Source organism: Zootoca vivipara, chromosome 8 (genome assembly GCF_963506605.1).
Source record: "Zootoca vivipara chromosome 8, rZooViv1.1, whole genome shotgun sequence".
Taxonomy (NCBI): domain Eukaryota; kingdom Metazoa; phylum Chordata; class Lepidosauria; order Squamata; family Lacertidae; genus Zootoca; species Zootoca vivipara.
The window spans coordinates 9,413,536-9,557,714 of NC_083283.1; the positions used below are offsets into that span (position 1 = coordinate 9,413,536).

General features: G+C 46.6%; 2 protein-coding genes across 7 annotated transcripts; both read left to right on the plus strand.

Annotated features, from left to right (window-relative positions):
* The first annotated feature begins 13,930 nt into the window (after positions 1 to 13,930).
* On the plus strand, positions 13,931 to 120,167 carry ST3GAL1 (ST3 beta-galactoside alpha-2,3-sialyltransferase 1). Of its 6 annotated transcripts, none has more exons than XM_060277600.1 (9): positions 13,931 to 14,571; positions 51,245 to 51,319; positions 73,274 to 73,459; positions 100,592 to 101,497; positions 104,045 to 104,241; positions 107,654 to 107,833; positions 113,305 to 113,350; positions 115,511 to 115,630; positions 117,083 to 120,167. In XM_060277600.1, exons 4-9 carry the CDS (start codon positions 101,183 to 101,185, stop codon positions 117,254 to 117,256), a joined length of 1,032 nt encoding a protein of 343 aa, XP_060133583.1. In that variant the 5' UTR covers positions 13,931 to 14,571; positions 51,245 to 51,319; positions 73,274 to 73,459; positions 100,592 to 101,182; the 3' UTR covers positions 117,257 to 120,167. The 6 variants fall into 6 exon arrangements, with proteins under 6 accessions (XP_060133583.1, XP_060133585.1, XP_060133584.1 ...); XM_060277602.1 differs by having other exon boundaries at positions 13,931 to 14,536; XM_060277601.1 differs by having other exon boundaries at positions 13,931 to 14,468.
* Positions 78,608 to 82,305, plus strand: LOC132592579 (protein NYNRIN-like). The gene has a single exon (XM_060278187.1). It carries the CDS (start codon positions 78,733 to 78,735, stop codon positions 82,303 to 82,305), a length of 3,573 nt encoding a protein of 1,190 aa, XP_060134170.1. The 5' UTR covers positions 78,608 to 78,732.
* Positions 120,168 to 144,179: the final 24,012 nt, after the last annotated feature.

A 144,179-nucleotide genomic window follows, 5' to 3' on the forward strand; every position in this document is an offset into this window, starting at 1 on the left:
GTCCTTAAAATAGCCCTGTGCCGTGGCCTAGCTAGGTCCAGCTCAGCACACTTTGGTACCTGAGGCCAAAAATAAAATAAAAATTCCAATTGATTGTCACATTAAAAAGCTGACAACTGCCACTTTTAAACAATGCCCCATTTCTTTTCGCCAGAGGCCACTGTCTCATGATAGGGACATCCCTGAGGTCAGTTTTATTACTGATCAGCTACTGCAGATAGAGTGGTAGCTGGGGGCTGAGGGAAAGCAGCTTTAGTGGGTTGGCTTTGGAGAGGTTTTAAACATTGCCCGCAGCACAGCACAATCTCTTAGCTACCAAGCATAGCTGCCAAGTCTCCCGTTTTTCCCGGGAAATCCCCATTTTTCCAGCTGTTCCTAGCTGAAAAATGGATTTTTTTGTTTTTCCCGGTTTATTCTGGCACGGCGGCCATTTTGGAACTGGGCGGAGCATGCTCAGAAGCGACTTTTGATGCTGCTCTGCCCAGTTCCAAAATGGCTGCAGTGCAACTTCTGGCGCGGCGGCCATTTTGGAACTGGGCAAAGCAGCATCAAAAGTCACTTCTGAGCATGCTCCGCCCAGTTCAAAATGGCGGCAGTGCTACTTCCGGTCTGCTATTTCCAGACCGGTCCCTTATTTCTCTGACAGCAACTTGGCAGGTATGCTACCAAGACATCCTAATGTCAACACAATTCCATTGACACTTCCATTTTCCAGAGAAACTGAGCCATTTGCGTGCCCCAACCAATGACAGGTTTTGAGGGTTTGCAACGCGGGTGTGTCATGCAGCCAGGCTGATCACCGGGGCAGGATAGTTTGAGCATATTACACTGGTCCTGGTCCAACTGCACTGGCTGCCAAATTAGTTTCCGGGCCCAATTCGAAGTGCGGGTTTTGACCTATAAAGCCTTAAATGGCTCAGGACCGCAATACCTCAAGGACCACCTCTCTCCTTATGAACCTTCCCAGACCCTGAGATCATCTTCTGAGGCCCTTCTTCATGTGCTTCCTCCTCGAGAGGTCCAGAGGGTGGCAACATGAGAAGGGGCCTTCTCTGCAGTGGCTCCCTGTCTGTGGGATGCTCTCCCCGGGGAAGTTTGCCTTGCGCCCTTATTATACACCTTTAGGCGCCAGGCAAAAACATTCCTCTTTAACCAGGCCTTTGGTTAATTGACATCCAATGACCTTATAAAATGGGGGTTGGGGTTGGCTTGTTTGCATTTTTATTTTGCATTTTTATATTCTGATTTTATCCTATGAACTGCCCTGAGACCTGCTGGTATAGGGCAATTTAAATAATAATAATAATAATAATAATAATAATAATAATAATAATAATAGGTAAAGTAATGCCGCCCTAATCTGTCGTCCTGCCAGATGATGGTTTTCCTCAGGCATAGGCAAACTCGGCCCGCCAGATGTTTTGGGACTACAACTCCCATCATCCCTGACCACTCGTCCAGTTAGCTAGGGGTGATGGGAGTTGTAGTCGCAAAACATCTGGGGTGCGGAGTTTGCCTATGCCTGGTTTTCCTTTTCACACCAGATGTCCATGTGACTTTTCTTCTTTCTGCGCCGACCGTTATTCTACAATGGGGTGGAGGACCACTTTCAGGTCAAGGGGAGGACTGAGTAACCTTGCAGAGGTCATATGCCAGTGGTGGGAGAGGTCAGTGCTCTATTTTCTTAGGGGGGAAAAGATGCCGGCATGCACCATAAAGTTGTTACAAGAAGCGCCACACTTTTAACATCGTTCTGCCCGGACACTGAGGTCCAGTACCGAGGGCCTTCTGGCGGTTCCCTCGTTGCGAGAAGCCAAGTTGCAGGGAACCAGGCAGAGGGCCTTCTCGGTGGTGGCGCCCACCCTGTGGAACGCCCTCCCAACAGATGTCAAAGAGGAAAACAGCTACCAGATTTTTAGAAGACATCTGAAGGCAGCCCTGTTTAGGGAGGCTTTTCATGTTTAATAGATTATTTTATTTCATTTTTCTGTTGGAAGCCGCCCAGAGTAGCTGGGGAAACCCAGCCAGATGGGCGGGGTATAAATAATAAATTATTATTATTATTATTATTAGGGAACTTGCTGGTATTGTGTACTCTTGAGTACCTCCAGGAAAAAAGCTCTGGGTGGGTGGGGCCAAGGCAACATGTGCACAATAGAGCACTGAGGAGTAGCCATGTTTCTATGCATGCTTGCATATTCCTCCCAATTCTCCATCCAGAGCAGGGGTAGGCAACCTGAGCCCATGGGCCACAAGCGGTCCACGGGGGTCGTTTAACCGGCCCATGAGCCGCCCCTGAACCAAGCCACCCACTCGGTGAGTCCTCGCGCGCTGTGCTAAACTGGCACAGCGCGGTACAGGGACTCACTTCCGCGGCGCCGGAAATCGCATCTGCGCAGACGCAGATGCCGGAAATCGCAGGGACGCATGCTCACACATGTGCAATCCGGCCCACGGAGGAATCTCCACTGGAGTGAACCGGCCCAAGCGAGGTAAACCTTGCCGACCCTGATCCAGAGCATGGTCAGAGTTCAAGGAGACGTTCCAGCCAATTAAACCACACTCAAGAAGATTGCGAAGCTGGACTGGTGATGGGCCTTCATAAAGGGGTGGAGCCCGGAAACTAGGGGCGCGCCGGGGAGGGGGGGGCAAGACTCAGAGAGACCTGGAGGTCTACATTGGACCCTCATGCCTGAGGTTTCCCACACTGTGCTGCAGCATTTGAGGGACTCACGAATCACTTGCTAATGATGAAGAAAATAATAATTTCATAAATGGTATCATTTTGATGTTTCTGCTTTCTTTTAAACCTATGGCCTAACTAAACCAAAGCGTCCTGTGCCTACCTTTTACGGTACAGAACCGGCTGCTTTTAGGTTCTGTATGTAACAAGTGTTCGTTCCGGAACACTGGAAAGAATAACCTGCTAGAATCTACAGTGGCCATTGTATGCCTGAAAAGAGAATCGGCTAAGCACGGCAATTGCGATTAATCTTGAATTGTTTCGTAGACAGACAAAAGAGGATATTGGGAGACATTTAATAAATAGGGAAATTAGTCAAAGTCCTAATAAAGACACTGAAAAATGATTATATGTAATCACAGGATATTATGAGGGCAGATCTGAAGAGCTAGATCAGGCATCCCCAAACTTCGGCCCTCCAGATGTTTTGGACTATAATTCCCATCTTCCCTGACCACTGGTCCTGTTAGCTAGGGATCATGGGAGTTGTAGGCCAAAACATCTGGAGGGCCGCAGTTTGGGGATGCCTGAGCTAGATGTTTTTGATTGCTTCAGGATTATGGCATTGGGTTGCAATTGTTAAGACTACTGTGACCCTTTGATTGGTGAACAGAAATCCCATATGCAGTCTGGAAGTGTATCAGAAACGTTGCTTTGGACGTGGCTCTCAGCCTCCTCCTTATTTTTGACGCTGTCCCTATGTGAATAAACGCCTATCTTTTCGCTTGGATCCTGCATCCTCTCCTTTTGGGTTTCTGGAAGGAAGACCTCCAGTCTAGGAACCCCTTTTAAATTTCTCCAACATTAGGTCTCTTTACAGGTGAGGGCTCCAAGGTACACCAATGGAGACCAAAGCCTTGCCCTGCCCACTTTCCCTCTGAAGTGTACACCGTCCATCTTTTTTCCCTCTTCCCCTCCACACATGTGCTATTTAATCCCAGCTTGCAACCCACTCCCCATCCTCCAATACCAACCCAGAAATTTTGGCTAACCTCCACACCACACCGGTGCCAGAGTTTTGTGTTCATTTTGTAGCACGAACCCCACATTTTGTTGCTGTTGTTTACTCTTCTTAGTCGTGTTTGGCTCTCCATGACCCTATGAACCAGAGCATGCCTTGGAAACTCTCACTTTCTTCTCAAAGCTTCTCCTTTTTGACGTCCATGGAGTTTTCTTGGCATTGCATTTTGGAGGGTCCCCCAAACTGAGTAATCAATACATCAAACTGGGATTTGTCGTTGACACCCAGTCCCAGTAATCCAACATTATCTGATTCACTCCCAAATGGTGCCAATGTTTTGTAGACCTTTTGTGGCGCGAACCCCACGTTTTGTAGTTCCTACCTAAACTGAGTAATCGATAAACTGGGGTTCGTAGTTAATGAAGCTCTCCAATGCAGTCTGTTGTCTCTCTGCTCTGTCTCTAGTCCTTTCAGTCTTCTGCCTTTATCCTTGGGGACTTCAATTTTCACCTTGATGTTTCCTTCTGATCCCTCTGTCTCTTGCTCAATGGTCGCCTCCTTTGATCTTCACCTCATTCTTCTTTGCTCAGCTCCATCTGCATGGGCGTACCCAGCACGGGGCGGGGGGGCACCTGCCCCCCTAGAAGCAAAGGGGGGGGATGGTATAAAACAGCTCGCGGTGCGCGCTGTTGTCAAGACAGTTCACCTTCTCGGTCGGGTACACGATCTTGCTGCAGCGGGCAGGCCCGTCTTAACTATACCAGCCTGCTCGGCTGAAGCGAAATGGCAGCAGCGGCATGTATGCAAATGAGGTGTCGCGGAGCATTGTGGGGCAGCACTTTCTGTGCTGTGCTCGCTGTGACTTTAAGGAGTGTGGGCTGAAGTTAGCCCAGGTCCAGGTCCAGGTTTCCCTTGACGGAGGCAGCTTCGCTGCTGCTGCCTCGTTTTAAGTCACCGCTGCCGGTAAAGGAGCGGGCGAGGCAGAAGCGCAAGCGCGGGTGGCTCCATGTGCCGCCTTGGCAACGGCTGGAAACGGCCCCCTCCCCCCCTGGGGGGCGTGGGCGTTGACTATGCCTCCTGGGGGGTTCCCGGCCATGTCATCGCCAGCCAGCCAATCGGGTGGCTGGGGGGCGTGCCTGACGTGCCCCCCCTAGTTTTGATCCTGGGTATGCCCATGTCCATCTGTGTCCTTGATTCCCTCCTCTTGAGGAAGTGCTGTCTTCTTGTTAATGACCTGTCCCCTGAACATTGCCACTCCTCCAACCATCACCGGGCCTCTTCTTTAATATTTGAGAGCAATCATGGCTGCCATCTCAAGGACACAGGCAGACATTGCTGGGCTACTCAAAGTGGTGCCCTCCACATATTTCTTGGGCTACAACTCCCATCATCCCTGACGCGGTTGGCCATGCTGGCTGGGGCTGATGGGAATTATAGTCAATGATGTCTTTAAGGCACCAGGCTGGCTACTCCCCACAGCCTACAGGAGGGGGTCTTAGGTCACATCCATGTGATACATTTAAGCATGTCTTCTAGCCCATAACCATGGTAACCATTTGTGCTGGGAATTGTAGTAGCTCTGTGAGGAGTAAACGACTGTTTCCGGGATTCTTTGAGGAAACCCATGTGCTTTAAATGCTCCTTATATGTACTTTAGATGTATGTGTCCTCTACAATCCTAACCCCACTTATCTGGGAGCAAGCCCCATTGAATTCAGTCGAATTTACTCCTTTTCTGAGCAAACATGGCAAGGGTTATGCTTTTAGTCATGGGACTAGCACACAGCTGGCTTAAAGATGAATCGATTCTTAAACTACTCTGGGAATTGCAGCTCTGTAGGGGAACAGGGACCACCTGACGGCTCTCAGTGCCCTGGATAAACTACAGCTCCCAGAATTCCTTGGGGGAAGCCATGACTGTTTATTGTGGCATCACAGAGCTTTAAATGGACGTTGAGTATGTGGCCATAGGTCCATCTGTCCATGAAACAGGATGAGGCGGCTGGAGGTTGTGGGGGGTTGGACTAGACCAGACATCCCCAAACTGCGGCCCTCCAGATGTTTTGGCCTACAACTCCCATGATCCCTAGCTAACAGGACCAGTGGTCAGGGATGATGGGAATTGTAGTCCAAAACATCTGGAGGGCCGAAGTTTGGGGATGCCTGGACTAGACGTTCCTGGTGGATCCTTCCAACTCTACAGTTCCATGAGATCTCCCAATATCTCTTTGCATGCAACCTGGGCAAGGGAGGTCGTGGGGCATCACCTTCCCCTTTTGCCTCAGGCGGTGAAACAGGATGCGCTGCCCTTGCATAGGCAAAACTGTCAAGTACCGTTCCCTGGTCCTGCCTCTCTAGCCAGAGAAGCCAAGAACTGAACATGGAACAACAGACCTTTAAAGCTTTGTCTCCAAAGCCACACAATTCCCTGAGCTGGCTGCTCGCACATGAGAATTGGAGAGGGGGGCTCGTGTCTCATAAACCCCCCTCAGAGCTCCAGAGACCCCGCAGGCTCCAGAAACAGAAATATGTTTCCAATGCTCAGCCTTTCTCACAGGTATCATATGACAAGACCCCAGTCGGTTGGAGGCGGGGGCAATATGGAGGTTGTCGTATGAGTGGCAAAACATGTTTTAAGAAATTCTACATGAGCGAACAGATGTAAATTATTCATTTTTAATTCCAGTCTTGTGGAGCTTTATGAAACCGTTGGATTCTTAGCAAGGGAGGATCCTGTTCTGGGAATGGGTATAAAATGAGATTATTAAGCAAAATAAAAAATAAAAAATGAGGAAATGATGCCTGCGACGCACCTTCACATTTTAAATATTAAACAAAATGCAAAATGGCTCACTGTTGCAGAGCAGCCTGGGTCCACTAATGTAATTTAAAACAAAACAACAACAACAACAAAAACCCCAAATGAAGCACTACGGCTAAGCTCAGAGGTTCATGGGGGCAGATAGCTTGTTTTCGTAATGATATCTGTTACGTTTGGTTTTTAACCCATTCTGAGCTGCTGGCTGCATGGATGGATTCGCACCGCCCATCCTCCTTATCTCTCCTTTGCATTGTGTTATTAAAAGGCGCAGAAAAGAATAAACCCATGAAGCCCAAAAGGGGTCATTGAACTAACATATGACAGAAAAACAAAATTTAGTTTGGAAGGCCCCAACTGCTCAATTGGTAGAAGTGGGCTTTAAATGGATGGTGTGGGTGTGACCCTATACGGTTCTCTGTAAACCTCATTTAACACATATCATTTTTATTCATTAATTTCCATACATTGATAGGCCACCCTCTGCTTTCTTCCACCAGACACCCCATGGTGCCCAGGTGGTCATCTATCCAGGAGATCCAGACCTGCTTAGTTTCAACAAGACAGTGGCCACAGGTACATTCAGACCATATTTTGGCCCATTAGGAACGGGACTTACTTCTGGGTAGACTTGCTGTACATTAACTGACCTTAAGATCTAAAGATCAACCTTGAGATCAACATTACTGGCCCCAACAACATCCAACATACCATCTCAGGACTATTTAATTGCTCATCTTCTAACATTGTATATGCCATCAAATGTCGACAGTGCCCTTCAGCTCTCTATATTGGACAAACAGGCCAAACCCTACGCCAAAGGATAAATGGACATAAATCTGACATCAGGAACCACAAGACAGAGAAACCAGTAGGAGAACACTTCAATCTCCCAGGACATTCTATACAAGATCTCAAAGCAGCTGTTTTATTACAGAAAATTTTCAGGAACAGACTGGAAAGAGAAGTTTCTGAATTGGAACTCATTACCAAGCTTAAAACCATGGAACCACCTGGGATGAACAAAGACATTGGATTCTTATCTCATTATGCATGATCAAGCTTTCTTTAGTGCCTCAGCCCTTGCTTTTTCCCCGCAGGACCAATTGCAGTCATCAGCAGTTGTTAACAGCCATCTACAGGTTTACCACTCCCATCAGCCCATCACCCATTCCCACCCCACCCCACTCCCCACCCTCTGTATATACATAAGGGTCTGACTTCTGTTTCAAGTGTATCTGAAGAAGTGTGCATGCACATGAAAGCTCATACCAAAATAAAAACTTAGTTGGTCTTTAAGGTGCTACTGAAGGAATTTTTTTATTTTGCTTCGACTCAGACCAACACGGCTACCTACCTGTAACTTAAGATCTAAGGCAGTGATGCTAAAGCTGATGCCCAATACACATGAAATCAACTGGGAGTTTGTCCTGGGGAGCAAAATGGGGCTTACTTCTGTGCAAGCAGCTATGGAATTGTACCTCATAGCACATGCAGAGGGAACAACTAGGCATGTTTGCCAAGAATTCTATAGTTCCCTGTGCTATAGTCCATGTGATCTAGTCTATTTCATCCTGTTATATTTTAATTGGGTGCCTACTTTGCATTATGCTGCAACGGATATAGATTTGCATTTTAACTGTAAAATAAAATTATGGTGAATGTGTGTATGTGTTGTTTTTTTAATTGCCTGGTGCTTTTTCCTGAGAGGCACCCGAGTCTTAATTCAATTTGGACGTTCGCTGATCCCATTCACAGAGGGGTCGGACCTTTCCCAGGGTGATCAGCTTGCCTCCTGCCAATCCAGGTTCCTCGGAAGACTTGTCACAGGAGCGGAAAAATCCAGGTCATCATCTACACAGAGTGTCTTATCTTGGAACGACTCACCAAAGAGAACAGGGGAGGGCGGCTTGATGCTTGCTCCTGTAGAGAAAGAAGGCAGCCAACGTGTATGTATCACACAAAAAGTGAACACAACATGTTCTTTTCTCTCTTCCCTGCGTCACTCATCTGAGTGAAATCATGTGCTCCCCCTTTTTTTGCTGAATGCACCCCAAATCTCTGAGCAAATCCAGGGGTGCTAGTGCTTACCTAGGGTTTGGTTTATTTGGAAAAAAGGCTTTTAGGATATGTGTTTTTTTAATTTATAAACATATATACAATTTGACCATAGGATAGAGGGGTTAGAATCATAGAATCATAGAGTTGGAAGAGACCACAAGGGCCATCCAGTCCAACCCCCTGCCAAGCAGGAAACACCATCAAAGCATTCTAGACATATGCCAGTGAAGCCTCTGCTTAAAGACCTCCAAAGAAGGAGACTCCACCACACTCCTTGGTAGCAAATTCCACTGCCAAACAGCTCTTACTGTCAGGAAGTTCTTCCTAATGTTTAGGTGGCATCTTCTTTCTTGTAGTTTGAATCCAATGCTCCATGTCCGCTTCTCTGGAGCAGCAGAAAACAACCTTTCACCCTCCTCTATATGACATCCTTTTATATATTTGAACATGGCTATCATATCTCCTCTTAACCTTCTCTTCACCAGGCTAAACATACCCAGCTCCCTAAGTCGTTCCTCATAAGGCATCATTTCCAGGCCTTTGACCATTTTGGTTGCCCTCTTCTGGACACGTTTCAGCTTGTCAGTATCCTTCTTGAACTGCGGTGCCCAGAACTGGACACAGTACTCCAGGTGAGGTCTGACCAGGTGAGGTTCACAGCATTAACACCCCAGAAGAGCTTGCTTCCCAATTAGGTTTCCAGAGTCACAGTTTTGGTTCCAGTAGAGAGCAAGACCATACGCTGTGTCTCCAGCTTCCAGCATCAGCCAAAACTCGCCCATACGCTCACATGCAAAGCATAGCTGTCAACCCTCCCTTTTTTGCGGGAAACTCCCTTATTCCAAGCCACAGCTGTCAGCCTTCCTTTTGCTGGAAATTCCCTTATACCAGGGCCGTTTCCTGCTGCTGTCCTGGATTGTTAGATATACCGTAGACCAGGCATGTCAAACCTGCGGCCCTCCAGATGTTTTGGACTACAATTCCCATCTTCCCCAACCACTGGTCCTGCTAGCTAGGGATCATGGGAGTTGTAGGCCAAAACATCTGGAGGGCCGCAGGTTTGACACGCCTGCCGTAGACTGTCCCCGGGACAGGTGAGGCTGCTGCTGATCCCTTATTTTCAAATCCGAAAGCTGACAGCTATGCAAAGCCATCCTTGGGCTACTGTTGTTGAGGACTGGCTGGATGAGGAAGAGCGGGGGTGCTGCCCGCTCTAGAGCCCCCTGGGGATGACACAGAAGACGAGTTAGACCCCAGATTGTGCAAGTGGGGGCATTATTATTATTATTGAATTTGTTATTTGCTTTATCTTGTCCGGGACAACTCAAAGCTACTTACAACCAGATAAAGTTGAATTCCACACAGGTAGGGTGGAACGCACATACAAATAATAATAGGGAGGAGGAGGAGGAGGAGGAGGAGGGATCAGAGAGCTAGGAAGGATGGAGAGGGATGGACAGGGGGTGGGGGGGTGGGCAAAGGAATATCCCTCTGGCTTTTTCAATCAGAGCTTGTGAATCAAATAAGACAGAGCAGAAAGGCCATCTCCATTAAAACACGACAAGAGATTTTTACACCTGCCGACACTGTGAAAAGCCTTTGGGTAATCAATAAATAATAGACGAGCTGGTTTATTCATGGCAATATACTCTTTTATGATCTATGTAATAGGGAGGAGAGAGGGGGAATTGCTTCTCTTCACCAGTCAGACAAATCCCCTATCTTGTTTTGATGTCTATGGACGGAGACAGACAGAGAGACATAGATACTTACATTCTTCCTCTCCCCTTTAAGCCTCCAGTTTTTGTGAGTTTAACGTCCATGGCAGCCGCCTGTCTCCTGCCGGCAGGGCCCCTGTGCCTTTAAGAGCTGCATGACTGGCAGGAATGTTGGCAGCAAAGGACAGTGAGAGGCAATCTTCAGCTTCTTTGAGAAAAAGTTGCACATGTAGGTGAATGCCTTTTATTTCCAAACAGGTATCCCCATTTGGCCACATAGGTAGCAGCATTGAATCTTGACTATCGGCTTGCTCTTCATCAGTTCTCTATCTCTGCTCTGCCTTTGCCAGCCACTCTCAAACTACCTTTTCCTTCTCCTCTCTTTCTCTCTCACATTCACTTTCAATCTTTCTCACACTTCCTTTTGCTCTTTCTGACCCCATCCCTCTTTCATTGTCACATTCCACCTGCTTTGGATTTGAACTGCTTTTATATGACAGTTTTATATATTAGCTATATACATATGCACAAACGCTACTGTCAATTGCCTGGAGATGCTCCATAGCAAGTGCTCCATGAATGGAATAAAACAAAATAAATGCAAACATTCCTATGTAAATCCATCTTGTTATATTCCACCTACCCAAACTTTGTGTCCTCAGGTGAGCCACCTCTCTGCCATTTCCAAGCCCCAGCCTGTACGTGCATTGGATTTGGAATGGTTTTTATAGGTGACATAGGCGACAGTTTCATATTTATTTGTTTTCAGACCTATTTAGATGCAGCTTAAGAGAGGCCCAGTCTCTTAAGCCATTTACAAAGAGATAGCAAATACTACCACACACACACACACACACACACACACATATTGGAACCAGAAAATCTCAAGCAACTAAAAACACAGCAGCATACTTTTGATAAACCAGGGAAGTGATTCAGCAGCCTGTCCATCAAATACAGGTAAGGAGGATTAGAGAAACAGGTATGGTTTCTCTATTGTTATACAGCAGTACCTCGGGTTACAGACGCTTCAGGTTACAGACACTTCAGGTTGTTGTTGTTGTTGTTGTTTAGTCGTTTAGTCGTGTCCGACTCTTCGTGACCCCATGGACCATAGCACGCCAGGCACTCCTGTCTTCCACTGCCTCCCGTAGTTTGGTCAAACTCATGTTCGTAGCTTCGAGAACACTGTCCAACCATCTTGTCCTCTGTCGTCCCCTTCTCCTAGTGCCCTCAATCTTTCCCAACATCAGGGTCTTTTCCAAGGATTCTTCTCTTCTCATGAGGTGGCCAAAGTATTGGAGCCTCAGCTTCACGATCTGTCCTTCCAGGGAGCACTCAGGGCTGATTTCCTGAAGAATGGATAGGTTTGATCTTCTAGCAGTCCATGGGACTCTCAAGAGTCTCCTCCAGCACCATAATTCAAAAGCATCAATTCTTCGGCGATCAGCCTTCTTTATGGTCCAGCTCTCACTTCCATACATCACTACTGGGAAAACCATAGCTTTAACTATACGGACCTTTGTCGGCAAGGTGATGTCTCTGCTTTTTAAGATGCTGTCTAGGTTTGTCATTGCTTTTCTCCCAAGAAGCAGGCGTCTTTTAATTTCGTGACTGCTGTCACCATCTGCAGTGATCAAGGAGCCCAAAAAGGTGAAATCTCTCACTGCCTCCATTTCTTCCCCTTCTATTTGCCAGGAGGTGATGGGACCAGTGGCCATGATCTTGGTTTTTTTGATGTTGAGCTTCAGACCATATTTTGCGCTCTCCTCTTTCACCCTCATTAAAAGGTTCTTTAATTCCTCCTCACTTTCTGCCATCAAGGTTGTGTCATCTGCATATCTGAGGTTGTTGATATTTCTTCCGGCAATCTTAATTCCTGCTTGGGATTCATCTAGTCCAGCCTTTCGCATGATGAATTCTGCATATAAGTTAAATAAGCAGGGAGACAATATACAACCTTGTCGTACTCCTTTCCCAATTTTGAACCAATCAGTTGTTCCATATCCAGTTCTAACTGTAGCTTCTTGTCCCACATAGAGATTTCTCAGGAGACAGATGAGGTGATCAGGCACTCCCATTTCTTTAAGAACTTGCCATAGTTTGCTGTGGTCGACACAGTCAAAGGCTTTTGCATAGTCAATGAAGCAGAAGTAGACGTTTTTCTGGAACTCTCTAGCTTTCTCCATAATCCAGCGCATGTTTGCTATTTGGTCTCTGGTTCCTCTGCCCTTTCGAAATCCAGCTTGCACTTCTGGGAGTTCTCGGTCCACATACTGCCTAAGCCTGCCTTGTAGAATTTTAAGCATAACCTTGCTAGCGTGTGAAATGAGCGCAATTGTGCGGTAGTTGGAGCATTCTTTGGCACTGCCCTTCTTTGGAATTGGGATGTAGACTGATCTTCTCCAATCCTCTGGCCATTGCTGAGTTTTCCAAACTTGCTGGCATATTGGGTGTAGCACCTTAACAGCATCGTCTTTTAAAATTTTAAATAGTTCAGCTGGAATATCATCACTTCCACTGGCCTTGTTATTAGCAGTGCTTCAGGTTACAAACTCCGCTAACCCAGAAAAAGTACCTCAGGTGAAGAACTTTGCTTCAGGATGAGAATAGAAGTCCTGCAGTGGTGGTGTGGTGGCAGCGGGAGGCCCCATTAGCTAAAGTGGTACCTCAGGTTAAGAACAGTTTCAGGTTAAGAACGGACCTCCAGAATGAATTAAGTTCTTAACCCGAGGTACCACTGTATATATAAATATATTGCTAATGTTAATCGCTTGGAGATGTTTCATAGCAAGTGATTGAGTGGAATTAAATAAAACGAATACAAATATTTATATGAAAATCCATCTTGCTATATTCCACCTACCACACCCTGTGTGTGTCATGGGCATAGCCAGGATTTTTGTTAGGGAGGTCAGAACCTCAGATTTTTATTGAGCCGTCGCTTGCGCACGGTCTCCATTACCTCTCAAGCCCATTTCATTGCCAAGCTCTCGCCTTCCCCAGCCTCCTGCCTACGATATTCCAACTCCACCTTCTTTCTCTCTGCATCTTTCTTCAGTTCTCAAACTCTTCTCTCCCACACAGCACCCACCACGCAACGCCGGCACATCGGCATTGCAACGCGCAGCGGCGGTGCTCTTATCAGTTTAATTGGCCACTGCCACGACTTTCCCGGGGAATCTTCTTTCCCGGGGAATCTTCTTTCCCCCAACTCCGCGCTCCTTGCCGCATTGAGACTCCACCAAGGAGGGGGATCTGGCACCCGACTAAATCGCCCGAGGCGAAGGAGGAGGGAGAAGCCTCTTGCCCTCGCAGCAGGGCACAACCCACTGTTTTCAGCCTTTGCGAAAACCGACCAGGGGCTTCTCCGGGACTGCTTTGGAAACAAGACCGCTGTAGCGCCGGCGCTGCCAGACGGGAACTTTGGCAAGCGGGACTCTCCCTCTCGAGGATTGGATTATCCTCCAGCTGCTAGTTTTAGAAGGCCGGGGGGGGGGGAGAGGGAGAGAGCAACTTGTAACTCCACCCTTCGCTCTCCACACATGGCCGAGGAATAAATTAAACCGGGCACGGGAACCCTCCCCTCTCACACGCGCCAGAAACCTGCTGAGTCCCACATGGGCCGTATTTATTTCTGCCTGGCGCAGAGCCCCCTTTAACTCCTTCCACATTCTCTCTCTCTCCTGTGAGATCAGCCGAGGGCTCTGATCGGTCGATGTTTTAAAAGCACCGACACACACACACGCGCCCTCCCGCTGTCCCTCCCTCTCGGTCGCTGAGAGCGAGGAGGAGCTTGCGCTGCGCCCCTCGCCTGTGCGTTTTTGCGCGCTCGCTCTCTCGACGTCTGTCTGCCTCCCTCTCCCATCCACGTGGCTTTCTCGGGGAGGGAGCGCTATATTAGGAAGGGAAGGAGGAAGAAGCCGAGGCAGCGCTTGGAGAGGGCATTGTTGCTGCTGCCGCCGCTCCGGGAACGAGAGCGAGGGGAGCAGAGCAGAACAAGCAAGAGGATCCCCCTCCTTGCCTAGGATTGGGGTGGTGCCTCCGTCGTGCCTCGGCGGCGGCGGGTACTTTGGAAGGACAAAGGAGGAGAAGGCGGCGTGCAGAGGCAATGAGAGCTGCCGGGAAGCAGCAGCAGCGGCGGCGCCAGCAGCCTCTCCGGACGCGGTGAGTGCCCGGCGGCATTGCGCGCCAGGGATCTCTTCCTTCCCGGATCCGCTGAGAAAGGAGCAGAGGTGGGCAAAGGGACTCTCACATCGGCGGGACGAAGGTAGAGGAGTAGAATTGGCGACGGGGTGGGGGGGCACCTTCGGGCTTAAACGGAGCTGCGTCCACCGGTTGAGGAGGGATCTGTTTCTGCAGAGGGGAGAACTCCAAGCCAGAATGGGTCCCGCGTCTCGGGTCAAGCCGCTTGGCGGCCGGGGTGTAGCAGGGACATGATGTAGCGGAGTGGGGACCGACCCCGCTTCCTAGGAACCAGGATTTTTAAAAGAGACGGGAAGTGGGGGCCCAGCTCGCCGAGAGAGGGGTGTGCCTGCCTGTGTGTGTATATTTCAAAAAGGGCTAACGGGAAGGGGAGAAGCGACCTTTTCGTCCTCCGGATTCGGCCCAACGAGAAAGGGCGCTCCATAGAGTCCGCGACCCCCCAAGAAAGCATCTCTGCGCCCGGCGCGCAGATGCAGGGCACGGTGTCGGAGGAAGACGCCGACTCTTCCCGGCGGAGTTGTGGCCTGAGCCGGGCAGGCTAGTCCCCCTGGAGCTGCCCGCTCGCCTCTTTCTCTCCCTCTCATTTAAAACAGCAGCCGCGCGAGGCGTGGGTGGGTTGGCGAGCAAGTCGCTTTCCAGTCTTCGCCGGGGTCCGGCCTCTCCGTCTACCGCCTCTCTCGGCTTAGCCCTTATGGGAGTTTGGGGAAGGGGTTGGCCATTTGCCGGCTCCGCCTGGTGGCCGGCGAGCCCGGAGTCCGAGCGGCGCCTCGGCGTCTTCTCTCCCCCCCCCCCTTTCCTTATCTCTTCTCCCCTTCTGTTTTATTTACTTCTAGAGAAAGTAGCGGTGTGCGCAAGGCGTGTGTGCGTGTGTTTGGAGAGGGAGATCCTACCCTTGGATAGGGAGCGAGGGGCCGGGAATCTATCTCTCCAAAGGGGTTGGTTTGGACAAGGGGTGAGGGGCGCAGAGTTACAAACTTCGCCCGTCCGGTTTCCGAAAAGGGTGCGGTGGGGAAAGGAAGTTAACTTTGCGCTGGCTGCGGAAACGCGGCGAGGCGATCCGTTTTGTGGAAGCGACCCTGTTGACGCAGGAAGCGAGCTCCGCCACGTGTTTCTACTTTGAAGACTTTTTGCAACTCCAGCGCTAAGTTCCCCGCCCCGGCTGCAGAAATAAGTCCGGAGCGGGGAGCTGAGCCCTGGGAGCTCTGGGTTCGAATCCCCCCAGCCATGAAACTCACTGCGTGGCCTTGGGCTAGTCACCATCTCTTAGCTTAACCTACCTCACAGGGTGGTTGTGAGGATGAGATGGGGGGGGGGGGGAGAGAACCGTGTACACCACCTTGAAATTTTAAAAAAGAGGAAGTTGCGTCTCAGCCTGCCTCGAAACCAGCCACTCACCTCCTCAGATGACTCTTTGGTCCCTGGGCTTTACCTTCTGTTCCTGGTGTGTGGTAAAACCATTCGGTAGTGCATAGTTCGTTGCTGGCAGAATTATACATGTACTTGCAGTTGCCACCCTTAGTGGCTCGAAGCTAGTTGTGCCTGTTCATTCCAATGCGTCTACTCAGGAGTATGACTAAAGTGGAATTGCAGCCCTAAGAGATCCATCCTACAGCAAGATCTGAAGGGATGAGCTGGTTAAGAGTCCAGCAGATCTCCCGCTGAGCTGAGCTGGGAGATTCCTGGCTCAGGTGGGCTGCAAGCCTGCTTAACACTCTCATTCATGGCAGAGCTTGGTCCTGGCAAAACGTGGGATAAACGAGGGGTGATGAGACTCGAACATTGGTACTTTAAGGCCTTGTTTCTCCTTTCCTACAGGCTTAGCCTGCTATAGCCTCCCCTGCCAAATGGAGCTTGGATCTGGTGCAAATTTGTAGCGGCTCGACACCAGTTTGCATTCCACCAGTTTCTCCTGTGAAGGCATGGAGCGCTTGTGTGTGTTCACTTTGACCAGTTTGTCCGGATAAACTTGCATTCGGTGTTGTAAAAATTGTGGTTTCCCTTCAGTTCTTCAGTATGACTTCTTTTGTCATGCTATGTTGCAGTTATGTATTTTTTTCACGTCGCTCACTCCCTTGAGCATGGTTTGAACTGTGGTAATGCGGAATACAAATAAAATTCTGTATGCATATGTATGGGATGGTGAGATTTCTCTCTCTTGATGACCGTGTACTGGTGATTGCAAATAATGTACGTGACATTTAGAGAATTCCTTTAAGCTCTTGCTGGCTGTTTATTTTTTTATCTGGTGTTCAAAGTAATTCACACTTTACAGCAACTTAATAGGGTAGTCAGAACAACAACAAAAAAATCCTTCCAGTAGCACCTTAGAGACCAACTAAGTTTGTCATTGGTATCTGAGGAAGTGTGCAAGCACACTTCTTCAGATACATGCACATGAAAGCTCATACCAATGACAAACTTAGTTGGTCTCTAAGGTGCTGCTGGAAGGAATTTTTTTTTATTTTGCTTCCACTACGGCAGACCAACACAGCTACCTACCTGTAACCATAGGGTAAAGGTAAAGGGACCCCTGACCATTAGGTCCAGTCGTGACCGACTCTGGGGTTGCGGCGCTCATCTCGCATTATTGGCCGAGGGAGCCAACGTACAGCTTCCAGGTCATGTGGCCAGCATGACAAAGCAGCTTCTGGCAAACCAGAGCAGCACATGGAAACGCCGTTTACCTTCCCGCTGTAGCGGTACCTATTTATCTACTTGCACTTGGTAAGCATTATTGCCGTCTTGCAAATAAGGGGTTTGTCAACTTCCAGATGTGGTGGACTCTTCATTGACCCCTGTAACTGGAGCTGTTGGGGGTTGGAGTCCAACAACATCTGGATGGAATCACACCAACTAACCCAAAGTCCCACTATGTTCATTAGGGCTTATTCTCTAGTACAGTGGTACCTCGGGTTACGAACGGTAAATGTGTTTAGGTTTGTAGTCTTAGTTCCTGACAGAGATGAGTACTCAGTTACGGATTCATTCAGCTCAATCAAGCCTCTTAGGAGCTAACAAAGGGGAAGTCATTATATATTTTTTTAAAAATTAATTTGGTTTTATTTTGACAAAGTAATAATCGTAAAGGTAAAGGGACCCCAACCGTTAGGTCCAGTCACGGACGACTCGGGTTGGGGCGCTCATCTCACTTTACTGGCCGAGGGAGCTTCTGGGTACAGCTTCCGGGTCATGTGGCCAGCATGACTAAGTTGCTTCTGGCGAACCAGAACAGCACACAGAAATGCCATTTACCTTCCCGCCAGAGCAGTACCTATTTATCTACTTACACTTTGATGTGCTTTCGAACTGCTAGGTTGGCAGGAGCAGGGACTGAGCAATGGGAGCTCACCCCGTCGTGGGGATTCAAACCACCGACCTGATTGCCAAGCCCTAGGCTCTGTGGTTTAACCCACAGTGCCACCCACATCCCCTTTAGTAATAATCATAAATAAGAAAAAAAAAGTGCATTCCACCACTGAGACCATTCCATGGTAACTATCCAACCTCCCAAAATTTCAACCCCTCTTGTGATGGTTTTCCCCCTTTCTGTTTTAGCAGTACTAATAATAATAATTTATTATTTATACCCCACCCATCTGTCTGGGGTTCCCCAGCCACTCTGGGCAGCTTCCAACACAATATTAAAAATAAAATAAAACATCAAACATTAAAAATGCCTTCAGATGTCTCTTAAATGTCAGATAATTATTTCCTTGACATCTGATTCTACAAACACCCTCCATATCTCCTCAGAATCATTTCTTCTGCATATTCCCAGTCTTACCTTAATGGCACATGTTAATTTATCATTTATACCCCACACCTCTGCCAAACGTCTTGCTCTGCTTTTCTTTGGACCCCATCAGCAAGGCCGAGAGACGGGTCTTGTCTGGGCAGCCCAGGACCTCCATGCACACTGCCCAGGCTTGCGAGCATCTGACACTCAGTGTAGACAGCACTGAACTAGATGGACCCGTGCTCTGACTCAGCAAAAAACAACTGTCGACATTCTTTCCTTTAGTCCTGATCAGGCACTAAGGGAGCAATCCTATACGCGAGAACAGGCACCCCCCCAAACTGCGGCCCTCCAGATGTTTTGGCCTACAACTCCCATGATCCCTAGCTAACAGGACCAGTGGTCGGGGAAGATGGGAATTGTAGTCCAAAACATCTGGAGGGCCGAAGTTTGGGGGTGCCTGTGCAAGAAGATGGCATAAATTAAGCTTGCACAAAGCTCTGCCACATCCAGACCCCGTTCAAGACCAAGGCTGCTGCTGGCTGAGCTGGCTCAAGCCTGTCGGAGAGAAAGCAAGCCGTTAAAACAAGTGTTTGGCTTACAGTACCCAGGTGGCACTGTGGGTTAAACCACAAAGTCTAGGGCTTGCTGATCAGAAGGTCAGCGGTTCGAATCCCTGCAATGGGGTGTGCTCCCGTTGTTCGGTCCCAGCTCCTGCCCACCTAGCAGTTCGAAAGCACATCAAAGTGCAAGTAAATAAATAGGGACCGCTCCGGCGGGAAGGTAAACGGCGTTTCCGTGCGCTGCTCTGGTTCGCCAGAAGCAGCTTTGTCATGCTGTCTGCAGACAAATGCCGGCTCCCTTGGCCTATAGAGCGAGATGAGCACCGCAACCCCAGAGTCGGACACGACTGGACCTGATGGTCAGGGGCCCCTTTACCTTTACTTTTACCCTTTTTCCTGGTCACAATGAGCTGAGCAGAGTTAAGGGCAGGGGCTCTCTTGTTTTAAATTGCTTGTTTGTAAGCCACTCTGGGATGCTTTCAAATAAATAAATGATCATCTTATTTTTTAAAAAACAACAACTCCAACCTAACTTTTCATTAAGTCAGGGGGAGAAGTGTAACTAGAAAACATGCTGCACAGTGATCTTCCTGGACATAATTACTGTTTGAGTATTTAACAACTAGCTGATGGGAATGCTTACTAAACACAGCAGTTTAAAAAGAAAAGAACTCTAGTCTACTACCGTAGTGGTTCAATATTGCCTAACCCTGGGATACTGTATGTGTATTTGAGGTCAAGCGGGGAGAGAATCAAGATCTTACGATGGCAATTCTCTAGACAGCAATGTGAAAATTCTAAAAAAGTTGCCTTGGTATGCTTTGCAACAAATAAGGTTGGTCAGTGTTATGGGAGAGGCCCTATAGTCTAATGGTTAGCTCTGAACTAGGCCTGGAGAAGCCCCAGGTTCAAATCATTGCGCACTGCGTCAGTCATTCCCTCTCTGTTTAACCTACTTCACTGCACTGTTGTAATGTACTGTATAGTGTTGTAAAGGGGAAATAAAATTAATACAGAACAAATGTATTGCAGATGGGGAACTGGTATTGTGTTTGAGTTCATGGAGAAGTTCTGAACTTAGGGCTCTTCAATTCACATTTCTAGGAATTTTTTTAAAAAATTTTTTAACATATAAGTCTTCAATCCCCCCCCCCCTTGAAGCTGTTGTTTACATCTGATGTTCAGCATATTTGTAAAACAAAAGATCAGCTTCTTGGCCAGTGCAGATCTCATACTGGAGATTATTCATTCTGAGAAAGCTGAAAAATTGATGTTCTCCTCCTGTTGTCGTATGCATGGATTTTGAGACTGCCCCTTCAGTGCAAAAGCATTGCTCTTACCTAGTTTCGCTTCTTGCTGCTAGTTCTAAAAAATTGTCTGGATAAGGAGTAGGCACAGACCTGCTGACAATAACATTACAGGAAAGGAGATTCTGACTAAGCATCAGAAAGAGCTTTCTGACAGTAAGAGCTGTTCATCTCCCTGTCCAGCTGGGGCTCCTCGTTGCAGCATGAGAAGTTCCCAGGATCAAGTCCCAGCAAGAGTGAGAAAGACTCTTGCCTGAAACCCTGCCAGTCAATGTAGACAGGACCGAGCTAGCTGGACCCAGTGGTCTGTCTTCTGTATAAGGCAGCTTCAGTTGGTAAATCAGCACACTTCTGCTGGGCTTGTGCAGAGCTCTTGATTGTTTCCCTGGAAGATAGTGGCAGACGGGCGAGCTCTGGTAAGTGGGGGAACTCCTCCCAAGGGCAGAGATTGCAGAAGTGGCATAGCAATGGGCACCAGCCTTGGAAGGAGGTCCCCACCCTCTTTGAAGCACAGCCATCCTTTCCCTCCGAAACGGCAAGTTTCAGCCGATAGTCTCGGAAGCGGCTCTCCCTTCTTATGAAATCTCTCTTTAATTCCGCAATTCAGATTGGAAATCGCTGGCAGATTGGGCTCTGGTCTCTCACCGAGCAGATGGTCTCTCCAGCGTTTGCAGCCACTGATGAATTAATCAAGGGGCTTCTCAGGTTTAGGCTGCCGATCAGCATCCCTCTTCCCGTCTCAACTTGGCCGAGAGCTCTGTAGCCACAGGAGCCCATCACCGGGTACCACGGGCTAAAGCTGCATCTGTTTTGGCCTAGAGGCTTTGTGTATCTTGATCAGAAGGATGCTGGATAACGAACATGGTTTGATTATTAGGTCATAGCTGTCAAGTTCTCCCTTTTTTAAAGGGAAATTTCCTTATGCTGAATAGGCTTCCTCACGAGAAAAGGGAAAACTTGACAGCTATGTATTAGGTTTGCCGCTGCTCTGTTAGGAACGCGTGCCGAGCAAATCTTTGGAGGCAATGGGAATCTACTTAACGGGAGCTCCCTTTTCCTCTGCTTTGGGCTGTATTAGTGGGTGTTATGTTTTTTTTTTTAAAGAAATTTTTATTGATTTTATAAAACAAGACATACAATATAACACTGTCCCTTCGTTTTCCCTCCACACACCGGTCCACTTCTGCCACCAGTAGGACCCGTGTGCTTTAAGAGTCAAAGGGGTCCAATTATGAATTGAGTTCTGCTTCCCCCCTCCCTCCTCCCCCCATATCCCCCCCCCTGCCACTGAGAGAACAGGTAGGGAAGAGTTATGGGGATCTGCACCCCCCAACTCTTTCATAATCATATTAACAAACCTAAAAGAAAAAAGAAAAAAAAAGAAAAAACAAAAGAAAAAACAGAAGAAAAGAAAAAATTGGGAAGAATTCAAACTTCCCAGTTCTTATTATTTTAACATCTTAATTGCGACTCCCTCGGTAGTCTTCCTAATGGTTTTCCAACAAAATCTAATTACTTGTGGCGAATTTTCCAACTCAGCTTCAAATCTTAATCTTATAATATTAACTCAATCCTCCTCCTTTTTCATGCTGTCCCCCCACAGGTCCCCTCCTGCCACAAGAGGAACCTGCAGGGCAACAGCACTTCCAAGGTTCCATTTTCTCCTCACCCATCTGGGCACCCCCTGCCACTGAGTGCCTCAGAATAAGGAGAGGAGGGTGGGCAGCTTTCTGCCTAAATACCTCACTTAACCTACAATAATTTACAATCACTTGAAAGTTCTTTCCCAACCATTCTTATACTCCCTTAAGGAAACATAACTTTTTTTTCTCTTTCTTATTTGTATTCCATCTCCTCTCCCCAAGTCTTTTCCCCCCAATTGGTTCAGCATTTCCATTGTCAAGCCAAGATTTCGAAAACCGTCTTTCAGAGACCAAAACAATACCTTTTAACTAAAGTTTTTACCCCACACCCATTCTTTCCCAGATCCATCTCCAGACCTTTGCCCCCCTCTGCCCCTGTCCTTCCCATCCCACAAAAACCCCACTCCACATTTTAACCCCTCCAGGATCTTCAATTCCATTAGACTTTAAGTCTCTTTGTCTCTCATCTTCTTGTTCTGCTTGTTTTTCTCCCTTTTGGAGTTCATATTTTGCTTCATCCCAAACAAATTTGTCATAGTCCAAGTCCTCTTCGAGTTGTTTCTTATCACCCACAGTCTCAGAGTCAATAATCTCCAAATTTGGATTAACCTCTAAGTCCTGGACTTGGACTTCAGTCTCAACTGGTGGTGAGTTGGGATGTTGCCGATCCTTGTAAAAATCTTCCCATGACAGCAAGTAGTTCAGCACAGTCTCCTGGAAGGCTCGAGAAAGTTTTGTTTTCATACCTCTCGTAACCGCAGATAAACAGGGTGTAGGGAACAATGGGTACTGGAAAATTCCTTTCTCAGACGATCGACTCCATTTTGGCTGTTCTTTTTCTTAGTTCTTAACTCAGTCCCAAATCCGTTCTTACTTCCAATTTAAATAATTCTTTAACAATTTCAAACAATCTTTCCTGTTCACAGCAGTGCAATCAATCCACCCAGTCTTTTGACAGTTTGACAGCTTTTGACAGCTGTCAAAACGCTCTTCACTTTAATACCGCTGTACCTCAAGGGGTGCCGGACTCAGGGGCTGAGATGGTTCCAAAAAGTCTTTTTTCCCTCTCGGGTCCACAGTTTCAAATTCTTTTGTTATTCGGCTTAGGATTTTTTTTTTCCAAACGCCTCCCAGTTTCCCATTAGGAAGAGACCGGCTTCCGTTTCTTTAAAGTCTCTCCTATTTTCCAATATCAGCAAATTGAGGGTTCAAATCAAAGTTCCACTTACTTCTTTAGGAATCTTTAGTTTCAAATCGGAAGAATCCGCCGCTTGCCGGGTCAGGACTCGGAGCTTCGCTTCCCGGAGGTAAGATGTGGCCCAAAATGGCTCCCGCTGTTCAACCCCGCCGGCTCACGATCGCTCTATTGAGCTCTCGGGCGGCGGGGGATCCGCCAAACGGAGCGGCCGCTGGGCTCCTGAGTCATCGGAACTCTCGATCCGATGTTTTTACGGGGAGTCCGCTCGCTCTGCGGACTTCCCCCCCCTCCGAGAAGCCAGGGACCTCGGCACGCGAAAGTCCCTGCGTCCTTCTCACCGCCGCGACGAACCGGAAGCCGTATTAGTGGGTGTTATGAAGCAGCTGCTGGGGACCCAGGTGGCACTGTGGGTTAAACCACTGAGCCTAGGGCTTGCTGATCAGAAGGTCGGCGGTTCGAATCCCTGTGACGGGGTGAGCTCCCGTTGCTCGGTCCCAGCTCCTGCCAACCTAGCAGTTCGAAAGCATGTCAAAATGCAAGTAGAGAAATAGGAACCGCTACAGCGGGAAGGTAAACGGCGTTTCCATGTGCTGCTCTGGTTTGCCAGAAGCGGCTTTGTCATGCTGGCCACATGACCTGGAAGCTATACGCCGGCTCCCTCGGCCAATAATGCGAGATGAGCGCGCAACCCCAGAGTCGGTCACGACTGGACGTAATGGTCAGGGGTCCCTTTACCTTTATGAAGCAGCTGGAAAGCACACTGCCCCTTGTAGGCTGCTGGCTGCATTTTTCTTTTGATAGGCTGCTTGGTCGGGAGACTTTAGGCTTCCTGATAACAGGGCCACTCTAAACTCCCTACAGCAAAGAGTCCGCCAACCCTCAAAGGAGCCTGCTGCACTGATGTTTAGCCAGAAACCTCTTCCTTACAAGTTCATAGAACCATAGAATGGTTGAGTTGGAAAGGGACCTCAAGGATCATCTAGTCCAACCCCCTGCAAAGCAGGAATCTTTTGCTCAACATGGGGTTCAAAGCCATGACCCTGAGATGAAGAGCCCACGTTTCTACCTATTGGTTCTTGTCCTTCCCTTTGGAGCACAGAATTTACAGCTAGAGAATTTGATCAGTACTGTTATCCCCATATTGCAGATGTGAGAACTGAGGTGGAAAGGGAGAAAACATGGGAAAGATGACACTTGAGTAGGGGTTGCTTCCATATAAGCGTAGTTTTAATGGTTATTGACACTGAGTGTCTTTGACTGGCAACTTCTGCGTTCCTGAGGACTACTTTCTACTTTCAGCTGGAAAAAACCCACCCAGGAATTTCCTGGAAACCTTGTCCCCGAAGAAGCCCGATGGGTGAAACAAGGGTGTATCCCGAGAACTATTCTACCATTAGCTGCCTTTTGTTAACTAATTAGTTCCGTTTGTCACACTTTCAGACATAGGACGATGCAGAAGGTAGTTTCGCTTGTTACACTTTTAAAACGTAGGGCGACGCAGAAGGGAAGATATCAGCATGAAACGGCATTGCCAATAGGAACTGTGCATTGTAATCTTTGGATTTGACAATCCTTGGACTTTATGATACCAATACAAATAGAACAGGGGTGGCCAACTCCCAATAGACTGCGATCTACTCACAGAGTTAAAAGCTGGCAGTGATCTACCCCCTTTTGGGGGGTTCAGGTCAAAGTTATTGAGCTTTTTCTAGGGAGGAGGAAAGCCATGCTTTTAGGGGTGCAGGGCAAAAATGTTGGCCTTTTTCTAGGGGAACCAAACTTGTTGAGCTTCTTTGGGGGGAGCCAGTGATCTACCGCAGATGTCCAGTGATCTACCAGTAGATCACGATCTACCTGTTGGACGTGCCTGAAATAGAAGATATGATATGTAGCCATCAGGAACTGTGCTTTTTCATATGACGATTAAAATTACATTTGGATTCCATATCATGTTATGTTACTTTACAGCCAGTTACGTATGTGTTGGGGTGTTCAAAAAACGGGAGTTGTAGTACAGCAACATCTGGCTACAGGTTCCCCATTCCTCTGCTAGATAAAAATAATAGAAGTCAAACTGTCAGGCTGTGAAGTGAGCGCTAAAGAACAGCTCGATTAAGGCCACACCCACATCACACATTTAAACCACTTTAATGCTCATGGAAAGTAATGAGAACTGTAGTTTGTTCAGGGTGCTAATCTCACAGAGTGGGTGAGCAAACTACAGTTCCTGTGGAAGGTGTTTTTTGAAGGTGTGGCACCTTTCAGGTGGGACAATTGGCACATTCTTTTGTGCTGTCCTTGTGATGGGGAAGGGATCACTTTCAAAAAGTGCCCCGGTGAGTTAGGCTTCCCATGTCTTGATCTGCATTTAATCTGATTTCAGTCTCATTAACTTCAACAGCATACAGGAGAGCAGCAGATAAAGCAAAAACTCTGCTTGACTTCATTGCCCTTAATGCTGAAGAAACATAAGTACTTTGGTCTAATGGGAACTCTGAACACTTGAAATACTTGTTCCTCAGTTTTCACAATCTAGATCAGAAACAATGGATTCAAGTGTTCCGGGAAGCCAAAACTCCCCAGCCTTTAAGTGTCCACATGCCACACTCACATTTTATTTCCATTGGGGGTGTGGGGGTGTGATTTAACATGGATTTTGACCGCAAGGCATCAATTATTCTCTCTGTTTTGCCAATTTATAACACCCCTGTCTCCTGTTCTCATCACACTCATTGTCATAGGCCCTCCTAATTTAGAAAGAATAAATCTAACACACTGGGATCAGACCTGGACCCTACAAAATAGGACCTTCTCTGAGTTCCTCTTCTATAGGTGGTCAGGATTTGGCAATGCCAGAATGAGTCTTTTCAGGGGTAGGTCCCTTGTGGAAAGCTTTCCCCTGGGAAGTTAACCTGGCACAATCTTTCTGAAATACACTCAGAGTCGAAAGTGAATTTCATGCTCTTTATTCAGCTTGTAGCAGTAAGGGAGAAGAAGAGAAGAATGGCTCTTTCCCCCAAAACGCCTGCTTATACTGTATACATTATTTACACAATGGGCCTTGCGTGATTGGCTACTTCAGGGCTGCACCTGTAGGCCAATCAGGTTGCAGATTCACTTCTGCCAGCAGCCTGATTGGCTGCTCCTCCAGGCCAATCAGGTTGCGGATTCACTTCTGCTGCTCCTGCAGGCCAATCAGGTTGCTGATTCAATTCCACCTGGAGCTGGATTGGGTGGTTCCTGCGAACCAATCAAACTGCTGCATTTTGGATCCTATTGTTCTAGGATTCAGCTCTGTACATAACACTTTCTCTGTTTCTAGGCCTTAGGCAAACACTTTCCCTTTTCCCTGGGCTTTTGTCCCTAAGTTTGAAATCTTTCAAGTACCTGTTGTTGCTTTTAGTGGGACAGATCATGTAAGACCTGTGTTTAATTTTGCATGGATGTGTGTGTGTGTAGGTTTGGACAGGGACGCCTGTCCATGAATTATACTTCTTCATCCCTCCTTCCTCCATCTCCCCCTCGCTACTGCCCCCCCCCCCCCAGTTAGATATGAGTGGGAGGGAAATCCCACCAATACAAAGGGGCGAGTCTTCCAGGAATCAGCTCTGGTATGTGGGGAGCTGGTGCCAGCACAGGAGATTAAGTACATGGGAAGCTGTTTGTGGAACTTTCCCAAGTACCCACAATGGCTTAATTATAGAATCGTAGAGTTGGAGGGGATCCCATGGATCATCTAGTCCAACCCCTTGCAATCCAGAAATCTCAACTAATGCATCCATGGCAGATAGCCACCCAACCTCTGCTTAATAACCTCCAGGGAAAGAGAGTCCACCACCTGCGAGGGAGTCCTTTCCACGGTCAAACATCTCTCCAGAAAAATATCTTCAGGCTGATGTCACAGAATTGCAGAGTTAGAAGGGACCCCCACGGGTCAACCCCCTGCAATGCAGGAATTTCAACAGGCAGTTTCCCCATCCAATTTGAAACCATACCAGACCCTGCTTAGCTTTGCAAACGTGTTAGCAGTTTTATCGCTGCACCACTGGGAGAAAGCCTGTGTCCAGAAATATGTGCATGTGAGACTTTCTCGCATAGGACAGAGATATTTTCACGTGATGGTGTGGGATCTTGAAAGCAGAAGGCATCTGGAAAGGGAACTGTGAAATTCCAGGAAGTGATAAAATCATGAGGCCAGTGGTTTATCTGTCCATTCACCACCAGCCCTCCAAACCAGTCAAGGGCTGGTCGCTGCCAGGGAGTCCTCTCGACACCATCGTTCCAATGTGATTTTAGAATGGGAAATTATAATAATAACTGCATCCAAACGTTAGGCAGATCTAAGATGTTCTACGGTTCTTCCAGTAGAACAGGGAAGAGCTACTTCTGTTGTCCTACATGAGTGTTTGCTTCTACATAGTTCCATCCTTATTTAAGACGTCTTGATGTATTGCGATGTTTAGCTGGTGATATATTGCGACCTTAAAAACCAGATATTGCCCAGCCCCAATGTCTTGATAGATTCCCATCAGCTCCATGGCCACAGGTCAGGGATGATGGGAGTTGTAGCCCACAAAACATCTACTTGAGAGTTTGGCTTGAGAGCAGTACATGTGAAAAGGATCTAGGAGTCTTGGTAGACCACAAACTTGACATGAGTCAGCAGTGTGATGCAGCAGCTAAAAAAGCCAATGTAATTCTGGGCTGCATCAATAGGAGTATAGCATCTAGATCAAGGGAAGTAATAGTACCACTGTATTCCGCTCTGGTCAGACCTCACCTGGAGTACTGTGTCCAGTTCTGGGCACCACAGTTCAAGAAGGATACTGACAAGCTGGAACGTGTCCAGAGGAGGGCAACCAAAATGGTCAAAGGCCTGGAAACGATGCCTTATGAGGAACGGCTTAGGGAGCTGGGTATGTTTAGCCTGGAGAAGAGAAGGTTAAGGGGTGATATGATAACCATGTTCAAATATATAAAAGGATGTCATATAGAGGAGGGAGAAAGGTTGTTTTCTGCTGCTCCAGAGAAGCGGACACGGAGCAATGGATTCAAACTTCAAGAAAGAAGATTCCACCTAAACATTAGGAAGAACTTCCTGACAGTAAAAGCTGTTCAGCAGTGGAATTTGCTGCCAAGGAGTGTGGTGGAGTCTCCTTCTTTGGAGATCTTTAAGCAGAGGCTTGACAGGCATATGTCAAGAATGCTTTGATGGTGTTTCCTGCTTGGCAGGGGGTTGGACTGGATGGCCCTTGTGGTCTCTTCCAACTCTATGATTCTACTTCCGCATCTGGCTGTGTCCACTTCATATGAAGATCTCCACACACTCCAGAGGGAATAGATTAAGAACATGAGAAGAGCCTGCTGGATTGCATCAGTGGCCCATCTAGTCCAGCATCCTGTTCTCACCATGGCCAACCAGGATTTGAGCATAAGAATTATATCCCCTCTGATTTTCAGCAACTGGTATTCAGAGAAGCATTGCTGCCTCAAATTGTGGAGGCAGAGAGTAGCCATCGATAGCCCTCTTCCCTCACAAGCTTGTCCTAATTTTCTTGTGGGGCATCCAAGTTGGTAACCACCACTGCCTGCTGTGGAAGTGAGTTCCAAAGTTTAACTATGCTGGGTGATGGGCTGGTGGTCCCATGGCATTAGGGTGAATATAGGAAGGAAAGAGGTGAAAAGAATCGAAAGTTTCAGAGATGCTGGCTTTCAAGAAAGATGGCAGAACGGAGGGGCGGCCATGATGGATGTCGGTAAAACTGTGTGTTGAAGGAACAATATTCCTTCTCTCCTTCCATCCTTAGCCTACTCCCTGTGTGCTCAGATTAAATAGGTCCAAGGATGAAAAATGAGATACTGTAATAATATATATATTATGCAAAGCCCTCCCAGCAGCCAATGCAACTGCTGGGTGAAGCCAAACCAAGTTTTTAACGTTTGGATGTAGATTGCAAAGAGAGGAAACACGAGAATAAAAACTGAAGTTGATTGTAATCATGTTAAGTGGTTTTCCTATCAAAAGAATCTAGCGTTCTCATTGCAGGCTGTGCCTGGTATTCAGAGGGGGAGGTTTGATGCCCGCTTGAAAATTCTTGCTGTAGAAAAAAGTGGAGTGCCCAATTCTCCTGGCTCGCCCCCCTTTCTACTCCCCCCAAAAAACCATGAGACTGGTTTAAAAGTAATGAGATTAAAATAATCTCTCTTTTTTGTAAAGGGGGGAAGGGAAGCTGTTTTCCAAGCCTTGAAGGTTATAGTAGGATTATGTATCCAGACTACTTTGCTGTGCCTGCAAGAACTAGACATTTAATTTCACTTTATGTTGACAGCACGAGGCTTGTTCTTATTTCTTTAAATCAGTGGCTGGGATCAAGAGATTTCCGCCTTCCAACAAAGGGAGGGGAATCTTCGGACCCAATTCAGGGGCAATTAAACTGGAGCAAGTGTCTCCCGTCTGAAGGCTTTTAATGGCATCAATAGAGGCTGGTCTAATAGAGGGGGAATGAGGAACTGCCCTAGCAGATTGCTTATACAGTGGTACCTCGAGTTACAAACACCTCGGGTTACAAACGCTTCAGGTTACAAACTCTGCTAACCTGGAAGAGTGACCTCGAGTTGGGAACTTTGCCCCAGGATGAGAACGGGAATGGTGTGCCGGCGGCAGCAAGAGGCCCCATTAGCGAAAGCACACCTCTAATTAAGAACAGTTTCAGGTTAAGAACGGACCTCTGGGACGAATTAAGTTTGTAACTAGAGGTACCACTGTATCCAGGAAGTCTTAGGCCACATCCGCACTAAATCTGGAATCGTAGAGTTGGAAGGGACCCCGAGGGTCATCCAGTCCAACCCCCTGAAATGCAGGACTCTCAAGTGAGGCCCATCCAACCTCTGCTTAAAAACCTCCAAAGAAGGAGAGTCCACAACCTTTTGAGGGAGACACCATTCCACTGCCAAACAGCTCTTAGTGTCTGAAAGTTCTTCCTGGTGTCTGGTCGGAATTTCCTTTCTTGTCACTTGAAGCCATTGGTTCGAGTCCTGCCTACCCTCCAGAGCAGGAGAAAACAAGCTTGTTCCCTCTTCCATGTGCCAGCCCTTGAGATATTTGAAGATGCCTATCATATCTCCTCTCAGTCTCCTCTTTCCCATGCTAGACATACCCAGGTCTTTCAACCACTCCTCATAAGGCTCAGTTTCTAGACTCCTGATCGTCTTGGTTGCTCTCCTCTCCTGCACGCGTTCCAGCTTTCTTCCCCTACAAAAGGCGCATGTTCTGTTTTCTGTGTTCTGTCAATTAAGCCAATGAAATGCCTTTTTACCCATTCATACATATTTACATGCTCTAAAACTGACGCGCCAAGGAGCCCTAGCAGAACAGATGCATCCCAGTGACTCATGTGTCTAATATATTGGTAGAAAATGCCTGTAATTATGTATTTGCCTTCTGGGCTCATACTTAATGGGGGAAAGAATCTAATTACAGATTTTTGAGAAGACGTTGACAAGCTGACAAATTTGCCAACAATCTTTAGCTTATATTTTTTTTATTAAAAAAAAACCCAGACTTTTTTTAATAAAAAAATGTAAGTTTAACTTCTGGCAAAGTCTTTCTGAAGGGGGAGTGGGAGGATGAGAAACAAAATTCTGAAGTTGACTTAATGGGTCTTATGTCCCTAAATGCATACAAATAATGGAAATAAAAAGGTACCATTTGGAGTGGGTAGGCTTTTGGACGTAGCAATATCCTTACTGCCTTGGATCAGGTTAATTTACAGTATAATACATGTGTCTGCAGAATGGGCTTACTGTACTTATCTTTGGATAGGATTGGGCTGCAGACAACACGCAACATGTTAGAAGTTTTTGGAAGCTCAGAAACGGAACGAGCTTCTTCTCATCCACAGCATCAGACGACAACAAACACCTTCATATTGATATACATCCTGAAGTTGAAGGCAGTCTCTGCCTTGGCTGTGATTTAAAATCCAAAGTCTTTTCAATGCAGGCTTAGTATGTAAGACCCAGCATATATTGAGAGATTGCTAATAGATTGGCTATTCAGTCAGTTTTGTGACAATTCAGTTAAAGCTGCAATTTGGTGCGTGCCCACTTACCCTTACTTCTGAGTAAGCAAATATAAAATTGTGCTTTTACCCTTTGACTTCTAGCTTTCTATTTGTAATTGAGAGTTTCAATTATTTCCATAATTATTTCCTATTTTGCATAATACTTTGGATAGTCATAATTTCAATGCCTGCCAATTTATCAAGTGGTAATAATAATAATAATGGCTTTCTTTTAGTCATTTCATGTAAATTTATGAATGTCTCCGAGATTCTTAACTATAGACACTAATTAAAACCTCTGTGTACTCTTCTTCCTGAAGTAATATCCCTTATGTAGTTAATTAGCAAATTAAAACATCTCTTTCTGTTCCATTCTATGTCAATGGTATTTTCCAGAATTAATTATAAACTTTATTTGGAGTGCTTGGTATATCTGCATGACCGAAGCATACAACAGTGACCATATATTGGAAGCAGAGAGTTGGAGGAAGCCTCGTAAGCCGCCAGGCTGCCATCCAATTCTACAATTCTATGAGTCTATGATTCAATCAGAGATTCAAATCTAAGCTTTCAGAGCTTCTAGGAATAATATTCCTGGATATTTGCCCTGTTTCAAAAGAAAAGAAAATCATGAATTCACATTGTGCTTGATTTCCAGCTCACATTTATATGTGAATCCTTATTCCCCTCTCATTAAAGGCAAAGGCAAACTCTTATAGTCAACATATTTAAGAAGGGGTTATTTATTTATTTATTTATTGGGTGGAGGCAGGATCATAGCAGGAAGGATGAAACCGTAGCATAAGTTACTGATGCAAATCATTTCTGTTGAGGAAGTTCAACTCAATGCCCTACAGGATGTTGCCATGAAACTCCGATATATATCTTAAGATAAATTCAACAGTGTAAATAAGTTTTGATGCATGTAATAATAGAATATTGAATGGCTTAGTTTATGTAAAAATATGCAGGGATTTATGTTGTGCAAAATGAACCATGGAAAGAGAAGAAGGGAAGTCACTGATATTTTAAGGTTGCTTAAATGAATTTTCTAAAAATGTAAAACAGAAAATTTAATGAAAATAATTGGGGGGGGGGGAGCACTCAGATATATAATGGCTCCTTAAACCAAGATTACAGTTGTCAGAACGGAATGTCTAGTTGCCATTTTTGGTCAAGTCAGCTCTAAAGTCTTATTTTCCAAATGATGGACTGACTGTGATTGATTCCCAGATAAACATCGGGCTAGTTCAGATGGCAACCTTCAGCTCAGTTAAGAACTTTAGAACTTACAGAAGAAAAGTGACTTGATCCAGGGACAGTCCACCTATATTTTGGCCTATTCCGACCTCTTTTTCTTAATGGTGACGAGGGCCATTCATAACGTAAGAATATTCTTCACAACTGTGAACAGGGCAGCCGGGTAGGGTAAGTGAAGACAACAGTTAACTAGAATGTTCTTCACCGCTCCTGCTCAGGCTGCACAGAAAAAGCACTTTGGCTCCTGAAATTCATTCCGAATGTGCAGATAAAATAGAACGGCTAGAATTCTACAGGATGTGGTATTCGTGTATGCAAACAGTCCAGATCTAAGGATCCCCAGGCATTCACCCTCTAGATGGAGATGTCAGGCAAAATCCTGGCACCCAAGCATCTTCGCTTGGTCGCAAGTAGCCAATAGCCAAATGCGCCTGGCTAATTTCGAACCCTGGTACCAGTTGCTGGAGACTACTGGACAGGAGAGAGCTCTTGTGTTTGAATCCTGCTTATAAGTTTCCCGCAGGCTGGCCTCTGTGAGAACAAGCTGCTGGACAAGATGGGCCATTGGCCTGATCTAGGAGGGAATTTATGTTCTTATGACCACCCAGCTGTTGAACTACAACTCTGCCAATTCCTGACCACTAACCATGCTGAGTGATGCTGATGAGAGTGAGAGCCAACAGTTTTCTCAGTCCAGTTTTAAGGGGAGGGAAGAAAGCACAACCACACACCCAGCTAAAAGCAACTATTTGTATAAATAGAAACGTAAGCTTACTTTTCCCGTAAAGCATAACATTAATCATGATCAACGATACAGATCTAAATATTTTTCAGGCGGTTCCTTCCCCATTCCATCCCAACCACATGCCTGTTTCGTAAAGGAAAGGCTATATCTCCACAAAGAGCCAAGCACAACATTGGGCATTTCCTTTTGCGGCGTAACCTGAGCTTGAAAGATGTTGAAACAAGCAAATAGGTTTTATCAACCTTAGTGATACGATTATTTAACCGCTGAACTATGTGGTCAGCTGCCAGCAGTGACGGCCGAAACTCTGGGTGGAACATCGGCGTTCGTTGGAAAGCAGAAGTAATGGTATATTTATTATGGCCTGTGCTGTATAAGGCAATGAAATAGACTTGTTTTACTGCTGAGATCACAGTCGTGAATTTCAGTGATTTGTTTGGCTTCCTCTATGATTGCAATCTGCATGTATACTTTGCTTGGTTTCATTGCTTTTTTCAACTCCGTGCAGATCCAGAAAACCTCTTGGGTAGATCATGGAATTGTAGAGCTGGAAAGAGACCTCAAGGGTCATCTAGTAGAAACCCCTGCAATGCAGGAATCTTTTTGCCCAATGTGGGACTCGAACCCACGACCCTGAGATTAAGAGTCTCATGCTTTACCGACTGAGCTATATTTTCAAAAGGGAACTGGAGGATATCCCTTAAGTCAGTGGTCCTCAACCTTGGGCCTCCAGATGTTTTGAGACTACAATTCCCATCATCCCTGACCACTGGTCCTGCTAGCTAGGGATCATGGGAGTTGTAGGCCAAAAACATCTGGAGGCCCAAGGTTGAGGACCACTGCCTTAAGTGACAGATTTTGCTGCATGTTGGTACTACTATTATTTAATTATTTAATTTATATACCACCCTATACTTGGAGGTCTCGGGGCGGTTCACAATATATAAAATCAAAATAAAATCAATAACCCAATAACACCCCCCCCCCAAAAGAGCCACATTTTAAAAGGGCATAGGATGTAAATTGGATCAACCAAAGGCCTGGTTCAAAAGGAACGTTTTTGCCTGGCGCCTAAAGGTGTATAATGAAGGCGCCAGGCAAACTTCCCTGGGGAGAGCATTCCACAGACGGGGAGCCACAGCAGAAAAGGCCTTTTCTCATGTTGCCACCCTCTGGACCTCTTGAGGGAGAGGCACACTAAGAAGGGCCTCAGAAGATGATCTCAGGGTCTGGGAAGGTTCATAAGGAGAGAGGCGGTCCTTAAGGTATTGCGGTCCTGAGCCGTTTAAGGCTTTATAGGTCAAAACCAGTACTTGGTACACTTCCCTTTGAAGTAGGAAACTAATAGGCAAGATGTGTGCACCCAACTTACCTCCACCGGCTAAGGCATCATGTCCCAGAATACCAGGTGCTGGAAACCAAAAGTGCTGTTGCACTTTTAGGTTTCTGGTTGGCCACTGTGAGAACAGGATGCTGGACTAGCTGGGCCATTGGCCTGATCCAGCGGGCTCTTATGTTCTTATCTTATCCCTCCCCCCCCCCCAGCCTATAACTACCTATTCCTCTAGATAGTCTTTGTAATCCTACGCATGGGTTCCTCACAAACCAAAAACTGCAGGCAATTTCCTACATTCTTTGGATGTCACATTTTCTTCGGAGAGCCAACAATGCCGTAAAAGTTTATTGAGGCATGATTACTCATGTCTAATTTCTCGGGAATTCACAGAACTTTGCAGCTGAACATCTCTTGGGGTAGACATTACAATTCCATTCAGCATTTTAAAGTCATTGCAAAGTCAAGTCCAAGAAAAATAACACATGGACAAGAATTTCCCACAACTTTCCACAACTTGATTGATTAAGTTGTTAAGTAAAGTTCTTAAGCTCAAGGATAACTGTTTCCTTTTGGATAAGGGGCCATAAAAATGTGCCTCAGGCTAAAATTGCCCAAGTTTAAATCCATTGTTGTAGCAATTTGTTAGCTTTTGATTCCAAATGGATTTGGGTAAGATTCATCTGAAGTGTTCACCTTCGTCCTGAATGAAATTGAGTCAAATTTCTCAGCAAATTCAACTATGTTTTCATTGAAGAATACCTGTGTATATTAAAACAACTTATCAAACTTGTATCAGGATCAGTTTGACATCACATTAGCCATGCTGTCTACTATAACTGACATTAGCTCTCCCAGTTTATTCATTTAATTTATTTAGACCTTTTCTATAACACTTAATAAAGGGATGTGGGTGGTGCTGTGGGTTAAACCACAGAGCCTAGGGTTTGCCAATCAGAAGGTTGGCGGTTTGAATCCCCGCAACGGGGTGAGCTCCCATTGCTCGGTCCCAGCTCCTGCCAACCTAGCAGTTCAAAAGCACGTCATAGTACAAGTAGATAAATAGGTACCGCTACAGCGGGAAGGTAAACGGCGTTTCCGTGTGCTGCTCTGGTTCGCCAGAAGCGGCTTTCTCATGACCTGGAAGCTGTACGCCGGCTCCCTCGGCCAATAATGCGAGATGAGCACCGCAACCCCAGAGTCGGTCACGACTGGACCTAATGGTCAGGGGTCCCTTTACCTTTATAACACTTAATATGCAACAGTTTCCCTAGCAAGTGTACAGAAAACTAAAGCAGCAATAAATGTTATGAAAATGCACAATAAAACCATCAACACAAGTGATTTTTTCCCCTCTTTTTGACGCACCTTGGCGCCCAGGACCTCTCAGCCCCCTGGCTCTCGCCCAGGGCCCAAACAAACTCAGATCACATACTCACAATCCCATCATCTCCCTAGTCTCCAACTCTAGACTTGCTTTTATGGGCAGGCGCCAAGGTTGATGGAACTTCCTTTGACTGCCCACAGCTGTGGCCCATTCTGCACTCAGTCAGCTGCACTGGACTCTCACCCGGTTCCAGCTGGCAGCAGGCAGACCTGGCGGGACTGGTTGGCCAGGCGAGACAGTGGCTGAGAGCCCAGGAGTTTAGAGGGGCTGTTACTTGCGCCCGATCCTGCCAGCCATCCCTGGGTCTTGTACGGAACGTTTGGTTTGGGGAGTTTCCCCAGGAGGTCCAGAGGATGGTAAATAGGACACTTCTTCGCTCACCATTCTGTATCTGGCCTCTGCAAAACACTCCTTCCAGCTGCATTATTGACCCATGGCTGGGGTTGCTTTGATGGGCAGGCAACAAATTATTATGGGAGAGGTCGGTCCCAGCCTGCTTTCAGGGATTGAACCTGAGAACTTCTGCATATAAACATCAAACTGAGCTATGGCCGTTTTCTGTAATTCAGTGAATTTTAATTAAAGCCAATAAAATATGCCTGATCTTTTCATGCATGTAGCTCCTTCCTATGTGAACGTAATTTCACGAAAGGTTTAGTCTAATTCCCTGGATGGATGTATGATTGGCCTTGATGTTAATTTCCGAGGTATAATTTCAGCCGAAGCAACCTCATTAACACTAGGTTTCGTCTCTTTTTCCTTTCCAAAATTCGCCCCCGTCTAATTAGATATGTTGCCTCCATTTCCAGTGGGATGTGATACTGACAAATGGGGGCGGGGGGCAATTGTGATCATAACTCTATGCATAGCTTTCTCAAGGCAGTATTAGAAGGGTTTTGAAGTAAGTCTCTGTAGTGCCCTCTCAGTGGTCTTAACTCAGGTGTATTTGCTGTAGTGCCAAGTACTTAAGTCAAAAAAAGCAGATAAGGTCAAGATAGTGCCCATCTTCCATTGCCAGAAGCAGCACAAGCCTGGGGGAGGGGGAAGTCATCTTTAGGAAATCCTAGGTCATAAAATGGCAGGGGTGGAAATGACCTCAGGGGTCATCTAGCCCAACCCCCTGACTGTGCAAAGAGTCCATTGCCTAGCTTCTGCTTAAATGTCTCTGGTGAAGGAGAGCCCACCTTGCAAGTCAGCCTGTTCCACTGCTTAGCCAGGGAACTCTTGGATATCTCAGTTGGTGCCAATAACGCCAAGGTTGCAAGTTCAATCCTTGTATGAGACAGCTGCATATCCCTGCATTGCAGGGGGTTGGACTAGATGAACCCTCAGGTTCCCTTCCAACTCTACAATTCTATGATTCCTAACAACATTAACTGAAATCCCTTTGTTTTAATTTCAACCCATTGCTTCAGGTTTTGCCCTCCGGAGCGGCAGAAATCAGATTTGCTCCATCTGTGCACCAGCCCTTTAAAATGCTTGGGAGATGGCTGTCATGTTCCCATGTGTGGCTTAAAAAAAGAGGATTAGATAAATTCACGGGAGAAAATTCTATCGATGGCTTCTGGCCACCACAATGGCTACATTCTGCATCCACAGACGGAGCCGAGTTGTCAGAACCATGAAAAAAATGAAGCTCTCTTGTGATTTCTTTGCAGCACTGATGTAGGTCCTGGGGGCATTTTTGCAGGGGAGAACTGGGATGTGTGTGTGTGTGTGTGGGGGTTGCTTAACCCTCCCGCAGTCAGCTGATTCTCTCCACTGCAAATGTCCCAACCTAGCAGTTAGCGCATGTTCTGGGCAGCCTCCAAAACTCTCGAGCTCAGCCGGTGCAGAAATACGGTGCGTTTTAGTTAGTGCGTATCCTGCACTGGAGGGGTTAAACACACACAGTTCTCCCCATGTAAGTGCCCCAATCTCCCGCAAACTCCGTTATCTCAGGAAACTTTGAGTCCGAACACATGCATGAATAACATTTAGTTTGGCAGATGGTTTTGCTGGCTTATATCCGTGTCCCTGGGCATTCTGCCAGGCCTAAGATTTGGTATCAGCAGTTCTTGGCCACAAATGAACAAACAGAAATATTTGGGGGTGGGGTGGGGTGGGGTGGAGAGTGACCTGTAGGAGCACCAGGTTCTGCATTGTTTGTGCTGTGTGCCCAGTTTTAGCAGATTGTGGTGTGGGTGCGTTTGTTTAGAAGGGCCAACGGTCAGGAATAACGGGAAGAAACTGTCGGACAACAACAACTGGAGGCTCAAAAGATTCTCCACCCCTGATCTGCAAACTCTTCTTCCCGACTTGGGGCTTGAAATAGATCAGCGGCAAAGCTTTGGCAGACCCAGGTTGTGCTTACGTGTCATGGAAATATGTAAAGTTTGGCTTATCATGTGTGCACCCACATTTATTCTCCTAAGATTTGTCCCCCTCCCTGTACAGCTGATGGAAGACTTAAACCTGCATTGCAGGGGGTTGGACTAGATGACCGATGGGGTATAGGGTTGCCAGCCTCAATACAGGACAGGACCTCTGTGCCTTTAATTGCCCCGCTCTCTTTTGAGTCTGGAAACCTTAAAGGGAAACCAGCAGACCCTTTGTTTAATTTCCAAGCAAAGGGTCTGCTGGTTTCTCTTTACGGTTTCCAGACTCAAAAGAGAGCAGGGCAATTAAAGGCACAGAAGTCCTGTCCTCTATTGAGTCTGGCAACCCTAATGGGGTCCCATCAAACCCAACCTATCAGAGATCCTGCGATTCTGTGGTTAGTATAGCAACACCACTGGACGCAACCCCATGTCAGTACATTAATTGCTGGCTACTAGACTGTGGAAGTAGCCAGGTTTTAAAAATAAATGGAAAGAAAAAGAGAGAATAACCCTTTTCAGTGAACTTAGGCTGCAACCCTCAGCACAGCTAAGTGTGAGCAGCTGCCACTGAAGGGAGAATTTCCTCTTGAGTAAACATTATGGCAGTCTTCTTTTTTATTGTTGTTGTTGTTGTTGTTTAGTCGTGTCCGTCTCTTCGTGATGCCAGGCACTCCTGTCTTGCACTGCCTCCCGCAGTTTGGTCAAACTCATGTTCGTAGCTTCGAGAACACTGTCCAACTATCTCGTCCTCTGTCGTCCCCTTCTCCTAGTGCCCTCAATCTTTCCCAACATCAGGGTCTTTTCCAAGGATTCTTCTCTTCTCATGAGGTGGCCAAAGTATTGGAGCCTCAGCTTCACGATCTGTCCTTCCAGTGAGCACTCAGGGCTGATTTCCTTAAGAATGGATAGGTTTGATCTTCTTGCAGTCCATGGGATGTGTTGCTAGTGTGTGAAAACAGTCCAGATCCAAGGATCGCCAGACATGCACCTCGATGATGGAGACGTCAGGTGCCATCCTGGCGCCCGGGCATCTTCACTTATTCACAAGTGGCCAATTTGTTGTTTAGTCGTGTCCGACTCTTCGTGACCCCATGGACCAGAGCACGCCAGGCACTCCTGTCTTGCACTGCCTCCTGCAGTTTGGTCAAACTTATGTTGGTAGCTTCGAGAACACTGTCCAACCATCTCATCCTCTGTCGTCCCCTTCTCCTAGTGCCCTCAATCTTTCCAAACATCAGGGTCTTTTCCAGGGAGTCTTCTCTTCTCATAAGGTGGCCAAAGTATTGGAGCCTTTTTTTTATAGCCCTGGTTAAAACCTACCTGTTTTATCTAGTCTTGTGAGCTTTGGACTTTGTTACAGACCTTGGGTGAGGTTTGCCTTAAACTTAAAGGGACCCCTGACAATTAGGTCCAGTCACGGATGACTCTGGTGTTGCGATGCTCATCTCGCTTTACTGGCCGAGGGAGCCGGCGTACAGCTTCCAGGTTATGTTGCCAGCATGACTAAGCCGCTTCTCGCGAACCAGAGCAGCGCACGGAAACGCCGTTTATCTTCCCGCTGTACTTTGATGTGCTTTTGAACTGCTAGGTTGGCAGGAGCAGGGACTGAGCAACGGGAGCTCACCCCGTCATGGGGATTCGAAGCGCCGACCTTCTGATCGGCAAGCCCAAGAGGCTCAGTGGTTTAGACCACACCTCCACCCATGTCCCCGAGGTTTGCCTTGGATACTGGAAAATAAAGCCATTATGGTGTATTGGCGCAATTTGTAAAGCAGAGCTTGAGCGCACATCCTTGCATCTGCTCACCTGTACCTCTCACCTCTTTGCTGCCTCCGCTGATGAAATGTGTGTTGCAAGCGCTCCGGAGATCAGGAACCTTGCCCTTCCCTGCTTCTAAACCACTCGGATACAAGGTCCACTCACAATTTTAGGATAATTATCCGCGGCAGAAAGCCTGCCTGCCCAGGGGGGGTCTGACCACCTCTGCGATGGGTGGACTAGGACTAGCAGGAGGGCTTACACAATATGTGGGTGTGGGAAGCAAACAACACAGAACTCTGGAGAGAAATTGGAGAGGCGCATGTCCAAAGATAGATTGCGAGACTCTGCAGAAGAATGGAACTAAATCGTTTTAATTGGATTTTGAATAAATGTGCAATTAATTGAATTTTGCTGCGCTGTTATCTTTCTTACTGGGCTCTTCTGAATAATGCTTTTTATAGGGTAGGGTAGGGGGCACTGGGGATGGGTTTGTGGAGCCAGTGGGTTTGGGGACCATTGCTGTAGAAGGAGAGCGAGTCTTTCTAGGATCTGTGCTCAGGGTGCCGATTCTGCAGAACGTTTATAAGTTACGTTGGCCAAAGATTAGGAGAGCAAGTGCTGCTGCGTAATCAACTTGGGCAAACAGGCAGAGACCCCAAAATGGGAAAAAATAACTTTCTAGTGGCAAGGAGAAACAAGGAGTCTTTTGCCCCCTTTGCTTTTCTCGGGCAAAATGGACAGATTTCCAAACCCCTGCATTTTTCTTTCCCCAGTGAGCTAGCTCTATTTGTCGCTTTTTAAATGAAAAGATATGCGCTCCACCCTTCTGCTGCAATGCAGCTTAACAGTTAAGGTTGACAAAATGCAAAGAAGCAACCAAACAACAACTAAGCAATGGAATAACAGCAACGGATAAAAATGGCTTTAAAAACTGAAGCCTTGTAAAAACAAGAGAGGGGAAAAGCCAGACTCGTCCCTGAAGCTCTGACACCTGCCAGAGCAAAATGACGTGCGCCAGACAGCAAAGGGAGCCAACCAGTTCTCCTGTGGCAAGGAGTTCCGCAGTCAAAGGCCCTGTCTTCTGATAAGGACCTTGTGATAGGGACCCTACCCATTGTCCCAGCCAGCCATGCCTCTGCCATTCTCAGGACCCAGAGAACAGATTCTTCCCTCCCCAGCCAACCTTTCAGAGAGGGCAGCTTCTCTGGGACGGTTTTTATGTTAGGGGCAGCCAATGTGTTGGGACTAGATGATAGAATCAAGGAGTTGGAGAGTTGGAAGGGACCACGAGGGTCATCGAGTCCAACCCCTTGCAAACCCAGTCAGGTGGGCGGCATATAAATTTATTTATATTATTATTAAGCCCTGCTGGACCCATTGCCCACTTCCCCATTGTTTGGGGTAAAACATGCCCAATTGGCAATAATGTTTTTAAAAACTGAAACTTGAGTGTGTCTGAAAGCACTCACCGGGGGGAGGGAATCAAGGTTCTGTTCTTGGTTGGAAAAAATAAGACATACAGTATTTCCGCTTCATATGCTGCTAACATGAGCCTGAAGAATGACATTCATCAGGACTTCCCTGTTCCTGCAGAGAGCACAATTGCTTCCCCCCCCCCCGCCCCTTTAAAGAAAACCCACAGCACGAGATAGAAATAGCAGATGTGCGACTCTGAGGTCTCCAAACTGCCATGAGACGTGCTCGCCATTGTGAGCTTTTGTGATCTGCAAAAACCAAGCTCCGTAAGGAATGCTTCCTGCTTGGGATACTGAAGTATTTGGTTAAGGTCAGAGCAGGAGAATGTCGCAGAGCTCCGTGGAGGGAGAAACCAGTTAACCAGCCAAGTACTTGAGGGTCCAGGGGGGCAGAGCCCAGATACAAGGTTCAGTCCAGTCCTAAGGACACCTGCCGGATGTTGTTGCTCTAGCTCCATTCATCCTGGACCATTGGCCTTCTTGGTTGCAGATGATGGAAATCAAAGGACAGCAGATAGCTCAGTCGGTAGAGCATGAGACTCTTAATCTCAGGACTGTGGGTTTGAGCCCCATGTTGGGCGAAAGATTCCTGCATTGCAGGGGGTTGGACTAGATGCATTGCAGGGGGTTGGACTAGATGTTTTGCAGGAAGCACAGCAGAACTAACTTTGTGGCCAGCCAAACATTTGGACGCGGTTCTGCTGAGGGAGATCTCTCCATCTTCTCTCGCCGTAACCTCCCCAGCTGCTGTATATCTAAACAGCTACTTGACAATAGCACTTCAAGGAAATGGAAATTCTGTCTCCCTTCTCTCTCTTTCTCACTTTATGATGGTGCTGTCATATCCATCTGTGAATACTAAAAGTCCTCCTCCTATACAGCTGTCAAAATCAATTTGCTGATATCATTTCCGAACTGTCATCCTCTCCTATCCCCATTATTATTTCTCCTCCACCTGGCTGGTTCTAGGCAGTCTGAGAGTGGTGTTACCTAGCATTGCCGTGGCAGAAACCTTTTTGGCAGAGGGAGAGGCCTCTCGCAGTCTTGGGCATTGTTTCGCTTTGTGTGGGTTCCCTTCCCAGACTGTTTTGTTCCTCTCCAGCAGCAACAAAGCATTGAATAGGAACTTCGATTCTTATAAATAGGCCAGGCATGAGAGGCCCATGAGACATATCTTGGAGATGCATTGCGCCACTGGTATTGTTAAACAACTATATGATGTAATGATACCCCCCAAAATATGGCATCCCTCCACTAACCATTCTCCATCAATTAATGAGAAAAGAAATTGCATCTGAGACTTATCCAAAATTTCAGTGTTCAGGGGTTTTGGGTATGTTTACCTGTCTTAGAAGCAGAAGAAAACAAGAAGAGCCTGGTGGATCAGGCCAGTGACCCAACAATCCAGCATCCTGTTTTCACTGTGGGCTGTGGGAAAGCTGGATTTGAGCACAAGATTTGTGTCTGTGTCGAAACTAGCCAGCTGTACAGAGGCAGAATCTACATTTGTGGCTCCGCCCACCACCGTCATGCGGTCCTTGGAATATTGTCCCAAAAGGAATGCGGCCCTTGGGTTGGAAATATTCCCCATCCTTAATCGAAAGGGTGCAGAGCCAGCCTGTTTTGCCTAGTACAATATTTTAAATTGTTCCTCTTTGGAGAGGAACTCCAGTTTTCTCTTCTTGAAAAGATCTCTCATGAGCTAAAAGTATCTGAAGGGCAGCGCTTGAACGATCTCACATATTTTTATTATTTTATTTCTTATACAAGTATTGAGGCACATGGTCTCTTGGTGCCACCAGCATGTGCAAATATCTGGCTCATTTAAGACTATAGAACCTTTATTCTCAATAACAATGGAACTTGCAGGTGGAGAATATGTTTACTCTTCCGTATATTTATTATCTGTAAAGGGAGTATTTGTAGGACTTCATACTTTATTGTCCCTTTAGTGCTGCGCTGTATATTGGTCCTTTTAGTCCTTTCCGACTCTGTCTATATATGGTTTACATTTCTGATTCTTTCCCCTCTGTTAGTTATGCTTGCCCTTTTTCATAACAAATACACAATCTGCAAGCTCCAGTTTTCTGAATGTTGCTGTTCTCTGCGGTTTCTTGCAGAAAACACGCCCCCCAGTTCTCCAAGTGCGCTGACTCTTCCCTGATTCCCGTCTTCATGCTCGCCACTTGATTTCTCGGCGTTTGATTACCGAACACTCGAGTGGCAACTGGATACGTAGGCGCTGCTGAGCTGGAAAAGGGCAATCAGAATGATCAGGAATCTCTGGGGCAACTGCTCTGCAAAGGGGAAAAATTGCAGCGTTTGGGGCTTTTTAGCTGAGGAATGCAAGTAAAAAGGAGGGTTAGTGACAGAGTGTAATAAACTTTTTCAGGGTGTGCAGAAAGTAGATGGAAACACAAATCATTTGAGTTGGCTGCTGGTCATGACGGTTATTGCGCAACCTCCATGATCAGATCTGAATGCCAGTAGCTAGGAGTTGCAAGTGTGGAGATTATCTCCCGCTTGGACTACTGCAATGCGCTCTACGTGGGGCTACCTTTGAAGGTGACCCGGAAACTACAACTAATCCAGAATGCGGCAGCTAGACTGGTGACCAGGAGCGGCCGCCGAGGCCACATAACACCAGTCTTGAAAGATCTACATTGGCTCCCAGTACGTTTCCGAGCACAGTTCAAAGTGTTGGTGCTGACCTTTAAAGCCCTAAATGGCCTCGGTCCAGTATACCTGAAGGAGCGTCTCCACCCCCACCATTCAGCCCGGACTCTGAGGTCCAGCACTGAGGGCCTTCTGGCGGTTCCCTTGTTGCGAGAAGCCAAGTTGCAGGGAACTAGGCAGAGGGCCTTCTCGGTGGTGGCGCCCGCCCTGTGGAACGCCCTCCCATCAGATGTCAAAGAGAAAAACAGCTACCAGATTTTTAGAAGACATCTGAAGGCAGCCCTGTTTAGGGAGGCTTTTAATGTTTAATAGATTGTTTTATTTCATTTTTCTGTTGGAAGCCGCCCAGAGTGGCTGGGGAAACCCAGCCAGATGGGCGGGGTATAAATAATAAATTATTATTATTATTATTATTACTACTACTACTACTGTTGCACTCATCTCTCGCTTCCGGTAGACCTCTGGTTAGCTCCTGTGGGATAGGGGTTGGTGCACTAGGCAAGCACTTCACAGAATCACAGAATGGTAGCGTTTGAAGGGGACCACAAGGGTCATCTAGTCCAACCACCATCTGAAATTCGCGAGGCACCAGGCACATTTTGCACCTGGCTATTGGCCATGTGCGACCGAGTGAAGTTGCCCGGGCCCAACATCTCTGCCATCTGGAGGTGCATGCCTGGCAGTCCTTGGATCTGGACGGTTTTCACACACTAGCGATGCACCCTGTAGAAATTCTATCCGTGGTATTTTATCTGCACAATCAGAACGAATTTCAGGAATCAGAAAGTTGTGTTGAAAAAAAGACGGCTTTTGAGCCATTTGGCCCAAAAATGAAAACTAGGCATTCTGTTTTGGTGACTGTAACCCTGGTTTACAGTCATCAAAACAGTTTATATACAGTGGTACCTCGGTTTAAGAACAGCCCTGTTTACAAACGATTTGGTTTACGAACTCCGCAAAACCGGAAGTAGTGTCCTGCTTTGCGAACTTTACTTCGGTCTAAGAATGGAATCCCAATGGTGGAAGGGCACCAGCGGCAGGAGGCCTCATTAGGGAAAGTGCACCTTGGTTTAAGAACGGTTTCGGTTTAAGAACGGACTTCTGAAACGGATTAAGTTCGTAAACCGAGGTACCACTGTACGAGTTTCTAACACTGAGTCCAACACCCTGTTCTTAACTATCTGCATTGATAAGGGCCCCCATCTATGCATTTAAAGTGGCATCGTACTTTAATTTCTCTTTGGGGTAAGCCATGGCTGTTCAAAGTGCTGCTGCTTTAGCTATTATCATAGATCAGGCAAAGTCCTTCACTTGAGTTGAAAGGAACACTCATTCCTTGGTATTTCCATCGGCAATGGCCCATTCACACATGGAACGAATTGCTCCCGACATCCTTTTTATTCCTCAGTCAAGATGACTTGCGGTCAGGATGTTACTGGGGCTGTCCGACGTGGTCCCGCTTTCAACGCAGTTTGTGAAAGTTCTGGGGCGGTCACAGTGCTTATCCTGTCACTTCCTGCTGAAATCTCACAATGCTTTGTACCGCAAATGTTCCGATTAATTTTTGCCCCACGTTTGCTGCACGATCGCCCTTCCAGACAGGGATAATGTGGTGCCATTGGTGTGGGGTAGGGGGAAGCATTTCAGAACAAAGTGGAGCATGTAAATCCACAAAAGGCACACTATTTTTGTGGGAAGAACAAGTTGCAGAAAACACCCACAATAAAACCACAGAGTGGAGGGACAGTCAAGGGTGTGTGTGTGTGTGTGTGTGTGAGAGAGAGAGAGAGAGAGAGAGAGAGAGAGAGAGAGAGAGAGAGAGAGAGAGAGAGAGAGAGAGAGAACTGCCACTATATCCTTTCTGGCTGATTTCCATATAAAAGACCACTAACCTGCCCCCCCAAAGACCATTCTTCTACCAGGACATCATTTCATCAGCTCCTTAAAAATCCTTTTGAATTTCCTGACTGAAAAAGAAGTGCTTGTTTTGAATTCCAAAGCCAGGACCTCCTTTGCTTTGAAGTTACCTCAGACTACACAGGTGTAAAAGTTGCATGTTCTCCAGTCAGTTGGACTCAGTGTAATTTCCTATCGCTTGAATGGAGGGCTCTGCGGGGGGGGGGGGGCTTTCAAAAGGAAATGGACCCCCCCCCCCGATAGACATCATAAGCTTGTGGGCTTTAATTTGAAGGCAGCTAGCAATCTCCCACCCACAAGAAGCCGGGAGCTGGTAGGAGGAATAAATCAGCATATTCTTAAGAGTTGAGAGTCCTCTGGCACAAATGGAAATAAATCCTGAGAAGGAAACTGAAGAAGATGGAAGCATTTGAAAAGCCACTCGAGTCTGCCTCCCGGGCATGTTTGCACATGGCAAGGTGCATAGGATGGTATTCATCTACGTTTTACTCAGAGTAAACCCACTGAAATGAACAAAGAGCACTGAATACCTCTGGTATCTGGTCCCCGTGAAGCTGACCCTCAAACAACTGAAAGAAAGTTCCCTGCCTCTGAATTAACAAATTCATGTAGAGGCAAATCTACTACTGTATGAAATTTAACAAATCTTAAACTTCAGGACCTCTAATCCCAGTATATGTGTGTGTGTGTGTCCAGATCCGACTTCAGTCCTCCTTGTTCAAAAAAATTGGGTCTAATAGACTCAATTACAGTTGCACAACTCGACTCTTATTAGTATTATTATATTGTATATACTGTATTTCAACAATCCCAAAGTTTGAGAGTGGGTAGCATAGACGTCGTATAGGTGGACTGTCTCGGCAAGTTGGCTGTTCTGCTGAAGAGCACTTAACTTGATACATATTGCCTCTAGAAAAGGGCCTTGCAAGGAAGCTCTTATACAGTGAAACTGTACATAAATAGGTCGCTAGAAAAAAAAAACCAGAAAAAGAGTATTTTATAAAATGTGCTCCATGTAATATGAGATGATTCAGTTCAGCAGTTTTAATCAAAATCTGAGATGTAGTAGTTACCGTACATTTTTTTAAAAAAATTCTGCTACAACAACCCCACGGAAGGAGATAAAAGTGGTTACCCAAACCTCACTGCTGGTTTGCAGCAAAGGGGCCCTCGTGAAAGTTCAAGGTTCAGGGCCACAAAAATGTACGTCCGCCACTGCATTCATTTCCTTTTCTTGAATTTCCTAGAAGCTGACTGATGCTGGAAATTGAACTCTCTGGACTATATAGATTTCTGCACTGGTCTGACAAGGCAGCTGTGACATTTTTAGAATTGTTTGTGTAGAATAGTGGGGGAAGACACAGCTCTCAAAACAACCAGCTCTTTATTCTAGCTCTGAGTTCAGACTGAACAGTAGCTTAGCCAACTGGCTTATATAGTACTCAGTAACTTGCAACAGTAACAAACTTCCCCTGGCTACCCAATCCGTGAACAGCACTCTCAATCCTTCATTTGCATGTCGTGGACCTGAGTGAGAACTGCAGCCACAGTGGCCAGAAGGAGTACTGCAGTTAACTTAATGCATAACAGTTTGTTCTGATTTGGAGTAGGTGGACGGGTTGTTCTGTGCTTGGCTCCCCGTGTTCCCTGTTGGCCGATGTCCCCCTCCCCACACACACACCTAGATTTGCTTGCGACTGAGCCATGAGCAGGCCACTCCAAGCAAGCACTGAGGAGTGCTTGCATGTGAAAGACGTATGAGGCTGAGCTAGACAGCTGGTCCGTCTAGATCAGGGCTATCTACACTTCCGGCAGCTCTCCACAGTTTCACGCAGGAGTGTTTAGTTAGGGAATTACTAGGATCCTTCCGCATGCCAAATACTGCGCCCTTCCCCAAAGGACTGCAAACATAGTAGGTGGCCTTATGATTGAACCATCGTTGATCCGTCTAGTTCAGCCTTGTCTACCAATGTTAGAAACTCAGATGTATAAACTAGGCACCAAACGGTTTCTTAAACCAAGGCTACAGTTGCCAAAATGGAATTTCTTGCTGTTTTGGGGCAAGATGGCTCTAAAGTCTTATTTTTCAAAGGACCAACTGACTTATCAGTTAAACATCTGGCTAGGTTAAGAGCTTTGAGAACTTGAAAGAAGAGAAATCACTGGATCCAGGGACAGTCCACCTATATATTGGCCTCTTTTTCTTAATGGTGACACGAGCCATTCGTAACGTAGGAATATTTTTCACAGTTGTGAGCAGGGCAGCTGGGTGGGGTAAGTGAAGACAAGTGACGACAACAACAACATTTTTTTTTAATACCCCGCCCATCTGGCTGGGTTTCCCCAGCCACTCTGGGCAGCTTCCAACAAAAGATTAAAAATACATTAAAACATCAATCATTAAAAACTTCCCTAAACCAGGGCTCCCTTCAGATGTCTTCTAAACATCATATAGTTGTTTATTTCTTTGAGATCTGATGGGAGGGCGTTCCACAGGGTGGGCACCACTACCGAGAAGGGAGAATGTTGTTCACTGCTCCTGCTCAGGCTGCACAGAAAAAGCATTTTGGTTCCTGAAATTAGGTGTCTCTTTTGGTCTGGTGCGTCTTATGGAGCAAAAAATTACGGTGCACCTCAAGTGTCAAAAGCTGCGATTACTATCTGTTGTTTCGTGGCTTAAGAAGTCCAGATACGCTTCTTCAAGAGAACAGTTCTTAGGGCAAACAGGACTAGGGATTGGGGTAAAGGGAAGCTGTATTTATAGGAACAAGGGTTGGGTGAAGAAAGATACATTTAAGCGGGAACCAATAGCACTCAACTTTCCAGCGGAACCCAATCAGGCTGAGGATTGTGCTTGTCTCCTTTAAACAGACAAATGAACAGTACTCCCGCCAGATTACAGAATATTTGAATTAATACACAACACTATCATTGCACTTCCTTCCTTCCTTCCTTCCTTCCTTCCTTCCTTCCTTCCTTCCTTCCTTCCTTCCTTCCTTCCTTCCTCTCTCTCTCCCCCCTCTCTCTCTCTCTGTGTGTGTGTGTGTGTTGTGATTTTTGTCTGCAATATACTGACCTGCAGTGGCTTTCTGAAGGAGGGCAGCTTAGTAAACTGACCACAATAGTTTAGTTTTAAATAACTTGGGGGCGTTTAATCCTTCCCCCCGGGGGGGGGGGATCTGGTTTTGCTTATTATAGAGTAGCTGAAACTCAAAAGCATTTAGAAGGCGGTTATTGCTAGGGGTGGGTGGATGGGTGGGAGAAGCGTTGACGAACGGGTGGTTTATCAGTCATTAAATGCATGTGAGTTTGTCACTATAGTAACTTTATAGAAAACTTCAACTCGGATTTCAGAATTGCGCTTTGCCGTGCAAGCAAGTCAATGCATACATTAAGAAAACAGGGATTTCATGCCAAAGAACAGCCACGTTTAACACAGTTGGGGGTTGTATTCCTGCAGGCAGAGCCTTAAGCAAGGGTGGCCCAGTCTTGGTGAGTTGTAAGATGTTGTGAAATTTTATTTTACTTTTAAGAGACAGCCTGCCCATTGTACAGAATGAGGTGGTGGTAGAAGAGTCTCCTTGTTTTGGACTGCAGAATACCAGACTGCAGAGCAGGTGTCTTTTGTTTCATTTTGTAAATGTCACCCACACCAGAATCTCCCTCTGCACGCTTTAAACTCGCAAGTGGGAGAGGAAACTGCACTAACCCTTTCTCTCTGCACTATGGATTTATTTCACAAAAATTATACATCACTTGATTGTAAACAAACAAACACCCCCAAACAAACTTCAAAGCAGTTAACAAAATGGTATTAAAATTAAGAAAAACTTGCAGTTGTATTTTAAAACATGCAAAAGTTTTAAAATACTAAAGCAGATTAAAATTGCCTAAATTGGGGCCGCCGTACGTCCCACCATTACCGGGATTTCAAAGATGACGTCGGGGGGTGGGGGTGGGTTGTCCTGGATCTTAGACAAGTCAATGGAAAAAAAGTGGGGTTTGGGGTGTTTTAGTAAAAAAAAAGAAAATCTGGACAAATTTGAAGTTTTCCTTTAAAAAAAGAAAGAAGAAACTCAGCAATTTTGGGGGTTTCCTAAAGGGAAAAAACTCAATAATTTGGGGGGTCTTCCTAAGCTCGACAATTTTTGGGGTGTCCTGGTTTTTACTTTTTGAAAAGTGGCAAAATCATAGCACATTGATTCTAAACATCTGGGTAGGGTATTCTAAACAAGAATGCTTTTAGCAGTCAGCGGAAAGAGTACATTGAAGGCGCCTGCTTGATCTCAATAGGCAGGGAGTTCCAAAGTGGCGCACTAAACGGCCAACTTCTTACAAGTGCAGAATGGGTGGCTATTACGTGGCACCTGCAGGAAGTGAGGGAGCAAGATAAACCCTTTTTAACCTCCTCATTCTGTGCAAGCTGAGAATGACGTGATAGAATTTTGAGATGGTGGAAGAGACTGATACAATAGCCGTCTTCAAATATCTCAAGGGCTAGACACATGGAAGAAGGGAGCATGCTTGTTTTTTTTTTCTGCTGCAGAGGGTAGGACTCGAACCAAGAAAGTTACAAGAAAGGAAAGTCTGACTAAACTTTCTGACAGTAAGATCTGTTTGGCAGTGGAACAGACTCTCCCCTGGGAGGTTGTGGACTCTCCTTCCTTGGAGGTTTTTAACCAGAGGTTTGGTGGCCATTTGTCATGGATGCTTTAGTTGAGATTCCTGCATTGCAGTGGGTTGGACTAGAGGACCCTTTTAGGGTCCCTTCCAACTCTGTACTTTCAGTATGTATGCATAGTCAATGAGAGGTGCGAGCTTGCTTTTGCCGGGGAATCTTATTTATATTAGGTCACCACTTAAGAAGGCCCACCACTTATAGGCCCACCACTGATGCCATTCTCTCTTGCCACATCAGTGTGGCACACCACACCCTTTGAAAACCCACTGCCCTAACACAACAGTTCCACTTAAAAACACACAGGCAGACTTTTTGAAGTGACTGGGGAATGAGCTGAAAAGTGTGGGGTGAAGGAATGATCAATGGAAAAATACCCACAAGCAAATCAGGATGAAGAGTGATTGTCGAATAACCACCCCAGAAATGCTCCATAAAGACCTGACATAGTCTGACTTTAACCTCTAGGCAAGTTGTGCAAGCAGATTAGGGTGAAATAGGTCTACTGTTAATCTAACCTTAAAAGTGCAGAGTGCGTGGATTTTTATAAATGTGCCTTCTAGCAATTGGAGTACATCTGAACCCTAAAAATATCCAGCTTATTTTATATTTGTGTTTCTCTCTCCCTCCCCCAGAATAGATCAACATTCAACACAGATGTTCTAGTGCAGAGGGACAAGACTAAATCTGCCCCCTCTGGGTGCTGCAAGGTATGGACCCGGGTGGAAAGCAATGTGTTGTTTTGGTATACGTGAGATCACGCCAGTGACTCTACGGCAAAATGGTCGTTCCATTGCATGCTCGGTGGTGCAGCCTAAAGTTCAGGCCCGCACAATTTGTGGTCCATCGTGCCAGACTCAGCTCACCACCCATGTTTTGTCGTCCCTCCGTTTTTCATTTGTTCCTTTTATTTGGAAATAAAAACTGGAGGTTTAACGAGCTTCTTGGCAAAGATGGCATTCAGTTTGTGGGCCGCAAGCTGTACAGATGAGAACTGAATTGGCACGTAGATTTCTGAAATGTTTTCTTCTTTGTCACAATTACATAGCTGCAAAGTCTCCCGTATTCCCCGGGAAACTCCCGTTTTTCCAGCCATTTCCCGCTGGCAGCCCGGATTAAAAAAAAAAACCCCTGTAAATCCCCCAGATTCTTACCAGCCTGGGGAGGCTCCTTCTGCGCATGTCTGGAGTCTCTGGACATGCACAGAAGCGATTTCTGGCGCTGCGGCCATTTTGGAAATGGGCAGAGCATGCGTAGAAGCGACTTCCAGTGCTGCTCTGCCCAGTTCCAAAATGGCCGCAGCGTGACTTTCGGTGTCGCGCCGCTGCCGATCCTGGAATTTTCAATCTGGGAGTTGGCACCTATGCAGTTAGGACTTGACCAAGGTAAGGTAACAGACCCCTGGACGGTTAAGTCCAGTCAAGGGTGACTGTGGGGTTGCGGCGCTCATCTCATTTTCAGGCTGAGGAAGCCGGCATTTGTCCACAGACAGCTTTCTGGGTCATGTGGCCAGCATGAGTAAACTGCTTCTGGCACAATGGAACACTGTGGCGGAATCCAGAGTGCACAGAAAATCTGTTTGCGTTCCCACCACATCTATCTACTTGCACTGGCGTGCTTTCGAACTGCTAGGATAGCAGGAGCTGGGACAGAGCAACGGGAGCTCACCCCGTCGTGGGGATTCGAAGCGCCGACCTTCTGATCGGCAAGCCCAAGAGGCTCAGTGGTTTAGACCACAGCACCACCCACTTGACCAAGAGCTTATGTTGCATTATGGTGCTGGACTGTGTCACCCAATAAGAATACCCAGGGTCCCTTGCCACAGCAGCCCCCCTGCAGTGAAGTGGAGCCACCATTTGGATGGCTTCAAAAGAGAACAGGACACATTCTTGCCCTGATCCAGCAGACCCTCCTTCCATTCATAACACAAAGTTCAAATGAATAATAAATAAATAAATAAAACCAATCTCAGACAAATCTAATCGGTTTTGAAGGCTTTAGCGAGGAATCAAAACATTTTACAGTGCAGAGCAAGCTAAAGAATGGAAAAAGAAATTCAAGCAGCTGAAACTGGCACAGCCTCTTGCAACCGCCCTGTGCGTTATATTATCACTATTCCCATTGGACAGACTGAGCATGGGAAAGTGTGCACACACACTGTGCTCGGTATTCTGAATATATATATATATATATATATATATATATATATATATATATATATATATATATATATCCAAGTGGCAGGCCTCTGTTCCTCTTTGTGCAGCAAAGGCAAACAAAAGACAGCAACAAAATGTAATAAAAAGGATTGCTGCTTGTTCCAGCAAGAGTCAAGATTTGCAAAAGGGATTTTGGAGCACAGTAAGAGTCGGTTTGAGTTGCCAAATAGCAGCCTTGCCTTTCAGGTTAAGTTTGTGTTCCTGGAACACATAGGCTCTCGGAGGCAATGTGTGTTTTGAGCAGTGAACATCCCAGGACTTTGACTCGAGGGGGGCGGGAAATTGTCGGTTTTCTTCCTTGGGGCATTTTCTACTCCTAGACTTGTAAGCAGCTGTCATGCACTTAGCCAAGCCAAGCCTATTTAAGCCGCTGCTCTCTGCTCTAGCACTCTGCATTATTATCTTTTTAAAAAATACTTCCTGGGAAAGGAAGGGTGGGTGGCTTTTCCATCCTGACATGAATGGAAGATCCTATGCGGTCTGCATCACTTTGAAATCAACTGGGGCTGCACATCATCCAAGTACGTCCCCAAGAGGGACGCGGGTGGCGCTGTGGTCTAAATCACTGAGCCTCTCAGGCTTGCCGATCAGAAGGTCGGCAGTTCGAATCCCTGTGACAGGGTGAGCTCCCGTTGCTCTGTCCCAGCTCCTGCCAACCTAGCAGTTCGAAAGCACACCAGAGCAAGTAGATAAATAGGTACCGCTGTGGCGGGAAGGTAAATGGCGTTTCCTTGAGCTCTGGCTTCCGTCACGGTGTTCTGTTTCTCCAGAAGCAGTTTAGTCATACTAGCCACATGACCTGGAAAGCTGTCTGTAGACAAACGCTGGCTCCCTTGGCCTGAAGCGAGATGAGCACTGCACCCCCATAGTCGCCTTTGACTGGACTTAACCTTCCAGGGGCCCAGGAGAACAGCCTTTACCAAACGTGCCATGGGCTTTGAAGCACTCGAACTCAGGACGCATGGGAGAAATGTGCTAAGAGGAAGCCATGCTTGGCAAATCCACACTGTGATCAACTCCCGCCCGGAAACCAATATCCCCACAGTGGAAGGACGTGTGGATCCAGAACTGGCCTCCATAGTCACTTACGGATCATTGTTAAAAGGTCTTTGTTTATGGAAGACAATCTTACTCGGCTACGAGTGATCACCAAAGAAGAAGAAGAAACATCTTAGTCCTTTTTAATTTCTGTTACGAGATGCATTGGAATAATCCAAGTGGCTTTTTGTCATGTCACTCATTAGAAAGTTTATTTCAGGAAAATCATTCTGCATTTGACCAAATCTCTGAACATGGCTGGCTGGCTGGCTGGCTTGATGACAGATTCCTGCTTCTTTCCTTTCCTTTCCTTTCCTTTCCTTTCCTTTCCTTTCCTTTCCTACCAGTGTGGTGTAGTGGTTAAGAGTGGTGGACTCGTAATCTGGTGAACCGGGTTCGTATCTTCGCTCCTCCACATGCAGCTGCTGGGAGACCGTGGGCTAGTCAAACTTCTCTGAAGTCTCTCAGCCTCACTCACCTAACAGAGGGTTTGTTGTGGGCGAGGAAGGGAAAGGAGAATGTTAGCCGCTTTGAGACTCCTTAGGGTAATGATAAAGCAGGATATCAAATCCAAACTCCTCCTCCTCCTCCTCCTCTTCTTCTTCTTCAAAAAGGAAGAGAAATTAAAAATTTCAACCACTTGGCTAGATGATTTAATGCATGAACAGGAGCTAAAGTCCTGGGGCCATGAGGTAAAACCATTTGCTCTGGATGACGTCCAGTTGTCGATATGGTTGAGGTTTATTCTCCAAGACAGGTGCAAGTTCCTTAACAACTTCATTATTCTCTGCCAAGGCTGCCAATGGGATTTTCTGAGCCAAATACATTTGGCTGGTTTTTTAAAAAATAAAAATGAATGTGTACATATATACAGATACTTTAAACTACAGTAATACCTCGGGTTACGAACGCGATCCGTTCCGGATCGCAGTTCGTAACCCGAATAGTTCGCAAACCGAGCGTGATGGGCGCCGCCATTTTGCGCATGCGCAAAGCGCTATTTTCGCGCTTTGCGCATGCGCAAATCGCGCGCGCGGCGAAAACACTTCCAGGTTTGCGCAGTTCGTAACCCGAACTGTTCGCAAACCGAGGTGGTCGTAACCCGAGGTACGACTGTATATCCATAATCAAGGATGTCGGCTATTCATCTAATCCATCAGGAATAGCCATTGAGGTGCCTTTCAGATGTTGGAATTTAATTCCCATTATCCCTGACCATTGGCCATGCAGGCTGGGATTGGTGGTAGCGGTACTCCTACAACATCTGGAAATAACCACCTTGGCTATCTCCATATACCAAAAGGGATATCACTTCCACTCAATTTTTCAAAAAAATTGGCCACACCTATAAATTACCCAACATCATTCCATATGAGTATATCCTTATTCTGATTTATTTCTAGATTGGCATGTATTTAAAGTACCAAAGAATAACACTTTATACAGAACACTAAAATGATCAAGTATAATGAAGCAGTGCTCCCCAACCTTTTTATCGCCGCGGACCAGTCAATGTTTGATAATTTTACTGCGGCCCGCTGAGGGGGGGGGGCGTTGATTGTTTCGTGGCCCGCCGAGGGGGGGCGTTGATTATTTATATTTTATTTAGATTGTTTTGATTTAATAATTTTAATTTAATTGTATTAAATGTTCCTTGGGTGGCCCGGTACCAATTGATCCACGGACCGGTACCGGTCCGTGGCCCGGGGGTTGAGGACCACTGTAATTAAGTATAGGATAGAGGAACATAAATACAATATTGGCTGTAATAATAACCCGCTCATAAATGGTATTTTATGTTAGTTGGAAAGGAAGATAGCTGTTAATGTCTGTTGTTGTTGTTTAGTCGTGTCCAACTCTTCGTGACCCCATGGACCATAGCACGCCAGGCACTCCTGTCTTGCACTGCCTCCCGCAGTTTGGTCAAACTAATGTTAGTAGCTTCGAGAACACTGTCCAGCCATCTCGTCCTCTGTCGTCCCCTTCTCCTAGTGCCCTCAATCTTTCCCAACATTAGGGTCTTTTCCAGGGAGTCTTCTCTTCTCATGAGGTGGCCAAAGTATTAGAGCCTTAGCTTCACGATCTGTCCTTCCAGGGAGCACTCAGGGCTGATTTCCTTCAGAATGGATAGGTTTGATATTCTTGCAGTCCATGGGACTCTCAAGAGTCTCCTCCAGCACCATAATTCAAAAGCATCAATTCTTCGGCGATCAGCCTTCTTTATGGTCCAGCTCTCACTTCCATACATCACTACTGGGAAAACCATAGCTTTAACTATACGGACCTTTGTCGGCAAGGTGATGTCTCTGCTTTTTTAAGATGCTGTGTTAATGTCTAAGCCATATCTATTCTTCGTAAAGTGACTGAATGTCACTTTTCTGCAGTGTTCCAGATTTTAAGCAACACATTTTCGGTACAGTATTGGTGTTTTTCTGTCCTTCTAACTACGTAGCAATCAAAATTTAGCAGCTGAGAAGATTCCGTACTATTCTTTACAAAGCCTTCAAAATGTCATAATAATGTCCCAGCAGAAACTAGTGGCATTGTTTAACTTAGATATAAAATAAAATCCTATGCACCCCCTAAATCTGTCCTATGGTTCCCACTAACCCAGAGCAGACGGGGGGGGGGCATGTGTGGAGGAGGGAGAGGAAAGTCAGGTTGCCAAATGCAAATCCACCCCCTAACAAAACGAGTGGATTTGATACCTCCCCATCTATCTCAGATACCAAAGGCAAAGACAGTGTTATTTCTGTTTAAAAACTGCACCCACTTCTCAGATTTGGTTTATAAAGCATATCAGCGAAGGTAGTTTCCATATATCCAGATTTGCGCCTAACTCCCCCCCATGTCTGTTTGTGGAAACGCTTATGTTTCGCGAGGGATTCTGGGAAACTGTCCACAGCATGCGCTAGGGTTCACACTGTGCGCTAGATGCTATCCTAATATTGGCCTTGGCTCCGCGTTTCAAACCTCAAAGGCAAGCATCCCTGGCGAAGCTGGCCAGGTGCTCAGGTTGTCTCCTTGCGCTCTGAAGCGGTGCCAAAGGATAAGCTCGGAAGTGCTGCGCTTGCTCATTTTGTGTGGCTGGGAATAGAAGGCCACTTAATGCAATGCCTTCCGCAATATAAACACCTCAGGCTCTGTAAAGGAAATGTGTCTCCTCCGTTTCTGTCAGCACCCCTTTGATGCAACCCGCAGAGTCACGAAGAAAGCCTGGAATCTTTGACCCCCTGCCCCTGCTTTCCCAAGGTGAAATAAAATAGGGTGCTTTGATGGCTTACTGCCTAAAGAGCATCGGCTTGGAGACACCCTTAAATTGCACCCTTGATAACTCAGTCCTAGGTCTTGCCTCCATGCATAGGATTATTGAGAGTCTTTTTTTAGGATACGGTAGATTCCCTCGATCTGCAGTTTGCTCTAGTGCATTTAGTACCGTTAGTTTCCTGTGAAATGCACTTTGTGGGTTTTCCAACAAACCACACAACTTTTAGTGAAATTGCCAAGGCTGGGGACTAAGTCTCTGGAGGAGATGAGATAAAAGCAAATGTCATGGGCTGCCAAGAAGGAAAAAAAAGAAAACACGCTTTATACCAGTTGTGACAACAGCAAAATTTGAGTGGGGCTTACTTCACGGTAACTGGCTGCCTGGAACATGAGACTCAGTAGAGTGGGTGGCATTTGCAAACTAAGCTTCGCTGTGAAATTAACGCAAAATTACTGCATTCCAGTGTGCATTGCTCTTTTCTAGGACTTACTGAAACCGAGGCCCAGTTTGCACTATGCTTTAACAGTATCAGAAACATTCCTGGCTTCCCTCAAATAATTCTGGGAAATGGAGGGTCAACTTGCATAAACTTGGCCTAAATGCTGAAGTTTGCCAGTAGAAGGGAGAGATAAAAGATCTGCCCCCCCCCATCCCGGCCAATAAGTTTTCCCATCCCTGCCATAAGAAAAACCTTGGTTTCAGCTTTGGGTTAGGCTGGGAAAAAGCTAAACGGCAAGCCTGATTTTGCTAAACCGAGCCAGTGTGGTGTAGTGGTTAAGAGCGGTAGAGTCGTAATCTGGTGAACCGGGGTCGCGTCTCCGCTCCTCCACATGCAGCTGCTGGGTGACCTTGGGCTAGTCACACTTCTCTGAAGTCCCTCAGCCCCACTCACCTCGCAGAGTGTTTGTTGTGGGGGAGGAAGGGAAAGGAGAATGTTAGCCGCTTTGAGACTCCTTTGGATAGTGATAAAGCGGGATATCAAATCCAAACTCTTCTTCTTCTTCTTCTTCTTCTTCTTCTTCTTCTTCTTCACCAGGAGGATGGAAGCAGCCATGATCTCCTCTTGAGAAGCCTTCATGCTCAAGTGTTCATGGTTTTGCTTAGTGAGACACGCAGACCAGGCACACAGACCAAGTTTTGTTTGGATATCTTACTGCTCAAGGGAGAGATGCATTACAATGGAGAATGCCCTGAGAGGGACTGGACAGTTTAAATCCTCTGCTTGGCCCCAAATGGAGCACCTGTAGCTAAACAAGCCTTCTGATGTTTCTGATGTGCTAGGTTTGTCTGGACCAAAATCCGAATGGCACTTACATAATGCCTGCATATAGTCATTTGTGGGGAGTTTTTTGGGGGGGCATCGGGGGAGAGAGAGATGTGAACAGTGAAAACTGTATGCTCACGATAGAGCCTTCCTTTTTGATGGAGGTGGCTGGGCGCCACGGAAAACATAGGCATTCTTGTTTCATAGGATCCAAATGAAAATGTTTCTGCTGTTTGTAAGTGCCATTCATTTCCCTGGACACACACACAAACACTCTTCCTAATTCAGCTGTTCCTGAAAAAGTCATAACTAGATATTGATGTCCTCTAGGCAGGCTTACAAATCTGCAGAGTTGCCTCCTTTTCAATTAGGGAACACAGAAAGCTGTTTTCTATTGAGTCAGGCCACCGGCACACCAACTCAGTCTTGCGCTCAACAGCTCTGCATGGTCTTTCTCAACCCTACCTAGAGATGCTGAGGATTGAACCCAGGACTAAGCTCCGCATGTGGGGCATGCGCCACCCTTCTACAGCCAACTACAGCCCTTCCCGTTTTGTATGTGGCGGGTGGCAGTTCTACGCTGCAATTATGGGCTGCATTCTTAAAAATTATATGTGGCACCATTAATAATGTGGTGCATTTTTAAAAAGGTAAAGGGACCCCTGACCATTAGGTCCAGTCGTGACCGACTCTGAGGTTGCGCGCTCATCTCGCATTATTGGCCGAGGGAGCCGGCGTATAGCTTCCAGGTCATGTGGCCAGCATGACAAAGCCGCTTCTGGCAAACCAGAGCAGCACATGGAAACGCCGTTCACCTTCCCGCTGTAGCGGTTCCTATTTATCTACTTGCATTTTGACGTGCTTTCGAACTGCTAGGTTGGCAGGAGCTGGAACCAAGCAACGGGAGCTCACCCCGTCACAGGGATTCGAACCGCCGACCTTCTGATCAGCAAGCCCTAGGCTCAGTGGTTTAACCATAGCGCCACGTGGGTCCCTGCATTTTTAAGAACATACAATAGCAGCAGTGGGGTGGCAGGAGTGGGTTGTCCCCCTGGAGACTCCTTTCTTGATTCAAATCTCAGCTGCAGGAAGGTGGTTTTCTTTGGAACCCGTAGTAAAGGGGGGAAAGGGGATGGATTTTATTCCGCGAATGAATGCCTTTGCTTAATGCCTGATTCTGCCAGTTATGCAAACCAGATAACCTTTTGAGTTGTACCCTCTCTTTTTGGTGTCTTCCACTTGGTTACTGTTCCCTCCCCCCTTTTTTGCATTATGCTTCTGCTTGCTGTTTTGATGTCATTGGCAGTGGGGACTGGAAACCTCACACCGGCCTGTACTTAAATAGGATACAGTGCTTAATTAATACCCTGATTAATTTTTGATGATTAATTGTTCTCTAATCTTCTGCTGGGCTTATTCTTTCTGCACACTCTCACTCCGAGCCGAGGTGATGGATCATCTTGTCAAGGTTGAGGTAGCGCCGAATTGATTAAAATCTATTTCACTGTGCATCTCTTTAGCAAGGGCAGAAATTCCGTGCCTTTTTTTTTTTAAGCGAAGCCCAGCCTTTTGTAATGAATGAGGCCGGGTGTTGTCATTTTTAAGCCACTGTGGCAGAGCCTACATCCCTCAGGGATGGTGCACGAAGAGGCAGAAACTGCTGAGCAAGGAAAATGATAAAGAATCGTAGAATTGTAGAGTTGGAAGGGATCCCCGAGGGTCATCTAGTCCAGCCCCCTGCAATGCAGGAATCTCAGCTAAAGCATCCATAACAAATGGCCATCCAACCTATGCATCGGACCACAGGAAAGATCTGTCTGAGTGCAACATTCCGTCACACTCTGGTGTGACCAACAAGATACTAAAACAGGCACCCCCAAACTTCGGCCCTCCAGATGTTTTGGACTACAATTCCCATCTTCCCTGACTACTGGTCCTGTTAGCTAGGGATCATGGGAGTTGTAGGCCAAAACATCTGGAGGGCCGCAGTTTGAGGATGCCTGTACTAAAACATCAGGCCCTTGTTCTGTGTTGAGATGTGACAGGCACTCTGCGCTTTCCAGAAACAAAGACCTTTGCGTTTTGACATGCTTTTTCCAGCTGGGTGAAAACGCGTTTGTCTTCGGTATTAATTTTGCATTGTTTTTAAACCCATCTTTTACTTGCTTTTCTCCTACTGCCTTAACTATCCCCCCCCCCCGCATTTATGGTGGACTTGGAGGGCCATCTTGAGAAATAAGTAAAAAAGCTATGCATTCTCTGATGACGCTTGATATATTAGCAAGCTTTAATTCTGAATGGTTGGTGTTCGCCACCCCGGCACACCCCTTCACTTCCTTCCTTGTCACTATGGGTAAAAATGAAACACCAGTTTTGGGGCGACATTCCCTGACCTTAAACATGCTGAACGTCACTAACAAGATCTTAAGCATCCAAAGAGGAACTGCAAGGTACATTAGACGGCGCTCATACTACCTGGTTTCAGGTAGCTCATGTTCATTCTTTTGCACTTCATTTGGAGATGCCTACTCACACCTACCTTGTTTGAATGCTTATGGGGAAGGTCAGCACCTGAAGGGTGCTGCTTCTCTAATATACAGGAATCTATTAGATCATGAAGCGGCTGTGTGTGCTAGAGGCCTTCAAATTGTGCCAGATATTGGAAAATAATATATATAATAAGAATAATATAAGAGATAACTGGGTATTGAAACTTGCTTAACCTAAATCATATATCCCAGTTTCCAGCGGCCCTTTAAAGTACGCTTCACGCAGAGTATACGCAGTCAGAAGTTGACCTGGCTAAGAAAACACCACCAAGAACGTAGGGTATTATTTCCCTCATATGAAACCCCTTACTAGCTGCACACTTGTAAAAGTATGCAGATGAAAATACAAACGGTTGGGTTTCTTTAACTGAAAAACAAACTGAATCTAAAGAGACTTTAAACTAAAGATAAATGCTTTCTCCCACATTCTAAACCTCCCACATAACTTCCATTAAACTACCCGAGAATTAACAGCAAACTAGCATTCTAACTAAGCAATCATACTAAGATTCAACTAAGGAATCTCTTAAACTGAGAACAACTGACAGAGTGATCTACTACGTCGATGAATCAAACTGAAAGATCTAACTAAGAGATACAGAAGGCTTTCTGGCAGAGCCTTATATACAAAAAGCAGAGTCCACGCCTGTCAACAATTAACAGAATCACCGGCACCTGTTTCTCTTAAACAGACAGTATTTACATTAGACCGGCTCTAAAGTAACTTGACTATTCAAAAAATCCAACACCAGAATCAGATTTACGCCTCCCAATTGAAGATCACAGATGGGAGGGTATCTGGACCCCACTCAAAACCATCTCTGCTCGTTTACAAGAGGCCCTCGATCAAGGCATCCTCCGATGGCACTGGGTGTCAAGTCAGGCTGGCAAAAATTAACCCCTCCCTTTCCCCTTTATGTTGGAAGGGCTGGGGAAAGCTTGGTTCATTTATTCTTGTTTGGTGGGAATGCCCTTACCTTAAAAACGTTTGGAATAGAGCATTCTCCATTATATCCGCAATCCTCCTCCTTTCTCCGAATCCTGCCTTAGCCCTGCTATCTTTGGACATGGTCTTGGGCTCCACCCTGCACCACAGCGAACTAGTAGGCTTCTTATAGACCGCATCACAATTAGCGATAGCTCAGTGATGGAAGACCGAGACTGAAATACCCCTGAAATACCCCTTTTGGAGGTCTTTAAGCAGAGCCGAAGAATTGATGCTTTTGAATTATGGTGCTGGAGGAGACTCTTGAGAGTCCCATGGACTGCAAGAAGATCAAACCTATCCATTCTGAAGGAAATCAGCCCTGAGTGCTCACTGGAAAGGACAGATCGTGAAGCTGAGGCTTCAATTCTTTGGCCACCTCATGAGGAGAGGAATCCTTGGAAAAGACCCTGATGTTGGGAAAGATTGAGGGCACTAGGAGAAGGGGACGACAGAGGACGAGATGGTTGGACAGTGTTCTCGAAGCTACGAACATGAGTTTGACCAAACTGCGGGAGGCAGTGCAAGACAGGAGTGCCTGGCGTGCTCTGGTCCATGGGGTCACGGAGAGTCGGACATGACTAAACGACTAAACAACAAAACAAGAAGCAGAGGCTTGACAGGCATATGTCAAGAATGCTTTGATGGTGTTTCCTGCTCGGCAGGGGGTTGGACTGGATGGCCCTTGTGGTCTCTTCCAACTCTACAATTCTATGATTCTAACATATGGGAAAATAATATCTGGGATACAGCAATGCCCCGACCCAGGAGGGCAATTAAAGGCACAATGAATAGAGACACCTCCCAAGAAACATGGGCACCTTTCTTTTAACTACAGTATGTTAATGGCCAGAATCAAAACCTTCTTATGCCAACCGCTCAATATTCTCAGTCCAGAGGTTACGTTAAGTAATATGTTTGAATGTTGAATTCTAGAGACAATGGATAAAACACGCACCATTAGATGTACTGCTGGATAAGTGTTTAAAGGCTATTGTATTTGCGTTTGTTTAAAAACCAATAACATTTTATTTTTTAAAAAATAAGATTCTAGCAATATGCAACTCTTTGCTCTGCACACTATCCATCTGTCATGGCAGATGTTCTGCCAGTGAAAGTGATAAGCATGGCATGTGTTTATACATGCACTTTATTCCATCCTTACCCTCAGCATGTTACTAAATAAGCCATCAGAAATTAAAAGGGTACTGTGCCTTAGGTGACAGAAAAAATTTGTCTCAGGTCTGAGCCTCAGGAGGCTTTGGGGCTACAAGACCTGCTAATTATCATCATGCTCATTATTATTATTTATACCCCGCCCCTCTAGCCAGGTTCCCCCAGCCACTCTGGGCGGCTTCCAACAAAATATTAAAATACAGAATACTTCACATTTGTATAAGACGTACGAAGAGTATGCTGGTGCTGCGCAAATTAAACCCAATAAACCCAACTCCAAATCATGCCACCAAGAGCGAGCCCACAAGACAATCTGGTCATGTGGTTCTTGGCCAATGGGCTTTCTCCCCGCTAGATGCTTTTCAGATGTTCTGTGTAGCACTTGGAGGTGACGGTTGGGTATGGGACAGGGGCACCCAGTGGGTGAGATGACAGTGACCCCCACTGCTTCTTTTAGGTTGCCTTCCAGTCCTGTTATTGGGCCGCAACTCCCATCATGTGCAAAGGATCTAGGGGTCATAGTGGAACACAAGCTTAACGTGAGCCAACAGTGTGATGCAGCAGCAACAAAAAGCTAATGCTATTCTAGTGCAGTCTCCCAATTGTTTGCTTGCTTTTCTAGGCAGGGTGGAAGAAATTGCATTTTCCCTCCTCCTTGGAAATGCAACCAGTTACGGACTCTGTGGCGTTCAGACATTTCATTGAGTGAGTGAGTGGGAAATATGGTGGGATAAAAGCCCAGCTGCCACATCTCCTTTTCTGGGATAAATCATTCTAAAGTGATGGTGGCTACCGATTTGAATGGTTTTTAAAGGGGATTAGACAAAGTCATGGAGGAGAGGCTTGTCAGTGGCTGCTAGCCACAATGGCTGTATTCCAACTCCACTGTGAGAACAGGACGCTGGTCTAGATGTGTCTTTGTCCTGATTTAGCACGACTCTCCTTATGCTCTTATGATAACAGCTTAGACAGGTTGACGTACTTTGGATTTTTTTTCCTTTCTGGGTGGTTGAAAGAGGCAGGAAAGGGGGTATGAGGTCATCCCATGTTTTTCAAACTCCACTCAGAGATAAGAACCAGCAGAATTTCCCGGACTTGTGTTTCACCACAGCTGCCATTTGATGTGAAGCGAGGGAGAGAGTTGAGAAGCATTTGAAACTCACATTTCCCTTGATTGGCATTATCAAACACTTGCTTCCAGCTTTTAAGAATGTTGACTCAGCCTTTAATTGGGCTCCCGTTCCAAGATCTGAACCAAGCAATGTTTAAGCAGTGAAGAAGTACCCTTTCGTTACTGGCCACTTAACACATGCCTTGCTTGTGTAATCATGGCAAAATGCTAATAATTATGATAAATGTGTGTGTGGAGGAAGAGCTTGTATATTGCAGTGATGTTTCTCAGTGAACAGAGCAGATACCAAGGGTGGATCTAGACACAGGAAAAAAACCGCTTATCAATTAGTCAGAAATTAGATGGTTATAACAAAAGAAAAAAATCTCTATGGAAAACAGTGTTTTAAAAGTTCCTGCTCTCTTTCGCCATCTACTGTTGCATGTTTGTAGCACATTCAAATCACTGTTTCTTTACTAATGTAGCTGAGTCCCAATACTCTCTTCCCTGGATTGCAAAGAAAGCTGACTCCAGACTTGAGCTTGACCCTACCTGATGTGATCTACTAGACTTGTATATCGTTTTATACAACAGGGGGGGGGGGAGCCTTAATGCAATTTACAATATGTATAATGCAGCAAAACAAATAGGGCTTGCCAATATCTGCTTTCCAACATCGTAATATATTGCCAGCTAAACTTCGTGATATTACAATGTCAGAAAAGAGACGGAGAGGAAGAAGCTGCCAGTTAGGGGGAATTTAAAGAATAAACATTAATACTAATAATAATAAACCTTACACACAAACCGTCCTTTAAAACGAACAGTATATGGATAGATTTTTCTTCCCATTTCTATTTCCACCCAAAGCTTTCTGATTCCCTCACCAAACCTCCTCTTTCCTCTGCTCCTCGGGTCCTGCTCAGATCCATGTATTTTCGATTTCTAGAGCTGACAAGTCAACCTGGCAAAGAGCCTTGGAAAACACTGCCTGAGAAAACACGGGTGCTTCCGCTAAACCAGAGCAGGTGGCCCAGTCGAATGCAACCAAAAACACAGCCCAGTGTCATCAGTTTATAAAGGCTTGGGAGTTTGTTTTTCTGCTAAGTAATTGTTTGCTTTATTGCTACTTACACATTCATTTTAATAGGCCATAAACCACAAACTGCAGTACCCACACTTTCTGAGCCTCTGACATGCATCAAGTTGACAACCTCTCTGGTTTAAGCATCGCCGTACAAGATGGGGCTATAAATCCAGACTATTATTATAGCCAATCTCAGATTTATTTATAATTAATGCTGGGGATCTTCCATCGTAATGCCAATTACTGATTTTCTTTAAAGGCGGCGGAGAGATGGTTTGTTTGTTTTTGCAGTGATTTCTCAAACAGAACAAAGCCAATTCAAGTGCTGTTAAAAAGCAGGAGAGAGAAAGAGAGAGGAGTTTGTTTGTCTGTTTGTTTGTTTATTAAAGACCAATGGGCATTTGCAGGAGAAAAGAGGGATCTCCAGTTGCTGCCCAATAATATTGCTAAGGCCGGTGTTGGTTTCTTTTACTCTGTTTCGGGGGCGCCTGCTATCAGCTATTTCTGTGACTTAAGTTGCACACTAAATGTGTGCTAAAGCATTACATGGACATGTTCTGCTCTGCTAGCTGGCATAAGCACGATGCGCCAAATAGCTGAAGGCTATCTGGGATGGGCAATTTGTGGATATATTTTGGGTACTTCCAGACTGCTACTGGAAAAGCACTCATGCAAAGTGCCTTTTCCAGATCTACATCCCCACCGGCATTCGAAATCTGCCAGGTGCATTTTGCACTGGCTATCGGCCACTTGTTGTTGTTTAGTCGTTTAGTCGTGTCCGACTCTTCGTTTCCCCAAAAGCAAGATCCCAACACACACATGAATGCACACTAAGCTGAGTGACACAGGAGCAGCCTTTGTAGACGGAGTAAGTCAGGGCCCCGCCCTTCCAGGCCAGGTGGAAATGAGCTACGTTTTGATTGCCGGAAGAAATATCAACAACCTCAGATATGCTGATGACACAACCTTGATGGCAGAAAGTGAGGAGGAATTAAAGAACCTTTTAATGAGGGTGAAAGAGGAGAGCGCAAAATATGGTCTGAAGCTCAACATCAAAAAGCCAAGATCATGGCCACTGGTCCCGTCACCTCCTGGCAAATAGAAGGGGAAGAAATGTCACTGCAGATGGTGACAGAAGTCACGAAATTAAAAGACGCCTGCTTCTTGGGAGAAAAGCAATGATAAATCTAGACAGCATCTTAAAAAGCAGAGACATCACCTTACTGACAAAGGTCTGTATAATTAAAGCTATGGTTTTCCCAGTAGTGATGTATGGAAGTGAGAGCTGGACCATAAAGAAGGCTGATCGCCGAAGGATTGATGCTTTTGAATTATGGTGCTGGAGGAGACTCTTGAGAGTCCCATGGACTGCAAGAAGATCAAACCTATCCATTCTGAAGGAAATCAGCCCTGAGTGCTCACTGGAAGGACAGATTGTGAAGCTGAGGCTCCAATACTTTGGCCACCTCATGAGAAGAGAAGACTCCCTGGAAAAGACCCTGATGTTGGGAAAGATGGAGGGCAGAAGGAGAAGGGGACGACAGAGGATGAGATGGCTGGACAGTGTTCTCGAAGCTACCAACATGAGTTTGACCAAACTGCGGGAGGCAGTGGAAGACAGGAGTGCCTGGTGTGCTCTGGTCACGAAGAGTCGGACACGACTAAACAACAAATTGGCCACTTGTGAATAAGTGAAGATGCCCGGGCGCCAGGATGGCACCTGACGTCTCCGTCATCGAGGTGCATGCCTGGGGATCCTTGGATCTGGACTGTTTTCACACACTAGCAACACATCCTGTAGAATTTGTTATATTTTATCCGTTAAAATATCTCTTATATTTTATCTGCACAATCAGAATGAATTTTAGGTGCCCCAAAGTCATGCTGAAAAATATGACTTTCAAGCCGCCTGGCTCGAAAATGGCAACCAGGCATTCTGTTTTGGTGACTGTAATCCTGGTTTAAGGCCATTTGGTGCCTAGGTTATATTCCTGAGTTTCTAACACTGATCAACAACAGCCGAGGCTCCTATCAATCCTATAGCAGGGTGTGTGGAGAATTACAGGCAAACCATTGTCTCTTAAGTCTGTAACATGAGCCCTGTAAGATGTGGCCTTTGCTTCTACGTAGCTCATTTTCACCTGACTTACTCCGTCTACAAAGGCTGCTCCTGTGTCACTCAGCTTAGTGTGCATGCGTGTGTGTGTTTGGGGTCTTGCTTTTGGGGAAACTTTAGAGAAAGAGGAGTTTCTGCTAGAGGATGCCCCAGGTGGGAGCAAAGAGGCAAGCTTGTCCACTCGAAAGACAGCCTGCTAAGCCATTGTTTGTGAGTGTCGGTTGGTGGTGGCTCTGTGGATTGAAAATGTGAGCATGTTTGAGATCAATAACCCACCAGCTCTTTCCACTGCCTTACTGTAACACTGCTGCTTTGATAGACTTTGGACTGAATTGTTTGGATCAAACGGTTGCATCTTTCTACTGTATCTGTATGTATCACTGATACCTTTGCAAGTTGGATTCGTTAGAGTGGATTTGTGTGTGTGCACGATTGGGACACATGAAGCTGTTTTCTACCTTTGGTCCACCTCACTCAGTATTGTCAACACTGACTGGCAGCAGCTCTGCTAGGCTACAGAGGGATGTCGGAGATTGAACTGGGGACTTTCTGCATTCAACGCAGATGCTTCGCCAATGAGCTGGCCTACGGCATTCCTTTCATCACAGTTAGGGATATTTTGCTTGCCATGTTTCGTTAGCTGTGTAGTGATAGTTATAGGCAAATGTTGTCGTTTCCATTGTATCTCTGCGCTGATTATTTGTTTGCTGTTCTTGTGATCCGCTGTCAGCATAATTTGGGGATGTGGCATGCAAATAGAGTTGGCAGTGCTGGTGATACTGGGATGATAAAGGCTGGCCTTTCTTACAAGAACGTTGGGTTGTATTCAATGAAATCTTTCCACAAACACAATGGAACTTCCTCTTCCTCCTCCTTTCCCTGCCACCACCTAAAAATCTTCTCCAGAGGGTCAGGAGATCCCACAGAGTGGATTTAGCAGGGCGCAGGAGGAAGCCAAAGCTCCCTTGCACCCGGCAGAAGTCATTCTGTCTGTGCGATAATTTAGTTGCATGCAACCCATTGTAAAGATAGCTGCGGTAATGACTATGGAGCTCACGGAATGCTTAAAAATAAGTGCAATGAACTTATATAGGTTTCCCGTTGACCTGTGTGACAGAAGAGTGAAATAACGCATACAGAAGCTGACCCGAGCTGGCCCCTCTCCTATTTTGCCAACCATCTTGTTCATCGAGTGCCGGGACAATTGTCTATTCAGATCTCGCCACCGCACTTGCTTTTTAGCAGGTCTCCCCTGCCTGCTTTCATGCCATGCCTGGCGATGCTGCCAAAGGAGACACAAGAGACTTGGCAAAAGGGCAACTCGGAAGCCTGCCCCCCGTTGCCAAACAAACATCCCACCAACCGCACATGCTGGAGATTCTGTTCCTCTGGCTGCCGAGGCTCAAAACATAAGAGCCTTCCAGCAGTAAATAAAGGAGGGGAGAGAAACGGCTTATGCATGGGAGACATCCGAGAATGCCACGTTAACGTCATTGGAAGAAATAGCTGCTGCTTTTTTAAAAATCCCCCAGAGGGGTTGTGAAGGTGAATGATTTTAAGCAGGACTGAAAGGGAGGGGATCAAAAGAGCAAGTCAGATGCGATGGATGGATGGATGGTGTGTGTGTGTGTGTGTGTGTGTGTGTGTGTGTGTGTGTTTTCTCTTCTCTGATTAGAAACTGGAGATGGAGCAGCAGATCAGGGCCACTCTATTATTCCCTAAAGCAATTGCGCATATATATATATATATATATATATATATATATATATATATATATATATATATATACATACACACACACACACACACACACACATACATACATACACACACACACACACATGTGAGACCTCAACTTATGAATTTAATCCATTCCGAATGCACACTCATAAGTTGAAAACTTCGTAAGTCGAGTTTTCCATAGGAAAAGCGGTTTCCCATAGGAATGCATTGGAAACGGAAAAATTTGTAACTCGAGGAAACCGCATCTAGCCGCGAACGGGTTTTTCGTCCGGATGTCGAAAAATCGTAAGCGCGCAGCCACTTTTTCCGCTCGTAACTCGAAAACATCGGATGTCGAATAGCTCGCAAGTCAAGGTCCCACTGTGTGTGTGTGTGTGTGTGTGTGTGTGTGTGTGTGCTATATATACACAGTAAAGGGATCCCTGCCCATTAGGTCCAGTCGTGACCGACTCTGTGGTTGCGGCGCTCATCTTGTGTTATTGGCCAAGGGAGCTGGCGTACAGCTTCCAGGTCATGTGGCCAGCATGACAAAGCCGCTTCTGGAGAACCAGAGCAGCACATGGAAACACCGTTTACCTTCCTGCTTGGAGCGGTACCTTTTTATCTACTCACCCCGTCGCAGGGATTTGAACCGCTGACCTTCTTGATCAGCAAGCCCTAGGTCTGTGGTTTAACCCACAGCACCACCTGCGTCCCTTATATACAGTAGATAGATATAAATCTCCAATACGGATACTGACTGATACACAAATCCCCACTTAAGAAGGCTTCTTTAAAGAGTACTGCAATGTCTTCAGCAGATCCTGAAAATACAATGAAGATTGTGTCTATCTGATGGGGAAAGTATACATTTCCTGTAGGGGAGTTTTACCCTGAACACATGAATTTCTGTTTCCTTAAACTCCAGTTCTTTGTATGTCACTGCTGTGTGAGGCTTGTTGGGTTAATTAATGATGACCACCATTATTTATTATTATTATTATTATTATTATTATTATATTGGTACCCCACCCATCTGACTGGGTTCCCTCAGCCACCCTGAGCAGCTCCCCCCAAAATATAAAAAACACAATAAAACATAAATCAATTTAAAAAACTTCCCTGTACAGCAGGGCTGCCTGAAGATGTCTTCTAAATGTGTATAACTATTTATCTACTTGACCTCTGATGGTAGGGAGTTCCACAGGGAGAGCGCTACTACCAAGAAGGCCCTCTGCCTTATTTATTTATCACAGTTGCTTTATCTTCTAAGGATCTCAAGGTAGCGTACATGGTTCTCCTTCCCATGTCACCCTCACAACAACCCTGTGAGGTAGGTTAGGCTAAGAGATGGTGACTGGCTCAAGGTCACCCAGAGAGCTTAAATGGCTAAGTTGAGAGGGATTCGAACTCTGCTCTCCCTGGCCTTAGTCCAACACTCCAAGCCATTACGCCACACTTTACGAATTCATGTCCTGCTGGACTTGATGGGCCATAGACCTCATCCATCAGGCTCACCTTATGTTGTTACAGCACTCAGTCCATTAGTTTCAGTGGGTCTACTCTAAGCAGAATTAGCTTTGGATTCAACCCATTGCCACAGGGTGGGCAGCGGGAGGTTATAACCAGGTTAGACGGCATTTTCAAAAGCCATGAAAAATTAAAACAGGGCTATTTAAACTTTTTATATGGCTTTTTAGGGATGCTGATGGCGCTGTGGGTTAAACCACAGAGCCTAGGGCTTGCTGATCAGAAGGTTCGAATCCCCGCGACGGAGTGAGCTCCTGTTGCTCGGTCCCAGCTCCTGTCAACCCAGCAGTTCGAAAGCACGTCAAAAGTGCAAGTAGATAAATAGGTACCGCTCTGGCAGGAAGGTAAACGGCGTTTCCGTGTGCTGTTCTGGTTTGCCAGAAGTGGCTTTGTCATGCTGGCCACATGACCTGGAAGCTGTATGCCGGCTCCCTTGGCCAATAACGCGAGATGAGCGCCGCAACCCCAGAGTCGTCTGCGACTGGACTTAACGGTCAGGGGTCCCTTTACCTTTACCTATATAAGAGAACACATTGTGAGTCATGATACCAAGTGTTCTGTCTTGCTGGTTAGCCCAGTTGGTTAGAGCATGGTGCTAATAATGCCAAGCTTCACAGGTTGGATTTCCATATGGGCGCATATTCCTGTGGGTGGGATGCAGGTGGTGCTGTGGTCTAAACCACTGAGCCTCTTGGGCTTTGCCGATCAGAAGGTTGGCGGTTCAAGGCCCCACGACGGGGTGAGCTCCTGTTGCTCTGCCCCAGCTCCTGCCAACCTAGCAATTCGAAAGCACGCCAGTGCAAGTAGATAATTAGGTACCTCTGCGGCGGGAAGGTAAATGGCCTTTCCGTGTGCTCTGGTTTCTGTCACGGTGTCCTATTGTGCCGGAAGTGGTTTAGTCCTGCTGGCCACATGACCCAGAAAGCTGTCTGTGGACAAACGCTGGCTCCCTTGGCCTGAAAGTGAGATGAGCACCGCAAGCCCATAGTCGCCTTTGACTGGACTTCACCTTTACCTTTTTCACCTTGCACATTCCTGTGTTGCAGGGGGTTGGACTAGATGACCCATGGGGTCCCTTCCAGCTCTAGGATTCTATCGTTCTAAATGAGAGGGGCTGTTGCCTTCTGTGCCCTTCCGCTTGTGGGTCTCCTCAGCGTGTTTGGTTTTGCCACTTTGTGGTGCAGAATGGTGGGCTAGAGATAAATCTTCAGTCTGCTCTGGGCCTTGTTTGGTTTGGCAGCACTGTGCCAGACTCCAGAGATCAGAGTGGAGGCTGTGCCTTTCCCTCCCTCTGGCTTCATGACATAGCAATTGTTACACAACTCAGCCGCACCATCTTGGCTGCAGGTGGAGGGGGGGGGAAGTGTGTAGTATTAGGATCAGGTTGCATTGGCAGGCTAGCAGTTGTGACCGTCAACCACTGTCAAAACCCCAGAGACAAGTCCCATCGCCTGCCGAGGTTATAAGGTAGCTGGGACTAAGCCAATTCCTTATTAAGGTGCAAGGGAAAGTCTCCAAAATCTGAGCTCTGAAATACGAGCACCAGGACTCTGAAGAGGCCACGATTCTGTGGCAGCACAGAAAATACACGTACGAGTCTGTGTGCCAAACAGCAGTGCCAAGTTCTTTTCCGATGAAAGCTGACCTGTCTAAGTTCTGCAAAACGTGCATACTAGTTTTAACTTTTTGACTTTAAAATAAATAAATAAATATTTCCTGAATCATAAAGGGATGAACCTTTGCTTAGAAACACTGAAAAAAAGGGAACTAATTCTTCTCAGTTGTGTAAAAAGTCACCCCAAAATGAAAAGTTGCAATCATCGTATATGTGACACCACTCTTCATGAGTATTAGCACTTTAAAAAAAACTTTATGGAACTTTTTAGAACTTTTACAGTGCCTGGAGCATTCTAAAGCTGGTTGGAACATTCTAGTAGAATCCAAAAATTGGTCTATATAGAAAGCCTTGTGGGCACACAACTAAACGTCTGAATTTTTAATAGTTCTTTCAGTGGCAATATACAGTATCGCACAAGAACCTCGATTTATTCTAAGCAATAAGAAGTGATGTACAATGTACAAAGCATTGTACAAGTAGCAGAAAATTTGCAAGCTCAATTTTTCCTGTACATGCTATGCATATTACCAGTGCTTTAGGGGGGTCTTCAAGGGTACTCTGTACCGACATCTCTTTTGGTTTTGTTTTTTTTAAGTGTGGCACTTATGGTAACAACTTCATGCTGAGTACCTGTTTTTCTAGAAAAAAAGCACTGCGTTTTGGGGCGACCTATTTTTAAGAGATTTGAAAATGGCAGTTCATTTCTTTGTTGTTGTTGTTTTTGGCAAAAGTTCCTCTAACTAAGCTACAGGAACATAAGGTTGTAAAAAAAGTTTTACACACCCTGTGAATTTACTTTGCTTCTTTTCTCCATAGGAAATCTTGTTTAGATCTCCCCTCCTACAGGTGCCTTCTGAAATTTCACCAGGCCTATAGATTTCGAAGCTTATTTTCATAGTCAACAGAGACTAGATACTTGCTCCTGATACACGTTTTGTTATTTGCACGCAGCGCTAAATTCCCTGCTCTCCACCCCTGCAGATCTACGAAGACCCCGAGTCTGTGCCCACATCACCTCTGCCGAAGAACCACATATTCACCGGAGAATAGAGCGAAATTGGAGAGCAGCTTTGGCAAAAACAAGGGGAAGAAACGGTGACCAGGAGAAAATCCATCAACAGTGCGCCCAGTGTTCAGAAAAGCAGCCAAGTGAAAGAGGCTGGCAAGGTAAATGGGGCCCTTTGTGTTCTCACAATGCTGAGTTGGATGCAGGTTCGGCAAGCGAGCCTCCTCCTCCGTCCTGGAATCTGCCATGTGGAAAGGGAGAGAGGGGCAAAGAGCTGTTGAATGTCAAAGGAGCAGCCCTTCCCTGGGCAGAGGTGGCAAAAGGCCAAAAGGAAAGTAGCAAAGGAGAAGAGTTTAGCTTTAGCAAAACGGTCTCTCCAAATCCAGTCCGCTTCTGCCCATCACAGGGATGAGCAACTAGCTACCTCCAGAGCTCAGTCCGCCCCCTTCCTTCCTAGGACCTGTTATGAATTCACATTTGGGGTTTCCTACACACCGCTACGAATGAACAGAGAGGGGTAACCACAGCTTGACAGCTACGGCTACCCAGAGTCCTTCGCACCACCATTTCGCCGCCACAGCTTGGCTCTCCTTCCCTCCAGAGACCCGCACCCCCTCCGCAAGGATTAACATATTCAAACACCTCTCAAACACCTCCTAAAATCCAACATAAACTCTGCATTTCCCCTTCGCCTAAGGACAAGCATATGCAACCATAAACTCTGCATTTCCCCTTCGCCTAAGGACAAGCATATGCAACCATAAACTCTGCATTTCCCTTCGCCTAAGGACAAGCATATGCAAAGGACAAGCATATGCAACCCTCGCCTAGACAATTATCATAGACCATTATCATAAACTCCACATTCCCTTGCTCCGTCTTCCCTCCTGTTCAAGACAAACAGCCCGATGAGTCACAGCCCAAGCTAACAATAATCCTGTCACGGAACTCAATGAGGCATAAGTAAACATTGTAACACTGACAGCCCGAAACCAAGAGACAATTGCTACAAGCCCCGATACAGCGTCTCCAGAGAAGAAGGGGGGGGGGAGAAACCCAAATTCAAAGTGACACTTTCTAAACTCCACCAAGTAACGCAGCCCATCTTTATACAACCTTACCATTTTATACAAACCTTATACAAACTTGCTATGAACTTTTACCTTCTCGTGATTATATGCTTGCTTCTTGTGATTACATGCCTGCTGGCCTAATGTGCCTTAAATGTGAGAAACCCCTTATATCCCTTGAAAGGCGTCCCTCCCTACATGCCTAAGAACCTAACCACAACCTCCATATTACTCTTGATTAATTAAACTAGTGTTCCTCTGTATTAGAAAATAGGTTGTTAGTATCTCTTTGTATTAGAAAATCACTGTTTTATATTTTAGAACTGTATACGTATAACCACAACCTCCATATTACTCTTGATTAATTAAACTAGTGTTCCTCTGTATTAGAAAATAGGGTTGTTAGTATCTCTCTGTATTAGAAAAAATCACTGTTTCATATTTTAGAACTGTATACGTCAGGATGTATTAGAAATGTTTCCATACTTATTTTCTGTGCAACCCTTCTCTGACCCCAAGCCCCCCTGAAATCTCCCCATCACCGTCCCATACCCAACGAAGGAAGACACGGACAATAGAAGGATTAGCTTGACAACTTTATTCAAATTAAACATGCCATAGTCCATCTTCCCGCGGCCTCGAGGAAAACACCTGCCGGATGAAAATCACCTCATGGAAATCGTCAGGAAATCGCTCCACTCCTGCGCCCATCTCGGAAGATTGCCCACCTGTCGAAACAAAGGGGAGTGCCATCAACGACAGGAGAAGAGAGATTGACATCTCTCCATCTGAAAAGAAAAGTCATCTCCGCACCTAGCTAATCCGATCTCCCACCCGTCGCCCTTGTCTCCCCCTCCCTCCCAGTCCAGAGAATTCCATGCATGAACAGAAGGGTATATAGGGGGACTTCACCATTTCCCGGGGTCCTTCCTTTTTTCCAGAGGCAGGGACCCTACAGCTGTAGTTTTCTGCATTTTTTCAATAAAGGGATCTGTTTGTTTTCACTGACAGCAACGCGTGGTCTCTGTCATTTTCCCGGCGGAGGCGAACCAAGCGCAATCCCGGAGCTTCCAAGCCGCGCCTGTCCCTCTAACAGGGAAGCGCATTTTGGGGACAAATTTCCACGACAGTTTATGGCGAGCCAGCCAGGAGCCTTCGTTTAGCCGTACTCTGGGGGAGCCGTGGTTGGAGGGCCCAAGCGCACCCAGCCATTTGCAGGGGGGATCTCCTTCCCTGACTGTCCCTGGAGTTCTGGCCTAACTGGGATCCTTAGCGGGACCACACAGGGAAAACAAACAGGATCCAGACGGCCGTGGGGGTTGATTTTTACAAGATTTTCTTCTCCTGATTGTTGCGAGGTGACCAAGCTTCAGGAAAAGAAGGCAGCGCGCTGCAACGTGAGTATCAATAGGGAATTGGCTCTTTGGGGTGGGAATTGTCACAGCAATCAAACTCTTTCCTATTTTTCACAGCCAAAAAACCCAAAGCCCGTCGGAGTCTGCCCAGGCTGGAAGGTTTTGCGGCTGCCCTTTCCCTCCCCAAGGCTTGTTGTCCGTCGGAGTTTTGCCCAGATAGCAAGCCTTGGCAACTCTTCCTTCTCTCGCTTAGCTATCCCGGGTGAAGACGCCCCTCTGCCATGGCGACCTTTCTTAGGAATGACCCATGACCAGAGATTGCAAGTGCGCCCGTTCCCTTTTCCTACTTTGCATTCCTCAGGTCCGATCTGGCATTGTGTGGGCAAGCGTTCAGTAGGACCTGAGTCTAGAGTGTAAAAGGCAGGGAGATTGCTGTGGCACTATTAAATTTTGGGTGGGAGTAGGAGTCCTCCTCGGAGTGAGCCCACTTTCCTAGAACGTTTTCCTAAGGAGACTTTCCAAACCCCATTTTCCCTTAGAGAGCCCTTTAGCAAACCTTCCCAAGCCCACTTTCCTATCGGAGTCGGTCCACTTTCCTATCGGAGTCTGTCCACCTTCCTTAGACGTGCCCCAGGTTCCCCAGGAGTCCCCAGAACCCCGAGAGACCCCAAAGCCCCGTCGGAGACTGCCCAGGGCTAGAACTTGCGCAAGTGCCCCTTCGGAGACTGACCAGGGCAGAAAATGGGTGCACCCTTGTCCAAAGGGACATCGCTGCAGGCTTCAGGGGAGAAGGAAGCTCCGCCGGAGCTTACTTCTCGCCTGAACACTGACAGCCCGCTGAAATACGTCCTCAGCCACTGGGACGTCCTTTCAGACGGGAAGGGAATATCGCAAACCAAGTTGATGAAACTCTGCACAAAAGATTGGGTGAAAATTACTGCAAGGCAGCCCGCAGAACTGCGATGGATAAGGGAGGGATCCTTTAATCTGCAACGACTGGCCGCGTTGCGTGTCGCCCTAGAAGACCAGTACCCCCTCCAGATTAGGTACCTTGATATCTTTGAGAGCGCCCGAAAGAAGCTGAAGGGTGACAGCACAGCACCCCGACAAATGCCTATCGTCACCCCACTGAAGGGGCCCCCGCCATACCAAGAAGCTATGTTAGAAGAACCCTGCGAGATAGCCTCCCTAGCACAGAGGGCCCCCGTGGGATTGCCCCCGTCACCCCCAGCAGAGCCAGCTTCAGTGCCTGCTCCAGCTTCGGTGCCCGCTCCTGCCTCAGTGCCCGCTCCAGCTTCAGTGCCTGCTCCAGCTTCGGTGCCCGCTCCTGCCTCAGTGCCCGCTCCAGCTTCAGTGCCCGCTCCAGCTTCAATACCCGCTCCTGCTTCAGTACCCGCTCCTGCTCCAGTGTCTGTTCCAGCTCCGCAGTTGCCAGCGCCAACACCGCAGCCGCCCGCTACGACTCTCCAGGTACCCAATGTCGACGCCACAGCCAGCGATGGTCCTCAAAGCACCCAAGCCGCAGCCACTTCCATCCCGCCTGCTGCAAGCCCGGTTGCATCTCGAACCCGGAGCCATAGCATAGACGAGAGACTCCTTTTCAAATTTGTTGATATCTTGGATGCAGTAACTAAAGCGCCACGGACACAGCCTAAGGAGAAGGAAGGGGAAGGCGACCAGACCACAGACGCTGCAAAAGAGAAGGGCCAATTCCCCCTCAGATCTATTCCCCTCGCGCCAGTCGCCGCTGGGCAGCCACCTACCTACGCTTATGCCCACATCCCGTTTTCAACGTCAGACCTCATGAACTGGGCCAACCACATGAGAACCCTAAAGGACGACCCCGACCTCTGCTATCGACAAATTTCGGCCATTTTCTCCACGCACAACCCGACGTGGGCCGACGTCCACACACTCATACACACCCTCTTCAACGACGCAGAGAGAGAAGACATCTTCGCTAAAGCAAGGGAAGCGATCGAGAGGGAAGGCTTCCAAACCCTTCCAAGGAGACCTGCAGGGGCAGTCGGTTTAACCTCAGCATGCATCCTGACCGAACCTGACTGGGACTATAACAAGGAAGAGGGAATCTGGAGCCTAAAAATGTTCCGCAAGGCTATCCTAGAAGGCATAAAACTGGCAGGGAAGAAGGGCACCAATTGGACTAAAATACAATCAGTGACCCAAGGGCCAGACGAAAGCCCTTCCGCCTTCTACACCCGACTGTTGGCCGCTTTTAGAACCTGGGGAGGAATTGACCCCACCACCGAAGATAATCAAGTCATCGTTAGAAGCTTCTTCAAAACCCAATGCCAGCCTGATATCAAGAAGGTCCTCGATTTCCAATTGGGATACGAGGGAAAGCCCATCAGCGAAATCTTGTCCATAGCTAAGACAGTGTATGAAGGTCGAGACGAGAGGAAAAAGAAGGAGGAGAAACGCGAAAGAGAGGAAAATGCCCGCATTTTGGCTCTCGCACTCAGAGCACCATACCAACCTCTGCCCTATAGCCCACAGCAATCGTATAAATCATCCCCGGTCCCAGTGAGCACCCACCAACGGACTCAAGCCAGCCACCCCTACCACCAACAAGCACCGGCAGGGGGGCAAGCCAGGGAACATACCCGTCAGGGCTCCCCTATAGTCTGTTATGGGTGTCTGAAAGAAGGCCATTTCCGACGGGATTGCCCGGGACGTTTCAATCGAACCCACCCCATGCCCAACACTGGGGGACAGCCAACAATCAGCCCACCCTGGAACCCGCAGCCAGCCGGGGACCACCTGAACCCCTTCCTCCAAAATACCAGCCAACCACCCAGTTATTGACAATCAGAAGGGGATTCCGAATTGACAGCCCTGGCCTGCCCTACATTCCGTCTGTCCGCTAACGAACCCACCTGTACCATATCCATCGATGGCCACGAATACCGCTGCCTCGTCGACACAGGGGCCACCTTCTCTACGCTCAGTGATAGCCACCTACGACCCAGCTCTCAGAAACAACGTATCATGGGCATAGACGGAATCCCCCGAACCTGCAACCTCTCCGAACCCACCACTGTGACACTGGGACCCCTGACAGCCGAGCATTCCTTCCTCCTGACCTCCAGCCCCATCAACTTATTGGGACGGGACCTCCTGTGTAAACTCAAAGCAACCATCATGTGTAGTTCAGAAGGCATCTATCTACACATGCCAGAGGAATCTGTAATTACCTTCCAGGGCATCCTACAGGAGGAGAAACTACCTGACTTAGATATTCCCCCCGAGTTAGCGAACTCTGTCCCAGTGTGGCTCTGGGGAACCACCTCTACCTCTGTTGGACTCCTGAAATCTGCTGAACCCGTCCGAATAAACTACCCCACTGGAGTTCCCTTCCCCCGCGTGAATCAATACCCGCTGCCACGGGAAGCCATCGAAGGGTTAAAACCGATGATAGAAGACTTCATGGGACAGGGAATACTCGTCCCCTGCTCAAGCCCCTGCAATTCGCCGCTCCTGCCCGTCAAGAAAATCGGGCCCCCAGGTACTCTCGTTAAATATCGTTTGGTCCAAGACCTCAGGATTATTAACAATTTCGTCATTCCCAGGCACGCCATCACTGCAAACCCCAACACCATCCTGACGGGAATTCCGCCTCAATGTACCCATTTCACAGTAGTAGACCTCTGTTCCGCTTTCTTCTCAATAAGGGTGCATGAGGACAGCCAGTTCCTGTTTGCTTTCACCTGGGGACACAGTCAGTTAACGTGGACCAGGCTTCCACAAGGCTACCTTGAGAGCCCCACGATTTTTGCACAGGCACTGCACAAGGATCTGCAAGACCTGTCCTTCCCTGCAGGGTCGTCTCTCTTGATGTATGTTGATGACCTTCTGATATCAAGTCCGTCTGAAGACAGCTGTAAACAGGACACCATTTACCTCCTCAGCGCTTTAGCAGAGAAGGGACATAAAGTGTCGCCAAAGAAGCTCCAGTTCTGCCTAACTAAAGTAAAGTACCTCGGACATTACATCGGGCAGGGAGTCCGTGCCCTCACACCAGAAAGGATAGAAGCCATCGAAAGAGTTCCTATCCCCAAAACCAAGAAACAGCTACGTGGATTTCTTGGCATGAGCGGCTTCTGCAGAGCATGGATCGCCGGCTATGGAGAACTAACCAAACCTCTCGTCCACATGACTGGCAAAGATGAACCAGAACCCTTGGTATGGAGCAAGGAGTGCCTGAATAACTTCGAAACCATAAAAAGAGAACTAAAAATGGCCCCAGCCTTGGGTCTCCCCGATTACCGCCTCCCCTTCTCCCTCTTTGTGCATGAACGTAAGGGAGTAGCGTCCGGGGTGCTCACTCAATCTTTCAGGGGACAGGAGAGGCCAGTAGCATACTACAGCGTCCAACTAGACAGCGTGGCAAGAGGGACGGTGGGATGCCTCAGGGCCATAGCCGCCGCCGCAGAACTTGTTGACAGGGCACTTGAAATAGTTCGGAACCAGGAACTTGTCCTCAACGTGCCCCACTCCGTAGCCACCTTATTGAACCTGCGTGGCTGCCAACACTTCAGCAACGAAAGACTCAACCAATATGAGGCTGCTCTGCTTACCCCATCCAACGTACGGATCAAACGGGTGAACACCCTCAACCCTGCCACCCTCCTTCCCCTTCCCGACGATGGAACTCCCCACCACGACTGCACCCAAGCTGTCCGCCTAGCTGAAAAACCCAGAGATGACTTGGACTATCTCCCCCTCAGCGACCCTGACATGACCATATTTACTGACGGCAGCTCCAAAACTATTGCCGGGGTAAGAAGAACGGGGTACGCTGTCGTTACGCACGAACAGATCCTAGAAGCTGCCCCCATCTGCTCAAAGTACAGCGCCCAAGCTGCTGAACTAATAGCGCTCATAAGAGCATGTGAAATAGGAGAGGGCAAACGCATCAATATCTACACGGATTCCAAGTACTGTTTTGGATTACTCCACGCCACTGGGACGCTCTGGAAACAGAGGGGATTTTTGACAGCAGCTGGTACACAAATCTCCCATGCGGCCCTCGTCAAGAGGTTAATGGACTCCATTCACCTCCCAAAGGCAATCTCTGTCATCCACTGCAAGGCTCACACGAAGGGAACGGACTTTGTCTCGGTCGGAAACCGAAAAGCTGACGCGACAGCGCAGAGAGCCGCCATCTCGGAACAGCCGAGAAATGAATTCCAGGCACTTGTAGCCCCCTCCGACGTAGACTTTGCCCGCATGTACCAGTCCGCTGATGCTGGGGAACTTAAATTGTGGCAAGAACTGGGAGGAACAAAAACTAATGACATCTGGACCCTTCCGGACGGCCGCCTCCTGATGCCCAAAACGTGGGTTCCCAAACATTTGCGCGTCCTACACCAGTGCACACATTGGGGTTCTTCAAGGCTGGCAGAAAGTATGCTCAGACACTGGTACGCCCCGGGAGCCTACCAACACGCCAAGGCCATCTTGAAGAACTGTGTGATCTGCGCCGGCTTCAACCCCAAGAGGGAACCCAAGAAACCCCCAGGATCTCGACCGTGGGCTTATCTTCCTTTTGAAAGCCTCCAACTTGACTTCGCCGAACTTCCAAAGTGCCTGGGGTACAAATTCCTCCTTGTCATCACGGACCAACTGACCTTTTGGCCAGAAGCCTTCCCGTGCAAACGCGCCACCGCCAATGCCGTTGCCCGCATCCTGGTGCAGGAAATCATCCCCTGGTTCGGAGTGCCAAGACGCCTTGACAGCGACCGTGGGACACACTTCACAGCTGAAATCGTGCAGTCTGTAGCCCGAGCCTTTGGCATCAAATGGCACCTTCACACCCCTTACCACCCCCCTTCCTCCGGCCAGACGGAGAGGATGAATGGACTCATAAAGACCCAGCTAGGGAAAATTTGCTCCGCCACGGGACTGAAATGGATTAATGCGCTTCCCATCGTGCTACACAATATTAGGAGCCAACCAAGGGGACTTCTAAAACTTTCTCCTTATGAACTCCTATTTGGCCGCCCCTCTCCCACCCACACAACTCAATTGCCTGTATCTGAACTCGAAGCGGGGGAGAACGAACTTGTTACATACGTTACCCAACTGCAGCGCCAACTCAAGAGGCTACATGAGTACGCTGCCACTGCTCAGAACGTTCCTTTGGATGTAGATGCCCACCTATTCCAACCCGGGGACTGGGTTCTCATAAAATCGCTTAGGAAAGACACTCTTGAACCATCGTGGGAGGGCCCGTTCCAGGTTCTCCTCACAACTCCTACTTCGGTAAAGGTACCAGAGAGGGGTGCGTGGATTCACTATACTTTCTGCAAGGCATCTGCACCCCCCGCTGACCCCGAAGACAACACCGCAGACGCGGAGAGCCCCGCAACCACCGATGACGGTCCTGGCAACGGCCGGGACACTCGCAACACCCCAACTGCTGGGGAAGAACCAGATGATTGCTCAGAGGCAAGATGGCTCTCAAAAATAGTGGTGGACCCTTGCCCAGATGACCCCGACCGCCCTCCGATAAAACTCCAATTCCGAAGGGTGGAGAATCCATCACCTGAAACAACGTAGTACTAGAAACCCAATTATCTCTCCCTGCCACCCCCTCTTCCCTTCCTATGTGCTCTTTGTTGTCTTGTGCGTGTTCGTGTTGTACGTTTGTGTGTCTGTTCTTTTTCCTTAGGATTTTCCGGCCAGGGCAACCATGCATTTCTGGAGCGGCGCCTGTTCCTGCCTCCTCCACATCCTCCTATTGGCCACTGGCAACCCCCTTGGACTGCAATGTGGAAACAGTGCCCTGGAACACTCCTACGTCGACCGCGATCTCAACGACCCAAGCGAGCTTAGTGCCCTCGGGGAATTCAGCTTCTGCCTAGCCGGCACCAGGACCTTCATTCGTCACGCCTTTCGACCCCAACTGCAGGATACTCAAGCTTGGGAATTGATCATCCGCGATTCCTCCTTTACCGCCATCGGACGCGCCGTTTACTCTCTAGATGACTCGTGGAGCCGCTTGACCTGCCACAACGGAACCTACATCCGCGCGAAATGGGGAAAAATGACCCGTCAGTTTAATGCCTCCGAACTTGGGAAAGAACTCTGGGAGACGTATACAGACTCTATGTACTCCGAACGCTGGACTTATGGATTTTATTGCTCTGCACCATCTACAACCTCCACTCTACAAGGCATCTGCGTGCACCAATTTTGCTGTGTATGGGACTTACACACCCCGCCAACTTGGACAGGCAGCTCATACATCGAGGGCTGGCTGCACCCGGTCGGAGGGGGAAAGCGCTCCGAATGGGATCCACAGGGCCCCCAACGTTGTGGCGGCATCACGACCGACCCGGCCTACCTTAGATCTGCAGACCCCATCCACCCTATGGGCACAGCGCCACGGTATGTCAGGATTTTTGACTCAACCCCACCACCCCAATCCCGCAGGCTGTCATCATGGCATGGCAACAGCTACATACAACTTCTTCAGAGAGTCGTTCAGACAACTAACCTGTCAGAATGCTGGATCTGCGCACACGCCCCCTCCCACATCGACGAAGGGATTCCTCTGATAAGCACCCCCCTTACCTTGGACCAATTCAAATCTACCTACCTCCTTCAGCGAAACCTCACGTTCCTGCCCCCCAACTCACAATATATCTACCTCAGCGGCCGCACTGTGGGACCCCTGTGCCGAGAGTTTGCAGGGACAGGAGATCACATCGGTACAAGCATCTGCAACATCACGATCCGCACAAACCCCGACGGACTCTCCACATTGGTCCGCAACCATTCCCACTCCCGCATCTACCCCACGCTAGCGGACGCCTTGACTGCCATCCTTACACCATTTACGGGGGAAGCCCCGCCACCCGAAATCGTGAACGTCTTCAAGACGGGGCGCATCGAAAGGCCCCTTGCCGGATTATTTTGGACCTGTGGGTCTAGGGGCTACACCTGGGCTTCCATACACATGCAGGGATCATGCTACCTGGGCCACGTCCACCCCGGCTTTCGCGTGTCCCGGACGCAACCGACTGGCCGCTTGAGAAACAGGAGGACACCGTCTCTCACAACCCGTGCCCGAATCCAGCCTAACGGTGAGACGTGGCTCCGTGGATTCCTTCCCTCATATGGCACCTTTGCAAACCACCTCGACATCCTCCGCCTCGCGGATGTCCTTCTGCAGTTCATCAAGGAATCAGAGGCTACCACCCTAGCACTCCTCACCGAACTTAACCAGGTCCGCCTTCTATCAACCCAGAACAGACTTTGCGCAGACTACCTATTGTCGTCGATTGGAGGTGCCTGCAAGCTAATAGGCACCGAATGCTGCTCTTACGTATCAGATCAGACCCTTAACATCACAGGTCATCTACAGACCCTCAACTCCCTCACCGAGACCCTACAAGAGATCCCACATGAAGGACTCTCGGACTGGGATCCATGGTTTTGGCTGCCATCAACCACATGGATCCGCGAACTCGCAAAAGGACTCCTACTGATTCTCCTGTCCATCACGCTGATCATTGCTTTCTTCTTCTGCTGCACGCAATGCTTTCCCACCATGATGACAGCGCTCCGCATGCCGCCAACCCCGCGAATCCAAGCCCCCCTTCATCCGGCCACCACATACCCTGAAGTTGTCCCTATGTACCACCTTGGAAATGGAGAGTACGCTATTGCCAATTATGTGAGGCAATGATTGGTTGTTATACAACAACATTGCCTCAGAGAGGGGATATTGTTATGAATTCACATTTGGGGTTTCCTACACACCGCTACGAATGAACAGAGAGGGGTAACCACAGCTTGACAGCTACGGCTACCCAGAGTCCTTCGCACCACCATTTCGCCGCCACAGCTTGGCTCTCCTTCCCTCCAGAGACCCGCACCCCCTCCGCAAGGATTAACATATTCAAACACCTCTCAAACACCTCCTAAAATCCAACATAAACTCTGCATTTCCCCTTCGCCTAAGGACAAGCATATGCAACCATAAACTCTGCATTTCCCCTTCGCCTAAGGACAAGCATATGCAACCATAAACTCTGCATTTCCCTTCGCCTAAGGACAAGCATATGCAAAGGACAAGCATATGCAACCCTCGCCTAGACAATTATCATAGACCATTATCATAAACTCCACATTCCCTTGCTCCGTCTTCCCTCCTGTTCAAGACAAACAGCCCGATGAGTCACAGCCCAAGCTAACAATAATCCTGTCACGGAACTCAATGAGGCATAAGTAAACATTGTAACACTGACAGCCCGAAACCAAGAGACAATTGCTACAAGCCCCGATACAGCGTCTCCAGAGAAGAAGGGGGGGGGGAGAAACCCAAATTCAAAGTGACACTTTCTAAACTCCACCAAGTAACGCAGCCCATCTTTATACAACCTTACCATTTTATACAAACCTTATACAAACTTGCTATGAACTTTTACCTTCTCGTGATTATATGCTTGCTTCTTGTGATTACATGCCTGCTGGCCTAATGTGCCTTAAATGTGAGAAACCCCTTATATCCCTTGAAAGGCGTCCCTCCCTACATGCCTAAGAACCTAACCACAACCTCCATATTACTCTTGATTAATTAAACTAGTGTTCCTCTGTATTAGAAAATAGGTTGTTAGTATCTCTTTGTATTAGAAAATCACTGTTTTATATTTTAGAACTGTATACGTATAACCACAACCTCCATATTACTCTTGATTAATTAAACTAGTGTTCCTCTGTATTAGAAAATAGGGTTGTTAGTATCTCTCTGTATTAGAAAAAATCACTGTTTCATATTTTAGAACTGTATACGTCAGGATGTATTAGAAATGTTTCCATACTTATTTTCTGTGCAACCCTTCTCTGACCCCAAGCCCCCCTGAAATCTCCCCATCACCGTCCCATACCCAACGAAGGAAGACACGGACAATAGAAGGATTAGCTTGACAACTTTATTCAAATTAAACATGCCATAGTCCATCTTCCCGCGGCCTCGAGGAAAACACCTGCCGGATGAAAATCACCTCATGGAAATCGTCAGGAAATCGCTCCACTCCTGCGCCCATCTCGGAAGATTGCCCACCTGTCGAAACAAAGGGGAGTGCCATCAACGACAGGAGAAGAGAGATTGACATCTCTCCATCTGAAAAGAAAAGTCATCTCCGCACCTAGCTAATCCGATCTCCCACCCGTCGCCCTTGTCTCCCCCTCCCTCCCAGTCCAGAGAATTCCATGCATGAACAGAAGGGTATATAGGGGGACTTCACCATTTCCCGGGGTCCTTCCTTTTTTCCAGAGGCAGGGACCCTACAGCTGTAGTTTTCTGCATTTTTTCAATAAAGGGATCTGTTTGTTTTCACTGACAGCAACGCGTGGTCTCTGTCATTTTCCCGGCGGAGGCGAACCAAGCGCAATCCCGGAGCTTCCAAGCCGCGCCTGTCCCTCTAACAGGGAAGCGCATTTTGGGGACAAATTTCCACGACAGACCCATGGCTTTAAAATGGGGGTGGGTTGAAACTGATTTGTGGAGGATTCACCATCGATCTACTCAAGTGGTGCCTGCAACAGAATGTTGCAGCGTGGAGTCGTCCTCCTGTTCAGGATTCTAGCTAGCCAGGTTGCCATCAATCTCATTATTATTATTATTTTGTCCACACACACCCCTTTGCAGGGGAGACAGGATGGTGGACCAGCCTGCTGGCTGGGGCTGATGGGAGCTGGAGGGCACCAGGTTGGGGAAGCCTGGGCCAGATGGGCCTTTGGGGGCTATATCCAATGCTAGTTGCACTTTGCATTGAAAGAAGTGGCCATGATTAACGTGGGACCCATGATTTCAAATGGGTCTACTTGTGAGTAGAACTTAGTTGGATGTAGCCTTTGGTTTGATCCAACAGGGCTCTCCTCACTTTCTTAGCCACTAGCATAGTTCCTGATCCCAAGGATCCTTATCTTAAGCCATTTTTCTTCAGCATAATACAGCGTGTCTGTTGTCAACTGACTCCCTTGTAGGAAGAATTTTCGGTGGTGGCTCCCCGATTGTGGAATGCCCTCCCCAGAGAGGTTCTCCTGGCCCCATCCCCGCATTTCTTTAAGTGCCAGGCAATAGCATTCCTCTTTACCCCAGGCCTATGGCTTTTCAATAATCTGTGGCCTGTGTAGGGACTGTTAGGATGGTGATTTTACTAATAGGCTGTGTGTAATTATGTTTTTATCATTGGTGTTCTGTTTTTATAATGTTGTACATCACCTTGGGATCTTTTGAGAAAGGTTGGAATACAAATTCATTCAATTATTATTATTATTATTATTATTATACACGGACACATAAAATTTAGCACCCAACGAAATACTCCCTGAACTAGCCTCCCATCTTCATTGGGCCACGTAGATTTTCCTTTCTTCTGTGGACACCTCTCACTACTCAGAGCAGAACCATTGAAGTTAATGGGCACGACTAACTTACGGTCGTTAATTTCAGCGAGTCTCCTCGTGAGTAGGACTCAGTTGCGGGCAGCTTTTTCTGCAGTGCTCCTGCAAACATTAATTAACACCTTTTTTTAATTCCTTGCGTGCGGCATTTCAATTAAAGTCTTTCTCCGCTAATCTGTGCCGGTATGAATACAAAGGTCCTCGGAAATCTTTAACTGGGCTGGGGTGGGGGGGGGGAGGGCGAGGACTTTTCCTGTCAAAACAGAGACGGCACACTTTACCTTCACGCTTTGAAAGACAACAAAAATTGGCATCTATCACAGCAGGCAAAAGGACCCAATTTTTATATATTCCTTTCATTTTAATGCCCACACATTTATCTCCTTCGCTGAGATCCCTCACCAACAACAAAGTTATCGCCATCTACCTAATTCAGCATTAACATTTTTAATATGCTTTGGGATTCGCAGCCAGGAAGCCACACTGGGGGCTTTTATGATGTGCAAATCCCCTTTGAATGTGACTCTCAAATGTATTTCCCCATTCCCGATAATGCCATGCCTACTGCTTCTCTAATGTATGCTAATCTGGTTTCTTTAAAATACCTCCCACGTGGAAAGAAAAAATTGTAGGAGGAGAGGGATCGGCAAGTGGCGGCCTTAGGGAAACAATCTTCCCACCCACCCAATAAAATCGTTCCAGAATTAAATCATCAGAGAGCCCCTCTTTTCTGTTGTTTTGTTGTTGTTTAGTCGTGTCTGACTCTTCGTGACCCCAAAGGACCAGAGCACGCTAGGCACTCCTGTCTTCCACTGCCTCCCGCAGTTTGGTCAAACTCATGTTGGTAGCTTCGAGAACACTGTCCAACCATCTCGTCCTCTGTCGTCCGCTTCTCGTCCCCCTTTACTCTTTACTCGACCCTCTTTACTATGGCACCCCAAAAACACATACCAAATATGTGTGCATACCCAAATTTTATTTACATGTAGATATAATGCTGGAATTTGGGGCCGTTCAAATATCATTGATAGGCAGGGCTGGCCCTACGGCCAGTCTGGGTGGCGCAGGGCGCCCAGGCGCCCTCCCGCCAGGGGGGGGCACCGCACAGCCGCGCCCGGCAGCCGTGCTGTGCCCGCCCACTGCGCAGCAGCGCCCGGCAGCCGTGTGCCCGCCCGCCCACCATGCAGCAGCGCCCGGCAGTCAAGCTGCACACTGAGCCCGCCCGCCCGCCGTGCTGGGAAACGGGGTGGGGGTGGGGGCACCGGAGGGATCCGCCGCGCCAGGGTGCCAGGGATGCTTAAGACGGCCCTGTTGATAGGCTGTCGGTCCAGAACAGGACATCATAATATGTAGTGGGAATAATTTAGGGCTGGCGTGGGGAACCTGTGACCCTCTGGGAGTTGGCAAATGACAACTCCCACCACCACCTCTGGCCAGCCAATGTAGGCATTCTTGAGCTAGATTGACCAATAAGTGTGATTCAGTATATGGCAGCTTGCTATGTCCTCATTTTCCGGGGTATGTCATTTATTGCTTCCCTGCCCCCTCCTAAGGATTAGGTTGTAACTCTTGTCCCAGTTTAGCAGCATAATATTTCGGTTTCCAGGTAGCGGGGCTGTTGGAGAGCTTTTCAGTGGAACTTTAGAGCACAAGAGGGCAAGGAAAGGGTTAGAGAACCCAATAAATACAAGGAGAGATCAGATAAGAGTCTCTTGTAACAAAAGGGGAGATGGAGAGGAGTAAAACAAGCCAGCTGAAAGCTTAGATAAGCACTTTCTGTCTCTGATGCTCTGCTTACATAACATCCAGCGCTTCCTTGAATCTTTGGCCTCTGCTGCACTCCGTTATCTGTCCTGTAACTGATGGGCAACTTGAGTTTGGAAGTTAATAACAAGCTTGCTTGGAAGTAGCATGTGTGCCCCTAGATTTGGCCTGCAGAAGTACGGCTCGGGGGATTAAGCACAGCGTATCTGAAAAGGGCGGGCTGGAGATGTGGGTTCGGATTGTGACATCTTCTACACTGCGGTGGTACATGGGACTGTTTACGAAGGAGGATAGGGGGAAGTGCCTGGTTTTCATGCACAACTTTCCCAGGTCTGTATTATTATTATTATTATTATTATTATTAAAAAACAATTTTATTGAAGGTTTTTAACATATTAAGTCCTAAAAACCAAACACGTTTATAAAAAGCAATATATCATAAAATAATAATAATAATAATAATAATAATAATAATAATAATAATAATAATAATAAGGGAAAAGAAAATATAAAATAGAATACTGCATAACACAATCATATATATATAAAGAAAAAGTACAGAAAAGAAATAACTAAAAAAAGAAATCCTTTATCTCATTTTCATCACATGGAGTAGTACCTTGGTTCTCAAACTTAATCCGTTCCGGAAGTCCATTCCAAAACCAAAGCGTTCCAAAACCAAGGCGCGCTTTCCCATAGAAAGTAATCCAAAATGGATTAATCCGTTCCAGACTTTTAAAAACAACCCCTAAAACAGCAATTTAACATGACTTTTACTGTCTAACAAGACCATTGATCCATAAAATGAAAGCAATTAACAATGTATTGCAGTCACACAGTCAATCAGTAGCTGAACTGGGTTCTACATAGTCACAAAAAAGAGCCATGAAAACGCAAAATAAATAGGAAAAACAGACAGACCTCAGCGTAACACTCAAAACGGAAGTGTGGCACTCAAAACGGAAGCATAACACTCAAAACGGAGCACATTCAGCTTCCGAAAAAAGTTCGCAAACCGGAACACTTCTGGATTTGCAGTGTTTGTGTTCCAAGTTGTTTGAGTACCAAGGGGTTTGAGAACCAAGCTACCACTGTAATATAAAAGGATAGAAAAACAGCTAAAAGTTACCTGTAATAACAAAATTAAAAAATTCCTTCAGTAGCATCTTAAAGACCAACTAAGTTTTTTTTTGGTATGAGCTTTCATGTGCATGCACACTTCGTCAGTGTGCATGCAAATGAAAGCTCATACCAAAATAAAACTTAGTTGGTCTTTAAGGTGCTACTGAAGGAACCTGTAATAACAGTTATTTAAAATGTTTAACGCACTCCAGAGTAGTTTCTGGCCCTCTGCAGGATGTAACTTTCCTCAAATTTCCCTCCCAAGCCCGACCGACCTTTAACTTTTCATCAGTCAGACAGCTGAGCTTTCAAGTAGCAAGGAAAGGTCTCTTCCCCGGACCTTTGGGAAGGACAGTAGCTCAGTGGTAGAGCATCTCTGCCTTGAAAGCCGAAGCTATTGAGTTTGATTCCCAGCATCTCCAGGTGGGAATGGGAGAGACTCTCTGCAAGAAACCCTGGAGAGCTTCTGCCAGTCAGTGTAGACAGCACTGAACTCAATGAGCAAGTGGTCTGGTTATATAAGGCAGTTTCGTGTGATCCTATGTTTGACCTCCAAAAGCCATTCCTGCTGCCAGGCCTAAGCAGGCCAGCTTAGTAGGGTGTATGTGGCACACACTGAACCAGATTAGTCTCTTTCCCCCCTGCTGTTCAGTGTGTGCAAACGATGCCTTATGAGCAACGGCTTAGGGAGCTGGGTATGTTTAGCCTGGAGAAGAGAAGGTTAAGGGGTGATATGATAACCATGTTCAAATATATAAAAGGATGTCATATAAAGGAGGGAGAAAGGTTGTTTTCTGCTGCTCCAGAGAAGCGGACACGGAGCAACGGATTCAAACTACAAGAAAGAAAATTCCACCTAAACATTAGGAAGAACTTCCTGACAGTAAGAGCTGTTCGGCAGTGGAATTTGCTGCCAAGGAGTGTGGTGGAGTCTCCTTCTTTGGAGGTCTTTAAGCAGAGGCTTGACAGCCATCTGTCAGGAATGCTTTGATGGTGTTTCCTGCTTGGCAGGGGGTTGGACTGGATGGCCCTTGTGGTCTCTTCCAACTCTATGATTCTATGATTCTATGATTCTATGATTCTATGAATGTGAGAACATCCAAAGTTCTGTTGCAGCCAAGGCGCCGTGCCCGCCAAATGGGTGTACGCAGCAGGCTGCCAAATGAGATGCTTCTCCCAGGGGCTCGTGCTAATGCGTTGGCTTTGTCCTTTTATCTCATGGGTGCAAGGGAGACCGAGGAACAGATGACAGGCAGCATTAGGGCTGGCTTAGTAGATACCGGCAGCCTGGCACGCAGATGGCCTTCCGTCAAAGTTGGGCCAACACGCCCTGCAGGAAAGTGGTGTTTAAAAAACCAACATTAACATGCCTCAAATCTGAGCAAAGACTCAGCTGGCGAGGTTTGCTCTGGAGGTCTTTGGTTAATTGCCAGGTGTTAGCGGGTTTTCTTTTGTGCCAACCCAGGCTGGCACTGCGTGAAAATTAAGCGAATAGCTGGAAAGGATAAAGGGAGTCGGGGTGGGTGTCGCCCAGTTCATGGACTAAACAGACGCCAAAGTCGCTTCTGCGTGGCTTTTTCACCCTCTCAACATAATGGGCCGGTTTCCCGGGGGCTGCTTGCAACGAGATTCCCCCCCATTGTGTGTTAGGAAGGAGACACGTTCTTGTGAAAGAAGCTTGAAGCTGTGGGACTGGCGAAAAGAGGCATCATTTAGATACAAGAACCAGGATCAGGCCAAAGGCCCATCTGGTCTGGGAGCCTGGTCTCACAGTGGCCAGCCGGATGCCTTTGGGAAGCCCATAGACAAAAAATACAGAGTAAAAACCATCCCTCCAGTTGCAACTCCCAACACTGAGGTCAAACGTATCCACTGTCAAGGAGCCATTCGGTGCCCAGCTTATATATCTTAGGTATGTAACACTTGACTGTAGCCCCAAACATTGAAATGGGCCTGTGGGGGAGGGATATGTCAATCCCTTTCCTTGCAGTTAATGTAAGAAGATAAGGAATATTCTTCTGGATCAGGCCAAAGGCCCATCTATTCTAGGTTCCTGACCAGATGCTCCTAGGAAGCTCACAAGCAGAACCTGAGCACAAGAGCCTTGCCCCTGCCTGCAATTCCTAGCAGAGAGCCAGTGTGGTGTAGTGGTTAAGAGCGGTAGTCTCGTAATCTGGGGAACCGGGTTCGCATCTCCACTCCTCCACATGCAGCTGCTGGGTGACCTTGGGCTAGTCACACTTCTCTGAAGTCTCTCAGCCCCACCCACCTCACAGAGTGTCTGTTGTGGGGGAGGAAGGGAAAGGAGAATGTTAGCCGCTTTGAGACTCCTTCGGGTAGTGATAAAGCGGGATATCAAATCCAAACTCTTCTTAAACCACTGGTGGCCTTATCATCCAATAATGTGTCTTAATTCCCATCTAAAGCCATCCTGGTTTGGCAGCCACCACTACTTCCTGAGGAAAGTGAATTCCATAGGTACGTGAAGCTGCTTGAGATAAGAGTCGGACAACTGGTCCATTTCACCTCGTATTGCCTAGATGCCCTGATTGGCAACCCAGAAGATAGACAGGCTGAACTGGCTCATGCAGAGTGGCAGATCTTGCTGTACTGTACATATGGGGGGGGGGGCGAAGTCTCGATTCCCTGCTGCAAACTGGTTTCATTTACAGATGAAACTGCGAAAGACAAGGGGGCGGTTTTGTTGCTGTGTCTCGAGGGCGCAGAATGCCTGCTTTCCATTTAAATTTCTCCAGAATCCTTCTCGGAGCATTAAAGGGAAGAGAGGGTGGCCATTTATTTCCTCTGACAGCAACAGACCCGCTGAGCTCATGAAGGATAAGGGCATGCCAACCCTCCTGTGTTCGGCTTAAATTACCGGCGGGAAAAGAGCCTTTTATCCAGCTAGCTGGTCTAAGCCTGTTACGGGGAGCCTGTACACTGATAAGATGCGATAACCATTGATTTACTCAAACGGTTAACATCTCGGATGCTCGGCGCATAATTCTACAAGCCTTTCAATCCTCTTCATTGTGATGAATGAGGCTCTGCCAGTTCCTGGCCCCGATACGTTGTTCCAGGTCAAAACCAACAACGGAAAAGGCTTGCCAGGGAATTTATTTTTATTCTGGAGCAGGAGAAGCAAAATGGAGTTGGCTCCGAGGTACCGCTTAGCATGGCTGTTTTTCACGTCGTTTACCAGGAGACTTTTTTTGGGGGGGGGGGTTCCCTCCATCTGTCAGGCAGCAAACATATAAGTGATAAATCAGTTAGATACACCTGTAAAAATATTTGGATATATTATTGTTATTGTTATTATACCGCCCTTCATCTTAGGGCAATTTACAGTATAAAAATACATACCCGGTAACATAATAGCAAACAAAACAATAGCTTATCCATCCTGCGCACAGTTTAAAGGGCCTTGGATTGTTTAAACAGCCAAAGGCTTGGGAGAAGAGGAACTCCCCCCCCCCCCGGCGCATAAAGATAGGTAATGAAGGTGCCAGAGAGTTTTATCTGGGGAGAGCATCGCACAAATGGGAGGCCCGTTCTTGTGTTCTCAGCCTCTGGACCTCTCGTAGAGAAGGCACATGAAGAAGGACCTCAGACGATGATCCTTGAGGTACTGTGGGGTGTCCTTGATTTTAAAAATCATTTCCTGCCCTTTATAGCCCAGCTTTCTTCCGACATGGAACCCAGGGCAGGGTACATGTAGTTCCCAAGTGCTCATGCACCCAGGCTTTGACCAGGTCAAGATGTGCTAAGCCACATTGGGGGGGGGGTTGGCCACATGTCTCTTCAGAGCATAATCTGGGGCCGTAGCAGCTAGTGATTCCCTAGTCTCTTACCGCAACCACCGGCCTAATTAAAGGAAGGAGCTACTGAAGCAAAGGACAAAAGCGTCCTGTCGGATTTTGTTTGAACTTACGGAACACGATTCATGCCATGATATGTATTTGGGAGTATCGTGTGTGGCTCCTTTCATGTCAGCGGAAGTCCCCTCCGCATCTTACGACACTTAGGTCAAGTGCCCCGGCACCAAACCTCTTCCAGCCACCAAATCTGGCAAAATTACGATGGGACTTTTTAAAAGTAACAGGTTAGACCTCTGGAAGATGATCTGGACCATGCATGACAAATGGGAGAATGGAAGAGATAAGCGCCTTTTCTGCAGGGAGAAAACAAAGCCTGGACCACACAATTGCAGCTGTGTGACTGGGGGCGATGGCTGTTTGTATGCGTAGGGGGCAGGTCTGGCTCTTGTCTCCTGTCAAAGGAAAGACACGGGAGGAAGCAGAGTATCCGGGAGGGGCCAAGGAACTCAGCTGTTGCAAACACAATTCTTCATTGGTTTTAATTAAGCTGTCAACTTGAAAATAACTGCGTTACCAAGCAACATGGTGACCATTGTCTTCCGTTGGTGCAGAGGCACAGAAAATGAACTGCAGACATGCCGTTAAGACTGTGTACTGACAACCCATTGAGGAAGACACAAAGTTTCGTAACCTGCATGCGACTTTTTGTTACTATCTAGGAAATCTTTTAAGCAGGGCCTCAAGATGAATGAAATGTTTTTATTGTTAATCTCAGGTGCCAAAGTTTCTGTTAAAATTTTAGATTTTCTTTTTGCAAATATATCTTAAAAATAAAAAAACCCACAACCTTAAGACCCTTGCTCTAGCAGGCCAGAGTCTCATCAAGTCCAGGATCCTGTTCCCACAGCTGCCAGACCAGCTCAGATAGCTCAGCTGGTTATACTGTGGTGCTCATAATGCCAAGGTTGCAGGTTCAATCCTGATAAGGGACAGCTGCATATTGCTGCATTGCAGGGGGTTGGACTAGATGATCCTCAGGGTCCCTTCCAACTCCATGTTTCCATGAGATTCCTATGGGAAGCCTGAAAAAAACAGGACCCGAGTGCTTCTGCAGCACTCTCCATGCTTGCAATTCCAGAAACTGATATTCAGAGGCATATTGCCTCCAACATAGGCCTGGTAGCCATTGAGAGATTTATCATCCATGAATCTGTTTAACCCTCTTTCAAAGCCTTTCATGTAGGTGACAAATAGAACCTCTTGTGGGAGCAAATTCCATCGTTTAACTATGGCAATGTTTGACTAAGTACTTTCTTTTGTCTGTCTTGAACTTTCTTTTGTCTGTCTTGAACCTTCAAAACTGTGTTCGAAATTAGCCAGGCGCCAAACACCGTTTGCACCTGACTATTGGCTGCTTGCGACCAAGTGAAGATGCCTGGTTTCCAAGATTACATCTTGACTGTTTTTGCATGCTTATACCCCATGATGTAGAATTCTATCCATTTTATTTTATCCACACAATCGGACTGAATTTCAGGAACCAAAATGCTATTTCAGGAACCAAAATAATTACAATTACAACAAATAAAGGCTTGACATATCTTGCTTTGCATGTCATGCATCTATCTCATATATTGGTTTCACTTTTTAAGTTGCATTACTGAAATAAATGCACTTTTCGACGATATTCTAATTTTCCGAGTTTCACCTGTATGTGGACTATCCCTGGATCAAGTGATTTTTCTTCTTTAAGTTCTCAAAGTTCTTAACTGAACTCAAGGTTGTCATCTGAACTAGCCAGTTGTTTAACTGAGGATCAATCATAGTCAGTTCGTCAGTTGAAAAAAAACAAGAATTTAGAGCTGTCTAGCCCCAAAATGGCAACAAGGCGTTCTTGGTGTCAACTGTAACCTTGTTTTAAGGAGCTATTTGGTGCCTAGCTTATATATCTGAGGTTCTAAAACTGCTTCAAACCTTCCAGTTCATTGGAAGGTTATTAGATGCCTCTAATAACATTTTTGTAGTATGCAAAAGCATTTGAATTTAGAATCATAGAGTTGGAAGAGACCACGAGGGCCATCCAGTCCAACCCCCTGTCAAGCAGGAAACACCATCAAAGCATTCTTGACATATGCCTGTCAAGGCTCTGCTTAAAGACCTCCAAAGAAGGAGACTCCACCACACTCCTTAGCAGCAAATTCCACTGCCGAACAGCTCTTACTGTCAGGAAGTTCTTCCTAATGTTTAGGTGGAATCCTCTTTCTTGTAATTTGAATCCATTGCTCCGTGTCCGCTTCTCTGGAGCAGCAGAAAACAACCTTTCACCCTCCTCTATATGACATCCTTTTATATATTTGAACATGGCTATCATATCACACCTTAACCACCTCTTCTAAACATACCCAGCTCCCTAAGCCATTCCTCATAAGCATGACAAAGCCGCTTCTGGCAAACCAGAGCAGCACATGGAAACGCCGTTTACCTTCCCGCTGTAGCGGTTCCTATTTATCTACTTGCATTTTGACGTGCTTTCGAACTGCTAGGTTGGCAGGAGCTGGGACCAAGCAACGGGAGCTCACCCCGTCACAGGGATTCGAACCGCCGACCTTCTGATCAGCAAGCCCTAGGCTCAGTGGTTTAACCACAGCGCCACCTGGGTCCCTGCATTGCGTTGCCCAGAATTGCAAGCCTTTTTTTAGCTGCTGCATCACACTGCTGACTCATGTCATGTTTGTGGTCTACCAAGACTCCTAGATCCTTTTCACATGTACTGCTCTCAAGCCAGGTGTCACCCATCCTGTATTCGTGCCTTTCATTTTTTTTTGCCCAAGTGTAGTACTTTACATTTCTCCTTGTTAAAATTCATCTTGTTTGCTTTGGCCCAGTTGTCTAATCTGTTAAGGTCATTTTGAAGTGTGATCCTGTCCTCTGGGGTATTAGCCACCCCTCCCAATTTGGTGTCGTCTGCAAACTTGCTCAGGATGCCCTCAAGCCCATCATCCAAGTCATTGATAAAGATGTTGAATAAGATTGGGCCCAAGACAGAACAAGCTGTCTTGACAGAAGTTGGGGAACAAGCTGTGCTATCATAATGATCAAGGCCTTAAATGATAATTTTAGGTTATATTTTAGTGACTAAGTTTTAATTTATATATATATTAACTGTTGCTATATCTGTACGTATTGTCCCCGTTACAACTAATTGCAAATTCAAATGTATCTCTATCATGTTTTATGACTTCCTTGATAATGTAAGTGAGCGGAACCGGTCTGTGACCGAAATAATAAATTTGAAAGGAAACCCTCCGCACCCCGCAAAAAAAAAAAAGCAAGCAAAGCCTGTTTGCCAGTGTCTTTGGAGGTGAAGAAAGGAACATAGCAGAGAATGCATCTTAAAGGCAAGAGCAAATAATTCGCCTGTTTTAAAATACTCTCTTGAGGTGAAAGCACATGCTCGTGACTCACCAAGTCACAATACATGCAACAATAGTCTTCATGTAGGGAAGTTAAGTTTAGACAGGTCTCATGATACGTAATCTCTTAGGCTGCTTCTGGGCGAAAAATACCGCCGGCATGCAACACCATGTTAGTGGGATTTGCGCCGGCAGCCAATCTGCGACTTGGCCAAGTTCAAGGTTATGGTACTAATACATAAGGCCTCCTGCAGCTCAGGAGCAGGTTACTCGAGATACGGCCTGTATTCACTTCTGTGGGAGAAAGTTAAACAAAGAAGATGCCATCAGGAACGCCATTGGAGAGGGGTTTCAAATAGCTGCTTCACCCCTGGTGATCCTCAGTTATCACAGCTATTGAGAATCAATCAACCCTGCACAGTTCTACCAGTTTTAACCTGCATAGCCCTGCCCTCGAGTTTTGTTTCTTGGTCACACTCGAGTGTAACAGAATGTTTGCTTACGACAGTCAAACTTGCATTTTTTTTTGGAGCTTTCCCAGGAAGAAACCCTGCAGGCAGCTGTCTCCCTCCTTTTTCCGTGTCTGTGTTTCACCTGAGCAAATGTCAAGGGCTGACATACTTGATTTAGAAGCCCTTTCTTTACTCAGGTGAATGAATTCGGGGGGATTCTGAGCCAAACCCAATTGTGCAGGTTTCAGCTCTGTGTGGAATAACAAGAAAAGTGTGGGGAGGGAGAGAGAGACTGGCAGGGCTCTCTGGCGAGTGTGTGACAGAGGAGAGGGGGGGGGACAGCGATGGATGGGGATTTGCGCCCCACACAAATCAGAAGCCAAGGGAAGACTGAGCAGTCAGAGATGGACATGAGGACACAGAAAGGGTCAGAAGAAGAGGAAGAGGCTGGGCAGGCAAGGGGCAGGCCAGTCGAACCCCCGGCATCCCCAGCTCCACTGTTTCCAAGAACAAGGAGGGGCAACTTCTGTGCAGGAGAAGTCTCAGGTGGTATAACCATACGCCATCAGATGAGTGTACATGAGCCTAGGAATGTGTGGTCCCACTGATTTCTTGACAGCTGCGCTGGGCATGAAACTAGAAAGCAGCCATGTAGATGCCAGAAACTCTGGATAGCTCAGTTGTTAGAGCATGAGAGTCTTGGGTTAAAGCCCCACTTTGGGCAAAAGATGCTTGCCTTTCAGGAGGTTGGACTAGATGAGCCTCGTGGTCCCTTCCAACTCTGTCTGCAATCATGTGATTCTGTGTGTGTGTGCATCTGGTGTACCTTAGGAGCTGCTATTAAGTGTGTTTTGGTCAATAAAGAATTAACTGTCTGCTGTTTGCATTCCTTGGCTGGGTATGCACAGGACGGGGTGGGGGTGGGGGTTGGGCAGGTGGAACAGGCTGTGCACCTGGGATTTATGGACCATGGCAACCTCTGGTCCTCTCTCATGAAACACAGTGACGCACAGAATCAGAGGAGTGGCTCTCCCACATCTTCCAGGCGTCATTTGGCTCGGCCTGGTGAAATTCCTTTTGCAGCCACATTTTTCAAGCTTAGGCTCAAGCCCAGTGGTGATTTGTCTTGCGAGGGCCATTTAAAAGGGATTGGGGGGGGGAGGGAGCTCTTTGCGCACCTGGATTAAATCAAGCTCTTTCTAGCGTGTCTGCGAGTTGCTAAGGAAATTGGAGAAATGGAAAGTTGCATGGTTTTCAACAGTACTGCCTGGGAATAGCTTTAGGCACCAGCCTTGGTCATAGAACATGAAGTTGTGAATTGGGGGAGAAGCAGGATTGGACTTGCTGCGCCCCACCCTTCTATCCAAAGTTGTTTCATCCAGTTTGAACATAAAAAAAAATTCCTTCCAGTAGCACCTTAGAGACCAACCAAGTTTGTCATTGGTATGAGCTTTCGTGTGCATGCACACTTCTTCAGATACCCGAAGAAGCACACAAAAGCTCATACCAATGACAAACTTGGTTGGTCTCTAAGGTGCTACTGGAAGGAATTTTTATTTTATTTTATTTTATTTCGACTATGGCAGACCAACACGGCTACCTACCTGCATCCAGTTTGAGAGAGGGCAGAGGGCCGCTGGGCAATATCCAAGTCCTGTATGTGTTGCAGGAACAGGGGAACTGTGGGCAAAGTTTTGACTTCCCCCACCTTGCCTGTTGTTGTTGATGGCAGCAGCTGCTGCTGCGTCCATCTCTCATACCAGGTACGGTGAGTGAATGTTGGTTCTTACCGTGTCAAGTGACTTCTCTGTTGAGAGAATTGGGATCCTTGATGTGACTCAGATCAGTTGACCCCTTTGAGATCCAGAATGGCCCTCCATTTCCCTGATTTCTTTGGGAGAGAATAGAGTAGCAGCCCAAGCCTTGCTGTGGTTGTGGCACAGGCTTTATTGCTCTGACCTCCAGCAGATGCTGGATGGCTTGAAGCATCAGGAGGCGTTCCTTGGGGTCTCTAGCATTGGATGAGCCCCTGTAGGGACAAAAGGAAGAAGAGTTTTCCTTCTGCCTCTTTCTCTTAAGAGGCAGTGCCTTCTTTTTGTCCCTGGTCTCTACCAGTGCATCTTCCAGGCCCTCCCTAAACAGCTTTCCCCCCCTGAAGGGGTCACTGGCCATGCTGGTCTTGGCTTTGGCTTCCGCCTGCCACTGTTTAAGCCAGAGCTGCCTGCGCACTCCTACATCTGCTGCCATGGCCCTTGCTGCAAATTGTAAAGCATCCAATGAGGCTTCGGCCACATAATTCAACGCCCGGCGGTGCAGGAATCTTTTGCCGAATGCGGGGCTCAAACCCACAACCCTGACATGATCACGCTCTACCTACTGAGCTATCCCAGTAGACGGCACAGCCTGAGCTCGATGAACAAACTGCAGCTTCGTCTGTCCATCTGTTTTCGTGCGGCAGCCTGCTCCCCTCCATTTATTCCAGAGTTCCACTTCTGCTTGTTATGAATACTCTTGTGTTGGTGAAGTGCTACCAATTGTGCCTTAATGTCATGGGTAGATTTCATGAAATGCTGGCAAACTATAATTTCAAAAACACAGCTTATATCCTGGATATGTTGCAGAACACCCAGCCGGCCAGTGACTCAGCCTGCAAGAGAGCATAGGCTTTATTATGTTGAAAAGGCCTCTTTGGAAATTTCTCGACACATGAGCCCCATGTTGGGAGCAGCAGAAACGTTTAATTTTCATTTATTTGAAGCTGGGGGGGGGGGTTTGGGAATGAAACCCGCGTCCTCCCATTCAATGGAAAGATCCCGGAAACTCACTGTCGATGTTTCTCCTTCTCTCTTGTGTTTTGCAGGTGGGAAAAAAAAGTTTAAGCATTGTAACATGGACGAGGCTTTTGACTGCCAGCTGCCTGGAACGACAACCTTTGAATGAACCAATCAGTGGCCCTAATGAAATAATTTCCAGAGGAAAAGTGATTTTTTCCCCCGCGCCCTTACTTAAAGCCTTTTTTTCATTTAAGGTCTCTCTTCCCACACAGCAAAGAGGTGGAGGGGGGGAGTGTTCCTTGACATTGTTAATAATTTTCTCCCTCAAATTGCTGGGGTGGCAGAAAAAGAAAAAGAAAATTGCAGTTGTTTGCTTTGAATAAAGCTTTGGAGGAGTTAGCAGCTGCTGGAGGAGAGCTGAAGCAAAAAGAGAGAGAGAGAGAGATGTGAAGGTAGATGGAGCCTTTTATTTTTCTAGTAAAAGGAGATAAGAGATGATCAGGGTTTCAGTCAATCCAGGACACAGTAATGTGGGCTGTTCCTTTTGGACAATAAAGGCAATAAAGCTACTGTTTGCAGCCTAAACAGAGCCCTGGAAGTAAACCTCTGCTTGCCTCAGCCGCTGGCATTTCGCTCAAGCATCCGGGCTAAGGAAGAGGCGGCGGCAGCGGGGCAAGATGCTGGCCATCAGGAAGAGGGGCTTCAAGATGTTTACTCTTGCCTTATTGTTTGTCATTACCATCACGTCGTTCTTGCTGAACTACAGCCACAACACGGTCATGGTCGCCTGGGACCCCAAACAGCTCGTCTACCAGTTTTCGGAGCAGTTTCGGAGACTGATGAAATATTCCCGGAGGCCTTGCAGCTGCCACACGTGCATTTCTGAAGAGGGGGTCTCGCTCTGGTTCGACGACAGGTTCAACCAAACTATGCAACCCTTCCTGACCACACAGAATGCCTTTATGCCCGAAGACAGCTACAGGTGGTGGCTGGTGAGTAGCTAGCTAGCTGTGGAGGAGAGAGACCTGTTCGTCTTGGGGTCTCCCCGCTTTCTTGTGGGCTCCCCCCCCCCCAGCCTTCAGTTCAGTCATCCACATTTCCCTAGCCATTTTTAATTGGTGTGTATGTGTGAACCACCAGCATTTTAGTGCAGGATTCTCCACCAACAGGCACATTACTGTATGCACTTTTGACCAAGACGAAACACCTTTGCAATCCATTTCCCCCTAATGCAATGTAAACCTTTTGGTGTTGTTTTCACGAATGTCGTGCATTTTCCTTTACCCTCGTACGTGCATTGTTGTGCACATTGGTTGGTTGGAATTTGGCATTGCGTGGCTAAATTTGGAAGAGTGCAGATTTGGAAGGATCGTAAAATCGTAGAAAGAGTTTCATTCAAAATTCCCAGCTATTGGCAAATGGAATCATAGGATCATAGAGCTACGTCTAGTCCAACTCTTCAATGCAGGAATCTCAGCTAAAGCAGCCCTGACAGATAACCAAACAAACATTTGCTTAAAAACCTCCAAGGAAGGAGAGTCCACCACCACTGTTTCACTGTCAAACAGCTTTTACTGCCAGAAAGTTTTTCCTGATATTTAGTCAGAATCTTCCTCTGGTTAGGCTTCTCTAGGGGGTTCTCCGGCTGCATCCAGCCAGTCCCTGACGAGAGGGGAGAAATTTGTGGCCCTCCAGATGTGGCTCACATCATCCCTGAGCATTGGCCATCAGGGCAGGGCCCGATAGATCCTTGCAAACATCTGGAGGGCCACAGATGTGGGCAACAATAGGCATTGAACCTTTGTGTTATTCATTCATCCCCCTCAATTTTCAGTGTGTTTCCCAGCCATTTTCATAACTATCATTTTGTTTGTTTGTTACATTTAGATCCCACCTGTTTCTCCAAAGAGCTCAAGGTGACTTGCATGTCTCTCCCTTTCCCCCGTATTATCCTCAGAGCAACCCTGCGAGGTAGTCTTGAGAGCGAGCTTCTTGGCTCGAGTGGGGATTCGGACCCTGATCTCTCCCAGGTCCCATTCCAACACTAACCACTAAACCACCTCTGGCTCTCAACAAATCTGCAAAGAGTTGCCTTTTGTAAGAACTCTGCAGTTGCACAAACCTAAATTTCAGGGATGCTCTTGAATCCCTCCAGCAAATTACTGGCAGCCTGGAGGCAGCCTTAGTGACCAATCTGAGAAAAACAGTTTGTTCCACATGGTATCTGCTTTCTGTGGCAAGCTGTCCTTCAGAAGATTCTGTCGTGGGTGGCTTTCCCGATATCTGAGAGGCCCGTTAAATCTGTGCTGACAGCAAAGGGGGGCGGGAACCTGCCAATCCTCCCCAAAATCAATATCATTAGAGGCAATGACCGGATTTCTGTTGCCTCTGGTCTCACCAGCTGGCTCATTTCTTACTTCACATTATAATTGGGCTTGGGCGGGGGTAGGAAACAGCTGTGGAATAGATCTTGACATTTGCTCGTAAGGGAATAAAAGCACCATATTATGGAAATTGCGAGTCTAGGGAGGGATACCAATGTGGTGTAGTGGTTAGAGTGTCGGACTAGGTGCCTGGGAGACCAGGGTTTGAATCCCCATTCTGCCATGAATCTCACCAGCTGACCTTGGGCCTCTCAGCCTAGCCTACCTCACAGGGTTGTTATGAGGATAAAATAGGGTGCATGGGAATGCAGGGATCTTATGCCCCATGCTCCTTCTGGGGTTGTTTGTTCACCTTTGGTCCCCAGCCAGCACTCAGCTCTCACCTGTGGCTCCTAGAAGCAGTCAGCATGCAACAGCGGCCACACCCTGGGAATGGCTTTGGCTGACTGGCTAAACTGCTTGAGGGTAGCTGATGGATCTAAAATCCTCAGTGAGTTAGGGATTTCCCCTGCATGTGAAGACAGGCTCAGCAGATTGAGCGGATGAGACCAATAGTGGGTCCGATGCTCAAGAAGGCGGTTTCTCCAAGAGCTTTAATCAAGGAAACGAATGTGAATGCCTCTTGGGTCACCTAACCTGCTCCAGCCTATTGATTCCCAAGCCAGGACACTTCTGCAACAACAACAACAACAACAACAACAATTTATTACTTATACCCTGCCCATCTGGCCTGGCCTCCCCCGCCACTCTGGGCAGCTCCCAACAAAATATTAAAAACACGATAAAACATCAACATGAAAAGCTTCCCTAAACAGGGTTGCCTTCAGATGTCTTCTAAAAATCAGATAGTTGTTTAGTTCCTTGACATCTCATGGGAGGAGGGTGTTCCACAGGGTGGGCGCCACTACCAAGAAGGCCCTCTGCCTGGTTCCCTGCAACCTCACTTCTCACAGTGAGGGAACCGCCAGAAGGCCCTCGGTGCTGGACCTCAGTGTCCGGGCTCAACAATGGGGCTGGAGACGCTCCTTCAGGTCTACTGGACCGAGGCCGTTTAGGGGTTTAAAGGTCAACACCAACACTTTGAATTGTGCTTGGAATCCTTTATCCACAGCCCCTCCGAATGCCGCGCAGTGAGTCCCCTGTTTTTCTTTACAGAAGCTGCAAGGGGAAAAGAACCCCAAGGGTTTAAACGAGACCATCCAGGAGCTGTTTGAGCTCATCCCTGGAGACGCGGACCAGCTCTTGGAGAGAAGCGGTTCGCGTTGCAGGCGGTGTGCCGTGGTGGGGAACTCGGGTAACCTCAAGCAGTCGCAGTACGGCCAGGAGATCGACAACCATGACTTCGTGTTCAGGTGAGTCCCTATTGCAAGGCTCAGTGGTCTTAGCCTGACCGCTCTCTGCCGCTGAAAGGAAAAGAAAAGAAGCCATTGTCTTCATGGTGACACCTGCAGCTGAGCCTAACCACAGATCCCATTTACCAATTTTCAGCCCGTTGCTGCTGCAGACTCGTGATTCACATACACCTTCCCCTCACCTGATAATTCAATATTTGCAACCAAATTTTGGGGGGGGGGGGCTGACTCTATAGGGAAAAGGCTGCAGTAGAACACCTAGCTTTTGTGCAGAACGCCGTGACTTCAGTCCCTAGCATCTCCACGTAAGGCTGGGAGCAGTGGTGGTGTAGCGTGGGTTGCCAGGGCCACGTGGAGGGAGGGACATTGGAAACGGACAAAATATGTGTGCTCCTTCAACTGCCTCACGGCATCCACATCGCCCAGGAGATTGCAGCCACCGAGATAAGAAAACAGAAGTCATTCCATTGTCTGGAAGAGGCCGCTTCCTGGTTCGCATGGAGAAGCCGTTTTTCATTGTGTTACTGCCCGTCTGCCTGTTCACCTGTGGGGAGCGCCTTCTTCTAGCAGCTCTGCTCATGTTCAGAGGCCTCAGGGTGCCATAGCCTTTACACAAACTCAAGCAACCTTGAGTGAACTCTTTATGGCAGAGTTCCACATGATCAAGGGAACTGTTTAGTTAAATACACACACACACACACCCTAGCCACAAAAACTGGCAAATCTTTTATAGAGGATGTTAACCACAAACATGGTCCAGCTACTTGTGGGCATCATGGCTTTCCTACCAGCGTGTTATTTAGGTGGCGCTGTGGGTTAAACCACAGGGCCTAGGGCTTGCCGATCAGAAGGTTGGCGGTTCAAATCACCGCGACGGGGTAAGTTCCCGTTGCTCGGTCCCTGCTCCTGCCAACCTAGCAGTTCGAAAGCACGTCAAAGTGCAAGTAGATAAATAGGTACTGCTCCGGCGGGAAAGGTAAACGGCATTTCCGTGCGCTGCTCTGGTTCACCAGAAGCAGCTTAGTCATGCTGGCCACATGACCTGGAAGCTGTACGCCGGCTCCCTCTGCCAGTAAAGTGAGATGAGCGCCGCAACCCCAGAGTCGTCCGCGACTGGACCTAACAGTCAGGGGTCCCTTTACCTTTAATGCACAGACACCCATATCAGGCTCAGGACCAGGGGAAGCTGCCTTACATGGAGTCAGGCCGCTGGGCCACCCAGCCCAGTATTGACAGCACTGGCTGGCAGCAGCTGTCCAGGATTTCGCACTAGAGTCCTTTCCAGATGTACTTGGAGATGCCAGAGACTGAACCTGGGACCCTCTGCTTTCCAAAAAAATAGTGGGGGCTCTACTTCTGTGGCCCCTTTCTCCTTAGTGTACAATATTGTTTATGTGTACTGTGGATTACCAAATTGTGCCTGTTGGTGTAGCTGCAAGGGTTTTTCTGGCACCCACGAGGCCCCTCTCCTCCCCCTGCTGAATTTAGTTGACTGGTTGTTTCATACAATTTAAATGCTGCTTAACTGTAAAAAGACCCCCCCCCCAAAAAAAAAGCACCTCAAAGGGCAGGGGGGTTGACCAAGCCAATAATGTCAGTTAAAAACAACAACAGCTCTTTAAAACGTTCAAAAATAAAATAAAATTGACAACAAACTAAAAACAGATTAAAGCATACAGTGGTACCTCGGTTTACAAACACAATTGTTTCCAGAAGTCTGTACTTAACCTGAAGCGAACTTAACCTGAAGCAAACTTTCCCACTGAAAGTAATGGAAAAGGGATTAATCCGTTCCAGATGGTCCGCGGAGTACTCAACCTGAAGCGTACTTAACCTGAAGCGAACTTTCCCATTGAAAGTAATGGAAAGTGGATTAATCCGTTCCAGGCGGGTCCGCGGAGTACTTAACCTGAAGTATGAATGTAATTGGTTCTGGAAGTCCATACTTTACCTGAAGCAAACTTAACCTGAAGCGAACTTTCCCATTGAAAGTAATGGGAAGTGGACTAATCTGTTCAAGGTGCGTCTGCGGAGTACTCAACCTGAAGCGTACTTAATCCGAAGTATGAGTGTAATTGGTTCCGGAAGTTCGTACTTAACCTGAAGCGAACTTTCCCACTGAAAGAATTGGAAAGTGGATTAATCTGTTCCAGACGGGTCTGCGGAGTACTTAAACTGAAAATACTCAAACCAAGGCGTACTTTAACCGAGGTATGACTGTACTTCAACCTTCTCCAGGTCTGATTTTGTTGTTGTTTAGTCGTGTCCGACTCTTCGTGACCCCATGGACCATAGCACGCCAGGCACTCCTGTCTTGCACTGCCTCCCGCAGTTTGGTCAAACTCATGTTCGTAGCTTCGAGAACACTGTCCAACCATCTCATCCTCTGTCGTCCCCTTCTCCTAGTGCCCTCAATCTTTCCCAACATCAGCGTCTTTTCCAAGGATTCTTCTCTTCTCATGAGGTGGCCAAAGTCTTGGAGCCTCAGCTTGATTAGGCTTGACTAAAGGGAAAATGTTTTTAGCAGGTGCCAAAATAGAGTACAGCAAAGGTGTCTTTGCCTGGTGTCAATAGGCAGGGAGTTCCAAAGTGTTGGTTCTGCCACACTATAAGATCATAAATATAGAACAGGTGTTATATGCATAGCTGCCAAGTTTTCCCTTTTCTCGCGAGGAAGCCTATTCAGCATAAAGGAAAATCCCTTTAAAAAAGGGATAACTTGGCAGCTATGGTTATATGGAGTCTATAACAGTCCCAGTTCCGCAGATTGAAGCAGTTGAGTGGGGTGGTATTATTAATTAATTTTGTATACTGCCCTGTATACTGTAATTTTTGTATACTGTATACAAGTCTCAGGGCAGTTCACAATATCTTGCAGGTAAACTGGTCCCAGGTTGTTAATGGCTGTATATACTAACAGTAACACCTTGAACTTGACCTGGCAGCAGATCAGGAACCAGCACAGATCTCTGGGCAAGTGTTCTATACTGACAAGGTCTCGCTCCTGTCAGTAACCGTGCTCCAGCATTTTGCAATAACCTCAGCCTCCTGATCAAGCACAAGGGAAGCCCCACAAAGGGCCCATTGCAGTAATCTAGCCAATGCATGAACTACCATGGTCAGTCTTTCCCAGGCCAGGAATCATTGCAGCTGTCGAACCAATTGCACTTCTGCGCTTGAGAGGAACCCTTCCTTAGCCAACAAGACTTTTCTGAAGTCCATTCGGGGTGCAGGGGCTGGCTGTGAGACTTACAAAGGTGGGAAGGGGAGAGTTCCTCCAGCCTGCAAATGCGCCCATCCATAGCGGCCGTTGCCACCTGTGGCAAGATGATGCCAATTCCTACCTGCCCCATGTACCTCCTCCTGCCGTCGCCTGCTTTTTCCTTCACCCCTCTTCTCTTGGACCACACAGAATGAACAAAGCCCCCACAGCTGGCTACGAGCCCGACGTCGGCAGCAAGACGACCCACCACTTTGTCTACCCCGAGAGCTACAAGGAGCTGGGCGAGAACGTCAGCATGATAGTCATCCCGTTCAAGACCCTGGACCTTCGCTGGGTTGTCAGCGCTCTCACCACAGGGACCATCAACCAGTAAGTGGCTGTGTCTGCTCTGTTCTAGGAGGCCATGAGAAGTTGGGCGAGTTCTGTTGGACGAGATCTAGGAGTCTTCGTGGACCACGTATGTTGGGTCAACAGTATGATGCAGCAGTATGATGCTGTTCTAGGTGCATCAGCAGAAGTGTAAGATCTAGATCAAGGGAAGAAAATGAGCTTGCTTCATCCCCCATGCGACAGGCCTTGAGATATTTGAAGATTGTATCGCCTCTCAGTCTCCTCTTTTCCAGACTGAACATACCCAGCTCCTTCAACCGTTCCTCATCAGGCTTGGTTTCCAGACCCTTGATCCTCATGGTTGCCCTCCTCTGCACATGTTCCAGCTTGCCAACATCCTCCCTAAATTGTGGTGCTGAGAACTGGACACAGGACTCCAGGTGTGGTCTGACCAAGGCAGAATAAGAGTGGGCCTATTACTTCCCTTGATCTGAACACTAGACTTCTGTTGATCCAGCCTAATGTAGCATTAGCTGTTTTTGCTGCTGCATCACAACGTTGACTTATGTAAAGCTTGTGGTCAGAGATTCTTCCGTTGCAATTCCTGCATTGCAGCAGGTTGGGCTAAATTACCCTCGGGGGTTCCTTCCCAACTCTACAATTCTATGATTCTATACCTGGCTGATGCAGGCTATTAGAAGCTGTTCAGTCTCGTCCTCCAACACCCATCTGATATTTATTCTTACGTGGCTCCTTCCTGTTCCGTTTATTGCCTCTGGAAGTTGCCGCCGATGAGATCAGGCAGGTTCCTGAAGTTAGTGTCTGGCTGATGGTTATTTTTATAAGCCATGGCAGCCCATCGAGTTCCAGCCAGGAAATTAAAAACACAAGGAGCACACAATGTAGAGAGCAGGCCTCTGGCAAGCAGGAAGAAGATGTGCTCGTGATAAATGGACAGGGACTGTTTTTTATGAAGTGAGAGCAGTTTTCCCCTGCAATGGGCCATAGAGAGCCAAAGCAGGCGCAGCTCAATTTTGAGCCTCAGCTGAGACCGACTATATGGGGGAAGCAAGCAGTCACGACCCCTGACTGTGGCCAATTTGTTGTTTAGTCGTGTCCGACTCTTCGTGACCCCATGGACCAGAGCACGCCGGGCACTCCTGTCTTCCACTGCCTCCCGCAGCTTGGTCAAACTCATGTTCGTAGCTTCGAGAACACTGTCTAACCATCTCATCCTCTGTCGTCCCCTTCTCCTAGTGCCCTCAATCTTTCCCAACATCAGGGTCTTTTCCAGGGAGTCTTCTCTTCTCATAAGGTGGCCAAAGTCTTGGAGCCTCAGCTTCACAATCTGTCCTTCCAGTGAGCACTCAGGGCTGATTTCCTTCAGAATGGATAGGTTTGATCTTCTTGCAGTCCATGGGACTCTCAAGAGTCTCCTCCAGCACCATAATTCAAAAGCATCAATTCTTTGGCCATCAGCCTTCTTTATGGTCCAGCTCTCACTTCCATATATCACTACTGGGAAAGCCATAGCTTTAATTACACGGACCTTTGTCAGCAAGGTGATGTCTCTGCTTTTTAAGATGCTGTCTAGGTTTGTCATTGCTTTTCTCCCAAGAAGCAGGCGTCTTTTAATTTCGTGACTGGTGTCACCATCTGCAGTGATCAAGGAGCCCAGGAAAGTAAAATCTCTCACTGCCTCCATTTCTTCCCCTTCTATTTGCCAGGAGGTGATGGGACCAGTGGCCATGATCTTGGTTTTTTTGATGTTGAGCTTCAGACCATATTTTGCGCTCTCCTCTTTCACCCTCATTAAAAGGTTCTTTAATTCCTCCTCACTTTCTGCCATCAAGGTTGTGAATCAATGGCTTAACTATTGCACTTATATCTCACCTTTTTTCTCCAAAGAACTCAACGTTGGCATACTATGTGATCCTCCCCTTCCTCATTTAATCCCCACCACAACCCTGTGAGGCACTGACTGGTCCAAGGTCACCCACGGGGCGTCATGCCCGAGTGGGGATTTGAGACCTGTCCCACTGAACATAAGGAGAGCCTGCTGGATCAGGCCAATGCCCCATCTGGTCCAGCATCCTGTTCTCAAAGTGGCCAGCCTGTGGAAAACCAGCAAGCAGGCCTATAAATGCTGCAGCAAAAAAAAGCGAATGCTATTCTGGAATCTCTGCTAAAGCATCCATGATAGATGGCCACCCAACCTCTGCTTAAAAACCTCCAATGAAAAAGCTTTTCTGTGTGTTTAGTTGGAATCTCCTTTCTTGTCACTTGAAGCCATTGATTCACGTCCTACCCTCCAGAGCAGGAGAAAACAAGCACGTTCCCTCTTCCACGTGACAGCCCTTGAAATATTTGAAGATGGCCATCCTATCTCCTCTCAGTCTCCTCTTTTCCAGGCTGAACATACCCAGCTCCTTCAACCGTTCCTCATCAGGCTTGGTTTCCAGACCCTTGATCATCTTGGTCGCCCTCCTCTGCACACGTTCCAGCTTGTCAACACCCTTCTTAAATCGTGGCGCCCAGAATTGGGCACAGTACTGCAGGTGTGGTGTGACCAAGGAAGAATAGAGTGGGACTATTCTTTCCCTTGATTTGGACGCTAGACTTCTGTTGATACAGCCTAGAATAGCGTTCACTTTTTTTGCTGCTGCGTCACACTGTTGACTCATGTTAAACATGTGGTCCATCAAGACCCCTAGATCCCATTCACATGTACCATTAGTAAGCCATCCATAGCCTACTATCCAGGATAAGAAGTAACGCACCGGATCCCCCTTGCAATATACAGGTGAAACTCAGAAAATCGTCGAAAGGTGCATTTATTTCAGTAATGCAACTTCTTTTTTCTTTTCTTTTCTTTACAAATGCTTTCTTTTGGAAATTCCACAGTAATAAAACAAATAGTTACAATAATTCAAAAATAAACATTGCTACTACAGTTCATTAATTACATTCCATTTATAATTGACCCGCCTAATGACAAATAATTACAATTACAAATAAAGGCTTGACATATCTTGCTTTGCATGCCATGCATCTATCTCATATATTGGTTTCACTTTTTAAGTTGCATTACCGAAATAAATGCACTTTTCGACTATTTTCTAATTTTCCGAATTTCACTTGCAGATGTTCTCTCTCGATACACGCAGATTTCATCAGAGTAACGGTGCCTCTTTTTGCTAAACAGAGCTAGGAAATGAGAGAAGAAAATTGTTAAATGGAAACGGATGTGCAAAGTTGTGGTTTTGCATACTGAAATACAATGTGCTGCGTGGCACTTCCTCTAATTTCCTCCCTCTCTATTGTGCCTTATTTGTTGTCTTTTGGGGTGGAGGAGAAAGGGTTGGTGGTCCCTTCCTTTGATCTCGCTGTCCGTGAAAAGCAAGCAGCGGGAAACAAGGCAACGTGAATGTCTGCATGTAATGTGATGGAGCAAAGGCTAAAGAAATTTAGGCGGCTTACAGTGCAACAGAATCAAAGCAAACTTCCTGGACAGGATAAACACAAACCGAAGCATTCATCAAAGGCTTCACGTTCCAGGGTTTTATTTAGGAATTGACAAAACCCTCGGTTCTTATTAGCCTCTCCAATAGAGTTTAAGGGAATGGATTAGTCTCCCTTTGGAAAAGAAATGGATTTTAGCAACGGCTTCATCCAAACCAGAATGCCATATATATGGCAGGGAATTCTTTTCTGTTAAAAAAAAGAAAGATATATGTGTCTTTTAAAAGGAAAAAAGTGGGTTTCACAGCAGCTATTGACTTTTTCTGAGGTTGAAAGAGCTTTTTCCTTGATCCACGGCAAACCTGAGTGTTCTGCCGTGGAGGCAGGACAGACAGAATAGTTGGTTGGGGAAAGGGAGGGCTTTCTGTTGACGGACAGCTGTGAGGCGGTCCTTCAAGGAGTGGAGGGAGGGAGGGAACGTTCCATGACATCACAGTAGCTTAGCCATTCATGAAACGGGGCTTGCGGAGAGACATGTACGGTAGCTGCCTGTCTTTGCTCGCCTAAGGTTTAATGCCCTTTCTGTGTTTAACTTTTGGCAAATTGACTATGGGCTGGATGGAAATAAAACTGTTGTATACGTTTCCCAAAAGGCCGGAAGCATTCTTCCTGGGTATGGTTGGAAAAGAGATAAACAAAAAGGATCAAAGACTATTTCTATATGCTACCACAGCAGCTAGAATGATGTTAGCGCAGAAATGGAAGTCAATAGAAGTTCCAACAATCGATGAATGGAGAACGAAATTAATAGAATACATGGAATTAGCAAAATTGACCGCAAGGATAAGAGATCAAAAAGATCAAAGGTTTTGGATGGATTGGAGTAAATTTATTGAATGTGTAAAAAAGCATTGTAAAGATTTGAAAACACTGACAAGTCTTGCATAAATACCGCCAATCAACAACATAGAAATCTCTGACCTTAGGAATTAATAAGGAGAGTAAAATGGAATAGGGACAGGGATAAATGTAGGAAAGCGAAATATCGAAAATGCAAAATAAAACCATTGTAGAGAGGGAAGGAAGGAAGTCACAGGCTCGGCGGAGCATCAGTATAGCTTGACAAATTGTAAAAAATACATGCTGTATATATGTGTTTTTCTGTTTACTTTATTTTCTTTTGTGTGTGTGTGTGTGTGTGTGTGTGTGTGTGTGTGTGTGTGTGTATGGAAATAAAACAGTTGTGCTAGCAAAAGTGGGGCTTTCTCCTATGTCCTGTACTCATGTGCCCCAGATCAGCTCTGATGAGAGAACCCCAGGACAGCACATGGGGGAGTAGGGTGTGCCATTTTAGGGAATTAAACTTAACTTTTGCAAATTTATTCAGTGAGGAGTCTTAAAAATGTGTGTGTTTTTTTGGTGTGAGGAATTCAAATCTGCTATTATTTTTGTGATTGGACAACATTTAGCTTGGTAAGTCTACATTTGATGACTACGTTTGATGATGTAGAAAAACCAAATAATTTTAATTTTACTTTCTGAAAATGTCAGGTAATGCTTAATAATTAATTAAGTAATTAATTAGTGTAATAATAATATATAATGTAACTTCAAGTACTTGGCAATCATTTTTAATGATTTCTATGCCATTTTACACACATTTTACTTCCTAGGCCAAACTAAATCATATTCATTGAACCAAAATATCTTTTGAATTCCCAAGTCACACTTTTTAGCATCCCCTCATTTTTTGAAAATTGAAAATTGACAAATTCAACACTCCCTAGTGGGGGAGGAGAAGGGAGTTTGCTCCAACTCCCAGGCAGAAATGCACTGTGAGCGAATAGCGATCTGAATTCTTCCCTATATTTTGCAAACCTACAACCTCGGCATTTTAATTTGGTGTCTCATTCATAAATGACATATATGCTGAGACTTTGGATTTAGAAGTAAGGGTGGATGTTTTACTAATTACTATTTTTTTACTGCAGGCTGCACAGCGTGTACCTTGCTTTTACTGACTCACGTATATATCTTTTCTTTGACAGCACATATATTCCTGTGCCACGCAAAATCAAAGTCGACAGAGGCAAGGTGAGTTATTGCTCTGATCTGGCCACAAAGTTCTTCCATACGTAAGCATGGGCTACATTCAGATGATCCTCCAAACCGTAGAATCGTAGAATTAGAAAGGACCGGCCCTTCAATGCAGGAATTTTTGCCCAGCGTGGGACTTGAACCCACGACCCTGAGATTAAGAGTCTCGTGCTCTACAAACTGAGCTGTCCAGCTGGCTAACCATAGATGGAACTTCTTTAAGATTTGCAGTGTTCACTTGCAAAGCTAGTTCCATTTTGTGTGCACTTGAAAACGTTGGCAGCATTAAGATAAATTCAGCAGTATAAATAAGTTAATGGAATGTTGAAGGGTTTGGTTTAAAATATGCAGGTATTTATGTTATGCAAAATGAACCATGGAAGGAGAGGAAGGGAAGTCACTGATATTTTAAGGTTGTTTAAATGAGTATTCTAAATTGTAAAAAAGAAAATTTAATTATATATACACACACACTTAGTTTCATTTATGCATCACTTCCAGGGAAACACCTTGAAGCAACTGAGCAATAAAAGTATAGCAGTAGAAATCTTATATAGAATAATTATAATTATATTTGGCTATTTTAGCCTAAGACTAAAGGCTGTTTTAGCCTAAGACATCAACCACGTCTAATGGTTTTCAAACCTCCTCTTTTAATCTGACATTTATTGCCCTAACGATCCTACAAGCGTAGTAAGTTGAGTACAATTGTCTTTGAAATAACCCGCATATTTACTCCAGTCTTTCAAGCATTTCTGGTCCCCCTGGTTTCGAATTCTTCCGGTCATCTTTTCCAATTCTGCATAGTCCATTAATTTCACCTGATATTCCTCTTACATCAAAATGATTTCAAATCCAATACTGTATGGATACAAAGTGGGATTAAAAGCTCCGGTTTAAAGGCTTGTTGAAAAATGAAGCTTTTCAATAGGTGCTTATCTGATATGCAGCAGGAAGAAATTCCACAGGACAGATGCCATCCCACCAAAGGTCCGATTTCAACAACAGAAGGAAGATGGGAACAGATGTGTTTAGAAACATAGGCAGTTGCCTTATACTGAGTTAAGACTATTGGTCCTGATCTAGCTCAGTATTGTATGCACTGACTGGCAGCAGCTCTCCGTGTTTTTGTTTTTCTTAAAAGGGACATTTCCAGCTCTACCTAGAGATGCTGAGAATTGAACTCGGGGCATTCTTCAAACAAAGCAATGAAACATTTAACAATATGCATTTTAAAGGAGGATTTTTGTAGAAGGTTTTTTAAAAATCTCTCAGGTGACCGTAGAAATGCAGTGAAATTGATTTATGAATGAACATGTTGTTGATGTTTTTTTAAAAAAAAACAGACCCAAAGTTTACAGATCCATCCATCCATCCTTACTACAAACCCCATATCATGTCAGGGGGAATGAGCCAAAGTTTTAAAGGCAGCTTGCAAAGTGATGTTGTTCAGAATTCCCACCCTGTAACCGTAAGAAGCAGCAGGAACCAAGCTAGCAGTTCAGTGGTGTGGCTGCATCGCCACTTACTGGTGGTGATGGGAACTGCACATGTAGTATTTCTTTGAACTGTTCGTTTATTGCAGAGCTTTCCAAACCATAGCTGCCAAATTTTCGCTTTTCTCGCGAGGAAGCCTATTCAGCATAAGGGAAAATCCCTGTAAAAAAGGGATAACTTGGCAGCTATGTTCCAAACTCTCGACTGCCGTGTGTAGGTGTGCCGCACGAACGCTCCCCACGCTCCTCCCGGGGCTGGAAAGGGGTCAGTTGAATCTCTGGTTCGCTAGTAAAACTGAATTACTGTGTCATGAAATGATGCATGCCTAAAAAGTGTGTCCCCCAACATGAAAAGTTTGGAAAGCTCTGCTTTAATGCCTGGGGCTGATAGGAGTTGGAGGCAGAATCCAATAGCATTCAGAGGACCACAGGGGCCACTCGGGTTCTAAATGTTCTGACCCATTCTGGTTTTTACATGATCAGGCAGGTGAATGAATACATAAATTCTGATTTTGAAATCCCACCTTTTACTGCAATTTTGCACTTGAATTCAGCAACTTCTAACCTTGTCCAATTTCATATCTCGCCTTAGCGACCTTTTTTTGCGTCCGTGTTGTATCTGCAACCAAACTAACAAGGCCTGTTGATTCATTCTGTGCAGATCCTGATTTATCACCCCTTCTTCATAAAATACGTTTATGATAACTGGCTGCATCATCATGGGAGATACCCCTCAACAGGCTTCCTTTCGGTTATATTTGCTCTTCACATCTGCGATGAGGTACGTGCAATGCTATAGACATCGTGGGAAACTGTGGTTTGCCACTGTGCCCACTCAAGAGGGAGGACGAAAGCTTCCACTTTCTAAACCAAGCTCAGATCCCTGGAGTGCTTGTGAAAATTGCAGACATCATAGAACCACTGCTTCCAATTCGTGAGAAGTAATAGTGCCACTTTATCCTGCACATATTCACATTCCGTGAATATGGGCTAATTCTCCAAGTTCAGATGTAACCAAATTCAGGTAGTTACTTCCAGCCTCCTCCTCGCAGAACAGAGGGGAGTGAACAAGGCTCACGCAGTTCATTTAAACAAACCACAGTTGCCGGATTCAGAGATCACAAGGAACTGTGGTTAGTTTTAAAGCAAAAGCAAAGGTTTTCGAACTCCTCCTTTGGCATGGAAAAGAAAATGAGAGAGAGAGGAGAGAGCACATTTTTTCCAAATAGTAAACTACCGGAGCAGACCTGTTCCTCACAACCCCTGTGGTGATGGTAAAAATAGATGCTGAGTGTCAGTTCTGGGTAATTCAGGTACATGGGGATGCGGGTGGCGCTGTGGTGTAAACCACTGAGCCTCTTGGGCTTGCCGATCAGAAGGTGGGCAGTTCGAATCCTCGTGACGGGGTGAGCTCCCATTGCTCTGTCCCAGCTCCTGCCAACCTAGCAGTTCGAAAGCACACCAGTGCAAGTGGATAAATAGGTACTCTTGTGGTGGGAAGGTAAACGGTGTTTCTGTGTGCTCTGGTTTCCGTCTCGGTGTTCTGTTGCGCCAGAAGCAGTTTAGTCATGCTGGCCACATGATCCGGAAAGCTGTCTGTGGACAAACGCCGGTTCCCTCGGCCTGAAAAGCGAGATGAGCGCCGCAACCCCATAGTCACCTTTGACTGGACTTAACTGTCCAGAGGTCCTTTAACTTTTCTTATTCAGGTACATGACTTAAACCCGATTCATTCATTCTTCTCCCACACACACAATTCCTACCATGTGGCGGGGAGATTGGAGATATGATGGGAAAGTGAACTTCTGCAGATGGGCTCCTTCTCTGCATGGGGAAGGTGATGAAGCTGGGGGTGGGAAGGAGATGGAAGGGTCAGGAATCTCGTTCCTGCTCTCTCCTCATCACATGAGCTTGCAGACGGCTTCCGTCCATGGAAATGGGGAAAGAGATTGAATACTATATGAGATACAGGTGGTTGCCAACTTGGATGGCTTTAAAAGAGGACAAATTTGCGGAGGACGGAGCTATCAGGACCTCTGAAAACTAGTTTCTGGCAAGTGGGGGGCGGCTCCTGTGCTCAGTTGAGCTTGTGAGCTTCCCTTAGGGTCATCTGGTTGACCACTTTGAGAACAGGATGCTGAACTTAGATGGGCCTCTGGCCTGATCCAGCAGAGCTCTTGCTACATTGGAGGCTGAGACTTCTTCAGCGTTCTTTTCTCTTTCTCCCCCGCAGGTGGACATTTACGGCTTCGGAGCCGACAGCAAAGGGAACTGGCACCACTACTGGGAAAACAACCCGTCGGCCGGGGCTTTCCGCCAGACGGGCGTCCACGACGGGGATTTTGAATCGAACGTAACGTTGACTCTCGCCTCGGTTGACAAAGTACGCTTCTTCAAGGGCAGATGACCCCGGTCACGGGGAGCGCTGTGATTTCTAACTTACGGGGAATACAAAGACTTTGGCAGAAACGAAAGGGGTCTCGGATTTGACTGTATCCTCACGCCTTAGCCGACAAAGTCAGGAACACCCGGCAGTTGCAGGTGGCAAGCGGTATTGCCGGGTTCCGTGAATCGCCCGAGATTTCTCTACCAACGTTTGAAGGACGTGGGAGGATTCCTCTTCCTGCTTCGTCACTCTCCCTTTCGTAAGACATTTCCACTCTGTAAATCTTGCCTTGTGCAAGTTAAAGGAGACAAAAGTTAGATCCCAACCCCCCCCCTGCCGTCTTTCTGAGAATGCATATCTTGAGCTTTCATTTTCTCTGGGACCGAAAACACGGCGGAAGAGATGCTGGATTTCCTTCCTGACAACAGTGGATGTGAAACACCCTCTCCGTTCACAATTACCTCAAAAAGGAGCTAATTCTGTTTTTTATCTTCTCCCAGGAGCAGCATCCTTGCAAGACCTCCAAGCTCCCATACTGCATTATGATCCAGGGTGAATTTGTCACCAGCGGGCAAAAATTGGCACCAGCTTTAGCTGAGATTCCTGCATTGCAGGGGGTTGGACTAGATGGCCCCTGGGGGTCCCTTCCAACTCTAAAATATTGTGTTTCTATTATTCCATTCGCCAACAGCTGGGAATTTTGAATGAAACACTTTCCAGTTGTTACTAAGGATTTTACCCCCCCTGTGTGAAACGTATTTGCTCTTCTTCATAGCCATAATTAAGGAGGGAAAAGATTGGGGGGGGGCGGGGGTTGAAAATGAAGATATGAGAAGCTAGAGTAAACTAGTCACTATTGTTTACCTTTTAAAAATGTCTTTCTCGCCGCTTCTGAGCTTTCGACTCTGCTACGAAGCAGAGAAATGAGGTTATTTTTATATCTATATAAATTTTGTCATTGACATGTGCCTTTCTGAAATATCAAGAATATAAAGGGAGAGTCGTTTTGTCTTGTTTGGCTCTCACCGAGACCGAAATCCCTCGATTAAACCTTTTATATATATATATATATGGGGAAATAACTGACCAAAGTTCAACGCTACTTACCGTCATCGTTTTTTTATCGACAGCTTTCTTCAGTCTACTTGAAAGGTTGGCGAGCAACAGTTTTGTTTTTGAGAGAGAGAAACGTTTTTGCCTTATTTTAAAAGAATGTGGGGTGTGTGTTTTTTTTATTTCAAAAGAAGAAGTTTTTTTGGCTTCTATTTTTTACAGCTGTGGTAGGTGGTGGCTCCTGTGTGAAATTGTCTTGAAGTGGAAGGAAAGTGTCTCCACCTCGGGAGGATATTGTTCAAGGGCTACATTGGAGAAGTGAGCAGAATCCATGGCCAGGGAATGGGATTACTTGGGAGTAAGTTCCCAGCAAACGCCATACAGCTTACCTCTGAGCAGGCAAGCATAGGATCGCACCGTCAGGGACCTTATAAACAATGAAAAGAGGAAGGGACGACCTCCACAGTTAACAAGGACCTTAAGCGAAGGTGACAGGAAGAGATTGGGCTGGAACGTTCTAGAAAGCATCCTCTTCCGGAGAATGAAGAGAGGGGAAGCCGTCCTTAACAAAGCATTTACCACAGGAACTAATTGTGAGACTGTTAGGAAGACGGCTGTGTGGCGGTTTCAAGAAAACGGCGATGGGCAGATCCACGTTAAAGTCGCCTCGTGCCGCTGGTCGTGGGACCTCTCGAGGGGACGTTGGCGGAATCAAAGTGATTCTTCACCTGCATTTGTCCTGAAAATCCAAATGGTTATGCTACCTTCTTTTTTCCTTTTTAAAAACATATATATATAGTGTGTGTGTGTGTGTGTGTGTGTCTATTTTAATTGTTGCTATAAAAAGGAGAGAGAAACCCTTTCTGAAAACCTCTCTGAAAGATCTCGTGCAAGGCTTTTTAGTTCTTACGGACAACCAACATCTGAGGATAAAGACAATTATTATTTTTTCAAATAAATAAGAATGCATAAGCCAGCTCTATTTCAGCAGGGAGGGGATGAGGGGACCCGCTCCAAATCAGGATAGTTGCTTTTTCCTCAAAATTTCATTGTTCCCGCAAGGGGACCAATGACAATAAAGATATCTTAAAATGAAAGTGGCCAGATTAAGGGCGCCTTTAGAAAACTTGCCATTTGGCCCTTAGCCCCAGTGGGTTGCTGTCCTTATTGCTGCAGTGCAGGTACAGTTCGAAACCTGTTCGAAACGAGTGCCGCAGCAAGGATATTATTGTCTGCCCCAGAATTGTTTAGGTTCCCTGGTAGGGTTGCCAATTCCTTTTGCCCGCCTCTGCGCCTGTGCCTTTCGCAGCAACATGATCCGCAAGCGGTTTCTTATTCTTATCTCCACATTGTGGGAAGCGTTCCCTGCAGATCAGGCTCACTGCTCAAAATGCACAAGAGCAAGACAGACGGCCCCCACCGCCCCAATCAATTTGCGACCCTATTTTACAGACTGGAAATAATGTTGTTGTTTTTCAACATCGTGCTCTGAGCTTATAGGGTCAGAACAACGTTCGATTTGTAGTTAGCACTTGAGGAGGACTGAGCTCGGAGGCACTTGATATGCATGTGAAAGATTCTAGTTTCGGTCCCTGGTGCCCCCCCCCCTTTAAAAAGGAGCTCTGATTAATTAATCCTTGCATGAGATCTAGAAAGCCTTATTCCCTGTGGACAGAAAGAACTGGGACACGTGGCTTGGCTTCGGGTAGTGCACTTGCCCTGCGCACAATCTGGGACTGGGTCAGAATTGTGAAATTAGCTTTTAATTTATTCCTTGTTCCAGTATTTTGAGGAGGGTTGCCAGACTCAATAGAGGACAGGACTTCTGTGCCTTTAATTGCCCTGCTCTCTTTTGAGTCTGGAAACCTTAAAGAGAAACCAGCAGACCCTTTGTTTAATTTCCAAGCAAAGGGTCTGCTGGTTTCTCTTTAAGGTTTCCAGACTCAAAAGAGAGCAGGGCAATTAAAGGCACAGAAGTTTTGTCCTCTATTGAGTCTGGCAACCCTAATTTTGAGGAGGTGTTTCCCCACCCCATCAAGTATGTGGATATATGTATTGTGTTTCTTAAAAAAGAAAGATAAAAAATTATGGGATGGTAGGGAGAATGAAAAAACATGGAGCAGCGATAGAAGGCAGTAATGAAGGAAGGATAGAAAGTGGAAGTTTGCAGAAAGGAGAAAATCTGCTGAATGTCTGAGCAGCCAGAAACGGTTATGGATTTTCTCACTTAGCCATGAGGGCTACAGGTTGTGTGTTTGTGTGTGTTAGCAACCCCTGCTCTCTAGGCAGGTGCAGAGACTGCCCTGTGCTCACTCAGTCTCGATGAGAGGTCAGATTGATGTCTTTGTGTAAGGAGCACCAGAGCTGCTAAAGTAGGCATCCCCAAACTTCGGCCCTCCAGATGTTTTGGACTACAATTCCCATCATCCCTGACCACTGGTCCTCTTAGCTAGGGATCATGGGAGTTGTAGGCCAAAACATCTGGAGGGCCACAGTTTGGGGATGCCTGTGCTAAAGCTTGCTATGTCTCCAGCCAACACTTGGTTTCCCACAAGCCAAGGAGACGTCCAACTGGGACAGCTTTCCCTAAGCTCCCAAATGTTGTGATGAGAAGCAGCTTCCCCGGTTGGATTTCTGCCTGTCCTGGCACAAGATTCCCTGCTGGAAGGGGGAGACAAATTGGCAACCATAGCCTAATCAAACTATTCACCAGCCCCCACCTCAGCAGAGCTTGGAGCGTGAGGACATAAAGAAAATGTTCTCAAAGAGTTGCTTATTTGGTTATCCTCCATAATGTTTTCTTCTTCTTCCGGAACCTGTGGTATTATTATTATTATTATTAAGGAAAGAAATCACTCTTAATAAACTTGTCAGCTTATTGTTTTTAAATCAAGGTTTGTGTTTGTTGGGTGTGTGCAAATTCTCCCCCTTCTCCCTTCCCTATTGGGTTATGTTGCTGCTTTCTGCAGAATTATCTTCTGTGTTCTGCTTATACTTCTGGCGTCTGATTTGGCAACGCTGCAAGTTTCCAAGCAACTTAGGCACACGTACCCCAAAATCCCTTGCTTCGATATTTGAGCCTTTAAAAAGCAAGGCTTTGGGCGCTGTTTGGAGATGGACTCCCAGCCAGCAGGTCCAGTGGTCAAAGACCAGTCCTGCTTTAATGGGTGATATTCTATGTCCAGTAGCTTTCGTGAGCGTTCAGAAAGCGCATCTTCTCCCCTTGTCTGAGACGAAGGAGACTCTGTCTCTGTTTACCTCTAGGCAGCAAAGCCAACATTTCTCACTTTTCTGATACCAGGTGATCAGTGATTTATTGATTAAAAATAGAAGCTAATATGACAGCCAAAATGACAAGGGTTTTCTCATTTTCCAGCAAAACTCTAGTAACCAGTAACACTCAATAGCTGTCTTCCTGCTATGATTGTAGCGAGGGTTACCAGCTTTGTGCTCTTGTGCCTTTAACAACAGCTTGAACAATGGGCAGATGCATTGAACTCAATTGCCTAATTTAAATCTATTTCAACAGGGTCCACATGAGTTGTTGGGTGCAGCTTTCCATTCTGTTGAGAAGCTTTTACCCACCAATTTTTTTGAAGGTGAAGTGGGTGTTAAAGGCGGAGGAGCAGGCCTAGATTAGGTTTCCTGATCAGTTGGCGACCTTAATCACAGAAATGTCAGTGGGGGCAAGGGTCGGGTGCCAGCCCCTGCAAGCTCCCCTTTTGAGCAGGCACCCCCAAACTTCGGCCCTCCAGATGTTTTGGACTACGATTCCCATCACCCCTGACCACTGGTCCTGTTAGCTAGGGATCATGGGAGTTCTTTGAGGAAAGAACTGTAGCTCACAAGTAGAGCTTTGCATACAAAAATACCTGGTTCAGTTGCTGGTGTTGCCCAAGAGGGCTGGAATGTCCCTGCTAAATTATCTTTTAAAAGTATTTATTTGTAGGTGTGGGTGTTTTGAGCAAAGCCAAATTTCTTTGACACTTGTCTCCAGGGTTGTCGTCAAAGTCTTTCTTTCTTTCTATGTATCTATCTATCTTTCTTATACTACTCTTTATATGATCACTTTTCTCTCTCCAAATGAAGGATCACTTGTCTTATTTGGCGACATCTTATTTATTGTTGACATTTTCAATACGCTGCAAATGACTTCGAATAAATTTTTGTATTGTAATCACCCGTCCCTCTCGAAGGCCTTTTTATTAGACTCACCGTCTGATTAAAGAAATTGCGCTCGGTGGTCGCAGGAGCCTGCAGTCAGTTAATTGGTTAAATTGTTCGTTGAAGAAGAGGAAGAAGAACGAGTTTGGATTTGATATCCCGCTTTATCACTACCCGAAGGAGTCTCAAAGTGGCTAACATTCTCCTTTCCCTTCCTCCCCCACAACAAACACTCTGTGAGGTGAGTGGGCCTGAGAGACTTCAAAGAAGTGTGACTAGCCCAAGGTCACCCAGCAGCTGCATGTGGAGGAGCAGAGACCCGAACCCGGTTCCCCAGATTAGGAGTCTACCGCTTTTAAGCACTACACCACACTGGCTCTGTGTGGCAGCTGCGAAGGATCGGATTCCGTGCTGTGGATTGTTAGGAAAGGAATTGAAAATAAAACTGCCAATATGGTGGTGCCGTTATACAAATCTACGGTGCAACTGTTTTTGGGGATTGGTGGTAGGGCGATGAACAGGGTTTAGTAAGCTGGGTGTGTATGTAGCAGAGAGAAATCCAAAAGCAGGCTGGAGGGGGGGGGGTCAAGAGTCAGAGATAAGACAGGCTGCTGCAGAAGCCAGGGGGGGTCTCCCCCTCCTGCTGCAGCCAGTTCCTCTCCCTGCTGGTCTCCCAGGACCAGAAGAGGTATGAAGAGCAGGGAGCAGAAACAGACAAGGCTACAGAGTCTCAGATTGCTTGGGAAGGACCCAGGAAAGGAGGCAACTTAGATCTACCAGGATGAGTTGCTGTGCCTTCCAGAGCCATCCTTGTTTCCTTGAATAAAAAGTTAACTTCACTGGCGCTGTGTGATTTATTACTAACCAACTCCTCACAGTTCTATATACAGTGGTGCCTCGGTTTAAGTACACAATTGGTTCCAGAAGTCTGTACTTAACCTGAAGCGCACTTACCGGTAACCTGAAGCGAACTTTCCCATTGAAAGTAATGGAAAGTGGATTAATCCGATCCAGACGGGTCCGCGGAGTACTCAACCTGAAGCGTACTTAACCTGAAGTATGAGTGTAATTGGTTTTGGAAGTCCATACTTAACCTGAAGCATACTTAACCTGAAGCGAACTTTCCTGTTGAAAGTAATGGAAAGTGGAATAATCTGTTCCAGACAGGTCCGCGGAGTACTTAAACTGAAAGTACTCAGACCAAAGCGTACTTAAATCGAGGTATGACTGTAGTCTTAAAAGTGCCAGACATTTGCATATACGGTACAGATGGCACGAAGTGATTATGTGCCTCAATACCTGTGAAAGAAATAAAATCATGCCATATGTTGTTGTTTTTTAAACTAATTTCTCCCTCTCATATACGCAGGGAGAGGGTTGGGGGGGACATACTTTTATCATACACCTCTGAATGGTACAGTTGTATTATCATGGTTTGGATAGGCCTTATCTCCTTGGAGTTTGTCTGATCTTTGCTTAAAGGAGTCTAAACTGGCGTAGAAGAAAATTCCATAAACTAGGAACACATCCTTCTGATTTACTTACATATAAACTGTGCTTTTGATTAATAACAATACACCAAGACAGTGTAACACACAATGCAACAGAAACCTTGGTTAAAAACAGCAATAGCATATCCATAAAGGTTGTGTTTTTAAAAAATTGAAAATAAAAGCAACTTAAAGAGAAGGCACCATGTCGTAAACACTGAACATGTGGATGGCACTGTGGTTTAAATCACCGAGCCTCTTGGGCTTGCCGATCAGAAGGTCGGCGGTTCGAATCCCCGCAATGGGGTGAGCTCCCGTTGCTCTGTCCCAGCTCCTGCCAACCTAGCAGTTCAAAAGCACGCCAGTGCAAGTAGATATATAGGTACCACTGTAGTGGGCAGGTAAACAGTTTTTCCGTGCGCTCTAGTTTCTGTCACAGTGTTCTGTTGTGCCAGAAGCGTTTTAATCATGCTGGCCACATGACCTGGAAAGCTGTCTGCGGACGAACGCTGGCTCCCTTGGCCTGAAAGCGAGATGAGCGCCGCAACCCCGTAGTCCCCTTTGACTGAATTTAACTGTCCAGGGGTCCTTTATCTTTACATATATACATGTGTGGGTGTGGGTGTACACACATGCATCTGCGCGCGCACACACACACACACACCAGTTAGGTACAGTAAAAATCAGCTGAGTATGATTTTAAACATAGGATAAAATGAAGTCCATTACTGTTAAACCAAATCCATTGATGAGGGAGAGGACAAACCGTTTTCCCTTATAGACGTCTATTGATGCTGGCTTGAGTGCCGGCCTGGGAAAAGGGCAGGATAGAAATAGACATAATGATGTACAGTACTGAAATCAAACTGGTTTGTAAAAAAAAACACTTTCCAAAGGCCTTTCTGAACTGTACAGTTTTTTAAAAGGAGGAGGAGGCAGGGGTGACTCCTACCCAACATTTGTTGGCACCAAGAATAATCAGTTTTTGCTTTGTATGCAGAAGGTCCCAATTCAATCCCCGGCTTCTCTAGGTAGGGCTGGAAACATCCCCTACCTCAAATCCTGAAGGAGCTGCTGTCAGTCAGTGCAGATAATAAATGAAAGAACAGTATGACTCCATATAAAGCAGCTAACTATATTCCTATGTTCAAAACGCAGAGCATGTTACAGTAACTGTGACTTCATAGAATGGGAAGGAACTCCGAGGGTCATCTCGTCCAACCCATAGCTGCCAAGTTTTCCCTTTTCTCGCGAGGAAGCCTATTCAGCATAAGGGAAAATCCCTGTAAAAAAGGGATAACTTGGCAGCTATGGTCCAACCCCCTGCAATGGATGATTCTGCACACTCTTGTCTCCCATCCAGTTTGAAAACATATTGGACCCTGCTTAGCTTTGCAAAGTTGCTAGCAGTTTTATTGCTGCAAACTCCTGGCCTGACTTTTGCAAAGGTTCACAGCTGTTGGCTGGGTTTTGCTTCCCCTTCCTGCACGCAAAGAAACATAAGATCAGGTCAATATGCCAGCTAGGATCAGTTGATAACAACCTTAATGGCTTGCAATTAATTAAGCAAACAGTTAATAGCGAGAGTTGTTTTAGAAATGTCAATCCGGTCCAGTGCAGAAGTGAGGAGGAAGCCCAAAACAGCTCAACGAGGGCTGAGCATGTTCAAAGGACATGGAATTCTGCCTGATATTTAGTTTAAAGAATATAAATAAAAATTAGTTTAAGGAATTCAGCAAAGTTGAGGAACTTGGTCAAGTGATACCAGCTTTCTGAAGTCTGAGGGTCATTTGCACCCATAGCTGCCCCATGGCTCTTACTCCTCCCCCCCGGTAAATCCATTTCTCCCGCCAGGGGGCAGTATTTTCCACTCTAAAGGAAAACTAGTCATATTTTGCTGTGTCCACTAGAGTGTGCCATATTCCTTTGATCACGGCTGACTCCTGCCTTTAAAGAACAGCTGCAAGATTGATGGGTTGATTTGGTATGGAAGAGCATTTGCCCATTGGAGTCCTCTTCCGTCACTACATTTCTGAAAAGGTACAGTAGAGACCCGGAATTTTCACCTGCTTCACTGTTTGTGAGAACTAAGCCTAGGATACACCAAACAATTTAGGATGCACCAAACAATTGCAATCTATTTCTGTCTGAGTTATTGAAATGAACCCAACTTCCCCCATCCTCCTCACCCTCACCACCGCTGTCTCAACACCCCCCCCCCAAAAAAAAAGTTTATGATCTGAAATGTGTTCAAAAATGAAAATGAGCTTTGCAAAGAAGACTTCAGGTCACATTTGTGCCATGCGGTATGATGCGACTTTAAATACCCAAAGAATTCTGGGGACTCTAGCTTGTTTAGGGTTCTGCAATATGTTAGGAGAGGCCTGTTCCCCTTGCAGAACTACAGTTCCCAGAGTTCCCCCAGTGAAGAGGGGTGGATGGATGGATTGATAAACCGCTAGGGGCAGGGCTGTCTTCAGCATATACTGCACCCCAGGATGCAAAGATCCGCCCAGCGCCCCTAGGTTGCCCTGAGTTGTCAGCTGTTTTTAGGGGGTGGGACCCCAAAGTTGACCTTTTTTAGGGAGAGAACCACCAAAGCTGTTGAGCTTTTTTTAGAAAATAGTTTACCTTTAGAACGGTTGCAGGACACAATGGGAGTGCCAGCGCCCCACGCACAGGGGAATACTGTACGAAGGTGGGTGCAGGTTCCATGCTGGGGGGGACAAAATGTCAGGCGGCACAGTCGCCGTGCCGTCCGCCTGCTGCCTACCCCCTCCCCCATGACGGGGAATGCAAGCGGCAGCGAAGGAACGGCTCCCGTCCAGAGATGTTTCTTCCGCTGCCACTTGCATTCCCCGTCGTTCTGCGCTGGCACCCCACGTTGGGCAGCGATGTGAGCATGCGCTGACAGCAGAAAAGCCAGCAAAGTAACCCGCAGCTTGGCTCATGCAATAGGATGTGTCGCGCAGCGCCCACATTACATGGCACTCTGGGCATGGCGCTGAAACAGCCACCATGCAGCTGGGGCAAGGGCCGACAGCCGAGTGGAACACAGCCTGTTGGAGCGCCGCGGGCCCTTCTGCGGGTGGCTTGGCATGAGTTCGGGGGCAAGCATTGGAGTCCGAGGAAGAGCCTGCAGCGCTCCGATGGGCTCTGCTCCACTTGGCAGTCGGCCGCTCTTCCCCGGACTCTTGCCCTGGTGCAACTGAGAGCCCGGCGCCCAGGTTCCATGCACCCCTAGCGTCAACGGTTAAGACGGTCCTGCCTAGGGGTCTCCTAATGCCTCTCAGTGCTCTTGTGTGGCCTTTCCTCATCCGAGGGCAGAGATCTGGTCTCCCAAACTGCTCAGCGGTGGGATCAGCTGGGAAACTGTTGGCCTCTCCTTCTGTAGTGGTCTTTGAGCAGAGGCCAAACGGCCGCCTGTCAGGAATGCTTTAACAGCAAATTTCCTGCTTTGGTTGGGGGAAATCTTTAGGTTAATCTCTTGAGTGAGGAACATTTGTTCTTGTATGTTTGCACAACAAGACGAGCATCGCTATTCATCTAGATGTTTGGCTCATGAGCAGAAGCAAATAGCTTCTATCCGACACACCTGCAACAACAGGATGGATTCCAGGACATGCAAATATTTTCCCCTCTCTTCTTTTTCCTGTTTTTCCTTGATGTCACTGACAATGTTGCCAATTAATCATAGGACCTTATTGTAACAGAAGTCCGAGAAGGTCATCCAGGAAATCAATCTTGCCTGCTCATCCACCAGTTATGAACCATATCAACCAACTTGCATGATGATGATCATGATAATAAGCATTTATGGAACAATTTAAAAAAGTGTTTGAAGAAGTTCGTATACATTTTCTCAGTAACCCTTTTCATTTATTGTTTATTTAAAGCTGGGAACCAGGCAAGGGGCTTTCTCAGGAGTGGTACCCGCCCTGTGAAATTCCCCATATTAAGAGATCCTAAACCAATATCTGTTGGAACTCAAACTCTGACAAGAATTGTAAGGTCCGACAAATTCCTCCTTTGCCTCTCTTGACAATTTCATTTTCCAGAAGGTGGAAGAAACAAGAAGGGGGTTGTCTAACTTGGACCTGGTCCTCGCCAACAGGGAAGTACTGAAGTGGAAGTACTTGAAAACTTGGGTGGAAGTGATCGTGTCCTCCTGGGTTTCACAATACAGAGGCAAGGGAAAGTTGAGTGTGGTCGGACATGCACTCTGGACAGGGCATGTATAAGAAATGGAAGAAAGGGGGAATCACAAAGGAGGAGTAGACATGAGTAAAGGACCCCCTGGACAGTTAAGTCCAGTCAAAGGTGACTATGGGGTAGCGGCACTCATCTCGCTTTCAGGCCGAGGGAGCCTGCGCTTACCCACAGACAGCTTTCCGGGGGCATGTGGCCAGCATGACTAAATGGCTTCTGGCACAACAGAACGCTCTGTCGGAAACCAGAGTGCATGGAAACGCTGTTTACCTTCCCGCCACGGCGTTACCTATTTATCTACTTGCGCTGGTGTGCTTTCGAACTGCTAGGTTGGCAGGAGCTGAGCAAAGGGGGCTCACCCTGTCATGGGGATTCGAACCGCTGACCACCTGATTGGCAAGCCCAAGAGGCTCAGTGGTTTAGAGACCACAGTGCCACGCTCCCGACAGGAGCCAACAGTTGCCGAGTGAAGTTCAGGCAGGTTAAAGCTCAGAATGAGCTCAGACTTGCAAGGGGGTCCTTTCCAACTCGACAATCCTATGATGTGAGCTCCTCCCATCCTATGCCAGAAGGGCAGATCAACTGGCAGCTGTTTTGGGGGCAGATTTCTCCCCACGTGCCTGCTTTTCACCACTGCACCAGGGTTGTGGAATGGAACCCCAGGTTCTCCAGATGTTCTGGACTCCCTGTTCCATTATCACTGGCCATATTGGCAGGGATGGATGGGATCTGAAGTCCAGGAAGGTCTTGGAGAGCTACAGGTCTTTCATCCCTGCTCAGAATATGCTGTCCAACCCTCAGCTCTGCAGTAGCAAATATTAGCCACTGCGAATTTTTGCCCATGGAGGGCAGTGGCGCTGCTCATTTCAATAGCTACAGTGCTACACCCTCGGAAGAATCTATGAAACATGACTTTGTCTTGTAAACATTTGAACCCTTTTTGGCACAGCTTTGGTCTCCATTTCAGATTAGTCATTTTAGGGTTTCAGGATCTCTCAAAGGAGTTAATCGGTAACTCAGATGTTTATCAGCCTCTCTTGGCCGTTTAGTCCTATCTTGCAGAGCTGGGCAGTTATTTTCTTTATCTTTTTTTAATAAGTAACCACCACCCTAAGAGAATAAATACACCTGTTGTTGCAAAGCACAAGTAATCCTCCATTTTTCATTTGCTGAATCTACTCCGCAGGGAATGAGCTCATTTTCTGCCAGGTCAGAGGCCCAGATGCTCCGGCTTAGCAAACTCTTCGATTCCCAGTCGAATTATTCCACACACAAAAACTGAAGACTTTTAGGCCGCATTGTGTACCACTTCATACTAGAGGCAGAGACTCGCATGACGCTCTTCCATACCCCCCCCCCCAAAATGAATAAATAAGGGAACCCTTAACTAAGAAAATTAGCATGTCAGGGAGAGGATTATACCTAATCCTATCTCCTTGACAGGCTAGCTGTCTACGTGCAGTTATTTTTATTTTTCCGTATAGAGGGGGACAGTCGGTCCCATGAACCCCCTTTGCAGTCTGAAGCGGTACAGCTGAGACACAAGTTTATTGTCTCAGATGTGTGCATTAGGAAAAGGATGGAGAACCTACAACCTTCCAGATGTTATAGGGCTTCAAATCCCATCATTCATGACCGCTGGCAGGGCCTGATGGGTGTTCACAAAACTGCAAGAGCCCAGTTTGCCCATCCCTGCCTTAGGAAAATACCTTCTACAGACTGGGAGACTCAGCAGGATGTGCCTGAGCTGAAGGATGCAGATAAAGAACAAAGGAGGTTTTTAAAAAAGGCCTTGTAAGGAGCCCAGAGGAACCCCCTTAAGTTGAGGATAACATCCAAGAGGAATATCTCCATGTAGCTTGTTCTTTCCCTTGGCTTCCTGTCCATTGGCTTGTCAGTGTCTTCGCTCATCTGCTTTGGCCACGTGCTCAGAGTTCCCAGCTGGCGTCACTTTTGCGATGAAAATGGACTGGCGTTGAGATCCACATCGCCTGCCTTTCCATCTCCGTTATTACGAGACTAAGTGAGAGGTGCGCACAAAACACCGCGTGGGGAGTGAGTGCTGCTGTTCGGCGTGCCAGTCGTGCTTCTTCCAGGACACTCCAATTCCGTCTCCCCTCCTCCAGTTTTCTGCCACTCCCTCAGTCAAACTGCATGCACAATTCCTCAAGGAACAGCATCCCCACCCCCACACCCCCACACACTCATGGAGTTTTCCCCCAAAAGCTTTTCCTCCCCCCTTGTTCTTTTTTTTAAATCATATCTTTTTTTTTCCTTCTGGAAATCTTTTTTATTTCATTTTACATATTATTTCATAGTCCGTTTTTTTTTGTATCTCTCCATATTGTCCATAGTGTTTGTTACATTACAAGTAAGATTAAAACCCTGCTAATGTTTTCATCTGCTTACAGTGGCTTCCTAAACTAATTATAATCCCCACCCCACCCCACCCCCAAAAAATCTTTCATTACGTTTTTGTCTTCTTGGTTCCTGAGCTTATTGGTCAGCTTTGCCATTTCGGCATAGTGGTTCATATACGGTAATTTATCCACCATTCCTGCCTATACCTTATATATCCATTTAGATCACTTTCTCCCCTTATTCACCCTTTATGATATATTTTATGGTTGAATTTACCTTAACACTGCTAGCATTTTCACTTGTTTACAGTTCTTTTCAAGATACTCCACAATCCCCCCACTCTTCTTTATATTCTTGGTCTTCTTGCGCTATAATTATTATTATTATTATTATTATTATTATTATTTATTATTATTATTATTATTTATACCCCGCCCATCTGGCCGGGTTCCCCCAACCACTCTGGGCAGCTTCCAACAAAACATTAAAATACAGAAATCAAACATTAAAAGCTTCCCTAAACAGGGCTGCCTTGAGATGCCTTCTAAAGGTCTGGTAATTGTTGTTCTCTTTGACCTCTGGTGGGAGGGCATTCCACAGGGTGGGTGCCACTACCGAGAAGGCCCTCTGCCTGGTTCCCTGTAACTTGGCTTCTCGTAGCGAGGGAACTGCCAGAAGACCCTCGGAGCTGGACCTCAGTGTCCGGGCAGAACGATGGGGGTGGAGACGCTCCTTCAGGTATACTGGACCGAGGCCATTTAGGGCTCTTATTTTTACTTGTTAGATCAGCTATCTCTACATACAGCGGCGGAGCTTCATGCTCCGTCAACGGGGGCGGAGAGCAGGCGTGCTGCCCCCAGTGACGTGGCGTACATTTTGGGGCGGGGCGGGCAGCGGCGATGACACCCCTGGGATCGCATAGCCCCGCCCCGACTGCCCCTATCTTCCTACGCCCCTGTCTACATGTCCTATCATCTTTAGTTGCTGATCCTCCTTTTTACTTACAGGACCGCCTTTCCTAGTATGTCCCGCAGAGGACCCTAAGGCCCATGAATAATAATAGCTTAAAGGTCCCGGGCCCTAAGGAAGCCAGACTATCCTCCATCAGGGCCAGGGCCTTTTCAGTGATGGCTCCGACCTGGTGGAATGCTCTGTCCCACAAGACTAGGGCCCTGGAGGACTTGATCTCCTTCCGCAGGGCCTGTAAGACAGAGCTATTCCGCCTGGCCTTCAATTTGAATTAGCCTGTTCCTCTATTCCCTTTTTCCTTCCCTCTTCTATGAAGAAACCCTTTCTGGGACCTCACATTTAAATTCTTATTCACACACCTCCTTGCTGGCCCTAGTAGGACCAACTTGGCCAGTTAGCCCTGGTGACCATTCGATTTCTACTAACTGGGTTATTTTCCCAAAAAAATTACCCCTGAATTTTTGAATTTTATTGATATTGATTCTGCATTGATATTGATGCTGTTTTATGCTGTTTTTAAGTCGCATTTTAATCAGTGTTTTATATTTGTTGTTAGCCACCCTGAGCCCGGTTTTTAAACCAGGAAGGATGGGGTATAAATAAAAATTTATTTATTTATTTATTTATTTATTATTATTATTATTATTATTAAGCCTCACTCACTCGACAATTCTGCGAGTCAATGAGTGGGCCTTATGCGCCGCTGGAGGAAGCAAGGGCCAAATGAGTTCTCGGTGAAAATGCCCCAGCCGTACTGTATTCTGAGTCAACAGGGTTTGGCAAACCAACATGTGAAGGTTTGCAAAAGGAGGCTTCTGAGGGCATTAGCAAGAAGGTCCAGAGTCGAGATGAGCTGTACAAACACACCCACAAACGAACACAGCTACGTGGGGATCATCTGCAATTAAAGGATGCATTCAAAGTTAAAACTTGTACAAGCAGGAAGAGAGCCACTGTTTCTGCAGATTGCATCAGAATGCATAATGATCTTAAGGCATGTGTCATAGGGTCACGGGAGTATGACCCCATCCTTGACATCGTACTTGGTGTGCATGCCTCCGTCTGCAAGAATGCAACATGGGAATTAAAGGTTGTAACCTGGCCTAGGGAGTTGCATCAGCCAGGCATTGGAAAACGGGGCGTTTAAAGGATCAGCTACATGAGGGGGTCAGGAGGAGGAGGTGTAAGTGAAAAACACCCGGAAGCGTGTTGGGTATTTTCCTCACACCACACCTATCATATCTCCCTTTTAAACCATCCAATGTCCTGCTTTATTATCTCCCGCTTGGACTACTGCAACACGCTCTACATTTGAAGATGGCCTGGAAAATACAATTAATCCAGAATGCAGCAGCCAGACTGGTGACTGGGAGTGGCCGCCGAGACCATATAACACTGGTCCAAGTACGTTTCCAAGCACAAGTCAAAGTGTTGGTGCTGACCTTTAAAGACCTAAACAGCCTTGGCCCAGTATACCTGAAGGAGCGTCTCCACCCCCATCGTTCAGTCAGACACTGAGGTCCAGCTCCAAGGGCCTTTTGGCAGTTGCCTCACTATGAGATTGCAGGTAGAGGGCCTTCTTGGCAGTGGCGCCCATCCTGTGGAAAGCCCTCCAATCAGATGCCAAGGAAATAAACAACTATCTGACTTTCAGAAGACATCTGAAGGCAGCCCTGTTTAGGGAAGTTTTAAATGTTTGATGTTTTATGGTGTTTTTAATATTCTGTTGGGAGCCTCCCAGAGTGGCTGGGGAAACCCAGCCAGATGGGCAAGGTATCTATATATATATAAATGTAGGCATTGCGCACGCAGAGGTCACAGCCTTTCTCCGTAACCGCTGAACCAAATTGCATCAAATTAGGACAAAGCGTACCTTGCCCATCAGTGAGGGACCCCAAAAATAAAATTAAACAATAATAGCTTCTGCTTCTCATGTTCTTACAGTGGTACCTCTACTTACGAATTTAATGCGTTCCGAACGCACATTTGTAAGTCGAAAAAAATTGTAAGTCGAATCCCATAGGAATGCATTGGGAGGAAAAATTCGTAAGTAGAAGCAACCCTATCTAAAAATTCATAAGTAGAAAAAAAATCCTATCTAAACCACATCCAAGATGGCGGACAGAGCTCCATTCGTAAGTAGAAACATTCATAAGTAGAGTTATTCGTAAGTAGAGGTACCACTGTATTTCAAAAAAATAATAATCTAAATTTATAAAAATGTTCATGATGCGTGCGCAGGGGCCAGTTTATAGAGATACAGGCGGGAGGGGACAACACTCCCCGGGGAAAACAGAGGGAAGGGTATCCTACCGAAACACAGGGATGAGCCAGGGGGCTGGAGGGAGGAGGGGCGGGATACGTCATGGATCGGGACAGGGTGGGGGGAATCACAGGGATGACCCACAGCAACACGTGGCCGGGCCAGCTAGTAATAAAATAAAAATGTGACAGATTATTCCATTTTACCACTGTGCTACATGCTCTGTTCTTCCTGGTGCCTTATCTAGAACATCCTGCTCCTCGGAGCCAGAGGCTGATAAGAAAGAAAGGTACTGAGTTTCTCAATCAATTGCATTTTTAACCTCAAAATCCTCAGGGGTCATCCAAGGAAGGCCTGGGTTGATGCCGTGGGTGAACTAAGAAGAGCCTAATTACAAATCACCCGTAAAGTGCAATGGCTTCAAGCAAGGAGGGGCAGACTTCAGGCAGTTGCGACTGGTCTGGTGACCTTTGGGCGAGGGCAGGGGGCAGAAGGCAGTGTCAAAGATTGGTTGGATGCAGGTTGTAACAGTGTTTGGTGAACAGGAAAAGTATGCGGCAAAGAGAAGTCCAGAATCGGAGGCAGAAGCTGAAGCAGGAGAGGGGGGAGGCCAAGAGGCAGAGATGAGTCCTGCTGGTCTCCCAGAACCAGGAGAGGCATGAAGAAGGCAAATGAGAAGTTAGCTTCACGCAGGCGCAGTCTCTGATTGCATAGGGGAAACCCTGGAGAGGGTGGTTGTTTTTTTTTAATGCTTCTTGCTGCTGCTGCCAGATTGTCAGTGGCCTCCCATTGGAAGTCCAAATCTACTCCTTCCCAGGTGCAGTGGCTGTCAAAAGTATGCGTCATTGCACTGTCAGAACATCTGACCCATAAACAGAGAGTCCTTAATGGTTCATTAAAAACAGATCATCTTTACTTGAGATGGTATAAGTTTTTCTCCCTTTTTAATTCAATCGAACAACCCACCAAACCCCATGTTCTGTGTATAAACATGCCAAGACATTTTATTGAGAACTGAATTGACTCAACCCCTCCCCCAATGTGTGTGTGTGTGTGTGTGTGAGAGAGAGAGAGAGAGAGAGAGAGAGAGAGAGAATAATAGAATTGTAGAGTTGGAAGGAACCACGAGGGTCATCTAGTCCAATCTCCTGCCATTCAGGAACATGGGACTTGAACCCACAACCCTGAGATTAAGAGTCTCATGCTCTACCAACTGAGCTACCAAGGTGGATAGTTGAATGTTGTATTGCATTTTTAGTTGCTTTTTGGTTTTCCTCCCCAAGGGTATGTTCGTTTTAATTTTCTGTTTCTGCGTGCATTTGTATTGGTTGTACATATTATTTTTACTCTATTTTGTGTGTGTTTAGATCAATACTTTTTTATATATAAAAAATCAATGTATTTGACTAATAAACCAATAAATTCTTTAATCGAGGCAGGTGGGGGGTGGCAGCCTGAGTGTTTCTTTTTTAAAAAAAAATATTTATTTTTTTCAACTTAAACTTTTACAGAGATATATCAAGCATAAATCATAAAAAGAAGATTCCAAGGAATCTCCTAGACTTCCATCCCCCCATTGTGGCAATCAGTTCCTCTCGCATCTTTTATGATAATCCAAACCCTTTACTTCTTCCATTATGTCCAGAATCAACCTTAAAGTGATATTCCAATCCTACCGGTACTAACGATTTTACAGTGGTCTTTAAGGCAAGTTATAAATTTCCCCTGTTATAAGAATTTTAGGTCCTATACTGTATATATAAAATAGATGTTCATAAATGTACCAAGCAAACACATCCAAATATGTAAACCACATGTCTGAAACCCACAGAAAAGCCCTGAAACCATTTCCTCTCTCCCAAAATGACCTCAAATATTTCTCTGCAAGGTCGAAGGAAATGCGAAATCTCCCCATTGTCTCTTTCACAAATCCTGTCTTTAGGGCACATTTAAGATATGAGTACAACAAGGTTGTATATTGTCTCCCTGCTTATTTAAGGCTGGACTAGATGAATCCCAAGCCAGAATTAAGATTGCCGGAAGAAATATCAACAACCTCAGATATGCAGATGACACAACCTTGTTGGCAGAAAGTGAGGAGGAATTAAAGAACCTTTTAATGAGGGTGAAAGAGGAGAGTGCAAAATATGGTCTGAAGCTCAACATCAAAAAAACCAAAATCATGGCCACTGGTCCCATCACCTCCTGGCAAATAGAAGGGGAAGAAATGGAGGCAGTGAGAGATTTTACTTTCTTGGGCTCCTTGATCACTGCAGATGGTGACAGTGGTCACGAAATTAAAAGACGCCTGCTTCTTGGGATAAAAGCAATGACAAACCTAGACAGCATCTTAAAAAGCAGAGACATCACCTTGCCGACAAAGGTCCATATAGTTAAAGCTATGGTTTTCCCAGTAGTGATGTATGGAAGTGAGAGCTGGACCATAAAGAAGGCTGATTGCCAAAGAATTGATGCTTTTGAATTATGGTGCTGGAGGAGACTCTTGAGAGTCCCATGGACTGCAAGAAGATCAAACCTATCCATTCTGAAGGAAATCAGCCCTGAGTGCTCCCTGGAAGGACAGATCGTGAAGCTGAGGCTCCAATACTTTGGCCACTTCATGAGAAGAGAAGACTCCCTGGAAAAGACCCTGATGTTGGGAAAGATGGAGGGCACTAGGAGAAGGAGACGACAGAGGACGAGATGGTTGGACAGTGTTCTTGAAGCTACGAACATGAGTTTGACCAAACTGCGGGAGACAGTGGAAGACAGGAGTGCCTGGCGTGCTATGGTCCATGGGGTCACGAAGAGTCGAACACGACCAAACGACTAAACAACAACAAGAAGAAGATATGAATAGGGTGTGAGCCTGTGACGTGTGACCTGGATTCAGGAACAGAGTAACAAAAGAGTGGCCAGGATGCCCAGGTAATCCAATCAAGCAACCGAGCAGACAAGAGGAAAAAAAACAATGCACTCAGATTTCTGTTATAGTCCGCCCCTTCTGTGATGTATGCATGATGTTTTTGGGGGTGGTCTTGGACCCCAGGGAGGGCAATTTAAAATGTCTACCGTATATAAGGGCTTGCACACCTTTGTCCTAGGTCCCCCCCCCCCGTGTGTGTGTGGGGGGGAGCACCCTGTTGCAACAACTTTAATAAAGATCAGGCTTATAACCGCTTTGCTTTTGTATATCCTGGTCTGGTCTCTGTTCATTTCCCGACCGGTTTGACATACCAGAAGTAGCGCTGCCGCCATTTTGGAACTGGGTGGAGCATGCTCAGAAGTGACTTTTGATGCTGCTGTGCCCAGTTCCAAAATGGCCGCCGCACCAGATGTTGCGCTGCAGCCTTTTGGAACTGGGCAGAGCAGCATCAAAAGGCACTTCTGAGCATGCTCCGCCCAGTTCCAAAATGGCCACCGCGCCAGAATAAACCGGGGAAAACAAAAAAAAATCTGTTTTTTCGGCTGGGGACAGCTGGAAAAACAGGGGTTTCCCGGGGAATACGGGAGACTTGCCAGCTATGCGGTTTGAGCCTTAAAGGTACGCTCTCTCCGAAGGTCCAGTCTTCCTTAAGAAGCTGAACCCTTTGAAGGGACCCCATTTTTATTCTTATTTCACCCCCATTCCTTATTAAAATTTTTGTATTCCTGATTTCTGATTGTTCTGGTCATTTTTGGCATAATCCACCAACTTGATCTGCCATTCTTCTCTGGTAGGGACTTTATCTTCTTTCCAGTAACATCCGTGCAGCCGTGGTCACATACATAAATAGTCTTTCCTGCTCCTTTGGGATTTCGGCACCTAGAATTCCTAAAAAGAAGGCTTCACAGCCTGAGTGTTTCTTTGCCCTGTGTCCCCTTTAAGATCTCTTTTCGAGTCTCATTTGGTAGCAGCGGCTGCTAGGCAAATGGGCTGATGTGTCAAACAGAAGCTGGGGTGGTTTCAAGTGTGGCAGACCAGTGGGCTCTTTAAAGGAATATATACAGATCTTTCCCAATCATTTGCGCAGAAAAAAACCAGCACCACCCCAGCAACAACTCTGCAACAAAGCAGATTCAAATCGCCCCAAAGGATAACAATCGCTTGTGTGCTTCTCAGCCTTCACTTGATTTCTATCAAAAGAGGCATTCAACCACCAGGCAAATGAGCCAAGCTTGTGACTTAGTTTTGCCCCCACACACTCACCAGACCCAACAATAGGTATTGTGTCGTGTTAAAAATAACATGGAGGGAAGTAAAACTTCCTTTTAGCTGAAGCTGGCCTTGCTTTCTCTCTCCCTTCCTCCAGAGAACTCCCGTCGCAAGGCATTTCAGAGGGATTTCTAATTACATAAATGCATTTGTCTGCAGCTACAGAGCTCACGAAGAAGAGCACCGTTTTTAGGTTATGTTGGAAAGAAAGAAAAAGACAAACAACGCCCAAATGAACAGGAAAACTGGCCTGGAATTCAAAAGGTTTGGTAGCAGCAAAAGCGCAGTCTGGGCTTGTTTTCTGCTGTCTGAAAGAACATAAACAGAGCCTCGTGGTCACGGTTTCCTTTGGAAAAACATTCTTGGATAATCTGCTTCTGAAGGACAATTGTCTGGAATTATGACGCTGGTTTCAGAACGCTTCCGTTCCTTCCTCCCTGCTTCCTTTTTCTTCCATGCTCGGGTCTCTTCTCTCATTTACCGTTGTTATTATTGCTTATTGTGCACCAGAAAATGAAGATAAAAGCAATCATAGAAAAGGAGAGCTTTGCTGGATCAGGCCAAGGACCCGTCTATTTCAGCATCTTGTTGCCACTCTGGCTAACCAGAGCACAAGAGCATTCTCCCCACTTCTGATTCCTAACAACTGGCAGCCAGAGGAATACTGTCTCCAACACTGGAGGCAGAACCAGGGCTGTGCAAAGATCTGCCCTGCGCCTCCCCCCCCCCCCGGTTGCCCAGTCTCAGGCACACAGCATCTTGCTGGCTTGGTCGCCCCCAAACTCATGGCGCAGAGAGCCCGCAGAAGAGCCACAGTAGAAGAGCCCGCTGCGGCGCTCCGACCGACGGGCAGGCTCTTCCCCGAACTCAACTCTCGGGCCCCAGACTCTCGGCCTGGTGCCCCGGAGAGCCCAGTGCCCGGGTGCCCCGCATCCCTACCACCTATGGGTAATACAGCCCTGAGCAGAACATAACCATTGTGCCCCGTGAAGGAACTGGGGCTGCTTCCAGTCGACTTGTTTATTGAGCATCACTTCTGATTCGTTTGCCCAAAGCTTGCAGGGAGCTTAGACAGTGTTGGTTTTTTATTGAGCATTCGTTCCAGCTCGTTTGTGGGGAGGTTAGATGATGCTGCGTCAAGCAAACGTTTATTCCACACTTTCCGGTGCATTTCCCCTTCGCATGTGAGGTCAAGCAGCGTGTCGTGTGGGACCTGATAGCATTCCCTCCGACGTTTCTCAGATGAAAACAAGGACAGCCTATTCTACATCAGGAAGCTTCTCCCGCATTTGATCTTGCCGCACACATAGATGTCATAAACATACCTACATTGGTTACCTTGAGCCAGTTGCCACCTCTCCACTAAACCTACCTCACAGGATTGTTGTAAAGAAAAATCATGTACAAACCTTCCACAGATAAATGGAATGAAATACAATTTTAGCTGTAAGCTGCCTTAAGAGCCAGTATGGTGTAGTAGTTAAGAGCAGTAAACTCGTAATCTGGTGAACTCTGTTCTGCCGTAGTCAAAAGGAAAAAAAGAAAAATTCCTTCCAGTAGCACCTTAGAGACCAACTAAGTTTGTCATTGGTATGAGCTTTTGTGTACATGCACACTTCTTCAGATACCATGGCTTCTGTAATTCTGGGACCATCCCTGGAAAATCGGGACACTTGGGGAGTATGTGATAGCTCCAGTGTGCTTTGCAATCAAGCCCTAGTCCTTGGCTATAGTTTAATGTTCACCTTTTTCCTAATTCCACCAAAGGCTCTTTTGATTAATGAATAAACTAGCATGTGCCTAAAAGAGAAATTAATACTAAAGGGAGGGGGAAATCAAATCTCAGAAGGCCACATTTGCCCAACCATATCGTTTCCTCAAGATTCTTCCGATTACAAAAATGGGTAGAGAAAACGTTGCCATGCCGAGCTCTCTCTCTCTCTCTCTCTCTCTCTCTCTCTCTCTCATTGCAAGAATATACAGCAATCAACAATTGGCTTCCCTTTTGCTGACACCCGAACCTGGGATTGCTCTTTGGTCAGGCTTATGACCAGAATGAAGAGAAGGAAAGGCATATGACCTGAATCAAAGTGTTGTGCTTGATTTACACACTCAAAACAATGGAAGGGACAATATTTGGACCTGCAGTGGGCCTCTGCGCAAGCAGAGCAAAGGAAAAGCACACTAAGTGAGCTGTGTCAGTGATGCACATCAGAGCAGTTTGGCAACCAACCCAGTCACCAAGCTCTCCGGGTTTTCAGAAACATGACACACGAGCAGGGCAATAAGCTAGCCATAATTCCACGGCAGCAGGGAATGCATAACCTCCAACATCTCTCCGGTGAACATAGGGACGTCCTATTCCAGACCCTCCAACATTTATCTGATGAAAATAGGGATGTCCTAAGGAAAAGCGGGACATTCTTGGATCAAATCAGAAACCAGGACAGCTTCTGTAAATCTGGGGCTATCCCTGGAAAATAGGGACACTTGGAGGGTCTGGGAATCTGGAAATTCATGTACAGCTTGTCTTCTTTTGGCACCAGATGAAGGTTTTGACATTCATCCAGGCCTTTATATTGTTTATGTAATCTGGACCTTCCTCACATTTAATTGGAAACATATGAATTGTTGTTGCTTTTTTCATTTCTTCTTGTTACATTTTGGAGGTGTGGTGAGTTCTGGTTTGCTGGATTTGTGTAGGCTGCCTACAGACAAATACTTTATTCCATTTTCCCAATGCTTCCTGACCTGATATTTTTCATGCTTTATTGGGGGGGGAGGGAGCTACCTTTGGAAATCTAGCAGAAGTTTAGTATTCCGCTCTGTGTTAATTAATTCTCGGGGGGGGGGGGAGAATTCATTTGCAACCCTGATAACTTGAAAAATTGCAGGATGAAAATTGAGGTGGCATCCCAGCGTGTCTGTTTATTATATCTGGTGGAATGTCTTCTGAATTATGTGTGGCAAACTATTAATTTTGATTGTATTGTTTATATTCATTGTTTTAGATTGTACGCCTGCCCCGCCCCCTCCACCAGGTAGAATTTCTTATTTTAATTCTGTACAGAGCCATGTACATAAAAGGCACTCTATAAATGAATGAATGAATGAATGAATGAATGTTACAGTTAATTGCTGCTGCTTTCATAGGGAAAACATGGAGGAACAGAAGCCCAAATGCCCATCAAGGGCAAGGCCGGTTAGCAAGATGTTCAATTATATCCATACCATGCTCACTTATGTGCATGAAATTTAATGCAACATGGCAGTAAATCAATCCAAAAGACACCTTTCCACAACAGGTAATGCAATGCAAAAGGAATGTTAAAATCATAGAATCATAGAGTTGGAAGGACAGATCCTGAAGCTGAGGCTCCAATACTTTGCCACCTCATGAGAAGAGAAGACCCCCTGGAAAAGACCCTGATGTTGGGAAAGATGGAGGGCACTAGGAGAAGGGGACGACAGAGGATGAGATGGTTGGACAGTGTTCTTGAAGCTTCGAACATGAGTTTGACCAAACTGCGGGAGGCAGTGGAAGACAGGGGTGCCTGGCGTGCTCTGGTCCATGGGGTCACAAAGAGTCGGACACGACTAAACGACTAAACAACAACAGAGTTGGAAGAGACCACAAGGGCCATCCAGACGAACCCCCCGCCAAGCAGGAAACACCATCAAAGCATGGTGTTAAAAACCAAGACAGAAGCGCTTGCTCTATAACCAGGGAAACTAATGCAACAATTCCTGTGTCTGAATGCACTCATCTTCATATTTTTGTCCCGTATATTTTAGATCCAGGATCTTTGCATGCTATTTTAGACTCGTGTCTTACAGATAATCTGCTATTTTCGTCCTGCAGGTGATAGATCAGGGATGAAGGTCGTTTGACGTTGCAGTCGATGCCAGAGTGCCCTTTAGCCCAATCCTGAACATCTGGCAACCCTCGGCCAGCAATTCATTCAGCTTCCAGTCAAACAATCACTCCTTTGCTTGCTATATTAAGATCATCTGGCTCAGCACCAAAGCATTACCTTGCGGAGGATTACAGAGCATTATCCAAGTGTTATTAGTACACGATTGCAGTGTTTATGTTCCGGCGCACATTTGCTCTCTCTGAATACCGGAGGCTGAAGCAGCCCAGTTATTTTAACCTTGAGTTGTGAGCAAGAAGGGGCTCTTTCCTAAGGGGCTGGAGGTGGGGGGTATCAGCCATGCTATTTCGGAGAGTCGGTTGGCGCTGCCAGGCTAACCACAGAAGAGTGAAACAATGTGTTTCAGAAATAGAAGCAGGCTGCCCCAAACTATAATGTCCCAGAGAAACATCCTGCGTAATGCATGCTCCTTTTAATGTGATTCGTCCACTGGTTAACCTTGCGCCTAGACTACTGCAGTGCACTCAGCATGGGGCTTCCCTCGAGACTGAAAACTGCCGCTGGTTGGTGAATGTAGGACATCTCCCGCCATCATGTTGCTGCTTGAAACAGGCCACTGCCACCTGCTGAATGAGAAGGCCAGCTTTGGCTATCATGCCTTATGCACCTTGAGATTTAGGAGCAAAGCAGCTGACATAGTTCCATCACATCAAAACCTTTCACTTATTATAGAGAGAGGGCTCTGGGGGGGGCACCTCTTTAGTTAAACATTCGTCTTGATTTGCTTACACAGGGACTGGACTATGGGTCCTAGACCAGTGCTGGATTTATGTATAAGCTAAACAAACTAAAGCTTAGAGCCCCACTCTGTTGCCCCCCCCCAACAAAAAAAATTAAAGGGGAAAAACCTGGATGTACATTTCCAAAATATAAGATAAAAAAAACAAATAAAATAAATCCTACATGCAGGTATCTGAAGAAGTGTGCATGCTTATACCAAGAACAAACTTAGTTGGTCTCTACGGAGCTACTGGAGAGAGAGAGAGAGAGAGAGAGAGAGAGAGAGAGAGAGAGAGAGAGAGAGAGAGAGAGAAAGCGAGCACAACAGTGTTTTGTGTTGTGTAGGCTCCTATGATGTAAGTAATGGGCCCTGCCTGCTAGCCTGCTCCCTAAAATATCACTGCTTTGCTCATTTCTATATATAGGGTGCCTACATTCTGCAGGGACTGGTTGCTTGGCAAGATGGGCAAATGGCTATTAGGTCCATAAATTACCATACAGCATATATTAACACAAAAAAGCAACAATTTGTCGTTGACAATGGAGAGCTGGACATATAAAGGGCCCCATTACCTTCAGTAGCTTAGGGCCTCATCTAAATCCAGCCCTGACCTAGACACAGGAAATTAGATAGTTATAGATGGGGGGGGGATATCTATGGAAAAACGTGTTTTAAAATGTCCTTCTCTCTGGTGCCATCTGATGTGGCATGTTTATAAAGGTTAAAGCGACCCCTGACCATTAGGTCCAGTCGTGACTGACTCTGGGGTTGCAGCACTCATCTCGCATTATTGGCCGAGGGAGCTTGAGTACAGCTTCCGGGTTATATGGCCAGCGAAGCAGAGCAGCGCACGGAAATGCTGTTTACCTTCCCGCTGTAGCGGTCCCTATTTATCTACTTGCACTTTGATGTGCTTTCGAACTGCTAGGTTGGCAGGAGCTGGGACCGAGCAATGGGAGCTCACCCCGTTGCAGGGATTCAAACTGCCAACCTTCTGATCAGCAAGCCCTAGGCTCTGTAGTTTAACCCACAGCGTCACTTGCATCCTTCTTGCATGTTTATAGTGCATTCAAATCCCTGTTTCTTTACTAATGTAGCTGAGTCCTGTGTCTGGTGTGTTGTTGTTTTTTGCTGAGCTTTTATTCTGATTTGTTAGAAGGTTGGACAACAATGATCATCCATTCAGATTTCTTTGTGCAGTGTTTATACATCTTCCTGTTCATCAGGCCTCCACCCCACGCTGCAAGAATTGCATGGGTAGGTGTTTTTTTAAAGTGTCGTGCTAAGGCAGAGATATGCAATGTCACACCCTCTGGATGCGGACTGCAACTCCCATCATCCCCTGTCATCACGGTTATGGGAGTTGTAGTTAGCAACCTCTGGCTACGTTGGTTACCCCTGTGCTCAGACAACAGAGCGCTTTCATCCCCTCTAATTGTGCAAACCTAAATTTTCCATATGCACCTGAATCCCTCCTGCAAAATAGTGACAGTCTGGGCCAGGCAGTCTGGGTCTTTAAACACAGCCTTCAACGTGAAACAGGAAAGGGCTGGGGAGGAGCAGGATTTTTGAGGTTATTTCAGA

Excerpts from the sequence above, each read along its gene's own strand:
- LOC132592579 (XM_060278187.1), top strand. The coding sequence starts at position 78,733 with ATGGGCATAGACGGAATCCCCCGAACCTGCAACCTCTCCGAACCCACC.
- ST3GAL1 (XM_060277600.1), top strand. The coding sequence starts at position 101,183 with ATGCTGGCCATCAGGAAGAGGGGCTTCAAGATGTTTACTCTTGCCTTA. Across the intron at positions 101,498-104,044 it reads ACAGCTACAGGTGGTGGCTG|AAGCTGCAAGGGGAAAAGAA; the intron begins GTGAGTAGCTAG and ends TTTTCTTTACAG. Across the intron at positions 104,242-107,653 it reads AACCATGACTTCGTGTTCAG|AATGAACAAAGCCCCCACAG; the intron begins GTGAGTCCCTAT and ends TGGACCACACAG.